We start from the raw sequence: 107,311 nt of genomic DNA on the forward strand, positions 1-107,311 counted from the left end.
TCTCACCCCCCTCTCTCTCTGTCACCCCCCGCTCTCTCTGTCACCCCCCCTCTCTCTCTCTTACACCCTCCTCTCTCTCTCACCTCCCTCTCGCTTTCTTTTTCTCTCACTCACCCCCCTCTCTCTCACCTCCCTCTCTCACCCCCCTCTTTCTCTCTCAACCCCTCTCTCTCTCACCCCTCTCTTTCTCTCTCTCTTTCTCCCTCTCTCTCTTTCTCCCTCTCTCTCTTTCTCTCTCTCTCACCCCCCCCTCTCTCTCTGTCACCCCCCTCTCTCTCTCTCTTACACCCTCCTCTCTCTCTCACCTCCCTCTCTCTTTATTTTTCTCTCTCGACCCCTCCCCTTTCACCCCCCCCCTCTCTCACCCCCTCTCATCCGCCTCTCTCTCATCCCCCCTCTCTCAACCTCTTTCTCTCTCTCTCTCATCCCCTCTCTCCCACCCCCCTCTCTCTCTCTCTCTTACACCCCCCTCTCTCTCGGTCACCCCCCTCTCTCTCTCTCTCTCTCTTACACCCTCCTCTCTCTCTCACCTCCCTCTCTCTTTATTTTTCTCTCTCGACCCCTCCCCTTTCACCCCCCCCTCTCTCTCACCCCCTCTCATCCCCCTCTCTCTCATCCCCCCTCTCTCAACCTCTTTCTCTCTCTCTCTCATCCCCTCTCTCCCACCCCCCTCTCTCTCCCCCTCTCATCCCCCCTCTCTCTCTCTCTGAGATCTCAGGGGTTCATACTGGGACTTGTAGTACTTCAATTTTGGAGGGAGTCACATCCGTTAAAAAATAAGGAGTGGGGCAAATTTACATAGGAGAGGGAAGGGGGCGCCCAATTTTAGTCTTGCCTAGGGCAGCAAAAAAAAAAAATACACCTCTGCTCTGCTGTGCAGGGACTGCAAGAGGCTGATACCAGATCAGTTTCAGGTACTTGCTTGTATTAAAAATGCATTTAAAGTAGAATTCCTGGCTAAACCTAACTAGTCTTAGAACGGTCCCCTCCCTCCTGCTAATGCCTATGCTGACGTACCTGTATAAGAAAGATCTGTGCACTTACCTGTTTTCAGCCCGCTCCGGTCCGGTCACGTGATCCCCTGTGTCAGCCAGCGGTGGCTGCAGGGGAGAAGAGAGATGTGTTTGTGCATTTTCCTTGCATAACACTTCTTAAAGTGAACCTTTATAATTCCTAGCATGTCAAAGATATGCAGCAACAGAATATTATTTATTCTCATGGTCTTTGGATTTTAGACCAGTGGCCTCCAAACTGTGGCCCTGGGGCTTTGCTTGCCTCTATCCAGCCCTAGAACAAATTTTCCCCTATACAGTCTCTCACAAAAGTGAGTACACCCCTCACATTTTTGTATATATTTTATTCTATCTTTTCATGTGACAACACTGAAGAATTAACACTTTGCTACAATGTAAAGTAGTGAGTGTACAGCTTGTATAACAGTGTAAATTTGCTGTCCCCTCAAAATAACTCAACACACAGCCATTAATGTCTAAACCGCTGGCAACAAAAGTGAGTACACCCCTAAGTGAAAATGTCCAAATTGGGCCCAAAGTGTCAATATTTTGTGTGGCCACCATTATTTTCCAGCACTGCCTTAACCCTCTTGGGCATGGAGTTCACCAGAGCTTCACAGGTTGTCACTGGAGTCCTCTTCCCCTCCTCCATGATGACATCACAGAGCTGGTGGATGTTAGAGACCTTGCGCTCCTCCACCTTCTGTTTGAGGATGCCCCACAGATGCTCAATAGGGTTTAGGTCTGGAGACATGCTTGGCCAGTCCATCACCTTTACCCTCAGCTTCTTTAGTAAGGCAGTGGTTTGCTTGGAGGTGTGTTTGGGGTCGTTATCATGTTGGAATACTGCCCTGCAGCCAGGCCTGTCGCAACAAGGCAGGTAAACCAAGCAATTGCTTGGGGCCCCCGAGCTGGCCTGGGGCCCCAAGACAATGACTGGTCAGTCACTTACTTTGTATCTATTTCTCTCAGAAATGTACAGGGGCGGACTGAGCGGTTGGGCATTTCGGACGTGGTCCGAGGGCCCGGCCGGGAAGCCAGGAAGGGGGGCTATAGTAGTGGATGAAGGGGAGGGGCCCGGCACTGATTCAGTGTGAGGAGGGGAACTGGGGAGGGGCCCGGCGCTGATTCAGTGTGAGGAGGGGAACTGGGGAGGGGCCCGGCGCTGATTCAGTGTGAGGAGGGGAACTGGGGAGGGGCCCGGCGGCGCTGCTTCTGTGTGAGGTGGGGAGGGGCCCGGCGGCCGTTGCTGCTTTAGTGAGAGGAGCGGACTGAGCGGTTGGGCATTTCGGACGTGGTCCGAGGGCCCGGCCGGGAAGCCAGGAAGGGGGGCTATAGTAGTGGATGAAGGGGAGGGGCCCGGCACTGATTCAGTGTGAGGAGGGGAACTGGGGAGGGGCCCGGCGCTGATTCAGTGTGAGGAGGGGAACTGGGGAGGGGCCCGGCGCTGATTCAGTGTGAGGAGGGGAACTGGGGAGGGGCCCGGCGCTGATTCAGTGTGAGGAGGGGAACTGGGGAGGGGCCCGGCGGCGCTGCTTCTGTGTGAGGTGGGGAGGGGCCCGGCGGCCGTTGCTACTTTAGTGAGAGGAGGAGGGGCCAAGGCTAGCGCTGGATTTCCATTGCTGATGGTGTCCTGTGTGGGGGGGGGGCGTGTCGGCGTCGCATACTGACGTGACGTCGACGTGCCCCGCCTCCATCGGGTACGACGATTCAGTACAGAACTTCAGTGGATTCCTGCGATTGTCTTCTTCAACAAGCCCTTCATCCATCCATGGCAGCGGTTTCATTGTGAGTAGTTCTTGTGGCCTGAAATCCAGCTCCACTCAATGGTCTCTCCTGTGAGGAATGATGTGTACATACATTTGCATTATACCACACAATTTTAATAAAAATATATGATTCATATATTTTTATTAAAATTGTGTGGGATAATGCAAATGTATGTACACATCATTCCTCACAGGAGAGACCATTGAGTTGAGCTGGATTTCACATAGAGGCCATATGTTACAAGAACTACTCACATCATACAGAAACCGACAGGGATCGTCAGTATGCGACGCCGACACGCCCCCGCACACAAGGACACCATGGAAATATATATATATTATACCTTTTAGCTGATAAAAAAAAGGCTTTGCGTGTGTGCGGGGGGTCCTCCATGTCCATTTTGCTTGGGCCCCCAAATTCCTGCGGCCCAGTCTCTGAAGGGAGAGAATCATGCTCCGCTTCAGTATGTCACAGTACATGTTGGCATTCATGGTTCCCTCAATGAACTGTAGCCCCCCAGTGCCAGCAGCACTCATGCAGCCCCAGACCATGACACTCCCATCACCATGCTTCACTGTAGGCAAGACACACTTGTCTTTGTACTCCGCACCTGGTTGCCGCCACACACGCTTCACACACAAATGTGGAGTTTAGCTTGAAGCCTTTTCTATCTCCCTAACAATTTATGACGTTGTTCATCAGCCATTTGCAATCCATCCCCCCCCCTCTTTTTATGTATTCCTACTGATACATCTGTGTATACCAACTTATTGAAGTCCTATTTTTGGTGCCTTTTATATTGGTATATGTATATACATATGTATTAGGAAACCATTGGGGACCTATTTGTTATAAAGATGATCCTTAGTATCTATGGAATCTCTAAATACTGTGTTCCTTCCATCTCATCGCCTTGTTTAAGGTGACTCCTGCTACTTGATACTTCCATCCCCTTATGGGGTAGACGGTGCATAAATCTTACGTCCCCCTGTAACCTACTATCGGGGTGGTTTTGCTGTGCTGCTATACAATACCCTCAAAAAAATCTTTTGGTTTGGTTTATGGTTCATCAAACCCACACACCCTCTCTTAGGGATCCCTGTCACCAACCAGCACTGTGTATCTTTAAAGTTTCTAATTTTCAAGTAGGAATGTATCTGCACATCTCTTATTATGTTTTAAAATTAGTACCCCCGTGTTGTTTGTTGGCAAACCCGGGGGGTTCTTTGAGACCCCTAACTTTTATTATTATTTTTAACAATTAGTGTTTACATCCACTGTGCAGCCACACTATATTTTACCAGCTAACTTTTGCTTAATTCCTTGTTTTCAATGGGTAGCATACTGACTGGTTGTGGTATATCATTGGCAGCAAGTGTGATGTATTTTTGTACAAATAACGCTAGATGGGGCTTCGTGGCTTCCTTTATAAACTCCAAAATGGTATACTGACATCTGGTGGCCAGTTCATGGCTATTCACCGGAACGTCTTCTGTCTGTTCTTACACACATGTGTTTGATCATTTAATTATTATCTTACTATATAAGGGAACCCACGATCCCCCATCAACTAGCTCCGATGAAACCGACGCAAGGTCGGTGAAACGCGTCAGCCAGTTGAACAATCGGATTGTGCCACCCGGACCTATCTCTCCTGAGTGCTTTGGTGATCCCCGCAGCCTCTGCCCTAACTACGGCTTCCTGGTTTCAGCTGCTCGCCACCACCGGACGTGACGTAGGGCCGATTGCCTCGGACCCTCTCGTCACAACGCGGAAGCGAGGCTTGAGCAAGCACTACACAGGATAACGCCGCTCAGCAGTCCGCATGAGCCGCCGGGAGATCACAGCTTCACACTCGGAGGTATGAACTATCCTTTACATTGACCAGCTTATTGCACGGTATCTATCCCTCCAGTCATCCGGCACAAAGGACTTAACTGCATCCCTCTCCCCACTACCATTGGGAAAAGCTGAGCAACTGTTGAATGGACAGTCCAATCTTATACAGAGTGCCTAGGATATTTCAAGGAGGAAACTTTGCCTGCTCTTTGGTCGGTTCTAATCATCAGTGATTGTATCATCTGTTGGTGCCTATCTCGTTTATTTTCTATTTTTTGCATATCTTTTTCTACAGCAAGATTTACAGCTCCACCTTCACCTCCTCATCAGATATTCGAATTGTCTTACCTGCAGGTTCTCATTATTGATTTTTTTCAACATATATATTTTTTCACTGACACAGGTTCACCTGTGATCCAATTCAGGAAACCTGTAGGTTATGCATTCTTATCTGCCAGGTTGGGTCTATGATCTCTGATTTATTTTGAACCCATTAGTAATATATTATCTTTCTGTAATTAGGTCTGTGGTGATGCAATCCATTGTGTGTACATGATTTTAATGGTCTTTTAACGTATCTATGTCCATTTTTTTGTCTCCAGTTCTCACACCAGGCATAAGTGCCTTAATAAATATATAATTTAATTTTTTTTCACCAAATTAATGTGTCCTTGGTGCCTATATTTGATCTCTCTGGGTCTGTGGAAGCTCTGAGGGCTATCCTGTTTTCAGTGAATTCACAGACGTCTTTTTCTATTTATGCCTACTAGGATCAATAGGTTCACCTTCAGACACTCCAGTTTGAGGAATTCTCCTGGTATTTGATAAGAGGCCTCTAGAGGAACCACACACCCCTCTCTCTTTTTGTACGCTTCACACCATCTGAACCAAGTAAGTTTATCTTGGTCTCATCAGACAACAGGAGATGGTTCCAGTAATCCATGTCCTTAGTCTGCTTGTCTTCAGCAAACTGTTTGTGGTCTTTCTTGTGCATCATCTTTAGAAGAGGCTTCCTTCTGGGATGACAGCCATGCAGACCAATTTGATGCAGTGTGCGGTGTATGGTCTGAGCACTGACAGGCTGACCCCCCCACCCCTTCAACCTCTGCAGCAATGCTGGCAGCACTCATACATCTATTTCCCAAAGACAACCTCTGGATATGACGCTGAGCACGTGCACTCAACTTCTTTGGTCGACCATGGAGAGGCCTGTTCTGAGTGGAACCTGTCCTGTTAAACCGCTGTATGGCTTTGGCCACCGTGCTGCAGCTCAGTTTCAGGGTCTTGGCAATCTTCTTATAGCCTAGGCCATCTTTATGTAGAGCAACAATTCTTTTTTCGGATCCTCAGAGAATTCTTTGCCATGAGGTGCCATGGTGAACTTCCAGTGACCAGTATGAGAGAGTGAGAGCGATAACACCAAATTTAACACACCTGCTCCCCATTTACACCTGAGACCTTGTAATACTAACGAGTCACATGACATCGGGGGAGGGAAAATGGCAAATTGGGCCCAGTTTGGACATTGCCACTTAGGGGTGTACTCACTTTTGTTGCCAGCGGTTTAGACATTAATGGCTGTGTGTTGAGTTATTTTGAGGGGACAGCAAATTTACACTGTTATACAAGCTGTACACTCACTACTTTACATTGTAGCAAAGTGTCATTTCTTCAGTGTTGTCACATGAAAAGATAGAATAAAATATTTACAAAAACTTGAGGGGTGTACTCACTTTTCTGAGATCATAGGGGGTGTGCCAGGTGTGCATGGGCACATGCTAATTCAGGGGCATCTTCAAGGGGTTCTGGGTTCACCCCCATCTCTGCAACCATCTCTGTCACCGGGTCAGCAAGGTCTGCCTTTAACGTGCTTAAGTGGTTAAGAAATGCTTTAAAATATTTGTTTACATACTTTGTATATTTATAAAGGGTACATATATATATATATATATATATATATATATATATATATACATATGTATATACACAAGCACGTGTGTTTGAACTTAGGGGTGCACACCCTAATGCAATAGGCTGCGCACACCTATGTCTGAGATACTGTAAAATCCTGATGGTCCAATCAGAGTCGGAGACATGAGCAATGTGACCTCTTCCCTTGTAAACTAGGCGCACACTGCAAATATCTCAGCAGGCTGCATACTTGCATGAGGACTCTTGAGAGGAGTACTGAGGTGGAGTGCTGGGATGTTTTCAGGAAGCTCTGTACAGCATCCTGTTGGCCCCTCCCACCAGCCGTGATCTGCCTGCATTGCACAGAGAAGCACAGAGAGCCAGTGATCTATAATTGAAGGTATGTAATGTTTATTTAGAAAAAATGACATTAGCGTATTGTTGAGGGGGAAAGGAGAACACAAGCACTCCGGCTTTAACAGTTTCCAGCAGAGTCTATGAGCAGAACATACAAATGATCCTCATTAAAGGACAGCCAGGGACATGAATATGTAACATGGAGGTTTCCAGGTGGTCCGACACCCATCACTGGGACAGGGAGTCATAGGAAAGGAGAAAAGTTTCTATCATCTGACCTCTGAGATCTCTTGGGTCAGAGGAGGAGGGGTTTGTGACTCGCCAGGAGCGCCCATTCCTCCATCAGGTACAGGATAGGAAGTAAGAGCAGCAGTGCCGTCCACGCTAAACCCCCCAGCCAATAGGAGAATCCCAATCTAGTCCAATTAGCCGTTATGGCCTCCCGGTGCTGCCACGTGAAGATGGTCCAGGCCACGGAGAAGAAGAACCCTGCAAATAAAAGAGCAAAATTCATCAAATCAGAGACCTGCAGGACTGCACAGCATCATGTGACATGTGGCCAGGGCCGCTGATAAAGGGGGGGGGGGCACACAGGGGGGCCCCAACAGCATGGGAAAATCGGTACGGTCGGGTGGAGGGGCAATTACAGTAGGAAGCCCTGTGCGGCTCTCTGCAGCAGTTTCTCCCCCCTCCTGACAGTTTTCAGCTGCTGCGGGGAGAGGCACAGACACAGAGCATCATTCCTGTAATTGCTTCCTTGACACTGATCCCCCTTCCTGTTCTGCCTGCTTCTGACCCCCCCCCCTCCCAGTGTGCCCCCTTTACACTTTAATGCCCCCCCCTGCAGGCTTCCCTGTCCTCTTGAAAAAAAAAAAAATGTAAAAAAAAATATTCATTAAACATTGTAATAAATAATTTAAAAAAATTGTAAAATAAAATAATTAATTATAAATATTGTTAACATTAAAAAAAGGCATTGCTATTTTATATAGGCGTTTTTTGCAGGTGTTTGGAGGCAGGCATTGACATCTAACAAAAACGCCTGTAATCTGCCCAAAAAGAAGCTCATATGCTTTTTGGAGCATCGGGGCGTTTTGCTCAAGGTGTCAGAACGCTCAGATGTGAACAGGGGCCATTAAAATGAATAGGATTTGTCTTGTTGGGCATTTTTTGAGCTGATCCTAGAGCTGAAAAACTCCCCAAAACGCCTACAAGGAAACGTAAGCCCCGTACACACGTACTGAATGTCAGCCGAACGATCGGCCGTCTTTTGTCCAGGGCTGTCGTGTCTGTTGAAAACTGCAAAAGACTGCACACAAATTTTCTCGGCCAACAACAGCCGACTGCAGAAGTGATGTCATGTGATGGTTATCTTTCCGTGTCTTTTTTCTTTTCTGAGCATGCCCAGTCTTGCTAATCTGCTGTCTGTCGGCCGAAATCTGTACTGACTGGCGAACAATCGGCCGTTCTGGTGACGGCCAACAAAAATTTTATAGCCTGCACACCCGATTCTGTTCGGCCAAAAAGTCGCTGTAGGTTGTCGGAAGCATCATACTAACAAGCCGACAATCGGCCGATCGTTCGGCAGCCGAATATTTACGGCCGACAATCGGTACGTGTGTACGGGGCTTTAGCCTAAATTCTGTGTTATGTTTGTGTCCGCTAATATTGATTTCAGTGTATTTTTAGCAAAAATATTGTCTTGATAAATTCAGGGGGGGGGCCTGCCAGGTAGGCTGTACGGGGCCCCGTGATTTCTAACAGCAGCCCTGTGGGTGGCAGGAGAGCTGATCAGTGGTCTTACTTGGTGTCACCTGGAGTGGTAAAACATGGTGTCACCCCCAACACAACCTCCCTTGGGGTTCTCTGGTGTCACCCCCCCCCCCCCCCCCCAGGCATTGGGCATTCTGGTGTCACCCCCAACACCACCCCGATTGGGCTCTTACGGTCAGATATCAGTTCCGAGTTGATGGTGTCAACCCCCCCCCCCCCCCATAGTGACGCCACCACTGGAGCTGATGGATATTTGCTGGATAACCGTACTCTGGAGCCGCCATGTCTGAGTATTCAGGAAGCAGATAATGCATTTCCTGGCTCATTGTGCCCCTCCACTTCTTAACTACTTGTTCCCGGGAAGATTTACCCCCCCTTTATGACCAGGCCATTTTTTGCGACATGGCACTGCGTTACTTTAACCACTTAAGCCCCGGAAGATTTTACCCCCATTCCGACCAGGGGGTATTTTGCGATTCGGCACTGCGTGACTTTAACGGACAATTGCGCGGTCGTGCGACACTGTACCTAAACGAATTTGGCGTCCTTTTTTTCCCACAAACAGAGCTTTCTTTTGGTGGTATTTGATCACCTCTGCGATTTTTTGATCATGCGCTATAAACAAAAAAAGAGCGTCAATTTTGCAAAAATAGCAATATTTTTCACATTTTTTTATATGAAATTCCCCCAAAAAAAAATGTAAAAATCAAAATTTTTTAACATTTTCGGCCAATTTGTTTTATGCTACCTATGTTTGGTAAAAAAAAACCGCAAAAAGCGTATTTTGATTGGTTTGCGCAAAAGTTATCGCGTTTACTAACAAAGGGAAAGATTTTTGTCATTTTTGTTGTTTTTTTTTTTAACGCGTAATGGCGGCGATCTGCGATTTTTTTTGCGGTACTGCGACATTGCGGCGGACAGATCGGACCCTTGACTGACATTTTTGACACTTTTGGGGTTACCAGTGACATTTCTACAGTAATCAGTGCTATATATATGCACTGTTACTGTAAAAATACACTGGTAGTGAAGGGGTTAACTTTATTTGGGAGGGAGGGGCTGTGTGTGTCCCCAGGGGCGTGCTTTCTACTGTGATTGGCTGTGGCTTGAGCTGTAAGGACACTGATCAATGGATCTACATAGTAGATCCATGTGATCAGTGTCTTTACAGCGAGGAGAATGACAGGTGGTTTGTTTACACAAGCTGCCTGACATTCTCCCTCTCCCCCGCCGATCGCCGAGTGGCCGGCGGACATCGGGTCCGCTGGTCACACGCGCGGGGGGGTCCGTGACCACGCGGGAGCGCACCTCCGGCGGCGCGCGCTCGCTCCCTAGACCCTCACAAGCAAGCAACGTAGCCCTACGTTAGTTTGCCTGTGAGGGGCTGACCGCCGACGTAGATAGTCGTGCGGCGGTCGGCAAGTGGTTAACTGACAATTGTGCAATCATGCAACACTGTACAGAAATTAAATGTATGTGTCCCCCCCCCCCCCCCCCACAAATAGAGCTTTCTTTTGGTGATAAATGATCACCACTGCGTGTCTTTTAAATTTTTTGCACTATAAATGAAAAAAGCCAAAAAATTTTGAAAAATTTGAAATATTTTTTTCTTTCTGCTATAAAACATATCTAATAAAAACATTCAAAAAATCTATTTTTTTTATAACTTTAGGCAAATACGTATTCTGCTACAGATTTTTGGTAAAAAAAAAAAAAAAATCTCACTAAGCATATTTTGATTGGTTTACGCGATCGTTATAGCGTCTACAAGCTATGTGATTTATACTGGAGTTTTTATTTTTTGAATTTATTTATTTTTTATACTAGTAATGGTGGTGATCAAAGACTTATAGCAGGACTGCGATACTGCAGCAGACTAATCGGACACTAACTGACACTTTGTGGGAACCAGTGACACTAATACAGTGATCAGTGCTAAAAATATGCACTGTCACTGTACTAATCTTTCTCCAGTGCTGTGCTCTGCTGGATCTCTCCCTCTTCAACCATTGGCACCCGCTGCTGTCAATCACAGCAAGTGAGCCAATGAGGAGAGAGAGGGGACGGGGCTGAGCTGCAGCTCTGTGTGTGAATGGACACACAGGGCAGCAGGGCCGTTGCAAGGATTTTTTGCTGCCTCAGGCAAAATAAAAATTGCTGCTCCCCCCATATGCTCTCCCACCCCCCATCCCAAGTTGCTGAAGGGGTTAAAACCCCTTCAGTGACTTATCTCGGCACTGGGTCAGGCTCCGCCTACTCTTCTCCTCTGCCAACGTCAGCTGGCAGGGGAGACCTAATGCACATGTGCGGCAATGGCCACGCACGCGCATTAGACCCTCCCCATAGGTAAGCATTAGTCAATGCTTTCCTATGGGGATTTCAGCGATACTGGAGGCCCTTACATAGCATGGCTTGCTGTAGCGCTCAGGCGACACAGCATGAGGCGTGCCGCACCTAAAGGTGTTCTATCAGGTTGAGGTCAGGACTCTGTGCAGGACAGTCAAGTTCCCCCACCCCAAACTCTCTCATCCATGTCTTTATGGACCTTGCTTTGTGCACTGGTCCAAATCATTTGGTGGAGTTGGGTTGTTTTTCAGGGGTTGGGCTTTGCTCCTTAGTTCCAGTGAAGGGAACTCTTAAGGCGCCAGCATACCAAGACATTTTGGACAATTTCATGCTCCCAACTTTATGGGAAGAGTTTGGGGATGGATCCTTCCTGTTCCAACATTACTGCACACCAGTGCACAAAGCAAGGTTCATAAAGACATGGATGAGCGAGTTTGGAGTGGAGGAACTTGACTGACCTGCACAGAGTCCTGACCTCAACCTCATAGAACACCTTTGGGATGAATTACAGCGGAGACTGCAAGCCAGTCCTTCTCTCCAACATTAGTGCCTGACCTCACAAATACACTTCTGGAAGAATGGTCAAACATTCCCATAGACACACTCCTAAACCTTGTGGACGGCCTTCCCAGAAGAGTTGAAGCTGTTATAGCTACAAAGGGTGGGCCAACTCAATATTGAAACCTACGGACTAAGGCTGGGATGCTATTAAAGTGGTTGAAAAATGTTACCTATACCTACCTTGCCTATACCTTTACCTTGCCCTTTCTTCAGTGCCGTGACCTGCGGCTCATACTAGCACATTATGCATTTACTTTGCAGAGGAAAAAAAAACAGGAAGAGTTTACTTCCTCTTTAAAGCTCATGTGTGTGTAAAGGCAAGCGTCCCAATACTTTTGACAATATAGTGTATGACACAATGGGGGTTCTATTGGACATATGACGCAATGCCGGTCACTTTCTATTTGTTAGGTAACAAGCTTGTAGTATGAATTGCAAAAGTGTTTGAGGTTGTATGCAGAAGGAAGAGGGCGCTGTGTGCACACCTCCCAACGAGGGAAACCTATTAGAAAAAGTATGTAAGCATAGGACACACCCCCTGTCACACCCTCTTAACCACTTCTGGACCGGAAGGATTTGCCCCCTTAATGACCAGGCCATTTTTTGTGATTCGGCACTGCCTTACTTTAACAGACAATTGCGCGGTCGTGCAACGCTGTACCTAAATAAAATTGATGTCCTTTTTTCCCCACAAATAGAGCTTTCTTTTGGTGGTATTTGATCACCTGTGCGATTTTTATTTGCTGTGCTATAAACAAAAAAAAAGCGACAATTTTGGAAAAAAAAAAAAAAACATTATTTTTTACTTTTTGCTTTATAACATTCCCAAAAAAAAAAAAAAAAATGAAAAATCTAAATTTTTTAACATTTTAGGCCAATTTGTTTTCTGCTACATATTTTTGGCAAAAAAAAAAAAAAAATCGCAATAATTGTATTTTGATTAGTTTGTGCAAAAGTTATCGCGTCTACTAACTATGGGAAAGATTTATGTCATTTTTATTTTTTTTTTTTTTTTTACTAGTAATGGCGGCGATCTGCGATTTTTTGCGGGACTGCGACATTGCGGCGGACAGATCGGACCCCTAACTGCCTTTTTTTTACACTTTTGGGGGTACCAGTGACATTACTGCAGTAATCAGTGCTATAAATATGCACTGTTACTGTAATAATGACACTGGCAGGGAAGGGGTTAACCCAGGGGTGATCAAAGGGTTAACTGTAAGCCTAGGGGAGTGATTCTAACTGTATGGCGGATGGGCTTGTGAAATAACCATAGAGACATGTGATCCTATATGGAAGGATCACAGGCGCTCTGTGATCATTCCAGAGAGATTTCTGGCACTCCGCTCCTACATGTAAAAATCATCATTATTTTGCTAGAAAATTACTCAGAACCCCCAAACATTATATATGTTTTTAGCAGAGACCCTAGGGAATAAAATGGCGGTCGTTGTAACTTTTTATGTCACACAGTATTTGTGCAGCAATTTTTCAAACGCCTTTTTTTTGGGGGGGGGGGGGGGACTTTCATGAATTAAAAAAAAACAGTAAAGTTAGCCAAATTTATTTGTATAATGTGAAAGATGATGTTATGACAAGTAAATTTATACGTAACATGTCACGCTTTAAAATTGCGCACACTCGTGGAATGGTGCCAAACTTCAGTACTTAAAAATCTCCATAGGTGGCACTTTAACCACTTCATGTGATCCTATATAGAAGGATCACAGGCGCTCTGATCATTCCAGAGAGAAGAGTGGTAAGCTGTGTTTACAACAGCCGAACGTTCTTCTCTCTCAGCGGGGAACGATCGCGGGTGTCAGGCAGCAATCAGAGCCGCCTGCCCCGTGCATCGGAGTCCCTGCTGCCGAGTGGGGGGCCGGCGGCGCGCACTCACCCCCTAACTGCAGGCGCGCGACTGACGTATACCTACGTTGGTTCGCCCAGGAGGGGCTGCCTGCCGCAGTATAACTGCGGCAAGCGGTCATTAACTGGATAAAGAAGTATTATACAAAAAAAGAAGATTAGTTGAACCCAGAAATGCTTTCTTTACCGCTATTATTCCTTTATTTTGGCTTTTAACATTTACAAATGCAGCGATTTAGAAATTGGATGAAAGGTTTAGCACTGGGAAATACTTTTTGATCGGTAAGAAGTGCATTTTATATACAACTATATACATACTTGCCAACTGTCCCGTTTTTGCCGGGACAGTCCCGACAAATGGGAGCCTGTCCCGGGTAATTTACATCGTCCCGGCAATGTTCTTATTTACACTTTGAACTTTATTTATATTTCCATATTACATTTTTTCTATGGTCACACCTGAGCACATTTCACACTTTAGAATTGCAGGGAATTGTGATGAGAATTTTAAACTTTAGGCAGAAGTAGTGCAGCTGAATGGGAGAATTATTCCAACTCTGCTACTTTGGACTCAAGTTTAAAATTCCCTTTTCAATTTCCTGTAATTCTCTCTTTATTGAGTAGACCCTATAATCTGATGATAAGTAGGCGGGGATTAATTATGTGGAGTGGGTGGAGCTTCAGGGAAGTGGGTGTGGTAAGTAATTGATCGCTGTGCAGCAAAGTGTTCCTGGAATTTTTTTTCAAATGTTGGCAACTATGTATATAGATCAGACCAAAATGAGGGACAAATGAGGAGGAAAGAGGGACTTTGTTCCAAATCAGGGACAGTCCCTCTAAATCCGGGACAGTTGGGAGCTATGGCTGTGCGTCTCCAACAATGGCGGTGTGTGATTGGGATGGGTTCTAGGTGAAGATCCTCACTGCTGGCCTGCAGACAATAATACAGGAGAAGTTCTGCTCACCGGTAGGAGGAAGCACGGCCAGGAGAAGGCTTCCCGGTTTCGGCATGCGGAGGGTGTGATGGGGGTGTCTCGGTGGCCTCAGACAAAACAAGTAAACCAAGCAGATGCAGGAACCAGCGGCAGCCATGATGAAGGATAGTCCAGCGAAGAACATCTGAGCTCCATGAACTGTAACAAGAAAAGCAAAGTCATATATACTGTATATGCATTTCATAAAGCCGTATTAAACCCAAAATTAAAAATGTCACATATTGCAGATTACCAATCATTAGATGCGGTGGCTGCATTCGTTTTCTTTTATAGGCTTTTTTCCCTCTGTTTTCACCTGGTGATCTGGCCACTAACACACCTCCTGTAATAGAGCGCCCCCCCTCTCTGGATGTAGGGGCACAGGAGGCACAGTAGACATCAGCCTTGTCTGTCTGCAGGGGAGGGGAGTGTAAAGGCCCGACACGTAGCGATTGTCGGCCGTAAATATTCGGCCACCGTGCGATCGGCCGATTGTCGGCTTGTTAATATGATGCTCCCGACAACCGACTGCGACTTTTCGGCCGAACAGAATCTGGTGTGCATGCTTTAAAATTTTTGTTGGCCAACACCAGAACGGCCGATTGTTCGCCAGTCAGTACAGAATTCGGCCGACAAACAGCAGATTTGCAAGACTGGGCATGCTCGGAGAAGAAAAAACACAGGAAAAGTTAACCATCACATGACATCACTTCTGCAGTCGGCTGTTGTTTAGCACTTTTCAACAGACACGACAGCCCTGGACAAAAGACGGCTGATCGTTCGGCCGAGAATCGGCGCGTGTGTACGGGCCTTTAGATGTACAGATTAACCACTTAAGCCCCGGAGGATTTGGCTGCTCAAAGACCAGGCCCTATTTTGCGATTCGGCACTGCGTGAATTTAACGGACAATTGCGCGGTCATGCGACGCTTTACCTAAACAAAATTGATGTTCCTTTTTCCCACAAACAGAGCTTTCTTTTGGTGGTATTTGATCACCTGTGCGATTTTTATTTTTTGCGCTATAAACAAAAAAAGAGCGACAATTTTGAAAAAAAAAAAAACAATATTTTTCAAATTTTTTACATGAAATTCCCCCCCAAAAAATGTAAAAATCTAAGTTTTTTAACATTTTAGGCCAATTTGTTTTCTACTACATATTTGTGGTAAAAAAAATCGCAATAAGTGTATTTTGATTGGTTTGCGCAACACTTATTGCGTTTACTAACTGCGGGAAAGATTTTTGTCATTTTTATTATTTTATTTTTTTTAACTAGTAATGGCGGCGATCTGCGATTTTTTTTTTTGCGGGACTGCGACATTGCGGCGGACAGATCGAACCCTTGACTGACATTTTTGACACTTTTGGGGTTACCAGTGACATTACTGCAGTAATCAGTGCTATACATATGCACTGTTACTGTAAAAATGACACTGGCAGGGAAGGGGTTAACTTTATTGGTGATCAGTGGGTTAAATGTATCCCTAGGGGCGTGTTTCTAACTGTGGGGGGGGGGTGTGGCTAGTGATGTAACTACAGAGACATACGATCCTACATAGCAGGATCGTATGATCTCTGTAGTTACACCAGGGAGAATGATAGACGGCTTTGTTTACATCAGCCGCCTGCCTTTCTCCCTCTCCAGAGGTGCGATGCATACTAGCTCATTATGTGTTTTTCTTTCAGGTGTTGGTTTTTTAAAAAAAAAAAATTCGGAGGTTTACAACCTCTTTAAAGTAACGCAGTGCTGAATCGCAAAATATGGCCTGGTCATTAAGGGGGGAAAATCCTTCCGGTCGCCTGTGGCTGTCCATAGCTACCCCTGGTTTATGGCTACCGGCATCCTGCCCTCAGTCCTGTACTGATTTTGTCATGTTACCGGCCTAATGTTTGCATAGAGTTATGAACTGCAATACTGTACCCTCTGAGGTGTGGCGCTATTTGGCCTCATCCTAATTTATACCCTTCAGTTTCGTTGTTTTCTTCTTTGTGTTTATCTGTTAAACTAAATAAAGATTCTTTAAAAGAAAAAAAATATATATCCTTCTGGTCCAGAAGTGGTTAAATAATTTTTTTTTCCAAAAAGAAGGCATTTGAAAAATTGCAGCGCAAATACCTTGTGACATAAAAAGTTACAACGACCGCCATTTTATTCCCTAGGGTCTCTGCTAAAAATATATATAATGTTTGGGGGTTCTGAGTAATTTTTTAGCATAATAATGATGATTTTTACATGTAGGAGCAGAGTGCCAGAAATGGCCCAGTATGAAAGTGGTCAAAGCGCCACCTATGGAGATTTTTAAGTACTGAAGTTTGGCGCCATGCCATGAGTGTGCGCAATTTTAAAGCGTGACATGCTAGGTATCTATTTACTCGGCGTAACATTATCTTTCACATTATACAAAAAAATTTGGCTAACTTTACTGTTTAATTCATGAAAGTTTTTTTTTTTCTCCAAAAAAAAAGGCGTTTTAAAAATTGCTGCGGAAATACCGTGTGACATAATAAGTTACAACGACCGCCATTTTATTCCCTAGGGCAGTGATGGTGAACCTTGGCACCCCAGATGTTTCAGAACTACATTTCCCATGATGCTTAACTACACTGCAGAGTGCATGGGCATCATGGGAAATGTAGTTCCAAAACATCTGGGGTGTCAAGGTTCGCCATCACTGCCCTAGGATAATGTTTGGGGGTTCTGAGTAATTTTTCGAGCAAAATGATAATTTTTTCATGTAGGAGAGGAATGCCAGAAATGGCCCGGTATGGAAGTGGTCAAAGCGCCACCTATAGAGATGTTTAAGTACTGAAGTTTGGCGCCATGCCATGAGTGTGCGCAATTTTAAAGCGAAAAATGTTAGGTATCTATTTACTATTTACTCGTCATAACATCATTTTTCAAATTAAACAGAACAATTTGGCTAACTTTACTGTTTAATTCATGAAAGTTTTTTTTTGTTCTCCAAAAAAAAAAAAAAAGGCGTTTGAAAAATTGCTGCGCAAATACCAAGTGACATAATAAGTTACAACGACCGCCATTTTATTCCCTAGGGTCTCTGCTAAAAAAGTGGTTAAAGCGCCGCCTATGGAGATTTTTAAGTACTGAAGTTTGGCGCCATGCCATGAGTGTGCCCAATTTTAAAGCGTAAAATGTTAGGTATCTATTTACTATTTACTCGTCATAACATCATTTTTCAAATTAAACAGAACAATTTGGCTAACTTTACTGTTTAATTCATGAAAGTTTTTTTTTGTTCTCCAAAAAAAAAAAAAGGCGTTTGAAAAATTGCTGCGGAAATACCGTGTGACATAATAAGTTACAACGACCGCCATTTTATTCCCTAGGGCAGTGATGGTGAACCTTGGCACCCCAGATGTTTCAGAACTACATTTCCCATGATGCTTAACTACACTGCAGAGTGCATGGGCATCATGGGAAATGTAGTTCTGAAACATCTGGGGTGTCAAGGTTCACCATCACTGCCCTAGGATAATGTTTGGGGGTTCTGAGTAATTTTCTAGCAAAATGATAATTTTTTCATGTAGGAGAGGAATGCCAGAATAGGCCCCCCGGTATGGAAGTGGTTAGAAATGACAAAATGTGTCTAATTAAAGATTTCGCCGGTTCTGCTTACCTCGGCTGTTTTGTAAAAGGGCCGTCTGATTGGTGGCTTTCGCTTTATCCGTCGCTTCATCCCACAATCCTCTATCGTTGTACCACTGAGAGGTGAGGACTGAAACCATTAGGGTGATCGTACCCAGTAACCCCACCACCCCCTGTAGCAAATGACCCGTGGACCTGCCAGGCATAGCGAAGACTCTTTAACTATCCATCCATCCGAGCTGAGTATCCCCAACTGGAAAATCTTCTCATCTTTTTATTTGCAGCCAGAAAATTCCATAAATTGGTTCCAGAGATTTTATAAAGGACTCCTGACGTGGACGATGTTCTGAGGATATGAATCTGAATATCCAGTAAATGATCTGAAGAGTGAAAAGCCCCCCTGGACCTGGTTGGCAGGGGAAGCCCAGAGGGGAAATCGGTGATGCGTGTTTGTTCGATTCCGGGGGATTCCGGGGGTTTTTTTATCGGAGAGTTCCAGGCCTTACTTCTTTCATTTTAGAGAACGGAAAACAAAACAGAAAGTTCTGCAGCCTCTGGCCGGCACAGAAAGCCGCCTGCAGTCGCTAAGTGAGATGATGTGTCTTCTGAGCCTCCGAATCGTTCCATTTTTGGCCCTTTCTTCCTCCTCCGGGCAGAGAGTGAGAGACCGCAGCAGGAAACGCACTCTGAATTTTACCGAGAGGCCTTTATATAAGAGAAATGTCTCATTAAAGGGAAAGTACCTTCATTTTAAAGTAGGGGAAGGCAACCCTGGAGAGGCGGAGATCGACCTGAACAACATGGAAGAAATGAAAGATCAACGGGGTGCAGCATTCGGGGTGCTTTAACCTAGCAAAGCCACATTAACCACTTCTGGACCGGAAGGATTTGCCCCCTCCCTGACCAGGCCATTTTTTTTTTGCGATTTGGCACTGCGTTATTTTAACAGACAATTGCGCGGTTGTGCGACGCTGTGCCCAAATATAAATGATGTCCTTCCCCCCCCCCCCCACAAATAGAGCTTTCTTTTGGTGGTATTTGATCACCTGTGCGATTTTTATTTTTTGCGCTATAAACAAAAAATGAGCGACAATTCTGAAAAGAAAGCATTATATTTCACTTTCATTCCCCATGAAAAAGGAAAAAAATTTTTCATCATTTTAAACCAAGTTGTATTCTTATTTTTTGCGCTATAAACAAAAAATGAGCGACGATTCTGAAAAAAAAAAAAAAAAAAAAAAACAATATCTTTCACTTTCTGCTATATTCTATTCCCAATTAAAAAAAAAAAACAAAATTGAAAATCTATTTTTTTCATCCTTTTAGGCCAATTTGTTTTCTGCTACATATTTTTGTTAAAAGAAAATCCCAATAAGTATATTTTGATTGGTTTGCGCAAAAGTTATCGTGTCTACAAACTAAGGGAAAGATTTATGTAATTTTTATTATCTTTGTTTTTTACAAGTAATGGCGGTGATCTGCTATTTTTAGCAGGACTGCGACATTGTGGCGGACAGATCGGACCCCTAACTGACATTTTTGACACTTTTGGGAGGACCAGTGGCATTACTACAGTAATTAGTGCTAAAAATATGCACTGTTACTGTACTAATGACACTGGCAGTGAAGGGGTTAACCCAGGGGTGATCAAAGGGTTAAGTGTGAGCTTAGGGGGTGTTTTCCATCTGTATAGGGGATGGGCTTGTGAAATGATCATAGAGACCTGTGTATAGAAGGATCACAGGCACTCTGTGATCATTTCAGAGAGAAGAACGGTCAGCTGTGTTTACAACAGCCGACCGTCCTTCACTCTCAGTGGGGAGCAATTGCGGGTGCCCGGCGGCAATTGGTGCTGCTGGCCCTGTGGATCGGCATCCCCGCTTGCTAGTGGGGGCGGGCGCGCACTTCCCTTCAGGAGCCTTCAGGTACAGCCTACAGGTACGGTGATTCGCGCAGCTGAGCCAGCCTACCGCAGTATATATGGCAAGTGGTTAAAAAGTAATGAAGGTTTGAAGAAAGGTTAGAAAAATACAATAATACAAATGCCACCGTAAAATATAAATGTATTCTACCAAATCAGCTTTAGTGAAAAGCATGGTCAGTAGTATGTGACACAAAGTTTAGAAGTCACTAGTATGTGACAGAGTGCAGAGGTCTGGTGTAAGTAATGTTAAGTTTGGAGGAATTAATGTATGCAAAACACAGTGCAGAGGTCAGAAGTATGTAATAATGAGTTTAGAGGTCAGTGGTATGTAATACAGAGTTCTGGGGTCTGGAATAGGTAACACAGAGTTCAGGAGTCAGTAGTATGTAATGCAGAGCACAGAGGTCAGAAGTAACACTGAGTTCAAAGGTCAGTAGTATATAATGCAGAGTGCTGAGGCCAGTAGTATGTGACACAGAGTGCAGAGGCCCTGGGTAAGTAATGTAAACTTCAGAGAAATTAATGTATGTAAAACAGAGTAAAGAGGTCAGTAGTATGTGACACAGAATGCAGAGGTCAGTAGTATGTGAAATAGAACACAGAGGTTAATAGTATGTGACACAGAGTGCAGAGGTCAGTAGTATGTGACACAGAGTGCAGATGCCCAGTGTAAGTAATGTAAAGTCCAGAGAAATTAATGTAGGTAAAGCAGAGTGCATAGGTCAGGAGTAAGTAATACTAAGTTCAGAGGTTTGTAGTATGTAATGCAGAGTGCAGGGGTCAGTACAGAAGTATGTAGTATGTAATGCAGAGTGCAGGGGTCAGTACAGAGGTATGTAGTATGTAATGCAGAGTGCAGAGGTCAGTACAGAGGTATGTAGTATGTAATGCAGGGTGCAGGGGTCAGTACAGAGGTATGTAGTATGTAATGCAGAGTGCAGAGGTCAGTACAGAGGTATGTAGTATGTAATGCAGGGTGCAGGGGTCAGTACAGAGGTATGTAGTATGTAATGCAGGGTTCAGGGGTCAGTACAGAGGTATGTAGTATGTAATGCAGAGTGCAGGGGTCAGTACAGAGGTATGTAGTATGTAATGCAGAGTGCAGAGGTCAGTACAGTGGTATGTAGTATGTAATGCAGGGTGCAGAGGTCAGTACAGAGGTATGTAGTATGTAATGCAGGGTTCAGGGGTCAGTACAGAGGTTTGTAGTATGTAATGCAGAGTGCAGGGGTCAGTACAGAGGTATGTAGTAAGTAATGCAGGGTGAAGGGGTCAGTACAGAGGTAAGTAGTATGTAATGCAGAATGCAGGGGTCAGTACAGAGGTATGTAGGATATAATGCAGAGTGCAGTGGTCAGTACAGAGGTATGTAGTATGTAATGCAGGGTGCAGGGGTCAGTACAGAGGTTTGTAGTATGTAATGCAGGGTGCAGGGGTCAGTACAGAGGTTTGTAGTATGTAATGCAGAGTGCAGGGGTCAGTACAGAGGTTTGTAGTATGTAATGCAGGGTGAAGGGGTCAGTACAGAGGTATGTAGTATGTAATGCAGAGTGCAGGGGTCAGTACAGAGGTATGTAGTATGTAATGCAGGGTGAAGGGGTCAGTACAGAGGTATGTAGTATGTAATGCAGGGTGCATGGGTCAGTACAGAGGTATGTAGTATGTAATGCAGAGTACAGAGGTCAGTACAGAGGTATGTAGTATATAATGCAGAGCGCAGGGGTCAGTACAGAGGTATGTAGTATGTAATGCAGAGTGCAGGGGTCAGTACAGAGGTATGTAGTATGTAATGCAGGGTGAAGGGGTCAGTACAGAGGTTTGTAGTATGTAATGCAGGGTGCAGGGGTCAGTACAGAGGTATGTAGTATATAATGCAGAGTGCAGAGGTCAGTAGAGAGGTATGTAGTATGTAATGCAGGGTGCAGGGGTCAGTACAGAGGTATGTAGTATGTAATGCAGGGCGTAGGGGTCAGTACAGAGGTATGTAGTATGTAATGCAGGGCGTAGGGGTCAGTACAGAGGTATGTAGTATATAATGCAGAGTGCAGAGGTCAGTACAGAGGTATGTAGTATGTAATGCAGGGTGCAGGGGTCAGTACAGAGGTATGTAGTATGTAATGCAGGGTGCAGGGGTCAGTACAGAGGTATGTAGTAAGTAATGCAGGGTGAAGGGGTCAGTACAGAGGTAAGTAGTATGCAATGCAGAGTGCAGGGGTCAGTACAGAGGTATGTAGTATGTAATGCAGAGTGCAGGGGTCAGTACAGAGGTAAGTAGTATGGAATGCAGAGTGCAGGGGTCAGTACAGAGGTATGTAGTATGTAATGCAGGGTGCATGGGTCAGTACAGAGGTATGTAGTATGTAATGCAGGGTGCAGGGGTCAGTACAGAGGTTTGTAGTATGTAATGCAGGGTGAAGGGGTCAGTACAGAGGTAAGTAGTATGCAATGCAGAGTGCAGGGGTCAGTACAGAGGTATGTAGTATGTAATGCAGAGTGCAGGGGTCAGTACAGAGGTAAGTAGTATGGAATGCAGAGTGCAGGGGTCAGTACAGAGGTTTGTAGTATGTAATGCAGAGTGCAGGGGTCAGTACAGAGGTATGTAGTATGTAATGCAGAGTGCAGGGGTCAGTACAGAGGTAAGTAGTATGGAATGCAGAGTGCAGGGGTCAGTACAGAGGTTTGTAGTATGTAATGCAGGGTGCAGGGGTCAGTACAGAGGTATGTAATGCAGGGTGCAGGGGTCAGTACAGAGGTATGTAGTATGTAATGCAGGGTGCATGGGTCAGTACAGAGGTATGTAGTATGTAATGCAGGGTGCAGGGGTCAGTACAGAGGTTTGTAGTATGTAATGCAGAGTGCAGGGGTCAGTACAGAGGTAAGTAGTATGCAATGCAGAGTGCAGGGGTCAGTACAGAGGTTTGTAGTATGTAATGCAGGGTGAAGGGGTCAGTACAGAGGTAAGTAGTATGCAATGCAGAGTGCAGGGGTCAGTACAGAGGTATGTAGTATGTAATGCAGAGTGCAGGGGTCAGTACAGAGGTAAGTAGTATGGAATGCAGAGTGCAGGGGTCAGTACAGAGGTTTGTAGTATGTAATGCAGAGTGCAGGGGTCAGTACAGAGGTATGTAGTATGTAATGCAGAGTGCAGGGGTCAGTACAGAGGTAAGTAGTATGGAATGCAGAGTGCAGGGGTCAGTACAGAGGTTTGTAGTATGTAATGCAGGGTGCAGGGGTCAGTACAGAGGTATGTAGTATGTAATGCAGAGTGCAGAGGTCAGTACAGAGGTAAGTAGTATGGAATGCAGAGTGCAGGGGTCAGTACAGAGGTTTGTAGTATGTAATGCAGGGTGCAGGGGTCAGTACAGAGGTATGTAGTATGTAATGCAGAGTGCAGAGGTCAGTACAGAGGTATGTAGTATGTAATGCAGGGCGCAGGGGTCAGTACAGAGGTTTGTAGTACGTAATGCAGAGTGCAGGGGTCAGTACAGAGGTAAGTAGTATGCAATGCAGAGTGCAGGGGTCAGTACAGAGGTTTGTAGTATGTAATGCAGGGCGCAGGGGTCAGTACAGAGGTTTGTAGTACGTAATGCAGAGTGCAGGGGTCAGTACAGTGGTATGTAGTATGTAATGCAGAGTGCAGGGGTCAGTACAGTGGTATGTAGTATGTAATGCAGAGTGCAGGGGTCAGTACAGAGGTAAGTAGTATGCAATGCAGAGTGCAGGGGTCAGTACAGAGGTATGTAGTATGTAATGCAGGGCGCAGGGGTCAGTACAGAGGTTTGTAGTATGTAATGCAGAGTGCAGGGGTCGGTACAGTGGTATGTAGTATGTAATGCAGAGTGCAGGGGTCAGTACAGAGGTAAGTAGTATGCAATGCAGAGTGCAGGGGTCAGTACAGAGGGTTGTAGTATGTAATGCAGAGTGCAGGGGTCAGTACAGAGGTAAGTAGTATGCAATGCAGAGTGCAGGGGTCAGTACAGAGGTATGTAGTATGTAATGCAGGGCGCAGGGGTCAGTACAGAGGTTTGTAGTATGTAATGCAGAGTGCAGGGGTCGGTACAGTGGTATGTAGTATGTAATGCAGAGTGCAGGGGTCAGTACAGAGGTAAGTAGTATGCAATGCAGAGTGCAGGGGTCAGTACAGAGGGTTGTAGTATGTAATGCAGAGTGCAGGGGTCAGTACAGAGGTAAGTAGTATGCAATGCAGAGTGCAGGGGTCAGTACAGAGGTATGTAGTATGTAATGCAGGGCGCAGGGGTCAGTACAGAGGTTTGTAGTATGTAATGCAGAGTGCAGGGGTCAGTACGGAGGTATGTAGTATATAATGCAGAGTGCAGGGGTCAGTACAGAGGTTTGTAGTATGTAATGCAGAGTGCAGGGGTCAGTACGGAGGTATGTAGTATATAATGCAGAGTGCAGGGGTCAGTACAGAGGTTTGTAGTATGTAATGCAGAGTGCAGGGGTCAGTACGGAGGTATGTAGTATATAATGCAGAGTGCAGGGGTCAGTACAGAGGTATGTAGTATGTAATGCAGAGTGCAGGGGTCAGTACGGAGGTATGTAGTATGTAATGCAGGGTGCAGGGGTCAGTACAGAGGTTTGTAGTATGTAATGCAGAGTGCAGGGGTCAGTACGGAGGTATGTAGTATGTAATGCAGGGTGCAGGGGTCAGTACAGAGGTTTGTAGTATGTAATGCAGAGTGCAGGGGTCAGTACAGAGGATTTTTATCATTTGCAATGCCATGCCGAAATTTGGAGACAATTTCCGTCTGGACTATTCGGTTGTCTGAAAAATTGGACACCTCTGGGCGACACAGAGATGTTTGTTTAAACCAAGGTCTCCCAGGTATTTCTCAAGCACAGGCTGGACATTTGGGAACTTAATGAATTAATCTTATCATAAACGGGACCTTGGTAGCTGGCAGCGATATCCAGTCCCTGCTATAAAAGAACAGGCCATGAAGAAAGTTCTGACGTTTAGTTCCTGTGAGCAGCAGACAATGGAGAACAGTCTTCATATCGGGCTCATCTGGTTGACCATCACATCATTGACATCTTCTCTTCCGGTAAGTTCCAGCAAGAATTGTCAGTGCACTTAAAATGAAAGAATATCTAAAGTCCTGGTCCCTCCAGAACTGTCAGGGCAATGGCTCCTGCTGCTATCAATCTATCCAATGAGGGCCCGAGACTGGGGCTGCTGGGCTCCTGCTTGTTAGACTGCATATTCGGATTTTTACATGACTGGTTCTCTTTACCCAGCAATCTCATACAGTATATACATTATGATCTCAGTATACATCTCTTTATGCCTTTTTGTTTTTGTTTTCTTTACAGCTACCAGGAGGAGTGGATGGTATGTCATTTTTATTATGTCCTGTACACAATGTTACTATGTCTAAATCCAAAAAAAAAAAATCCACTTTGGTAGCGTGATAGGAATCTTTTGCTGAGGACAATACTTCTTCCTGAAAATGCCAGTTGCCTGGCTATAATGTTGATTCGGCAGCTTTAGTACTTTCTGTGGCCCTGACCTGAAACAAGCATGCAGTTCAGGAGTTTTGATTTTGCTTTATCTGGGTTGGAGACTTAGAATGTAATGATCCAGAAGACAGGCAGCATTTTCTGGGGAAAACAAATAAACTGCTTTTATGGCAGATTTGACTTTCCTTGGAGTTTCAGTTCACAATCAGGGAGAAATGTGGGCCCTCTTTTACTATCATCCCATTGCTTCTCAAATCAGCTCCTGCATATCACTAATATTTCCCTTTTTTATCATAATGTACTTACAGCCCAACTCTGGGTAACTGCAACATTGCGGCGGACAGATCGGACACTTAACTGACATTTTTTACACTTTTGGGGGGACCAGTGACATTACTACAGTAATCAGTGCTAAAAATATGCACTGTTACTGTAATAATGACACTGGCAGGGAATGGGTTAACACCAGGGGTGATCAAAGGGTTTAATATGTGCCTAGGACCTTCCCATGCCCCCCCCCCCCATAAGGGGGTGAGCTCATAACGCCCTGCACTCACAGTATGTCCTCAGTCTTCTGGATTCTGTGATGCTGGGCATCATTCAACTAGGAAAACTGAGGACATCTTGTGGCAGAGTAGAGGTACTAAGATTGAAGAGTATTGCAGTCAAACACTGCCTGTGAGACCTTTTTAAAGAGAGAAGAATTAGCTCAAAGCTGGGATTTTAAGAAAAAGTACAGAGTGTTGTATACAGTAATCCCCCGCTCCATCGCGGTTCAGTTTTTGCGGTCCCGGTAATTCGCGTTTTTTTTTTGTAATGTTATTTTACTATATAAATCATTAAAAATGAAATATTTTTGTGTTTCCATAGCTCTTGCTCTGTCTCTTAGTATCTTTTATGTGTTTAAATTAGTTTCTAGTGCATTTTAATAGGGTTTTTCTATTTCGCGGTTTTTCTATTTCGCGGAATTTCACTTTTCGCGGCTGGGTCCGGAACGTAACCCCTGCAATGATGGGGGTTTACTGTATTGTGTCTTTATTTATTAAGTCTGGGATCATTTATTAATGTTTTTCTTTTGTTAAATATGTAATATTGCATATAGTTCTGTCATATATACCACCCAAAAGAGTTTCTACGCTACGTAATTTAATCTCTTTTTATTTTGGTGTTTTCAAAACACAGCTGCATGGGCCAGAGTGGGGACGCATGAACTTTCAATCACAGTGGAAAAGTGAGGGGGTCAATGCTGGGCTTTCTTATTATAAAGCCCAGTATGGCATCAAGGAAGCATTTATACTTTCACAAGATAGCCTTTGCCCTTTAGTGAAGGCAGAACACCAGCAAATGTGCCTGATGTTAGCTTATTTCCACTTTGTAAGAGGGGCTCTGTGATTGGCTAGAATTGGCACCAAGAGCACAAGTCCCAACTCCCCGCTCTTGTCCTCTTAGAAGACTGCCCCTTCTGCTGAGGCCAAACCTTCCACTTCCACCATTGTGCCCCACTTAATCTCAGAAGCCTCCAGGCGGCATTGACCTCTATATCCCAAGGAAGTAAAGTCCACACATATGCGTTGTATTTGTCGCACTTTACTGATGGCAATCAGGGAATGGCATAACAGTCACATCAAATCGACATACATTCCAGAGTCACTTGACAACACATAAACTATCACATTTAGTGGACGGCCTGCAGCAGTCACATGTGAAAGCATATGCAGCACTTTAAGCAGCCATCTCCCTCTTACAGTCTCTCCTTCCACCCGGGGTCATTAGTACTCACTGGAATGAGATCTCTGCAGTCACCTTCTCCATAGGTACACCTCTCCTGGGACTCTCTAGGGCAGTGATGGTGAACCTTGGCACCCCAGATGTTTTGGAACTACATTTCGCATGATGCTCAACTACACTGCAGAGTGCATGGGCATCATGGGAAATGTAGTTCCAAAACATCTGGGGTGCCAAGGTCCGCCATCACTGCTCTAGGGAATGGACTCACTCAGAGAACTCTTGGCCTAACCTCAAAGGCCTTATAAAATCTTACCTAGCCCCCACCTCCATATCAGTCAGAAAGTCTACAGCCGGGTCTCTTGGGTGCAGGTCTACTCTTCCCTGGCCTCCCACCAGGGGATGGGGGGGCAATGTCCTCGAAAGGTGTTGACTTCTCTTAATCAATAAAGATTTGAACTCAAATTTCTTAAGTGTTATGAACTATATAGAATGTATAGACAGGGCCTCTACATGGTGGTTACATCTGTGCTGGTGTAGGGTGTTTGGCTCCCATGCCCCAAGTGCACTAGGGTTTCTCCCAAACTGGCTTATAGCTTGGCACTAACTCACCCATGACATCACTGCAGGAGGGCTCTAACTAAAAGGGGCCTAGCACCTGATGACACTATCTGCTATCCCCAGACACTGTTCTGGCACAGAGCCACCTAGTGGCAGACTAGAAAGCTGCACCTGCCTACAATTTGGTAAGCCTTTGTTTTAAATATGAGCTTCAAAGTTTCCATACTGAATTTGAAATCTTTAATCACTATTACTGAAAATCAGTGGGGCTTATTGTGGCTGAGATCCCACAGTCTCCAATGGCATACAGTATATAGGCAGCTTTGCAGTTGTGCTAGACTAAGATCTGGGGTGGTTCTCTATGGAATAGCCCTGGGGCCATCATAAAAAAAAATTTCAATGATTTCTGAGCTTGAAAAAAAATAGTTTTTTTTTTTACAAAATTCTGAGTTTGAAAGTCAGAATTATGAGTTTAAAAAAGTCAAAATTCTGACTTTAAAAATCAGAATAAATTCTGAGATTAATAGTCAGAATTATGACTTTCGAAGTCAGAATTCTGAGTATAAAAGTCAAAATTCTGACTTTAAAGTCAGAATTCTGAGTTAAAAAAATCAGAATTAGAATTCTGACTTTCAAACTCAGAATTCTGACATTTAAACTCAAAATTCTGACTTTTAAACTCAGAATTCTGACTTTAATTCTCAGAATTGTGTTTAATAAATTTTAGCATGTTCCAAACCTGTAATCTTTGAAAGTCAGAAGTCAGAATTAGAATTCTGACTTTCAAACCCAGAATTCTGACTTTCAAACTGAGAATTCTGTAAAAAAAATAAATGTTTTTAAGCTCAGAAATCTTTGAAATTTTTTTTATGATGGCCCCAGGGCTCTTCCAAAGTTTTCCACACACAGTGCCAAAAACAAAATACGGGAACCAATAAGCAGTCATCTCATTGTGGGTTTTGAACTCGTGCTTCTTCTTCAGAGGCAGAGCAAAGGGAAGTAACAGTAAGAATTCTGCAAGAGCTGATACCAACCAAACAAATTTCATCATCATATCATTGGTGATGTCAGCGAATGGTGAAATAAATGTTATACTTTACTGTATTTGTTCAGATCACATTGTAGATAAAACATTCAATATTTATATATGTAACAGATAGGTCTCGTCCACTGACCGCTCACGAAGAAGATGACTTGGAGGATGTCTTCTCTCGAATCTTAAGGATCAACAAAGGTAAAATATTCAATAATCTGATTTCACAAATTCATAAATTTTTGGAAGTTCTAAGACAAGATCCTTTAGTACCGTAGTCGAAAATGCCAAAGTGTACCACCTCCACCCATCCCCACCCAGAGCTTTGAACTACTTTAGCAACTAGCTTGCAGGTCCTGCACTTTTTGCTAAGATTTGCTAAGCTGGAGTCCAAATTCTTACTGATCAAGAGAAGCCAACACATTTTGGGGGAACTTCCTCCCCCTTCCTCAGGCCTGGAGGGCTGCAAACAGTTTACACGGCATCGATTCTGACAGCTTAGATTTAGCGTCAATATAAATTTCTTAATTGGATCTCATGGCCGGTCCAAATAAATCCACGACTCCAGCTCTAAGGAAGGGGGAAAGATGGGGGACAATATCCTCAAAATGTGTTGGCTTCTCCTAATCAATAAAGATTTGAACTCAAATTTCTTAAGTGCCATGAACTTTAGTATTGGGTGATCCTCAATAGGGGTGATCGAATGGTTCGGGTCGAACCGATGGTCGACCCGAACATTGGCTGTTCGAGGTTCGGCCGAATTTAGAACTTTTTGCCCAAAAAGTTCGGAATTCGGCAACCAGAACCGACCAAGATGCAATGGTTCAGGAAATGGGCTTTAAAAGCTTGTGATTGGACCAGAACCATCAGTAAAAGCCAATTGAGGGGGCAGGAGAATGCTAGGAATGTGATTGGAGTGACTAGGGGGTCCATAGTCCAATCATTAGTAAATACGCCCCCCAGTATATAAGATAGCCCCCGCCAAATTCCTAGCATTCTTATACAGGGACATGGAAGAGAGTGGAATGCTGTTCTGTTACTTCTGCTACAAACTGTTACAAAGTGTCATTTAGCAATTTTTAGTGTGAGGAAAGGGATATCTAGTGTAATTAGGGTGCTATTTTCCACTATAGTTAGCTTTAATTTATTCTGTTTCTGTAGGGAAAGTGTTAAGTGTAAGGGGACCGTAGTGTAGTGTAGGGTTAACTGACTGTGACTGCTATGGAAGGGTGAAAAAACCCTTCCATATCAGGGTGACCGCTATAGAGAAAAGATCTTTTCTCTTGTGTCACTTTCAGAGCAGGGATATGGCTCCGCTCCTGTCAGCATTCTTTTTGCTGCAGCCTGCAGGCGTTGCTAGTGCTTTTTTGAGGACATGTTTGGAGTCAGGCATGACATCTGAACATATCTATAGGGGTATATATACATACACCCATGTCTGTATATATACACTTGCACATATATAGGTGTGAAAGGAGCAGAACAGTATACTTTTGCTAATGAAATAATTTGCACTAATATGGCTAAGCTCCCAACACACCTATATATGTGTAATATACATATAAGTGTGTGTGTATATATATATATACCCCTATACAGAAGATCAGATGTTTTGCCTGCCTCCACGGAACCCAAAAAAATGCCCAAAAAAATGCCTGCAAGAACAAACCTGGGCATTTTTTTTTTGGCGCTGGCATTTTTTTGGGCATTTTTTTGGGTTCTTTGGAGGCAGACAAAACATCTGAACTTCTGTATAGGGGTATATATATACACACACACTGATATGTATTTTACACTTACACATATATAGGTGTGTTAGGAGCATAGCCATATTAGTGCAAATTATTTCATTAGCAAAAGTATTGTGTTGTGCTACTTTCACACCTATATATGTGTAGGTGTGTATATATACCCCTATACAGAAGTTCAGATGTCATGCTTGCCTCCAAAGAACCCAAAAAAATGCCTAAAAAAACGCCTGCAAGAACAAACCTGGGTATTTTTTTTGGCGCTAGCATTTTTTTTGGGTTCTTTGGAGGCAGGCAAAACATCTGAACTTCTGTATAGGGGTATATAAAAACACACACTTATATGTATATATACCCATACACATATATAGGTGTGAAAGGAGCAGAACAGTATACTTTTGCTAATGAAATAATTTGCACTAATATGGCTACGCTCCCAACACACCTATATACAGTGGGTACGGAAAGTATTCAGACCCCCTTAAATTTTTCACTCTTTGTTATATTGCAGCCATTTGCTAAAATCATTTAGGTTCATTCTTCTTCCTCATGAATGTACACATAGCACCCCATACTGACAGAAAAACACAGAATTGTTGACATTGTTGCAGATTTATTAAAAAAGAAAAACTGAAATATCACATGGTCCTAAGTATTCAGACCCTTTGCTGTGACACTCATATATTTAACTCAGGTGCTTTCCATTTCTTCTGATCATCCTTGAGATGGTTCTACACCTTCATTTGAGTCCAGCTGTGTTTGATTATACTGATTGGACTTGATTAGGAAAGCCACACACCTGTCTATATAAGACCTTCCAGATCACAATGCATGTCAGAGCAAATGAGAATCATGAGGTCAAAGGAACTGCCTGAAGAGCTCAGAGACAGAATTGTGGCAAGGCACAGATCTGGCCAAGGTTACATAAAGATTTCTGCTGCACTTAAGGTTCCTAAGAGCACAGTGGCCTCCATAATCCTCAAATGGAAGACATTTGGGAGGACCAGAACCCTTCCTAGAGCTGGCCGTCCAGCCAAACTGAGCTATCGGGGGAGAAGAGCCTTGGTGAGAGAGGTAAAGAAGAACCCAAAGATCACTGTGGCTGAGCTCCAGAGATGCAGTCAGGAGATGGGAGAAAGTTGTAGAAAGTCAACCATCACTGCAGCCCTCCACCAGTCGGGGCTTTATGGCAGAGTGGCCCGACGGAAGCCTCTCCTCAGTGTAAGACACATGAAAGCCCGCATGGAGTTTGCTAAAAAAACACCTGAAGGACTCCAAGATGGTGAGAAATAAGATTCTCTGGTCTGATGAGACCAAAATAGAACTTTTTGGCCTTAATTCTAAGCGGTATGTGTGGAGAAAACTAGGCACTGCTTATCACCTGTCCAATACAGTCCCAACAGTGAAGCATGGTGGTGGCAGCATCATGCTGTGGGGGTGTTTTTCAGCTGCAGGGACAGGACGACTGGTTGCAATCGAGGGAAAGATGAATGCGGCCAAGTACAGGGATATCCTGGACAAAAACCTTCTCCAGAGTGCTCTGGACCTCAGACTGGGCCAAAGGTTTACCTTCCAACAAGACAATGACCCTAAGCACACAGCTAAAATAACGAAGGAGTGGCTTCACAACAACTCCGTGACTGTTCTTGAATGGCCCAGCCAGAGCCCTGACTTAAACCCAATTGAGCATCTCTGGAGAGACCTAAAAATGGCTGTCCACCAACGTTTACCATCCAACCTGACAGAACTGGAGAGGATCTGCAAGGAGGAATGGCAGAGCATCCCCAAATCCAGGTGTGAAAGACTTGTTGAATCTTTCCCAAAAAGACTCCTGGCTGTATTAGATCAAAAGGGGGCTTCTACTAAATACTGAGCAAAGGGTCTGAATACTTAGGACCATGTGATATTTCAGTTTTTCTTTTTTAATAAATCTGCAACAATGTCAACAATTCTGTGTTTTTCTGTCAGTATGAGGTGCTATGTGTACATTCATGAGGAAGAAGAATGAACTTAAATGATTTTAGCAAATGGCTGCAATATAACAAAGAGTGAAAAATGTAAGGGGGTCTGAATACTTTCCGTACCCACTGTATGTGTAAGTGTAATATACATATAAGTGTGTGTGTATATATATACCCCTATACAGAAGTTCAGATGTTTTGCCTGCCTCCAAAGAACCCAAAAAAATGCCCAAAAAATGCCTGCAAGAACAAACCTGGGCATTTTTATTTGGCGCTGGCATTTTTTTTTGGGTTCTTTGGAGCCATGTACGGCTCAGGGGTTACCGAAGTGGAGACAGCAGCCACCAGAGCACGAAGACGTAGGAGCGCCTGCAATCAGTCCAGTAATCCATGTAGCAACAATCAGCAGGAGGATGTGCAGCAGACAGGCTGATGGAGGGTATGCTGGCATGGAGTTTGGCAGACCGAAGAAGCAGCTGAAGCAGACTGGAAGTGCAGGTTCAGAGTCAGATGAGACGGGTAGGTAACTAACGTTCAGGCAGATAAGCAAAAACAGCAGGCAGAAGAAGAATCCAAAACAAGCCGAGGTCGGGGTATTAAGCAGAACAACATTAGTCAGGAGTAAGCCAGATCAGAATCAAAGGTCAGCACAGGAAACAGGAGTAACACCATAAGCTGCAGACCAAACAGCAACAAGTCCATACTGCAGTCAGTTTAAATAGTCCGCCTGGTGCCAACAGGCGTGCGCGCACGTGCGTACGCGGGTGCGCATGCGCATTCGCCTTTGCACATTCCCTGGTCCACAACCATGTAATTTAGCCTGGGCAGTTGCTGGTTGCATGCGCGTAAATATGCGCCGCAAACCTCCCTGACAGCTACCAAGCACACACAGACACACCAACAATGCAAAAGCCAGACAGCTAGCATTTTCAGAATGACAAGCAACAATGTCTGCCTCCATGCTTTCTCATGATAGGTTTCCTTTAATATGCAAAACTCTGATCATTAGGAGATAAAATATTCCCACCCCTGGTCTTCTAGAAGATCCTCCAGAGGGCTGCAGTTTTCAGGGGGGGGGGGGGGGGGTGTTGCAGAGAAAAACGGTCAGGAGGTTGTTAGCCTACCCAGTGGGCCATGGGAAAGTCTTGCTTAATAAATCTACAAGGGATCATGGAATCCAGTGGACTTTCTAATCAATTGCAAGACTTTCTGTACAGCATTGGTAACTCAGTTTATGATTACTGACTTTTATTGACATTGTGGAACCCCCCTAAACCCTCCATATTTTTGCCCTAGACCAGGGGTCTCCAAACTAGGGCCCTCCAGTTGTTCAGGAACTACAGTTCCCATCATGCCTAATCATGTTTGTGATTGTCAGAGTCTTACAATGCCTCATGGGACGTGTAGTTCCGTAACAACTGGAGGGTCGTAGTTTGGAGATCCCTGCCCTAGACAAAGGTCTTCTTGACCCATTATGGCTGCACTGCTTCCTATAACTAATTTCCTCTTATCTTTCAGGCTCTGCTGTAAAGCTGTACCATGGGGACATTGTCCAGGATTCCACCTACAGTGCCACCACGTGTTCCAGCTGCCTATGGACCAAATCAGCAGATGGAAAGGCCAGGGTGGCCTACACCCTCTCCTCCGAATACAGTGAGTGTGGGAGCCATGGCAGGTGTCTCTAATTCCAAGGCTGATCCTCTAAACTGCACAGAGGACCTTGGCCCAGACATTGGAGATTCTTGGCAGAAGGCATAATTACTGCAGAAAGTGGGACATTTAATAAATCCACGTTATCAATGTGAACCGCTAAAGCCACTCCTGAGGTTTTTCTATGGATTAACGTAGACCTAACACCTAAAATTTAGTTTGCTAAAAAACTGCATATCATAATCAATTGTTTTATTCTTTTTTTTTTACCTTTTTTTGCAACTTGATGCTGCTGACTTCGCACAGCCTCCAGCCATTATCCTGTATACAGTATTTCACAAAAGTTAGTACACCCCTCACATTTTTGTAAATATTTTATTCTATCTTTTCATGTGACAACACTGAAGAAATGACACTTTGCTACAATGTAAAGTAGTGAGTGTACAGCTTGTATAACAGTGTAAATTTGCTGTCCCCTCAGAATAACACACAGCCATTAATGTCTAAACCGCTGGCAACAAAATTGAGTACACCCCTAAGGGTAAATGTCCAAATTGGGTGCAAAGTGTCAATATTTTGTGTGGCCACCATTATTTTCCAGCACTGCCTTAACCCTCTTGGGCATGGAGTTCACCAGAGCTTCACAGGTTGCCACTGAAGTCCTCTTCCACTGCTCCATGATGACATCACAAAGCTGGTGGATGTTATGGCACTTTTCCACTGCAAGTACCGGATCGGCTCCATTCGGCCCTGCTTGGCTCGGTTTGGTTTTCCACTGCATGGTACCGCATGGTACGGTTTGCTTTTCCACTAAAGTAGTAAGTGGGTGGGATAACAACGATTCTCTGACCAATCAGTGGCTAGTAGTGACAAACAGTAAAGGCTGCATGCAAAGGATTGTGGCATATGGTATCGGTACGGCCCTCTTGGAACCACAACCGAGGTGGTACTGTTTAAGCAAGCCGTACCGTTCGGTTCCATGTAGTGGAAAAGCACCATTAGAGACCTTACGCTCTTTCACCTTCCATTTGAGATTGCCCCACAGATGCTCAATAGAGTTTAGGTCTGGAGACATGCTTGGCCAGTCCATCACCTTTACCCTCAGCTTCCTTAGTAAGGCAGTGGTCGTCTTGGAGGTGTGTTTGGGTCGTTATCATGTTGGAATGCTGCCCTGCTGCCCAGTCTCCGAAGGGAGGAGATCATGCTCTGCTTCAGTATGTCACAGTACATGTTGGCATTCATGGTTCCCTCAATGAACTGTAGCTCCCCAGTGCCGGCAGCACTCATGCAGCCCCAGACCATGACACTCCCACCACCATGCTTGACTGTACGCCAACTAGATAAGACACACTTGTCTTTGTTCTCCTCCCCTGGTTGCCGCCACACACGCTTGACACCATCTGAACCAAATAAGTTTATCTTGGTCTCATCAGACCACAGGACATGGTTTCAGTAATCAATGTCCTTAGTCTGCTTGTCTTCAGCAAATTGTTTGCGGGCTTTCTTGTGCATCATCTTTAGAAGAGGCTTCCTTCTGGGACGACAGCCATGCTGACCAATTTGATGCAGTGTGCGGCGTATGGTCTGAGCACTGAGAGGCTTACCCCCGCCCCCCACCACTTCAATGCTGGCAGAACTCATACGTCTATTTCCCAAAGACAACCTCTGGATATGACACTGAGCATGTGCACTCAACTTCTTTGGTCGACCATGGCGAGGCCTGTTCTGAGTGGAACCTGTCTTGTTAAACTACTGTATGGTCTTGGCCACCATGCTGCAGCTCAGTTTCAGGGTCCTGGCAATCTTCTTTTAGCCTAGGCCAACTTTATGTAGAGCAACAATTCTTTTTTTCAGATCCTCTGAGAGTTCTTTGCCATGAGGTGCCATGCTGAACTTCCAGTGACCAGTATGAGAGAGTGAGAGCCATAACACCAAATTTAACACACCTGCTCCCCATTCACACCTGAGACCTTGTAACACTAACGAGTCACATGACACCGGGGAGGGAAAATGGCTAACTGGGCCCAAATAGGACATTTTGACTTAGGGGTGTACTCACTTTTGTTGCCAGCGGTTTAGACATTAATGGCTGTGTGTTGAGTTATTTTGAGGGGACAGCAAATTTACACTGTTATACAAGCTGTACACTCACTACTTTACATTGTAGCAAAGTGTCATTTCTTCAGTGTTGTCACATGAAAAGATAGAATAAAATATTTACAAAAATGTTAGGGGTGTACTCACTTTTGTGAGATACTGTATATGCATTTGATCCAGCGGCAGCTGTGTGTCATTTTCCAGGAAGGGCTTTCCGATAGTGACAACCGCAGAGTTTGCCTGTGCAGTGACCCTTGGCATTGCCGCCTAAAGTTCTGGAAGTTTGACAATGAAGAAGGGCAATTGGTATTCAGACAGGAAGGTGAATTGCAGCAGACGGAAGGTGAAGGTGAGAAGTACAAGTAAAGTAAGGTGCTTACAGGTAAATGTATGCAATCTACATTAGTGGCCTTTTTTTTATATATACACATATATATATATATATATATATATATATATATATATAGTAAAACATCAAAAAGGGTAATTAACTACCACCAAAAAAAGCTTTATCCTTCTCAAAAAATGATATAAAATTATTTTGGGTCCAGTGTTGCATGATGGAGTAATTGTCAGGCAAACCATCATAGCCCCTGAAATTGGAAAAATGGCCTGGTAATGAAGGGGTAAAAACAGGCTGGTACTCAACTGGTTATGGCAATAGCTACTCAACTGGTTATGGCAATAGCAAACTTACAGAACTATTCACATTTTAAAAACCCAAGAAAAGCATAAGAATGATATATATCAGTCATTAATACACTAGATGTCTGCTTATGGGATTGTCATATGGAATTAACTTTTGTGTCTAGGCAATGAGGAGAAGAGTTTAATTACAGAAGCCTTGGGGACCTTCAGTACACTGACCTGCATCCAATTTGTAGAGCGCTCTACAGAACAGGACTATCTGAATATCTTCTCAGGAAGCGGGTACGTACAAGAAAAGGAGGTTATAGGCGCAGAGGCTTGGTCATAATCAGGGCTGCTGATGGGGGGGGGGGACCACCAGTCCTCCTGTAGGGGGCCCGGGCACACAGGGAGGGCCCAACAGCACAGAGAATTGGTGTGGAGGGGCAGAGGGGCAATTGAAGAAGGATGCCCTGTGCGGCTCCCTGTAGCAGCTGATAGCCAGTTTCTTCCCCTCCTGCCAGCTTTCAGCGGCTGCAGGGAGAAACACAGACACAGGGCATTGTTCTTGTAATTACTTCTCCAACACCGATCCCCCTCCCTGTTGAAAAAAAACTTTAAAAAACAATTAAGGGCTAATTCACACAGGTTCCCTGTTATGTTGGTGTCCGCTAATAATGACTTTAGTGTATTTTTAGTGAAAACATTGTCTTGATATTCAGGGGGGGGGGGGGGGGGGCTGCCAGGTAGGCTGAACAGGGCCCTGTAATTTCTAACAGCAGCCCTGGTCATAATACCTAATATGCAAGAAGTGTAGTTATAATGTTTAAGTCCATGTTAAGTCCAAAAATGTCCAAGGCACTAGGGCAAGGCTTCTTGGCAGTGGCGGCCGGTCGATAGGGGGCACAGGGGCGCTAAGCCCCCCCCCCCCCCCCCGTCAGCATCTGCAAAGAAAAAAAAAATTTAAATTTATTTCCATTTAAAGCCTACTATGGGGCGCCAGTAGGGATGATCGAACTTTTGAAAAGTTTGGTTCGAACAGAACACCCAAACTTCCCAATGGGACCCGAACTTCGGTAATCAAAAAACACAATTTTGAAGCCCTAAAACCCAATAAATGCCCCTAAAAAGTGCCTAGGGTTCTGGGTCATGCCTTAGGGACTATTAATCACACAAAAAAAAGTTCTTAAAAATTGTCATTTTTGGTAGAGCCAATTATTGAAAAAATTATTGAAAAAAAAAATGAGATTTCTTTGGGGGGTCTAAAAAGTGTCCCTGTGAAGTTTCAGCTCTGTAGCATGTCCAGAACCAGAAAAAAAAAAGATTGTTTGTCTTAGAATTGCAGTAGAGCAGGGATATGGCTTAGCTATTTTCACACCTGGCCGTTTTTTTTTGCAGGCGTTTATTGGGCTTTTTTGTGGACATCTTTGGAGGCAGGCATGACACCTGAACTTCTGTATAGGGGTATATATACACACACACACATATATAGGTGTGAAAGTAGCGGAACCCTATGCCTGCGCTAATGAAATTATTTGCAGACATAGGGCATAGACGTTGTATTTTAACAGCTTCCGGACCTCCTGCCGCAGTCATATTGCGCCAGGCAGCCCCTCCTGCACGAACCGACGCAGGTATACGTCGGTCGCGCGCCTGCAACTAGGGGGTGAGCGCGCGCCACCGGCGACGCGCTCCCGCCCCCACTCGTCGGCGGGGACTCCGATGCACGGGGCAGGTGGCTCCGATTGCCGCCTGACACCCACGATCGCTCCGCACAGAGAGAGAAAGACGGTCAGCTGTTAAACTGACCGTTCTTCTCCCTGGAATGATCACAGAGCTGTTGTGATCCTTCTATATAGGATCACATGTCTCTATGGTCATTTCACAAGTCCCACCCCCATACAGTTAGAAACACGCCCCTAGGTACACATTTAACCCCTTGATCACTTACTGTGTTAACCCCTTCCCTGCCAATGTCATTATTACAGTAACAGTGAATATTTTTAGCACTGATTACTGTAGTAATGTCACTGGTCCCCCCAAAAGTGTCAAAAATGTCAGTTAGGGGTCCGATCTGTCCGCCGCAATGTCGTAGTCCCGCAAAAAAATCACAGATCGCCACCATTACTAGTAAAAAAAACAAAAAAAAAAAACAATGAAAATGTTTTCCTGTACTACTTTCCTGTAGTTGGTAGACGCGATAACTTTTGCGCAAACCAATCAAAATACGCTTATTGCGATTTTTTTTTTTTACCAAAAATATGTAGCAGAAAACAAATTGGCCTAAAATGTTAAAAAATTTTGATTTTTAAAATTTTTTTTTTTGGGGAATGTTATATAGCAGAATGTGAAAAACATTGATTTTTTTTTCAGAATTGTCGCTCTTTTTTTGTTTATAGCACCAAAAAATAAAAATTGTACAGATGATCAAATACCACCAAAAGAAAGCTCTATTTGTAGGGAAAAAAAAAGGACATCAATTTTTTTGGGGTACAGCGTCGCACGACCGCGCAATTGTCCATTAAAGTAACGCAGTGCCGAATTGCAAAATATGGCCTGGTCATTAAGGGGGCAAATCCTTCCAGTCCAGAAGTGGTTAATAAATTTCACAACAGGGCTAATTACAATGGATAGGTAAAAAACCAGGCACATAAATAAGTGTAGGCCCGGAACGCCAGTTGGAGCGGGCCGCGAGAGCTGCTGGTACCACCAGGTGGAATGTGACAGGAGTCCCCGTGTGGAGGAGAAAGCCGGCCGAAGTCCTTCCTAAAGCGGGCGGAGCTCGTCGTGGAACGCAGCCACGTGGGCGGCCAGGAGTTTGAAAAGGAAGTGCGCATGCCCCTACGTAGTACAGCACATACTCCGAAATGCTTTGCATTCTGGTCCTGAGCCCTGCCCACGTCATCCTGCTCCTGGCCACCCATGACGCGCTCCACCTGCTTCAGTGAGGACTTCGGCCGTCTTTCTCCTCCACACGGGGACTCCTATCACATTCCACCTGGCGGTACCAGCAGCTCTCGCGGCCCGCTCCAACTGGCATTCCCAACCTATACTTATTGATGTGCCTGTTTTTTACCTATGTATTGTAAGCAGAGGCAGCTCTCTAATTAGGCAAATTAGGCGGTCGCCTAAGGCCTCGCACTCACAGGGGCCTCGCGGCTGCTTAATTTGCCGAGATAAAGAGCCACCTCTGAGGCTGGCAGCAGGGATCTCCCTGCAATCAGCACAGTCCTGAGTCCTAGCCAGTCTGTAAGCGGTAAAATCCGCTACGATTCGGGGCTGTGATCAGGAGCAGCTCACCGAGGATAGGAGCCTACCGACACCTCCAGATCACAGCCAGATACTAGAGCCGCGGCACTGACACTTCCGCCTCCCCAACAGACCACAGACAGGGAGGAGAGAGAGCTGTTTCTGCTCCTCCTCCTGCCCTCTCCACCTGTGCTTGCCCCACCCACACTCCCCGACAGGGCGGAAAGATTGCAGACCAGGAACAAGAAGAGGAAAGATGGCACCTGATCCCTCCATCCCATACATCCACTCCCTTCTCCCCCCCCCTTCTTTCTTTCTCCCCCCCTCTTCCTCCCCCCCCCTTCTTTCTTCCCCCCCCTTCTTTCTTTCTCCCCCCTCTTTCTTTCTTTCTTCCTTTCTTTCTTCCTTTTTCCTCCATCTTTCTTTCTTTCTTTCTCCCCCCTTCTTTCTCCCCCCTTTCTTCCTTGTCCCCCCCCCCCCTTCTTTCCCTCATGAGAGCACAAATCCTTCTCCTTTTTTATTATTGCTATACAGACCAGGATCCCCCAGTTTCACCCCAGTTCTCCTCTATCCATCCCTCATCATCTACCCACTCCCCCCTTTTTACCCCCTCCTCCTTCTCCCCTATCCCATGGTTCCCAGTCCCATCCCTCTCCTATTTATCCCATGTGATTGCCACAGTACACATCCCACCCACACAAGCAGCAGTAAGTCGATGCTCGTCCTCTGGGTTCTTCCTTAACCCCTACAAAGGGGGTGAGTGGGGCCTCGTGTCTAAATTCTGCCTAAGGCCTCACAAAACCTAGAGCCACCTCTGATTGTAAGTAGCCCTGTTGTTGGGTTTATTAAAATACACCGTCTTACTGCACTTACAGTGGGTACGTTGCAGTGGAAGGCTTGATGTAGAGGTCAATGTATTTCTTGGAGGCCCTCATATACATCTTTGGGATTGAACCATGGTTTCCAGCCATTCATTGTGCAGTAAAATGAGTCTTTACAAGATGATATTCATACATTAAGACCATTCACATCAGTCTTTTCCCCAGTGGAGCTTAGGCTGGCTATAGCTTTATATAGATTATCCAAATTTATCTTACCTGCCCATTCCTTCCAAAAGTGAAGAGGAAAAGAAGTGAACCCTGTGTGCTCTGACTTAGACAGGTCAAGTGAACGGCATGTGAAATAGCAGTAGGTCGTGGTACTGGAAGTAGCCAGCAGATGCCTCCATGCCTGTCCTTGGCTAGAATAAAGACTCGTGTCCATGGGCAAGTGCAGCATTCTTTGAGGTGAATTCAGCTTACAGTTGAGATGAATACTTCTGAGTTCCATTTGGCCTGATTTCTGTGCTGCTCCTTACATCTGATCTCATTATACTTCCCTGCTGTGCAACAGAATTACATAATGGCTCTGAACCCCTTCTGAGGTCCCCCAATGATGATTCTGGCTCCTCCTCTTTTTGTGTGTGACACCATAGAAAGCCGTTTCCTATGGTGGCCCACCTGCGCTGCCTGCATCCATAGACACAGATAGCGGTTTGGCCCACCTCCTATCACAGAATTTGACTGATAGCAGCTGGAGCCCATGGCTCCTACTGCCTCAGCAAAGCTTGCGAGAGCAAGAAGGGCCACTACAGACAGGGCACAGCATGGGAGGTGGATAGTAATACCTAAACCTTTTTTCCCCAAAATTCAAGCAATGCATTAAAGTGGTTCCAAAGGCTCAAGGATTTTTTTACCTTTATGCATTCAATGCATGAAGGTGAAAAACTTTCTGTGTGCAGCAGCAGCCCCCAGATACCCCCACCCCTCACTTTTTTGAACTGCGTTCTAATCCAGCAATGTGCATGAGAGCCTCGGCTGTCCTAGGTCCCTCCCTTCTCATGAGACAACAGCGGGAGCCATTGGCTCACACTATTGTTAATCACAGGCTAAGCCACGACTGTGTGTGACAAGATACACAGAGCAGTGGCTCGAGAGTGAGCCTGCTTGGGTGCCCCCACAGCAACCTGCTTGCTATGGGGGCACTCAGCAGGAGGGAGGGCCAGGAGAGCCGGGGAGGAACCTGAAAAGAGGAGGATCCGGGCTGCTCTGTGCAAAACCATTACAGAGCAGGTAAGTATAACACTTTTACAATTTTTTTTTAAAAAGCCTTTACAATCACTTTAAGGTAGAAACATTTTTAGGCTTTAGAACCACTTGAAAGGAAAGATGCAAATTCCATGTAAGTAGTGGAGTTTGTTTACTAAAGGCAAAGAGGCTGTTCACTTTGCAAGGGAATTTGCCCCAGAGCTTAGGGGTCGCTTTATAAAATATTTATTAAATAGATGTCAGAAGCATTCATGTAAGCCAGATGAAATGTCCCCATAATTTCTGTAATAGATTCATTCCTGTATTGGTTCAGTTCATGTTCCTTGCTATTACACTTAAGGGCAGTGGTGTATTTAGGTTTTGTGCTGCCCTAGGCCTGACTAAACTTGTGCACCCCCAAATTTAAATATCATACCGGCAGGTAGCAATGTGACCGCTTTATGGGGGGTGCCAGACTGATTTGCCTCCTAGATCCTGCCCTCCGACCCAATTCTCCCCATGAGACAGGCACTATACTAAAAGTGTAGCGCAAGCCGGTGGGGATCCTTTTCATGCAGGAGCCGGGAGGAGGGGGGGGGGGGTTTAGTGTGGGGTGCAGCTTTTTTGCTGCCCCCTTTTGTCAGCCTAGGCCGAGATACAGCACTGCTTAGGGGTTGATTTATATTGAAGGTGCATAAGTTTGCATCCAGTGAAAGTGCATGTAAATTTATTCTGTGCAAATGGGGCAACAAACAGATGTAAATATGCTGTCTTGTACTGTTCAAAAGCAAATCACTGATTTAAAAACAGAGATTACTGCTTTGGGTCACTAGATGGCACAAACTGTAATTTTAATTCTTATAATACTTAGCTCCACCTAGTGGTCAAATAGGGTGTTTTCCAGATGCCTGAATGAGAATCTTGCCATTTATTTCAAGATACTGTTGGTATAATTACATAGTTTGTGAGGTTGAAAAAAGACATCAGTCCATCCAGTTCAACCTATGATGTGTGTATGTGTGTTTGCTGTTAACCGTACATTGTATACCCCTGTATGTTGTGGTCTTTAAGGTGCCCATCTAATAGTTTTTTTAAACTATCGATGCTCCCTGCTGACACCACTACTTCTGGAAGAGAATTCCACATCCTTACTGCTCTGACGTTAAAGAACCTCTTGCGTATTTTAGGGTTAAACCGTTTTTCCTCTAGTTTTAGTGCGTGGCCCCGTGTCTTATTGTATTCCCTTTCTCTAAATAGTTTGTTCCTTATGCTAGGGTCACCAGTACAGTATTTGTACATTGATATCATATCCCCCCTCAAGCGTCTCTTCTCCAGAGAGAATAAGTTCAGTGCTTGTAGTCTTTCCTCATATCTGATGTCCTCCATTCCCCTAATTATCTTTGTTGCCCTTCTCTGGACTCTCTCCAGTTCCAGCACATCCTGGGCACAGCAGTTCTGGGCACAGCAGGACCGGTGCCCAGAACTGGACGGCATACTAATATTAATACTAATACTAATATGGGGCGCAGTGGCGCCGCCCCCCCCCCTATCCATGAGTCCGGCCCCCTAATTTACATGCAGGGCGTCAGACGCATGGAGTTCAGTGGGGCTTTTTTTTTTTTTAACCATGTGATTAGAGCCAGAGGCTCTCACAAGCTAAAAAAAAAGGGTGGGCTCGGGGCGCAGAGCACTGCGCCCAGAGCCCACCCAGTTGTGTGACAATAGCGAATGAAATTTTGCTATTGTCACACGGATCCTCCTCCTGGCCAATCAGGAAGCAAGTTTTGAGACCCGTTTCTCAATTGGCTGAAAGGAGAAGCCATGCCATTGGGCATGGAGGAGGAGGGAGGAGACGCAGAAGACAGGGGGAAGAAGCCGAAGCCGCCGCCGCCACCTGCTGCTGCATCCAGGCAGGGTGAGTGAGCGAGGGGGGGGGTCCTGTCTGTCCGTCCTGTCTAGCCGTGGTCGGGGGGTGGGGGGGATGGTGTGCAGCCTGGTCTGGTCCGGGGGAGGGGGGGGGTGTATGGTGCGGTTGGTCTGAAGCCCCCCCTGGCCCATGGAGCACCAGCCGCCACTGATGTGGTTGTGCCTTTGCATGTATTTAGAGATAGACACTTGTATACAGGTTCCTGCAGCTGAGGTGAGGTTATTTTAATTGGAAACAAATTGTGTTTTCCCATTGCAACCAATAACCAATATTTCCTTTGTCAGGTGTTGGTCATATGTTGGAAGGACCGAAGGAGCCCAGGATCTCTCTCTGATGAAGGGTGGGTGTATGGTGAGGGGAATAGTACAGCATGAGATCCAGCACTCTCTGGGCTTCTTCCACGAGCAGAGCCGCAGTGACCGTGAAAAGTTTGTAGACGTCCTGTGGCAGAACATCAATAAAGGTACAACTTCCAAATGACGTGCTGCATACAATGAAAGGAAACATAAAACACTCACGGCATTATAAATGCCACCTTATGCATTGACATCCCTCCATAGATCCAGTCTGTTCAGACATTATGGTCACCTACTGACCAACCACAGGCAGCTAAACTCTTCATTAAGACACAAAAGTTGGGTCCAACACAATTTTACTTCAAATAATTGCAGTACAGTGGATGCTTTTCAAGTCTTTAGAAGTGTAAGATAACAATGACTTTGCTAAGTCCTGTCTCTGCGAAGTACCAACCTGACTGGGGGGAAAAAACAGGCAGGGTCTAGCTAGGACTAAATGAACCACTCGCCGACCGCCTCCCGCAGTTTTACTGGCTCAGCTGCGCGAAACGACGTAGCCCTACGAATTTGGCTGCTCAATGACCAGGCCCTATTTTGCGATTCGGCACTGCGTGACTTTAACTGTCCTTTTTTTCCCATAAACAGAGCTTTCTTTTGGTGGTATTTGATCACCTGTGTGATTTTTATTTTTTGCGCTATAAACAAAAAAAGAGCGACAATTTTGAAAAAATAACAATATTTTTCAAATTTATTTATATGAAATTCTCTCAAAAAAAAATATAAAAATCAAAATTTTTTTAACATTTTAGGCCAATTTGTTTTCTGCTACATAATTTTGGTAAAAAAAAATCGCAATAAGCATATTTTGATTGGTTTGCGCAAAAGTTATTGCGTTTACTAACTACGGGAAAGATTTATGTCATTTTTATTGTTTTTTTTTTTTACTAGTAATGGTGGCGATCTGTGATTTTTTTTTTTTTTTTGCGGAACTGTGACATTTTGGCGGACAGATCGGACCCCTGACTGACATTTTTGACACTTATGGGGGTACCAGTGACATTACTACAGTAATCAGTGCTATAAATATGCACTGTTACTGTAAAAATTACACTGGCAGGGAAGGGGTTAACTGTACTGGTGATCAAGGGATTAAATGTGCCCCTAGGGGCGAGATTCTAACTGTCAGGGGGCGTGGCTTGTGAAGTAATCACAGAGACATACGATCCTATATAGCAGGATCACATAGCCTCTGAGATCACTTCAGGGAGAATGACAGACGGCTGTGTTTACATCAGCCGTCTGTCCTTCTCTCACAGCCGCGGGAGATTGCGAGTGGCCGGCGGCCATCGGAGCCGCCGGTCACACGCGCTGACTCCCCAGCTGATGAGCGGGGGCGGGACCGCGCCTCCAGCGGTGCGCGATCGCCCCCTAGCTCCACCCAGGCGAGCACCGTACATGTACGGCACTTTGCCTAGGAGCGCCAGCCTGCCGCCGTACAACTGCGGCAGCTGGTGCCGAAGTGGTTAAAGTATATCTAAAGGCTGAACATTTTTTGTTAGTTTTGGAGTGCAGAGGGATTAGAACCCCTGTCAGTTTTTATTGCTGTCTGTGCCCCCGTTAAAGAGGAGCTCCAGTCTCTTAAGTGAAAATTAAAAGTCAGCAGCTACAAAAACTGTAGCTGGGGATTTGTAATAAACAGCCACTCACCGGTTCCAGGATCCAGTGCTGTGCTCGGCCCAGCTGTTGTCACCCTGTGTCCCCCCTCCCTGGCATCTTTACTATGGGCAGCTGTGACAGCTTGCGGCTGTCTACCCTTTTGGGTGGAGCTCCGCTTTAGGGAGATTCTCCCTCTCTATTTGTCCTGTTAACCTTTATCATCGAAAGTAAAAGAAAATGCCAAATTTTGGGGTGTCCCCTGAAACGTAATAGAGGGGAAATCTTCCAACGGGGACACAAGCTCTGGTGAATCCCCATGAATTCCTTTAATTTGCAGGGATTTCCTCTCACTTCCTGTTTGGCTATGGGACAGGAAGTGAAGGAAAATCTCTGCAATGGGACAAAGATGGAAAAAATAAAATCTGACAGGGGTTATAACCCTCCCTTACTCTATCCAAAAAGAACTTGCCTATAGTTCTAATTTAAAGGAGAAGTACAGCCAAAGCTCTTTAGTTCGTTCTGCACTCCTGTGACCTGTTTTTAGCAGACAGCGGCTGATGTCAGACAGCCGGTCCAGGCTGGGGAAAGACCGCGACAATATGGTCGGGATCCGCCCACAACCCTGGACTGGCACCCAGCTAAGGTTTTCTGCGAGCCTCTGAGTGCCTGAGCGTGCCGCTCCCGCCCCCTCCACAGCCCGGCGCTCCAGTGGTGACGGTGACTGACAGCCATCAGCTCTCTCCTAAGGGAGCTCTGAGAACCGAGCGATCAGCGGTGTTTGATCGCTCAGTTCTCAGTCTTAGAGCCGGCAGCGGACAGATGCAGCACCCACCTAAGGTAAGGAATCCTACAGGTAAGTAGGATTCTTGAAAAACAAAAAAAAAATACTCAACTTCTCTTTTAATTTTTCTTCAGTACTCATCAGCAGGGCGGGGACAAGGGGTGGGCAAGAGAGCGGCTGCCCTGGGCGCAATGGTTTATTGCAAGCAGTGACAAGGTCATCTTGAGCCCAGAGCAAAAACTGCGCCCCCCACATGTTCTACCTCCTACTTCATTCTCTCCATCCCAGCACAAATCATCTTCCCCCCTCATCCCTACTCCCAACATAGATCCTCCTAGATCACCGCCCTTAGCATCCCCCCCCCCAGATTTCCTCTCCTAGAATAATACTTACTCCCTACCACCCCCAACATTCTCCCTTTCAACACATATCCCCACCCCCAATCTCCTTGTGGCGCCTCCCACCTCACAAGATACCACAGTGCCCAGGGCAGCCACCCCTCCTGCCCACTGCTTTACCCAGCCCTAAATGCAAGGATGGGGCTGTCCTGACCTTAACCCTAAGAGAAGGGGGGCAGCTTGGCACCTTTGTACTGGGTGCTGGATGGCCTTGTCCCAGCACTGCTCATCAGTCCTTTTCTTTTCCTTCCTTTCCCCTTTCTTCCCACCCTCTTACATCCTTCTCCTCTTTCCTCGCCCTCCTCTCATTTCCTCTCCCTTCGTTCTCCTCTTTCCTCGCCCCCCCCTCTCTTCTCCCCTTCCTTCCTTCTCCTCTTTCCTCGGCCCTCCTCTCTTCTCCCCTTCATTCCTTCTCCTCTTTCCTCAACCTCCTCTCTTCTCCTCTCCCTTCCTTCTCCTTTTTCCTCGCCCCCCTCTCTTCTCCTCTTCCTTCCTTCTCCTCTTTCCTCGGCCCTCCTCTCTTCTCCCCTTCATTCCTTCTCCTCTTTCCTCGCCCCGCCTCACTTCGCCTCTTCCTTCCTTCTCCTCTTTCCTCGCCCCTCCTCTCTTCTCCTCTTCCTTCCTTCTTCTCTTTCCTCGCCCCTCCTCTCTTCTCCTCTTTCTTCCTTCTCCTCTTTCCTCGCCCTCCTCTCTTCTCCTCTTCCTTCCTTCTCCTCTTTCCTCGCCCCTCCTCTCTTCTCCTCTTCCTTACTTCTCCTCTTTCCTTGCCCCTCCTCTCTTCTCCTCTTCCTTCCTTCTCCTCTTTCCTCGCCCCTCCTCTCTTCTCCTCTACCTTCCTTCTCCTCTTTCCTCACCTCTCCTCTCTTCTCCTCTTCCTTCCTTCTCCTCTTTCCTCCTCTCTTCTCCTCATCCTTCCTTCTCCTCTTTCCTCGCCTCTCCTCTCTTCTCCTCTTCCTTCCTTCTCCTCTTTCCTCGTCTCTCCTCTCTTCTCCTCTTCCTTCCTTGTCCTCTTTCCTCGCCCCTCCTCTCTTCTCCTCTTCCTTCCTTCTCCTCTTTCCTCGCCCCTCCTCTCTTCTCTTCTTCCTTCCTTCTTCTTTTTCCTCGCCTCTCCTCTCTTCTCCTCTTCCTTCCTTTTCTTCCCTTGCCCCTCCTCTCTTCTCCTCTTTCTTCCTTCTCCTCTTTCTTCCTTCTCCTCTTTCCTCGCCCTCCTCTCTTCTCCTCTTCCTTTCCTTCTCCTCTTTCCTCGCCCCTCCTCTCTTCTCCTCTACCTTCCTTCTCCTCTTTCCTCCCCTCTCCTCTCTTCTCCTCTTCCTTCCTTCTCCTCTTTCCTTGCCCCTCCTCTCTTCTCCTCTTCTTTCCTTCTCCTCTTTTCTCGCCCCTCCTCTCTTCTCATCCTTCCTTGTCCTCTTTCCTCGCCTCTCCTCTCTTCTCCTCTTCCTTCCTTCTCCTCTTTCCTCGCCCCTCCTCTCTTCTCCTCTTCCTTCCTTCTCCTCTTTTCTCGCCCCTCCTCTCTTCTCCTCATCCTTCCTTCTCCTCTTTCCTCACCTCCCCTCTCTTCTCCTCTTCCTTGCATCTCCTTTTTCCTCTCTCCATCTTTCCCCTTCTATCCTTCCCTGTCCTCTTCATCCTTCCCCTGTTATCCTCTCCTCATCTCTTCTTTCCTTCTCTCGTTTTTTTTCCTCTTCTCTCCTCTCCATCCATATTGTGAAACGATGGGAAATCTCTCCTGTGGGGACACAAACAAAATCACCTTTTTGAGTACAAAGAAGAAGAATTAGAACAGGAACATCTGACAATGTCTTTATTGCTATGTGTCTTCATGTCCCATTGACAATCACAGCCCCTCACTTTGTAAGTGTGGAAAACTTTCCTCTGTGGAGTCACAGACAATTTCTTATTTCTAACAGAAATCATAACTCCTCATAACTTTATAATGTAGCACCCTCCTAGGTAGGTGCTAGTGAGAGAGTATAGTTTTTGGCTCTGTCTGCTTATCGGAAGAGCTGCAGGTAAATCTACTTTGCATATTGTTTTCTGCCTACCAGAGAGCCGGAGCTGTTAGTGAGGTCTGCTCAGTGTGCTCAGTATGCAATTCATTCAGTCTAGAGAGTCTTTCACACTGGTCCAATAGGGAGGCATGTTGGACAGAGGAAACCTGACGAATGGGTGCATAGGCTTTTGATACAGTCCTGATGATTGGCAGAGGGCAGGACGCCTCTGTGCATGTTGGGATACTGTATAAAAGCCAGGGGCACATGTGCTTGAGGTCTTTGGTTGGAGAGCAGAGCGGCTGCCTCCTCCTCTGTAGAGGTGCCATGCGGCCTCAGGAGGTCGTTCTGAGGGCCGGAAGAGTGGTCGAGAGGGGCTGAACCCAGAGGTCCAGGGAAGTTGACAGAGAGGGGAGACACTGGAGTAGGTATAGACCGATATGTTTTTTTCAGGGCCGATACCAATACCGATATTTTGGTCACTTAGTATCGGTATCGGCCGATATGGGCCGATATTTTGTACATCTAAAGTTTTGAAAAATAAAGGCAATTTTTGACACAAATCTGGTACTGAACATGTGGGGTAGGTCTTTTAGCTGTTATGTGTGGTCTTCCCTTCCATCCCTGCCTCCCAGGAATCCCATGTGAACCTAGTTTAGTGTCATTAAAATCCTAGAATCCACTTTGTTAGTGTTTTATATAATGTCCAGTGTGTGTTTTTGTAATAGAATAGTGGGAAATACCTTCATTACATCGCTGCTCCGGGCTCAGCTAATCTCCCGCTCTGCTGTTTTCTCCTCTCATAGCTGTCAGAGATGAATCTCAGCCCCTCCCCTCTGCAGTGTACACAGACGCTCCGGGTATTACATTAGAATAGTGTGAAATACCTTCATTACATCACCGATCCAAGCTCAGCTAATCTCCCGCTCTGCCGTCCTTCTCTTCTACCCCACTGACAGCTGGGGGGGTCATGGAAGGGCGAGCGGCGATGTAACGAAGGTATTTCACACTATTAGATTACAAAAACACACACTGGACATTATATAAAACACTAACACTAAACACTAAAGTGGATGCTAGAATTTTACATACACTAATATTACATACAGTAATATCGGTAATATCGGCCAGTTTCGGGGCCGATACCGATATATTGGTAAAAGTGAATATCAGCCCTCCGATAATCGGCTTTGCCAATAATCGGTCAATCCCTACACTGGAGATCTTGTTTCTGCAGTATCGTGAGTGCAGGAACTCATTTCAACGGGCCTGACCTGAGGGGGGCCACCCCTGCTCATAGGATAGTCAGTGGATGGGTGTCAGCGGAAAGGGACGCTAGTGAGAGTGTCCTGAAGATAAGATATCAATCCCTAAGTCATCTTGTTAGAGTGAAGAGAGCAAGAGACTTAATCCCATCTACACTTGTGGCAGTGTGGATTAACAGGCTGGCCGTTCCTAAGTGATAAAGTGGTTCTGAAGATAGAAGTCCTCATCTATGTGAATAGTTCAATTGGAGTATCCCACTATTCCCTTCTCCTATTCCAATGATAAAATAAACAACGAAATAAAACAACACCACTAGACTGATTATTTCTAGGAAGAGCCAACAGTAGTAAGGAGGGATTCAAGAACTTTATTTATTTATAAGCATATGTTAGTAACCAGGGGAGCCCACAGAGTTAATATCCAGCAGTCCCTACGGGGGCAGTGCTACAATAAAATAAAAAAAAAAGTCCTAACTCCTTACAACTTTATATAAAAAAAAAAAATGTGGTTTTTGAATACCTCGAACATATGAAAAACAACCAGGAGAGCCACCTGCTGGCAAGAAATGGAACCATTAAATATTTATATTCAATATTTTATATTTACCTGACTAAAATGAACAACATTTTTTTTTCAATCTTAAACATACAATAAATAAAGTAAAAAGTATAGAGTAACAGTGTATTCCTTTTAATAGAAATTATTCTGCTGGATGACTCGGTTTGTTGAACCTGTCCCTGAATTTTGGTTTTGTTGTTTCTTTCCATGTAGGTGACTGGCCAGAGTTTAATTTGGTTGACACAAACAACATGGATCTCCCATATGACTACTCTTCAGTTATGCACTATGGGAGGTAAGACTGAAAGTGAACAATCCACTAAATATCAAGCTTCACATATATCAGTGCCACCCAGATGTTCACCAATACTGTTAACCCCTTCCCTGCCAGTGTCATTATTACAGTAACAGTGCATATTTTTAGCACTGATTACTGTAGTAATGTCACTGGTCCCCCCAAAAGTGTCAAAAATGTCAGTTAGGGGTTCGATCTGTCCGCCGCAGTGTCGCAGTCCCGCAAAAAATCGCAGATCGCCGCCATTACTAGTAAAAAAAAAACCAAAACAATAAAAATGACATAAATCTTTCCCGTAGTTAGTAGACGCAATAACTTTTGCCTAAAATGTTAAAAAATTTTGATTTTTATTTTTTTTTTTGAGAATGTTATATAGCAGGCTCTTTTTTTTGTTTATAGTGCAAAAATTTAAAATCGCACAGGTGATCAAATACCACCAAAAGAAAGATCTATTTGTGGGAAAAAAAAGGACGTCAATCTTATTTTGTACAGCGTCGCACGACCGCGCAATTGTCCGTTAAAGTCACGCAGTGCCCGAATCGCAAAATAGGGCCTGGTCATTAAGCAGGAAAATCTTCTGGTCCAGAAGTGGAATTTTTTTTACAAGAACAAATTTGAAAAACGGCTGCGCAGATATTGTCTGACACAAAAAATTGCAACACCCACCATTTTATTCTATAGGGCCTTTGCTAAAAAATATATATATATATATATATATATATATATATAATATTTGGGGGTTCTAAGTAACTTTCTAGCAAAAAAAAAAGTAGATTTTTTTTTACATGTGGGAGTGAAGTGTTACAATTGGCCCAGATGGGAAGTGGTTAAGGAGAAGATTGTCCTCTAAACATAAAGGGCCATACACACCAGGGGCGTAACTACAGGGGTTGCAGGGGTTGCAATCGCTACCGGGCCCCATGCTCCAGGGGGCCCGGTAGCAAACCAGTGGGTGAACTTCCAGGATCGCAAAGGTCACACTTGCGACCGGACCCTGGCATTGCACCACTGTGGGGAGGCCCCAAGATTGCAGGAAGTGGGCCCACAAGATTGCAGGAAGGGGGCCCACTGCAGAACTTGTGAAAGAATCCTGCTGCGGGACCGTAATAAAAGGCCATGCAACGAGTGTAAAGAGCCCCAGGATTAGTGGGAAGAGCCCTGGGCTTGAAGGTAAGGGCCCCGGCCAGGGGTCTGGGGGGCCCTTCATGGTTTCTTGCATCAGGGCCCTGAAGGTTCTAGTTACGCCTCTGATACACACTATAAGATTTTCTGAAGACTTTTTCCTTCAGATTTACCTTTTCTATGTAGTGCAAGGGCCGGCCAGATTGCATACAAATTGAAAGTGTTTAGGTTTGACCTCATATTATACGGTTTTGGTAAATCTAAAGGAAAACGTCTTCAGAAAATCTTATAGTGTGTATGGCCCATTAAAGAGGTTGTAAACCCAGAGGCGTAACTAGAACCTTCAGGGCCCCGGTGCAAGAAACCATGAAGGGCCCCCCGGACCCCTGGCCGGGGCCCTTCCCTTCAAGCCTGGGGGGAGCACAGTGGGGGGACCAGAGGAGCACACAGGGGCCCAGAGACAGCAGAACACAAGTGAACTGGATAGGAGGAGTGGCGGGGGCAGCGTACAGAGGAACCAATCTCCTCCATTTTCTCCTGCAGCTATAGGAGGAAAAAGGAGGACAGTGATTTCTCTACATGCTGCCCCCGCCGCCCCTCCTATCCAGGTGTGCAGGGGAGCCACACAGGCCCCCTTGACCATGGGGCCCGGTAGCAACCGCAACCCCTGCAACCCCTGTAGTTACGCCCCTGTGTAAACCCTACCTATAGACTTTTGCCTATAGGTGATCCTATAATAAGGGTTACCTATAGGTACTGTAAATATCTCCTTTGCACGGTTTAGGAGATATTCCATTGCATGCAGCCAATGACGTCATCGGCGCATGCGCTCTGAAGGAATGGCCACCCGTGCCGCTCCTTCAGACCCATGTGCCGTGAACAGCGGCTCTTGCGCGCATGCGCGCGAGTGATGTCATCGCGCCTCTGGCCAATCAGTAGGCCGGAGGATGCGAAACAGGAAGAAGGATGGCCGAAAATGCCTGTTGCATCACTGGTGAGCAAGCGGCACTGCGGGGGCTTCATTCTAAGGTAAGTATTTCATAATGAGCTAGTATGCAATGCATACTAGCTCATTATGCCTTTGTCTTTCAGATTTTTCTTTTTTTTTTTTTTTCTGAGGTTTACAACCTCTTTAAGGCCCCTTTCACACTTGTGCGACTTAACCGCGATTTTGTTGCCGCGATTTTGATGCGATTTTGACTTGGCTTGAAGCAATGCCTATGTCTTTGGACCTCAAAACGCATTAAAATCGGGCTAAAGTAGTGCAGGGACTACTTTAAAGTGGGTGCAACTTCAAGTCGCACAGATATGAACGGTACTCATTGGAAACGACTTGTCATGCAATTTCGCAGTCCCAAATCGCAGGACAAGTCGCACAAGTGTGAAAGGGGCCTAAGTGTTGAGCGTTTAGGAGTCTCCCATGCACTGATCCCCTCTCCTGGTAAAGTTCTTCAAGCAATAAATTACCAAAAGAAGACAACCCCTGATTCACCAGCCAGAGCTGGAGTGATGGATTGGTGTGCGGGTGACTGGCAGCCTCTGTACTGTTAGGGAAGATCCAGCTGTTACCAGTGGCTCCTATGGGGGTAGCACTGCATATGTTTTAGCAGCAGTTGGACTCTCGCTCTCTCCTTCAGTAAAAAGTACCGGTTATATTTCTGCAGGTACTCCTATTCCAATACATCGGGGGAGCCAAGCCTCATACCCAAACCAGACCAGTCTGTGGAAATCGGGCAGAGATATGGACTGAGTTCACTAGATATTTCAAAGGTGAAGAAGCTGTATGATTGCAGTAAGTATATAGAAAGGATCCAATTTTATCTGCAGTTCGGTTTTTAGACTGTCCACAATCCGGCAGATATGTGATGCTGAACAGTGAGAATTCTTACCCCCCTTTCTTGTCATTGGTGGGAGTCACTGACATCCAAATATAAAGGGTTGGTGAAATTCTCGCGCTGTCTCTCTAGTTGTTGTCTAAAATCTATCACCTTTAATGCCGCAGGTACTAAAATTGGTAACCTACAAAATTCAGATAAATAAAGTTGGGGGGAGTACCGCGCTTTAAAGTGCTTAATATAACATAAATTAAATCATATACATATGTGGAAAAGTGTCTTAGTGCTTCTTAATATAATATTCATAAATTGTGTATCTCAATGTGCAAAATAAATACAATCTGATATAAATCCTTCAGTTAATAAATAGGTGGTAAAATCTACTAAACTAAAATAAATCTTACTTAAATCAGCAATATAAATACAGTATAAAGTGACAAAAATTGTTTATAAAATTATTAGTCCGTGACCCTTTCAAAAAATAAATTATGTGCTCTTAATTAGGTGGTTTTAAATATAAAGTGCTGAAGTGTCCTTTAAATAAATATATAAATATATAGTAATCAACAGAATCTTCTTATCCAAATTTGACATGCAGGTGCTCTTTCGTGCGGTGCCCACTAGGTGTCCTAAGCGCTCACCTCAATGCTCTTTAAAAAAGCCTTAAGTTGTATGCCTCAGTGTGCTGCTCCTTCCTTTTATTGGCATATAGGTACCATTATGAATCCTTGGTTTTATCTCCCTTATGTAAACAGCTATATTCCAGGGGATATATGCGGTCCTTTATATCTCCAAAAAAATCAAATCGGGCCAAACATGGTGAAGTACGTCCCGTATAATTTATTAAAATAGATAAGAGTAACACTCACATTGCATTCCGTCTTGTTCATCCAAAGATGAACTTCTGTTCAACTACAGTGGCCACAGATGGATCAAAATTTGGCTGATCCCTGCTGAACCGAATGAATTTTGATCCATCTGTGGCCACCTTTAGTCAGGTTGAAAGCTTGTCCATTAACCACTTAAGCCCCGGAAGATTTTACCCCCTTCCTGACCTGGGGTTTTTTGCGATTTTTTACTGCGTGACTTTAACGGACAATTGCGCGGTCGTGCGACACTGTACCTAAACGAATTTGACGTCGTTTTTTTCTCACAAACAGAGCTTTCTTTTGGTGGTATTTGATCACCTGTGCGATTTTTTGATCATGCGCTATAAACAAAAAAAGAGCGTAAATTTTTCAAAAATAATATTTTTTTTGATATGAAATTCCCCAAAAAAAAATATAAAAATCAAATTTTTTTTACATTTTCAGCCAATTTGTTTTATGCTACATATGTTTGGTAAAAAAAATCGCAAAAAGCGTTTTTTGATTGGTTTGCACAAAAGTTATCGCGTTTACTAACAAAGGGAAAGATTTTTGTCATTTTTGGTGTTTTTTTTTTTAACGAGTAATGGCGGCGATCTGCAATTTTTTTTGTGGGACTGCGACATTGCGGCGGACAGATCGGACCCTTGACTGACATTTTTGACACTTTTGGGGTTACCAGTGACATTACTGCAGTAATCAGTGCTATACATATGCACTGTTACTGTAAAATTACACTGGCAGGGAAGGGGTTAACTGTATTGGAGAGGGAGGGGTTAAGTGTGTCCTAGGGGCGTGATTCTAACTGTGATGGGACATGGCTACTACTGTAAAAACAGAGATCAACGGTCCTACATAGTAGAACCGTCTGATCTCCATTTTTACACAGGGGAGAATGACAGGCAGCTTGTTTACATCAGCCGCCTGCCTTTCTCCCGCTCTACCCACGATCGCCGAGTGACCGGGGGACATCGGGACACGCACTGACTGCTTAGTGAACGACCCGGGGCGGGCGCGCGCCTCAGCGGGCGCGCATTTGCCCGCTATTGGCTCACAAGCCGGTCACAGGCTGATGACGTATATATACGTCACTTTGCCTGGCCGGGGCTGACCGCCGCAGTATATCTACTTGCGGCGGTCGGCAAGCGGTTAACAAAAGTCCAATCATATAAAATAGTCCATATTCCACAGTGGAAAATATCAGTGAACTGTAGGGTGTCTTGACATTCGACCAAAAATATGTGCTTAAAAAGAGTGCAAAGATATTGACGAGGAAAATGGGGATTTTAATTTTATGTTGTTATACATTTTTCAGAATTATACACCTTACAATAGACAAGGTGTATACATAAGGTGTATAATTCAGAAAAATTTCTAACACATCCGGATCCTGAGGAAGCCCAGTTTGTGGGTGAAACGCGTCAATCCTTTGCACTATCGGATGTGTTATGTTTTGTAATACACCATTTGTATGCTTTTATATGATTGGACTTTTGTTTTGCTTCACTAGCACATATATATATTATATTTCATGTTATGTTATTTGCATTATAGCACTGCACTTACTTTTTATATTATTTAGAAGGTTATATATTCACCTTTTTTGTGCTAGCGACTTCAACCTCATTGCGCCCACTCTGTACACGTTGTTGCATTGTCCATTAACAGCAACCAAAAGACAAAAATAAAGAAATGAACAGCCAGCATATTCAGAACTGAAAGCTCGCCGTTTATCCTGAGGAAGGCAAATTAAGCCAAGGAGAGGTCCTCTCTCAGAAACCAATAATATGGCATTATTCCTCCCATTGACACCAAAATGGCCAAGATGGTGCACTATTCCTTCCACTGACACCAAGATGGCCAAGAAAGGGCACTATTCCTTCCACTGACACCAACAATGGGGCACTAATCTTTCAACTGACACCAACAATGGGGCACTGTTCCCCCCTCAGAAACCAATAATACGCCACTATTCCTCCCACTGACACCAATGATGGGGCACTATTCCTCCCACTGACACCAATGATAGGGCACTATTCCTCCCACTGACACCAATGATGGGGCACTATTCCTCCCACTGACACCAATGATGGGGCACTATTGCTCCCACTGACACCAATGATGGGGCACCATTCCTCCCACTGATACCAATGATGGGGCACTATTCCTCCCACTGACACCAATGATGGGGCACTATTCCTCCCACTGACACCAATGATGGGGCACTATTCCTCCCACTGACACCAATGATGGGGCACTATTGATCTTTTATTGAAAAGAATCAAGCAACATATTTTATACAAAAGTAAAAAACAGAACAATAGTACAATATTCCAACAGAAAACAAAGGAATACACATCCATGTGCAGAATATATACAATATATACATAATCCACTTCCAACATTTTTAGAAAACTATTTACATAAAGCAGCAGAGAGGGCCTAAGAGGCACAACCCATCACCTATGTATGCAGCCATTTATCAAAAACTGAGCATTAAGAAAAAATCTAGGGTGATAAGAGACAGAAAGCCACACCCGGGAAAGAGACTCCTGGCAGTCAGGGAGGCTTGAAACCCCTCCACGCCTTCAGCCAAGCCCTCTGACCCCACTTGTCTCTCTCAAGCGCCCGAATCTTCCCCACCTCATGCAGAATGTCACACACCACCACCTGAACAGGAAGGATTTTACGCCGAAGGGTGACCTGACACCGTGCGTTCCAGGTTTAATAACGGACTACTAAACTAACTAAAAAAAGTGTATCCAAACAAAAGCCCCCACCAGTATTGAATGCTCCGTACACCCACTCAGCATAACCCAGCCTGGAGAGGAAAGGAACACAGAGGGCCCGCCCAACCTGTTTGTATACCTCTATGTTAAAAGGGCAACGAAGCAGAAAATGGTCCATAGTCTCCTCCTCACCTGTACATTCCTCCCGAGGACAACCACGATCCATCCCACTGCGGAATTTCAAATTGCCCCGAACATAGAGCCTCCCGTGGAAGCACAACCAGGCCAGATCCCTGAATTTAAGGGGGACTCTAGCCAAATTAATCAGTCTTAACCCTTCCCTCAAAATTGGGCCTGGGCAATCCCTTAAGGCCAGTGGGTCATGAAAGACTTCGCTCAAGACTCGGCTCATAAGGACTTTCCTCGGAGCGGATCTGAGATCTTCAGCCGACAGTCGCCACTGCCGCAGTAACTTCAGACACGGAGCGACATAGGCTGGGAGCTGACCACGATGACCCCTGAGATTCTTCACTTGGCCACCTTCTTCCCAAAGTCGCAGAAAAGGCCTAAACCAAGATCTAAACATGCCTGCCCATCCAGGAGGTTCCACTGTAAGCATACTACCAATGTTAAACTTGAGAAATAGCAGTGAAAAGAAAAGAACGGGGTTGACCATACCTAAGCCACCCTCCCTCCTGGATAGATAGGTGACATTCCTCTTGATGGGGTTCAGTCTGTTCCCCCACAGCATCTGGAAGAACACACTATAGATCCTAGCATAGAGAGACACTGGCAAGATGCAGGCAGGGCTGACATACAAGAAAATCGGTATCAGGTAAGTCTTAATCAGATCAACCCTTTCCCTCAGAGATAACTTCCATCTCTTCCAGTTGACCACCTTAGTATTGGCAACTTCCAGCCTGCCTTCCCAGTTTTTGAGGCCATAATCGCCAGGTCCAAATTCAATGCCTAATATCTTAATATTTTCCTGGGGCACTGGAAAGGTGTCCGGGAGATCAAACCCCTCACCTTCCTTTCCCATCCAAAAAACTTCACTCTTTTCCTGATTGATCTTGGAGCCTGATGCTTCAGAGTACCGTGATGTCAGAGAGACCACCTCCTCCGCTTCATCTGTCCCAGTGACAATCACTGACACATCATCCGCATAGGCAACAACCCTCAAAGGCGGCTCACCCGGGATTCCCACTGGTACCCCACACAACATGCTGCTCTCTAGCCTCCTGATGAAGGGGTCGATTGCAAACACATAGAGCAGGGGACTCAGGGGACAACCCTGGCGCACCCCAGAACCAACCTCAAAGGACTGTCCAACCCAACCATTAACAAGAGGGAAGCTTTCTGCCCCCTTATACAAGACTTTTAACCAATCGACAAAACCACCCGGCAGACCGTACTTACTAAAGAGCAACCACAGGTACTCATGGTTGACACGATCGAAAGCCTTTGCCTGATCCAATGCCAGTAAATACTTTCCCCAGCCTGCAGCCCTGCACTGCTCCAAGGCCTCCCGGACAGCTAAAACCGCTGTGAAGGTGCTCCTACCCTGGGTCAAACAGTGCTGATGGCGAGAAAGCAAAGACTCTGCTACTGCCGATAGGCGCCAGAAAAGTATCTTCGCCAGAACCTTTCTATCGACATTGAGAAGGCTGATGGGGCGCCAATTCTCAATCATTGAAGGATCTTTACCTTTTGAAAGAAGAATCACAGCAGAGAGTCTCATGGAAGGGGGAAGCACCCCCTCAGCAAGACAACTGTTAAAAATCTCTACCAAATGTGGGGCCAGAATAGACTTAAAGGCTTTGTAAGACTCAGCCGTCAGACCATCCGGTCCAGGTGACTTTTTGATGGCAAGCTGTTCAATTGCCCTCGTCACCTCTTCAACTGTGATCTCTTCTGTCAAATTCATCAAGAGGACATCTCCACCATTTAGACCTGGAGTAGAGTCCAAAAAGCTTTCCATCTTGTCTCGGTCAAGCTCTTTCCTCCCAAGAAGTTCAGCATAAAAAGACCTCACGACCTCCAGGATCCCTGACCTGGACTTTGTCAAGGAACCTGTACTATCCTTAAGGCCAACGACCATCTTAACAGCTACACCCTGTTTGCAGTTCTGGTAAGGGTCAGGCGAGTGGTATTTCCCATAGTCCCTCTCCAGAACCAAAGAGGTATGCCGGTCATATTGACACTTCCTGAGGAGGATTTTCACTTCAGAGATTGCCCCAGGATCTCCTCCTCTCGAGACAAGAATATCCAGCTTCCTCCGCAAACGTTGGTAGGTCATGTATCTATTAAACTGTTTTTTATTGGCTAGGCCCCTGAAGAATCCAGCAATCCTCTTTTTGGTCAGCTCCCACCACTCAGCCTTGCTGCTACAAAAGTCCAGGATGGTCACCTGTGCCTGAAAGAATTCCTCAAAGGATTGTCTAACATGTTCTTCCTCAAGGAGAGTCGAATTTACTCTCCAGATGCCTTTGCCCCTCTGAGGGAAGTCTGAAGCATTCAAGACCACAGATAGCATACAGTGATCAGAGAACTCCACTGCCTGCACCACTGGGCGTGAGAAAGCAGAGGCCTCCTTCAAAAAAACCTATCTATCCTACTTTGACTATTACCTCGATGAAAGGTGAACCCTGTGTCATCCGGAAGGTGCTTAATGTGCACATCCACAAGACCAGCATCCCTAACCATACTATTTAAAAAAACGCTATCATATCCCAGCCTGTCATTGAAGTCCTTCCTGTCCTTGGGCCTAGTCACAGTATTAAAGTCACCTCCAAAAACCACTTGCCGGGATGTAAAAAGAAATGGCTTGATCCTTGTAAAAAGGCATTTCTTGTCCCACTTTGTGTGTGGCCCATAAATATTAATTAGGCGCAGGTCCTGCCCTCCCACAAGAACGTCTAAGACCATACATCTCCCAATCTCCACCTCAATAACCCGCCGGACAGTTACCATGCCGGTTTTAAACAACACCGCCACCCCGCCGTAAGGCTCGGCCGCAAGAGACCAGTAAGATGGACCATACCTCCACTCTCTCTTGGCCATATGAATATCTGCCAAGGAGGTGAGCCTAGTCTCCTGCAAAAATAAAATTTCAGCATCTAATTGGCTGAACAAAAAGAAGGCCATAGAACGAGCTCTTACCGACTTAATGCTGGCAACATTTATTGTCACCACTTTTAACGGAGGGGGAACTGCCATTTGGGTTATTGGGTGGATTGCTTCTTAGCTCCCCTCTGCTGCTCATCACCAGAAGCCTCTCTCTTTCTTGAGGCCTCCTCCAATTCCATTTCTGAATCAGAATTTTGCTCAGTAGAAGCTCCAGATGTGGAGATATCCCAAGCAGAAGCCCTAGAACGGTTGGGAACAGACACTGGGGCTTCCTGTCCCTGTTCCGTCCTCACCGCCTGTCTCTTCCGCCTCACAACCCTCCTTCTCTCCTCCAGGTACTGCAGGTCAGATTCAGAGATGTTATCTCTTGTTTTCTTCTTTTTTGAAGTCTTCATAGAAGACTTCTTTACAGAGGAAACCGCAGCACCCTTTTTGGTACCTTCTACCACTCCTGGTGGGGGGGGACCTTCCCTTAAGTCAGACCTAGGAGGGGATGACTCATGGGGCAAGACTGACTCGGGGGGTACAGACTTAGAAGGTTCTGACACAAGAGGAGCGGGTACAGTAGGCTGGGGGGACACAGAGACAGCCACAGAAGGAATACCTACAGACACAGGAGGGTTGGCCACAGAAACTGGGGAGGGATCCTGAACAGGACCTGGGGGGTTAGTGACCGCTGAGGAGGATGGTACACCAGGGGCCTCATCCTCCATCCCGTCCAGCCTCAACAGTTCATCTACTACCTCCTTCTCCATGTTGTGCCAGGCCTCCGGACATCGGCTGTAGGGGTGGCCAAGGCGCAGGCACAGGTTGCACCTTATCGCCTGGGTACAGTCCCTGGCCACATGACCCTGTCCCCGACATACTGAACATATTAAGGCTGAACAGGAGGAGCTAAAATGCCCCTTTTCTCCACAGCGGTGACATAGCTTTGGCTGACCAGGATAAAAAATAGTCATCCTATCCCTCCCTATGAAAGCCGAGGAGGGCAGGTGACGGACAACATTTCCATCCCTGGCCAACCTGACCGTTACTGACCAACCCCCGGTCCAGATGTCATGTTCATCAAGGATTTTTTCTAGCCTTGTCAAAACCTCACCATAGTTCCTTAACCAGACCTCTAGGTCCCGAGCAGGAACACTCTCATTATTGAGGATGATGGTTATTTTTTTAACCGTTGATCTCTGCGAAACAGCAACTGGTGCCAGATCTTCCCATTCGGGTCTTGACCTGCACCGAGCTTCATATCGTTCCCAGAACAGGTCAAGACCCTCCGGCCTGGTGAAGCTGATTGTGTACTCCCGGCTCCCAGCTACGTGTATTAGGGCATAAAGGTCATTCGCCCCAAAGCCCATCTCCAAAATCATATCCACCACCACACGCCGTGCTGGAGAGACTGCACCACCTTCCCATTTAAGTATAACGACATTAAGTCTTGGACCCCCAGCAGAAGCCAGAGACCCAAGACCGGAACCAGGGGTGCTCAAAGTGGCAGTTTGTGGTGTAAATCTCTGCCTGGAAGCAGGGTTCCTCATTGGCTGCAACCCTGGCTTAATAATATTACCAGGAGCAGAGCGTACCACCTGAGCAAAAGAAGGCTTACCAGGGCCAAGAGCCCACACCGATGTAACTTTAGCTGGTACATTATTATTATTATCCTTATTATTAACTTCTTGTACTGAGCCAGCAGGATTGTCCATTAAACACACATTAGTAGGATTATTCAGAACAGCTGTGTTGGAAGAAATGTCACAACAATCAGTATTCACTATCACAGTTTCTGCTGTAGTACCACAGGTGGCCTGATGCTGCAGTATAGAGAAAGCAGCTGTGACTGGACAAACAGCCTTTGACTCAGCAAAAGGGGGGTTAATGGGTTGCTCTGGCTCTTGTAGTTCCTTTGCTGCAATGTCACTTTTTAAACTCAGTTTTTCCTGCAAGGAAACATCAGCAGCTGAAATATTGCTGGATATGGAATTACCAGCCTGGGTGTCATTGGGCAAAACATCCGCATTAGCCAAGGTGTTAAATGGCACAAAAATAGTTTTATCAGTCACTTGAGACTTGATAGGCTTTACCTTATCAGGCACATTATCAGGAAAGTTCTCCTCACCAAACACCAGCTGATCCGCCTGTAATGGAGTCTCCACTGCCTGGATCACTGTCAGCATGCCTCCTGAGCCCTGAGAAGGCAACGTGTTGCTTACCTCACCTTGGGGGGGCAGGGGGTCAGAACTTGGGGTCCCCTCCTCCACCTCCATCTTTGCCATCCTTGCAAATCTGCGGTCATTGCAAAACTTTTCCTTAAAGGGCCCCTCTTTACCTTCCATCATGGCCACAATGGTTTCCTGGTGTTGAACCCGGACCTTTGCCAACTGGATTTCCGAATCCATAGATCCACGGTTGCGGCTGTGCAAACCTTCACGTTGCTTTCGCAGACGCTTCAACTCCGCTCTCAATTTGTAGAGCTGGTCTCTCTCCCTATTCAGGACCTTGATCCCGGCCACCACTCGCTCCCGAATGGACTCGGTATTCTCATCCTCACCAGGGGCAGAGAGATCCCCAGCCATGGCTTGTCCAGGAGCAGGTATATCATCCATCAGCCCAGGGGATAGCTGAGAGCTTCCAGCAGGAGAGGCCCTGCTGGCCTTCATGGCCTCCCCAGATAGGGGCCAGCAGGGCTGGGAGAGATTGTACCAGACTCCCCTCTCACAGAAATCACCTGGAGCAGCTCCAGACACACAGCCAGAGAACCTTCCTGCAGCCACACCCGAAGCTGAATGATGGGAAACTACTCCTCCCACTGACAGCAATGATGGGGCACTATTCCTCCCACTGACACCAACAATGGGGCACTACTCCCTCCACTGACACCAACAATGGGGCACTATTCCTCCCACTGACACCAATGATGGGGCATTATTCCTCCCACTGACACCAATGATGGAGCACCATTCTCCACTGATACCAATGATGGGGCACTATTCCTCTCACTGACATCAATGATGGGGCACTATTCCTCCCACTAACACCAATGATGGGGCACTATTCCTCCCACTGACACCAATGATGGGGTACTATTCCTCCCACTGACACCAATGATGGGGCACTATTCCTCCCACTGATACCAATGATGGGGCACTATTCCTCCCACTGACACCAATGATGAGGCACTATTCCTCCCACTGACACCAATGATGGGCACTATTCCTCCCACTGATACCAATGATGGGGAACTATTCCTCCCACTGACACCAATGATGGGACACTATTCCTCCCACTGACACCAATGATGGCCAAGATGGTGCACTATTCTTTCCACTGATGCCAACAATGGGACACTAATCTTTCTACTGACACCAATGATAAGTCACCCCCGCCAATACCAAAGAAGGGGCATTGTTTTTTCCCACTGATGCCAGGACATTTTCTACTCCCACTAACCACAGTCTGGTCCCCCCTAAAGTCTGAAGGACAGTAAACTAGCCCTTCGCTTGGAAAGTTTGGAGACCTCTGCCCTATAGCAATCAGATCATCCCTGGATCAAAAATCGACAGTGTTTTAAAAATGAATAGCCAATTATAGTTTTGCATTTAGAAACATATCCAAACTTTTTTTTTTTTTTTTTTTAAGCGATTCACTGATGTAGCTATTAAGTCTATTCCACATTTTTACAGCTCTTACTGTAAAGAAGCCTTTCAGTATACAGAGATTTAACCTATTTTTCTCTTGGCACAAAGAGTTCCATTTTTTGTTTTGTTTCCTCTTTCTTCCCCATTTTTCATCTCTTCTCACCAGTATTACACCACTTTTTGCTGTGCTTAGCGAGTCCATTTTAAAGCTGTACTGTGGGGAATAGAACAGTGCTCCTGCGCAGTGGAGCTACGCACACTGCAAGGGTTAAATGTTTGTTTGGGTCTAGGGGGGTTGCAAAAAGCATTTTTACTTACTTGATGCTCCACTCCCTCCAAAAGCAATCGCACGCCCTCTGATGTCATAAAGTCCTATGTAGAGCCAATGAACATGAGGATGCTGAGAGACAGTCCACTGCCGGAGCATAGGGGGGTAGAGGATAGCGCATCTGCCTGCAGGAGTGTAGTATCACGTGATTTAAACTGCTTTTTGCATCCCTCTAGAGTAGACCTAAATGAGCATATTACCCTTGCAGTGCAGAGGAAGCCACATTGTCCCTTTCCCCAGAGATGGGCTTTAAAGATTTGTGTTCTTATTTGAGCCAATTGTTGTGTTAGATGAACCCGAAGGTCATATAAAGTGTTATTGTAATCCTTTGTAATGTCTTCTGCAAGTCGCTGTGATTCCATATCTCCAATATGTGTTCCTCTTTCAGATGAATGCAGTTTTTTACTCACGGGGACCAATGGCTCTCTGGACTTTGATGCCTCCATGTCAACGTACTCTGATGCGACAAACTGCCTATGGCTTGTGAGAGTGAACAGGAATAAGGTAAAGTGTGCTTTGTCTGAAAATGGGAGTATAAATCCTAACAAAAAGATAAATGAAGAGTAGAAATACATATTTGGGAGCTGCCTTACCTGACCAAAAATGGGTAATCCCATACAGCCAGTCTTGTATTGCAGAAACATGGGCCAGATACATAGGCGTAACTAGAACCTTCAGGGCCCCGGTGCAAGAAACCATGAAGGGCCCTCCGGACCCCTGGCCGTGACCCTTTCCTTCAAGCCTGGGGCTCTTCCCACTGATTCTGGGGCCCTTTACTCTGATTGCAGGGCCCTTAATTACGGTCTTGCAGCGGGACCCTTTCACAAATTCTGCAGTGGGCCCCCTTCCTGCCATCTTGGGGTCTCCCCATGGTGGTGGAATGCCAGGGCCCGGTTGCAAGTGTGACCTCTGCGATCCTGGAAGTTCAACCACTGGTGTCAGTAGTTTTTATTTTTTGGTATTTTAATTGTGTTATTTTTTATCATTTTTCTTTTTTTTTTTTTTTTTTACAATGTCACTGACTATGACTCTGTCCATTCAGAAAAGGAAGGAGCTGGTAAATTACATATTTACCGACCCCCTTCCTTGTTCTCTGTTGGGACACATCCCCTGCAGCAGGCGGTAGGAGAGGGAAGGGACCAGGGAGAACACAGGGGCCCAGAGACAGCAGAACACAAGTGAAGTGGATAGGAGGAGTGGCGGGGGCAGCATACAGAGGAACCAATCTCCTCCATTTTCCTCCTGCAGCTACAGGAGGAAAAAGGAGGAAAGTGATTTCTCTACATGCTGCCCCCACCACCTCTCCTATCCAGGTGTACAGGGGAGCCGCACAGGCCCCCTGGAGCATGGGGCCCGGTTGCAATTGCAACCCCTGCAACCCCTGTAGTTACACCCCTGGCCAGATAGAAGAGCAAGAGGTTGGTGACCCTACTTTTCTTGACTGCAGTTAAGCAATGCAGATTGGTCACTGAGACACTGCTAACCTGATGACTAGACAGTAAATCACCACCTGATGACTAGACGGTATGCATCAGCACACGGATAAAGTCATTGCTCCTATCAGCAATCTCTTTGCGTTGGAATTACAATGCTGTGCAAAGCAGTATTGGTGGGTAGCTCATAGTGCTGCCTTTACCTCTTCCAGTGCTGCATGTAAAAATGCTGCATTCTTTTCTTTGACCGCTAGGTGGCAAAACAGAGCCAAATAGACAGTTTTAGACACCGACAGTTACATAAGAGTATACTGTATATGATGTCTTTTGCGTTGTTACAAATCAGTGATGTCTGTATGAATACCATAAATATTTTGACGGGTGTAGCACTCCTCACCCCTGGGTAGCCTGGAATGCGCCTTGCATTTTAACACCTCAGGTTGGGTCTTGGCTTATTGTGGCGTAAAACAAACAGTTTGGTGCCAGTCACTTTACTGATTTCTGCAGTTTATTCAAACAATAGACTGATTTCTGCAGTTTATTCAAACAATAGACTTGTGGGAAGATAGTTAGGGGACACAGGGTATCCAAAATAGAGTAGAAATATCCCAGGCCTACTGGTAACAGCAAAATGAATAGTAGTCCCTTTACCAGTAGGATTTGGTGGCCCTCGATTCTTCAGAAGCAACTTCCCAATATTAATAAATTCTATAAAAGTAGCTATTGGCAGCCTTAGATTCTTCAGTAGCAACCTCTGAATAATAATAAATCCTAGAAGAGCAGCTGTTGGTGGCCCTAAAATCTTCAATAGCAGCCTCCTAATAATAATAATAATAATAATAATAATCCTTTAGAAACAGATATTGGTGGTCCTAGATGTAGCCTGCTAATAATAATAGATCATTTAAGGCAGTGGTCTCTAAATTGCGGCCATTTGATTGCCTTTATCTGGTCCTTGAGTTACTATTCCTCCCTCTGACATCAACAATGGGGTATTATTCCTACCACTGACACCAATCATGGAGCATAAATTCTTCCTCTGACACCAAGGATAGGGCACTATTTCTTCCACTAACACGAAAGACGGGGCACTATTCCTCCCACTGATATTAATGATGGGGCACTATAACACCCACTGATATCAATGATGGGGCACTATACCTCCCACTGACACCAATGATGAGGCACTATACCTCCCACTGACACCAATGATGGGGCACTATTCCTCCCACTGATACCAATGATAGGGAACTATTCCTTCACACTGATACCAATGACGGGCCATTATTCTTCTCACTGATACCAATGATGGGGCACTATTCCTCCTACTGATACCAATGATGGGGTATTATTATTTTCACTGATACCAATGATGGGGCACTATTCCTCATACTGATACTGTACCAATGATAGGGCACTATTCCTTCACATTGATACCAATGATAGGGCACTATTCCTCCTACTGATACCAATGATGGGGTATTATTATTTTCACTGATACCAATGATGGGGCACTATTCCTCATACTGATACTGTACCAATGATAGGGCACTATTCCTTCACATTGATACCAATGATAGGGCACTATTCCTCCTACTGATACCAATGATAGGGTACTACTCCTTCACACTGATACCAGTGATGAGGCATTATTCTTCTCACTGATACCAATGATGGAGCACTATTCCTCCCACTGACACCAATGTTAGGGCACTATTCCTCCTACTGATACCAATGATAGGGTACTACTCCTTCACACTAATACCAATGATGGGGCATTATTCTTCTCACTGATACCAATGATGGGGAACTATTCCTTCCACTGACACCAACAATGGGGCTCTATTCCTCCCACTGACACCAACAATGGGGCTCTATTCCTCCCCATGACACAAACAATGTAGCAGTATTCTTCCCATTACTACCAATAATTGGACACTATACCTTTTCCTTTAACCACATGGATGCTATGTCTTAGTACCACTGACCACCAAGTCTGAGGTATTACCTACTTCCACTGTCCACAACCCGGACCCCCTAAAGTCTGAAGAACAGTAAAGTAGCCCTTTGTTTAGAAAGTTTGGAGACCCCTGATTTAAGGGCAACAATTGCTGACCCCAGATTCTTCAGCAGCAACCTCCAAAAAAATGAATCCTTTAAGTGCAGCTATTTGTGGATGTAGCCTCCTAAAAATAATAGATTCTCTAAAAACAGCTGTTGGTGTCAATATATTCTTCAGTAGCAACCTCCCAATAGTAAGTGGCCCTCTGACCCTATGCAAGCAGTCAAAGTTACCTTAAAGTGTTCAACATTGCAGAATTATATGAAGATTTGTCCCTCTGGATAGCCACCTTCATGTTCTTTTAGAGATGCTCGCTCTGTGTAGCCATCTCCCTTCTCAGATTCCTTTGGCCTTAGCACAGGTCAGTTTAAATGTCTTAGCTTCTCAAGCACCTGCCCCTGACTGGGGCAAGGTCCAAGAAGAAGACCTCTTCATGGTGGCATTCTCTCCAGTCAAAAACCCAGGACATAAAATAAGACCTTTACTGAGTCATCTTACCCAAGCAGAAGCCCATGAGAAAAGGACCCTTCTCGAAGTTCGCTACAAATATTTCTCCACTTCCCTCAACACCCATTACAGCAGGGGTGGGGAACCTACGTCCCTCGAAGTCATTTGGTCCAGCCCCCCCTGCAGCTGAGTCTGTGTCTCTCAGCTGATCTGTCAGAACAGCGCCAATGCTTCCTGTATAGTTCTATCAAATGCACTCCGCCTGTGACCAATACAGGAAACATTGCCTCTTCCTCCAGCGTGGCGCCGCTGCTAGCCAGCATTTACCGCCAGCAGCACACACAGCAGTACCAGCCAGAGCCAGCAGTACAAGCCAGAGCCAGCAGTACCCACAGCAGTATAAGCCAGAGCCAGCAGTACCCACAGCAGTATAAGCCAGAGCCAGCAGTACCAGCCAAAGCCAGCAGTACCCACAGCAGTACCAGCCAGAGCCAGTAGTACCCACAGCAGTACCAGCCAGAGTCAGCAGTACCCACAACAGTACCAGCCAGCAGTACCCACAATCAGCCTGAATCAGCAATACCCACAGCAGTACCAGCCTGAGCCAGCAGTACCAGCCAGCAGTACCCACAGCATAGTACAAGCCAGTAGTACCAGCCTGAGCCAGCAGTACCCACAGCAGTACCAGCCAGCTGTACCCACCAGCAGTACCAGCCAGCTATACCCACCAGCAGTTCTTTTCAAAACTTACCACCACTGCACTCCAGACTGACCGACGCAAACCTGGAAAACCAGTTGCGAGTAGCAACATCATCAATTCCAGCTAAGATCACACACCTCACCAAAGAGAAGCAGTTGCAGCCATCACATTAGGGGTGAGTTAATTAAATTTTTGACCAAATATAACAGGCACATTTTTAAGTTGATACGTTTGTACGGCCCCCGAATGATTTTATAAATACCCAAATGGCCCTTGGCAGAAAAAAGGTTCCCCACCCCTGCATTACAGGAACAAACCACTCAGTGATTGGCCAAGACAGATGACCCAATAAATTGTTTCTTTTCACACCAACTCCTGGAGAACAACTCAACATCAGCAGGCAAAAGCAATCAAAGTCCTTAGCTTTGGAGAAACCTAGGGATACTCCAGCCTAAGGCAGGGTACCTACACAGGTTGTATACTTTTATATAAAATATATTCCATAACCTATATTTTACAGGCGTATCTGCAATTTGATACATTTAATGTGTCTCCGTCTGGTGAATGCACTTCTGGTTATATCACGGTATACGACGGTTCAACCAAAGACTCTCCATTGTTGGTGGAAAGGGCATGTAAGGACCAGGATCTCCCTCTGCTGGTGGCATCTGGAAGTGCCTTGCTGGTGGAACTTGTACGTGAAGTCTCTCTCTCTTCCACTGGTCTAAAGGCTTTCTATAGTTTAGGTATGAGCAGCACAATAAAATAATATAAAATGTAAATATATATACTGTATTTATAATCTTTGTTTTACAAATAAATATTTCATTAACATAGGATTCCCAGAGCACTACGGTTTGACATTGCAGTTGGAGGGGAAGTCAAGAGGAACTTGGTTCCTATATGGTTTCCTGAGTAAATGGGAAGCTATCTGATTGGACGATGCCACCCCTTGTGACTCTGGCAGCAATCTTGGGTAAAGCAGAGCCTTTTTAAGTCCCTGGCTCCAAGGTTTGGTGTGAATTTCACGTGCGGGTATTTTAGGGACAGGTCACCTGTCTGAAAGGAACAGTAATTAGTGGCACAGAGAGGTTCCAGACAAGTAGGGAAAGAATAGGGGCATGCCATCCTCCACTGTAGGTGGCGCTTGACCGCACTTGCAGTTGGAGGGGAAGTCAAGAGGAACTTGGTTCCTATATGGTTTCCTGGGTAAATAGGAAAGCTATCTGATTGGACGCTTCCGCCCGTTGTGACTCTGGCAGCCATCTTGGGTAAAACAGAGCCTATTTAAGGCCCTGGCTCTCAGGTTTTGTGTGCATTTCAAGTGTGGGTAGGGTAGGGACAGGTCACCTGTCTGAAAGGAACAGTAATTAGTGGCAGAGAGAGGTTCCAGACAAGTAGGGAAAGGATAGGGGCATGCCATCCTCCACTGTAGGTGGCGCTTGACCGCAGTTACAGTCAGAGGGGAAATCAAGAGGAACTTGGTTCTTCTATGGTTTCCTGGGTCACTGGGGAAGCTATCCGATTGGAGACTGCTGCCCCATGTGACTCTGGTAGCCATCTTGGGTCAGGCAGAGCCTATTTAAGTCCCTGGCTCCCAGGTTTGGCAGGCATTTCACATGTTGGTAATGTAGAGAAAGGTCACCTGTCTGACAAGGACAGGGATTCTAAATGGGAATGGATAGGGACATTCCATCCTTCCTGGAATCCTCCCCTTTAGGGTACAAACTGGCCAGGCTTCATTCCGCCCCTCAAGACAGACTCTGTTGGCACAACTGAGACCCGTTCCACTACACATCGCTGTTACAATGTGTAATTGTTCCCAGTCGGGCGCCTTCCCGCCAGGTTTGTTGTGAATTATTGGATCCTACATTATTACAAGTTCTGTTCTCTGCAACTGGACTCTGAGTGTTTTCTAAGTAACCATGAAAAGTATTAGGCTCTAATAAAAATGTAGACCATTATGGAGAAGGCAACTGCAGGATATTTCCATAAGAGCAAAGTAGAAGTTTTATTGTAAAAACTGACAAAATCACTATATATTACCATTAAACCTCTTTTTGTCCTTTCTTCTAATCCCACCTTGCAGTGGACTGTGGAGGGACCTTCACCAGGGACAATGGCACTGTCACCTCCCCAGGATTTCCTGAACTTTACCCAAACCTGGCTAACTGCATCACCACCATATGGGCTCCGGTAGGGTTTCAGGTAAAGAAGATCAATGGAGAGTACTAATACCCTACCCCCACAGGAGCCACTGATATTTGGCTCTGCATAGCATCCTTGTTTGACCCCTCACTGCCCCTCTCCATCAGCTTTGGGGTCACATTAGGTGAGTGATGGAGAAAAACAGGGAGAAGAGAACATTAAATGTTCATAGACGACAATTTATAAGATGGTTCACATTGTATAGTTTCTATCAGCAAGACCCAAGGCAGTCCTGCTGAGTATATAGGATCTTATGAATAAAAACTCATTGACAGCTTCCAATAATAAACAGTGAAATGTCAGGTGAAAATCCAGTGTGATAGTGGACTAAGGTAGTGGCCGCTTACCAGCTAGCTGCAGGTAAGCAGCGCTGTATCACTGGACCTCTCAGTGGATGAATTGGGATCCCTCTCCGTTAATGTTTTCTGGCCGATGACTTGTTTGTTACAGCTGATGCAAACACAGGCTGGTCGGCTTCTCTGTGCATGGTCTCAATCCTCCTTCACGTAATGCTCGCAGCTGGGATCATCGGTATATCAGCTGGTCAACTGAAGAGGTAAAAAGCGTGCAGGGGAAGGAGAGAGACTCATAGTGCATTATCATTTAAAGCAAACGTTTATTATAGCAAGTACATATACTGCGGCGGTCAGCCCCTCACAGGCAAAGTGACGTATGGGTACATCCCTAGCCTGTGAGGCTCTGTGGAGCGAGCGCGTGCCGCCAGAGGCGCGCTCCCGCTCGGTCACGGACCCCCCCCCGGGCACTCACGATCGTCCGTTAGAGCAGGAGAAAGGCAGGCGGCTAATGTAAACAAGCCGCCTGTCATTCTCCCCTATGTAGGAATGGTGATCATACGGTTCTACTATGTAGGACCGTTGATCTCTGTTCCTACACCTCAAGTCACAGCCAATCACAGTTAGAATCACACCCCTAGGGACACACACAGCCCCTCCCTCTCAAAAAAAGTTAATCCTTTCACTGCCAGTGTCATTTTACAGTAACAGTGCATATGTATAGCACTGATTACTGCAGTAATGTCACTGGTACCCCCAACAGTGTCATAAATGTCAGTCAAGGGTCCGATCTGTCCGCCGCAATGTCGCAGTCCCGCAAAAAAAAATTGCAGATCGCCGTCATTACGCGTAAAAAAAAAAACAACAAAAATCTTTCCCTTTGTTAGTAAACGTGATAACTTTTGCGCAAACCAATCAAAATACGCTTTTTGCAATTTTTTTTTTTTACCAAACATATGTAGCATAAAACAAATTGTCTGAAAATGTTAAAAAATTTTGATTTTTACATTTTTTTTGGGGGGGAATTTCATATAATAAATGTGAAAAATATTTTTATTTTTGCAAAATTGACGCTTTTTTTTTGTTTATAGCGCATGATCAAAAAATCGCACAGGTGGTCGAATACCACCAAAAGAAAGCTCTGTTTTTGGGAAAAAAAGGACATAAATGTAATTTGGGTACAGCATCGCAGGACCGTGCAATTGTCCGTTAAAGTAACGCAGTGCCGAATCGCAAAATATGGCCTGGTCAGGAATGGGGTGAAATCTTCCGGTCTTAAAGCGGTTAAAAATACGCTCATTGAGAATTTTTTTGTCAAAGACATGTAGCTAAATACAGTTTGGCCTAAATATATGACAAAAATTGAATATATTGGATATTTTTTAACTGTCAAAGTAGAAAAATATTGTTATTTTTTCAAAATCTTCGCATTTTTTTATTAATATCGCAAAAAATAAAAAGCGCAGAGGTGATCAAATACCACCAAAAGAAAGCTCTGTTTGTGGGAAAAAAAGGACGTAAATTTCGTTTGGGTACGACGTTGCATGACCGCGCAATTGTCAGTTAAATTCGCACAGTGCCGAATCGCAAAAAGTGGCCTGGACGTAAGACAGCAAAATCCTCCGGTGGTAAAGTGATTAGAATAGCTTTTACATTTTAGAATGGGGTGCCTCAAGACTCCATAATTTTTAAAGGATGCCTTGACTGAAAAAAGGTTGAGAAAAACTGATCTAAAGGATAACAAACTGGCTCTTCATTTAGAAAGTTTGGGGACCCCTGTCCTAAGATAAGTCATCACTGGAAGCTTTCTGTCCATGCTCCTACCTTTAATCCCCCCATGTTCAAATAAACATGAAAGAGGAAGTAAACCCGCTGAAACAAATGTGAAAAAAAAAAAAAAACTGTAAAGACGAAGGCATAATGAGCTAGTGCGCATCGCATACTAGCTTATTATCAGTGTTGGGGTAGTTACTCAAAAAATGTAACTGGTTACTAGTTACTAGTTACTTCTGTAAATTGTAATGAGATTACTTTACTAGTTACTGCATTTGAAAAGTAACTTCACTACTTATTACTTTACTTTCCTCTTTCTTAATTGACCGTGTAGAAGAAGATAAATGACACTCTTTCTGCATAGAGTTTATTGTATAAACACAGGCTTTTGGAAACATGAGAACAAAACCTGAAAAAAAACAGAATAAAACATAAAGTGCAACAAAAAGTCATAAACTTCATCCCTCTATATTCTTCCAAATAACGATTGTATCGCACGGCTTGGGTAACGCAGGAAAGCGCGTTCCTATAGCCTAGTAAAGTAGTGTAGTTCCCTCCTATAGCCTAGTAATGTAGTGTAGTTCCCTCCTATAGCCTAGTAAAGTAGTGTAGTTCCCTCCTATAGCCTAGTAAAGTAGTGTAGTTACCTCCTATAGCCTAGTAAAGTAGTGTAGTTCCCTCCTATAGCCTAGTAATGTAGTGTAGTTCCCTCCTATAGCCTAGTAAAGTAGTGTAGTTCCCTCCTATAGCCTAGTAAAGTAGTGTAGTTACCTCCTATAGTCTAGTAAAGTAGTGTAGTTACCTCCTATAGCCTAGTAAAGTAGTGTAGTTACCTCCTATAGCCTAGTAAAGTAGTGTAGTTACCTCCTATAGCCTAGTAAAGTAGTGTAGTTACCAATATTAGTATTGTAACTAGTTACATTACTTAGTTACCAAAAAAGTAATGTAGTTACTGTAATTAGTTACTTTGTAACTAGTTACCCCCAACACTGCTTATTATGAAGTTCTTACCTAAAAACAAAGCCCCCGCAGTGCTGACAGGACGGCCGACATGTTCGGCCATTCTGCTTCCTGGATCGCATCCTCCGGCTATCTGATTGGCCGGAGGCGCGATTACATCACTCCCGCGAATGCCATTCACGGCACTGGGCTCTGAAGTGACAGCACAGGTGCCCGTTCCTTCAGAGCGCATGCTCCGATGACGTCATCGGCTGCATGAAATGTAAATATCTCCTAAACGGTGCAAGTTTAGGAGATATTTATAGCACCTATAAGTAAATGTCAACAAAGTGGGTTTACAACCACTTGAATGCCTGGCAGTGGAAACATGTACTGTATGCCTTTTATTTCTCACTTTGCATTGCGTTCTGCTACTTAGCCAGTAATGCATACAAGCTGTTGAGCTCTTAAAGGGACATTGTCAACAACTCAAAAAATTGCAGGTAGAAGCACATATAAATTAAAGCGTAACTCCACTTTTGTTGACAAAAAAACATTCCCCTCTGGGTGATCTCTGTACATTACAAGGATTATAACAAACTTTGTTGCAGATTCCTAACTTTTATTATTCTGAAGAAATCATTGTTCGTTCCTCTGTGCTGAGTGGGTCTAATGGGAGTGGTTTAATAATTATCTATCAGCTGCGGCAGCTGCAGGGCTCTAATGAGGAAAGCTGCTGGGCCTGCATCCCTTTAGACGTGTTCCTATTGGGAGTATCTCACCAAAAATGACATTTATGTTGCAGGGGATGCCAGAAATCTGACTTGTATCTTAGTGCAGACTTCTGGGAAAATTGGGGAGCCAATCACACAAGCAGGAAATGATGTTTCTGGGGGTGTGGTCAGTATACATTCTGTGTACAGAACAGCTCCAGGCGGCCATATTGCATTGCATTTTCAGAAAATTACAACAGCTGCAAATTGAAAAGGAAAGGTCATTTTTAATAACTTTCAATTACAATATGATTTGTGTCACAATTATATACGCTATATTGTTTTTTCTTTATTTGCTGTTTTTTTTTCCCTCCCGGAAGTGGAGTTACTTTTTAAGTATTTGAAATGCTTACTTGCAGCAATTTTCCTTCCCATAAGTTATTTTTTTATTCACTTGCCATGTGCTTCGAAACTTTTAATTTCACTGCTCCAGTAAAAGTTGATTCCCTAGCACTGCCCCCTTTTGGGCTTGTCTAATTTCTGTCTGTGCTGGCGCAGCTCCTCCGCCCCCATCACCTCCCTATATAACCTTTAGCTGCTGGAGGAGGAGTAAAGGGGAATACAATGTAGTGTCACTTGAGTGACAGCTGTGTGTCTGCTGGGGCTGCTGACATCATACCCAACATGGCGGCTCCCAGGAGCAGCCTCAGGACTTTTGGATGTCTACACAAGTTTAACCACTTGCCAACTGCACGGCAGGCTGGCTCGGCTGCGCGAATCGGCGTAGGGGTATGTCAGTACGCGGGAGTGGTGCTGGGGGGGCGAGCACCCACTAGGCAGCGGGGATGCTGATCCATGAGGATCGGCGGCCACGCTTGCCGCTGGGCATCCGCAATCGCTCCCCGCTGAGAGAGAAGGATGGTCTGCTATTGTAAACACAGCCGACCGTTCTTCTCTCTGAAATGATCACAGAGCGCCTGTGATCACTCTATATAGGAACACAGGTCTCTATGATCATTTTACAAGTTCCTTCCCCTCACAGTTAGAAAACACTCCCCTAGGCTCACACTTAACCCTTTGATCACCACTGAGTTAACCCCTTCCCTGCCAGTGTCATTATTACAGTAACAGTGCATATTTTTAGCACTGATTACTGTAGTAATGTCACTGGTCCCCCCAAAAATGTCAGTTAGGGGTCCGATCTGTCAGCCGCAATGTCGCAGTCCCGCTAAAAATCGCAGATCGCCGCCATTACTAGTAAAAAATAAATAAAAAGAACATAAATCTTTCCCCTAGTTTGTAGACGCGATAACGTTTGCGCAAACCAATCAAAATATGTTTATTGCGATTTTTTTTTTTTACCAAAAACATGTAGCAGAATACAAATTGGCCTAAAAGGATGAAAATATATATATATTTTTTTGGGGGGAATGTTATATAGCAGAATGTGAAAATATTATTTATTTATTTTTTTTTTTTCAGAATTGTCGCTCTTTTTTTGTTTATAGCGCAAAAAATAAAAATCGCACAGGTGATCAAATACCACCTAAAGAAAGCTCTATTTGTGGGGAAGAAAAGGACATCGATTTTTTGGGTACAGGATCGCACAACTGCGCAAATTTCAGTTAAAATAACGCCGTGCCAAATCGCAAAAAAATGCCCTGGTCATTAAGGGGGCAAATCCTTCCCAGTCCAGAACTGGATAATTACATGAATAAAATATGTTGAATGCACATTAAAATCCTATGGAAAGATTGTTGTTGAAATAAGCGATCTCTTTAAAGTAATATTTCCTCCTCCGTCAGATTGTCCTAAATTTCACAACATTCGATCTGGAATTTTCGACCTCCTGTCTGTACGATTACCTCATTATCAATGATGGGGGAAGGCTGGATTCTCCTCCTTTGGGCCTGTTCTGCTCCAACGATCCCGTCCCCACCATCACCTCCACAGGAAACGTTCTACTTCTACAATTCTTCAGCGACAATTGGTTCAACATGGGCGGCTACTCCGCGGACTACCATTTCGGTGAGCAGCCTTTTCTGAAAGTACAAATGTAAAGCAAAAACATCAGACAACATAAAAGCTGAGCTTCAGGCAGATATAAAAGACACAAATGATTCAACTCTGCATTTATTAAAGAAATATAGTGTGCTCCTACCCATTCACGTGACCCTCCGGAGCCCTACTTTCCCTCTCCGAATACTGCAGAGGGAGGGGCTGAGGTCCCTGCTGATGTCAGCCAGGGCCATCTTAAGAGCATTAAAGGGCCCCGGGCAATGCAGTGCACTGGGGCCCCGCCTACACAATCACCCATGACATGAGAATAAAAATGCAAATTATCGATAAGGCAATATTTATTGGTACAGCAGTGCCAGGCTAATGACAGCTTTCAAGTTCGGCGGCTGGGTCCAGTGAACACACACATGGATGGGAGTCAGACTCGACTGTCCTGTGTGTGCCTGTTCCCGTAGAGGCGGATAGGCATTCCTGCAGTTGTGGGCTCCTCCTCCATGGCCCAAGTGGCCTGACAGCAGCGCAGGGCCGACAGGTGTTTGCCACCTGCTCAGTTCGGCGGTGGGATGCACACGGGAATCGGGACTAATGCTTGGCTGGGGCTGGGTTGCTGGGCAGGTGGGGCCCCTGAGCAAGTGGGGCCCCCGGGCAACTGCCCAGCGTGCCCATTCGGTAAGATGGCCCTGATGTCAGCCCCAACTCCAAGCACAGCAGAGGGAGGAATAAGGTATTTTCCACAATAAAGTTACAAAAGGAGACACGCTGCTCATTATATAACCTTTTTACAAAACGGATTACATGTTTTTACAAGGATTTTACTAGGGCTTATTTTCAGGGTAGGGCTTATATTGCAGCTATCCCTGAAAATCACGCTAGGTCTCATTTTCGGGGTAGGGCTTATTTTCAGGGAAACAGGGTATGTAAGACATGACATGTATAGGCCTTGTAAAAACAAGACAGGCCTAAGAGACCAGTATTGCCTTTTTGTCCTTTTGGTCTGCTTTGCTCTTCTGATCTGTTGCTGATGATATGTTTTGTCTTTCAGTGAAATCACCGTAGACTCAAAGAATGGCAAGGACCTTCTAGATCTACTGAGATTCTCTAAGGACTGCTCAGAAGAAATCCATTATGAAATCCATGCACTGTCTGCTGGTGTCACTCACCAGCCTGTGACTCAATTCAGCCAATTGAATTTGCACATATTGTAATGTACAACATTACATAGATCTGTATCACACATGTCATTTTAGGGATGAGCTTGTATCTGTTCCAAATTGGGTTTGAGTCTGAACCCTGGATGGGAATGCTAATTACATCATTGGAGCAGGGATGCTCGTGACATCATTGACCCAATATGACCACATAGCTATATTAGGTCAAAGACATTGTCCTAACTTGACTATTCAGCCATGTTAGTTTAATGATGTCCTGAGCATCTTCTCCCTGCAGCTAATGTACATAAAGGGATGGGAATGCTAATGACATCATTGGAGCATTGATGCTTGTGACATCATTGACCCAATATGACCACATAGCTATATTACGTCAATGACATTGTCCTAACTTGACTATTCAGCCATATTAGTTTAATGATATCCTGAGCATCTTCTCCCTGCAGCTGATGTACACAAAGGGATGGGAGTGCCGTCCCCCCCATCCATGTGTCCGTCCCCCTAATCTACATGCAGGGCGCCGGACGCATGGATTTGAATGGGGTTTTTTTTTTTTAAGCACGTGATTAGAGCCAGAGGCTCTAATAGGCTTCAAAAAAGGGTGGGCTCGGGGCGCAGAGCACTGCGCCCTGAGCCCACCCAGTTGTGTGACAATAGCGAATGAATATTCGCTATTGCCACACTGATTCTTCTCCTGGCCAATCAGGAAGCGGGTCCTGAGACCCGTTTCCCGATTGGCCGAAAGGAAAAGCCATGCTATCGGGCCAAGGAGGAGGGAGGAGACTGAGGGGGAAGCCGCCGCTGCCTGCCCAGGGTGGGTGAGCCAGCGACCGGGAGGGGGGGGGGTCAATGTGGGCTGGAGCTGGGGTTGTCCGGGGGTATGGTGGGTGTGGTTCGTCTGACGCCCCCCGGCCCATGGAGCACCAGCTGCCACTGATGGAAATGCTAATGTTATCATTGGAGCAGGGATGCTTATGACATCATATGGCCATATTAGGTCAACGACATTGACCTTATGTGGTCATATTTGGTCAATGATGCCACGAGCATCCCCATTTCACCACAGCAGATGTTCATAACTAGGCGGGGATGCTGGTGACATCATTGACCTAATATGGCCATATAGCCACCTTATGTCAAAGATATTGACCTAATATGGTCATGGGGTCATATTAGGTCAATGATGTCCCTAGCATCCTCACAATGCAGCTGACATAGGGGTGACTAGTTTATACAACTGGAGCAGGGATGCTTGTGACATCATTGATCTAATATAGTCATGTGGCCACATTTGGTCAATAATGTCAAGGCATCCCTGTGCCTTTTATATAAATCAGCTGCAGGGTAGGGAAACCCCCTGCCCCCTGCAACTAATTGGCCCATGAATGACAGACCCGAACCCAGTTCAGAACAAAGACAATCTCATCCTTATTGTAATGCTTGGCAGGATATTTTCATTTCAGCAAATAAATGGTGGAACCAACTGTTGTATTACTCTTTACTAATTTCCCCCATAGAAGTTAAAATATTAAAAAAATAAGATATTAGGGGCCCATTTGCATTATTACAGTGCATTAGGGTCAAAAATCTTATAGGATATCCACGCTTAAACATAAATTACAAATGAGCAGCCGCTTAAGCAATCTGTGACGCTAGATGCAAGAATTGTGAGGAATATATGAAGCAGCGCTAAAAAATTGAACTCAATCAATATGACATCAAACTTATAGGGTGAAAAACGTGTATAAAGAAATCACACTAAACATATAAATAGTGTCCATAAGAGCCCATTCACAAGGGCTAAAAAGTAAAAATGTATGGGAAGTCCAAAGGAAACAAATTGTCACTTACTCTACCAGTGTCCCCACAATCACAATTCGTAGGGACACCCAGTGCCGGGACAAGGCCATCCAGAGCCCAGGGCAAAGATGCCAAATTGCGCCCCCCTTCCCTTAGGGTTAGGTTAAGTGTGCCCCCATTCCTGCAATAAACTATTGCACCCAGGGCAGCCGTTCCTTCTGCCCACCCCTTGTCCTGGCCCTGGATGCCCCCAAACCTCACATAATGTCACAGTGCCCAGGGCAGAATCCCCTCCTGCTCACCCCTTGTCCTGGCCCTGAATGCCCCCAAACCTCACATAATATCACAGTGCCCAGGGCAGCCTCCCCCTCCTGCTCACCCCTCATCCTGGCCCTGAATGCCCCCAAACCTCATATAATATCACAGTGCCCAGGGCAGCCGCCCCCTCCTGCTCACCCCCCGCCCTGGCCCTGAATGCCCCCAAACCTCACATAATATCACAGTGCCCAGGGTAGCCATCCCTCCTGCTCACCCCTTGTCCTGGCCCTGAATGCCCCCAAACCTCACATAATATCACAGTGCCCAGGGCAGCCTCCCCCTCCTGCTCACCCCTCATCCTGGCCCTGAATGCCCCCAAACCTCACATAATATCACAGTGCCCAGGGCAGCCGCCCCCTCCTGCTCACCCCTCATCCTGGCCCTGAATGCCCCCAAACCTCATATAATATCACAGTGCCCAGGGCAGCCGCCCCCTCCTGCTCACCCCCCGCCCTGGCCCTGAATGCCCCCAAACCTCATATAATATCACAGTGCCCAGGGCAGCCTCCCCTCCTGCTCACCCCTTGTCCTGGCCCTGAATGCCCCCAAACCTCATATAATATCACAGTGCCCAGGGCAGCCGCCCCCTCCTGCTCACCCCTCATCCTGGCCCTGAATGCCCTCAAACCTCATATAATATCACAATGCCCAGGGCAGCCGCCCCCTCCTGCTCACCCCTCATCCTGGCCCTGAATGCCCTCAAACCTCATATAATATCACAATGCCCAGGGCAGCCGCCCCCTCCTGCTCACCCCTCATCCTGGCCCTGAATGCCCTCAAACCTCACATAATATCACAGTGCCCAGGGCAGCCTCCCCTCCTGCTCACCCCTTGTCCTGGCCCCAAATGCCCCCAAATCTCATATAATATCACAGTGCCCAGGGCAGCCGTCCCTCCTGCCCACCCTTTGTCCTGGCCCTGGGGACACCAAGTGTTAAAGCCTTTTACCGGATCCTGTGGATCATAATATAGTATGGTCATATCGTTCCCAACCGATTCACCCACAGAGATGTATGGGGAACTGACAGCTGTGTCTCCACACAGTGCGGAGAACAGCTGTCATCCTCCTGCTCAGCGGGGGATCAGCGGATCGATCCCCCGCTGAGATAAACGGAATCCGTCTGACGGACGGACTGTGTGAAAGGGGCCTAAATGGGCCCTGAAATTTTTTGAAGCTAGAGGGTTATCAAAACAAAAACCTTATTGTCAAACATTTGGATTATAACCTCTGTGGGTAACTTTTCACAACCATTGGACGATATGTTTTTTTTCCATGCTCTCCTGGGGAAGGGCAATCTGGTGGCCCCAATCTAGCCACACAGTTTGTTTATGCCTCAAGTCAGCCTTGTCCACCATATGTTCAAAATAATTACTGGCATCTTTTCTAAGCTCTGCCCACCAGAGAGCCTCCCGACTCAACAAAAGAGGCTCTAAAAGACATAAAAGAAGACATGTTGGCATTGGCAACCAATCAGAACCCTTGTTTTATATTCAAATCATGGATCTTTATATGTGTCAGTTGGAAGTTGATCTGTTGCTATGGGCATTAAGAAATGTTCTGCTAAGCTTACCTTTCATACAAAGGCCCTCATAGGATGACAAAATAGAGATTATTTGAGAATTGGATGCTATAGGAGGCTGAGCAAGGACTAAGGGCTCATTCAGAAGTACTGCTGCCTCTCTGAAAAGCGATCCGTGATCTAGGGTAGCTTATATTTGAAATATAACAAACTGCCCAGATCACGTACAGTGCATGCGCCATAAGTGGCTCTGAGGAAGAGGCACGGCCTCGAAACGCGTCAGCCCTTCGTCTTCACTAGACATTGGACCTTTAACAAGGATGTTGCTCTATGGAATTGATATGCTGGATTATTTCGCATGTTTGTGAGTAGTTGATTTTAAACTTATTTTAATAAAAGCCCGCTGAGGATAATGCGCTAGGCTGGTGCGCCCTGTTCTTTGTTTTTATTTGCAATGCGCCATAAGTGATCTGACTTTTTTTATGAATTTATCTCAATAACAGGCCACCCAAAAGCTTGTATGGCGTATGCGTAGATCAGGTAAGAGTTACCGGAGGCACTGGTGATGTAACCTTTCCAGGGGCATCTGTGAGGCTGAAGATACATAAGGCACCCCTCAGATACTCCAAAGGCAGGATAGCACCTCCAGACACGAGCTAGGAATTCACCCCAGGGCTGAGTCAATGGCTAAAATAAGGGGATTGAGAAAGCATATTGTGCGTCAGTCACTTTTGTTTTTTTTAAGGTTTTATTGCAGAACGGTTAAAGAGGTGAGGGTTATGGGTCCCAGATACCTTTGCACACAGGTGTCAAACACAAGGCCCGCGGGCCGAATACGACCCCTCAGGCCATTTCATGTGGCCCTCGCACCTCTCCTGCAGCTGCGGCACATCCCTTGTCTCTGCCCCCACCTTGTCTCTGTAGTCGGCAGCAGAGAGGACAGAACTCCTTTGCCTGATCCTGCAGTCCTCTATGCAGTTGCAGAAAGGCTCGTCTTTGCCCACCCCCCCCCCTTCTCAGCAATCCACAGCAGAGAGGAGGGCAGAACTCCTCCTACAGATCGTGCACCTCTCTGTGAAGCCACAACACCACCTTGTCTCTGCCTCCCCTGGTCTCAGCATTCAGCACACTCTGGAAGCTGACTCCAACCCTCCTCTGGTTCTCCTCTAGACCCTGCACTTCTTCCCAGATCCACCCGCATCTTCTTCCTGGCAGCAAAACAAGGAAAGGGGGTGCATTGTGATGTGAGGAAGGGTGGGTGACTCTTGACTTCTGATGGTGGGGGGGCTCTTGACATCTCATGTAAGGGGGTGGGGTGCTCTGGACATCTAATCAGTGCTGTATTTTGGCCTAGGCCAACAAGGCCCAGGCCTAGGGCGGCACTTTGCAGGGGGGCAGCAAAAAATCCACCCCCCTCCACCTGAGACTCTATTGGCCACTGGTTGCTAGAGCCGCCTCTCTCTCCCCCCTCTCTCTCACTCACCTCCCTCTCTCTCTCTCTCCCTCTCTCTCTCTCCCCCTCTCTCTCTCTCCCCCTCTCTCTCTCACTCCCTCTCTCTTTCTCTATCATCCCCCTCTCTTTCTCATCCCCCTCTCTCACCCCCCTCTCTCTCTCTCTCTCACCCCCCCTCTCTCATCCCGCTCTCTCTCATCCCTCCCTCTCTCTCTCTCTCTTTCATCCCCCCTCTCTCTCTCTCTCCCTCCCTCACCCACCCTCCCTCTCTCTCTCATCCCGCCCTCTCTTTCATCCCCCCTCTCTCTTTCCCTCCCTCACCCACCCCCTCTCTCTTATCCCCCCTCTCTCTCTCCCTTCCTCACCCACCCCCCCCTCTCTCTCTCTCCCTCCCTAACCCACCCCCCTCTCTCTCTCACCCACCCCCTCAGGGGTTCATTGTGGGACATGTAGTCGTTCAATTTTGGAGGGAGTCACATCTGTTAAAAAAGGAGTGGGGAAAATTTACATGGGGGGGGGGGGGGCGCCCAATTTTAGTCTTGCCTAGGGCAGCACAAAACCCAAATACACCACTGCATCTAATCCTGCAGATCTAACTGACCCTTTGAGGGCAACCATAATGCTAATGCGGCCCGCAATGAAATTGAGGTTTGACACCTCTGCCTTAGCAGATCACTTACAGACTCCCCAGATCCAAATCAATGTCCAGCTTCACAGTGTCAGAACCTTTAAGCCGACCCGTCAACCCTGTAAGCACGTTCGCAAATTGTAGTGCATCCTCCAAATGTGTCACCAGGCCCTTCTGAGGGACCAGCCTTCTTCCTGGCTCTCTCCTGCCTCCCCTGGGTCTCCTCCTTGGCACAGTTGGGGACCAGTGACATTACTACAGTAATCAGTGCTAAAGATATGCACTGTTACTGTAATAATGACACTGGCAGGGCAGGGGTTAACCCAGGGATGATCAAAGGGTTAACCCAGGGGTGATCAAAGGGTTAAGTGTGAGCCTAGGGGAGTGTTTTCTAACTGTATTGGGGAGGGACTTGTGGAATCAACACAGAGACCTGTGATCCTAGATAGGAGGATCTGAGACGCTCTGTGTTCATTCCAGAGAGAACAACGGTCTGCTGTGTTTACAAATCCCTGCGGATACTGCGGACTCGATGTCCACTGGCACCCGCCAATCCTTCGGTACAGAGGCAGAATGGCAATCCGCCTATGTAAACAAGGCAGACTGTCGTTCTGTCAGAAGGGAAGGCATGGATCTTGTATCTCTGCAAAGCAGGGACACAGATCAATGCCTTCCCCTAGTTAAAGCAACACCTACACTGTAAAATCACATAGGCTAGGCAAACATTTAACCCTTTGATTGCCCCTGATGGTAACCCCCCTTCCCTGCCAGGGTCATTAGTACAGTGACAGTGCATATTTTTAGTACTGATCACTGCATTAGTGTCACTGGTTCCCAAAAATTGTCAGTGTCCAATTGACCACCACAATATCGCAGTCCTGCTAAAAGTCGCTGATTACCGCCATTACTAGTAAAAAATAAATAAATAAAAATTCCATAAATATATCCTATAGTTTGTAGACACTATAACTTTTGCGCAAAAAACAATCAATATACGCTTATTGGGATTTTTTTTTTTTTTCAACAAAAATATATGGCAAAATACATATTAGCTTAAATTGATGAAGAAATTCGATTTCTAAAAGGTTTTTTATTGGATGTGTTTTATAGCGGAAAGTAAAAAAATATTGTTTTTTTTTTTTTTTTAAATTGTTGGTCCCCCTAGGGACACACTTAACCCCTTGATCACCAATAAAGTTAACCCCTTCCCTGCCAGTGTAATTTTCAAAAATGTCAGTCAGCGGTCTGATCTGTCCACTGCAATGTTGTAGTCCCGCAAAAAAATCGCAGATCGCCGCCATTACTAGTAAAAAAAAAAAAAAAAAAAACAATAAAAATGACATAAATCTTTACCATAGTTAGTAGACGCGATAACTTTTGCGCAAACCGATCAAAATACGCTTATTGCGATGTATTTTTTTTACCAAAAATATGTAGCAGAAAACAAATTGGCCTAAAATGTTAAAAAATTCTGATTTTCACATTTTTTTTTTGGAATATTATATAGTAGAAAGTGAAAATAAAATATATACTGTATATATATATATATATATTTATTTTTCAGAATTGTCGCTCTTATTTTGTTTATAGAGCAAAAAATAAAAATTGTAGAGGTGATCAAATACCACCAAAAGAAAGCTCTATTTGTGGGAAAAAAAGGACATCAATTTTATTTGGGTACAGTGTCGCACAACCGGGCAATTGTCTGTAACGCAGTGTCGAATCGCAAAACAGGGCCTGGTCATTAAGGGGGAAAATCCTTCCAGTCCAGAAGTGGTTAATGAACATGGTATCGCTGTGCTTGATTGGTCAGCAAACTGGCCTAACCTAAACCCCATAGAGAATCTGTGGGATATTGTCAATAGGAAGATGAGAGACACCAGACCCAACAACGCAGATGAGCTGAAGGCCGCTATCAAAGCAACCTGGGCTTCCATAACCCCTCAGCAGTGCCACAGGCTGATCGCCTCCATGCCACGCTGCATTGATGCCAGGGCTATCTTTAACACAGGGCAAAAGGGGCAGCTGCCCTGGGTCCAGCCATTGTTGTGTGGCCCAAAGCAGCTGCCCCTTGAGCCCGCACTGCCTGCAAATAGGTAATAAGCGGTTTTGGGAGGGCCCAAGAAAATATTTGCCCAGGGTCCAATCAATCTTAAAGACAGCCCTGATTGATGCAGTAATTCATGCAAAAGGAGCCCCGACCAAGTACTGAGTGCATCCTATACTGTACATGGACTGACTTTTCACTAAGACAACATTTCTGTATTAAAAATCCTTTTTTTTTTTTTTTTATTGGTCTTTAACCACTTTACCACTAAGTACTGTAATAGTACTGCGGCAAAGTGGCTCGTTCCCGTCTGACGACGTAGACCTACGTCGCCAGACTCCTCCCCTGTAGGCGGCGCTCGCGCGCCGCCGGAGGCGCGCTCCCGCTGTTTTCATTCACAGCGGGAGTCGGGCCAGGGGAGGAGCAGCGGCGGTCGCCGCTGCTCTGCCCCGATCGTCGGGGATCTAGTGTGGAGATCCGCCCGCCTGCGTAAACAAAGCGGGCAGACCTCCTCAGTGACACGGAGTGACAGATCGGAGTGTTCAGCATAGCTGGACATCCGATCTGTCCCTGTCTCACACAGTCACCTCCCCCCCCACACGTCAGTAAGCACCAGGCATACATTAACCCCAGGGCCGGCCTTAGGTGTTCAGGCGCCCTGTGCGAGCTAATCCTGTGGCGCCCCCCCACCGCGCGCGTGACACCCCCCGCACATTTTCTTGCACTTTTTTGCACTTTATATGACTTTTTTATGATCACTAATAACTTAGCCCCGCTTACATTAGAGACCCCTCACAGAGCCCCCCTTACATCAAAGACCCCCTTACATCAGAGACTCCAGCCACAGAGCCCCCCGTTACATCAGAGACTCCCCCCACAGAGCCCCCCTTACATCAGAGACCCCCCCACACAGAGCCCCCCTTACATCAGAGAGACCCCCACACAGAGCTCCCCTTACATCAGAGACCCCCCACACAGAGCCCCCCTTACATCAGAGACCCCCACACTGAACCTCCAGGCCGCAGTCGCTTCTTACCTCCCGCTGTGTGGCCTGATCATCTGCGAGCTGTGATGGCCGCACGGCGCCCCTTTTGCCCATGGCGCCCTGTGCGGCCGCACAGCTCGCACACCCCAAAGGCCGGCCCTGATTAACCCCTCCCTCTCAAAAAAAAGTTAACCCCTTCCCTGCCAGTGTCATTTTTACAGTAACAGTGCATATTTATAGCACTGATTACTGCAGTAATGTCACTGGTACCCCCAAAAGTGTCAAAAATGTCAGTCAAGGGTCCGATCTGTCCGCCGCAATGTCGCAGTCCCGCAAAAAAAATCGCAGATCGCCGCCATTACTCGTTAAAAAAAAACCACCAAAAATGACAAAAATCTTTCCCTTTGTTAGTAAACGCAATAACTTTTGCGCAAACCAATCAAAATACGCTTATTGCGTTTTTTTTTTTTTTACCAAACATGGGTAGCAGAAAACAAATTGGCCAAAAATTTAAAAAAAAAATAGTTTTTTACATCTTTTTTGGGGGGGAATTTCATATAATAAAATGTGAAAAATATTGTTATTTTCTCAAAATAAACGCTCTTTTTTTGTTTATAGCGCAAAAAGTAAAAATCGCACAGGTGATCAAATACCACCAAAAGAAAGCTCTGTTTGTGGGAAAAAAAGGACATCAATTTTGTTTGGGTACGGCGTCGCACGACCGCGCAATTGTCAGTTAAATTCGCACAGCGCCGAATCGCAAAAAGTGGCCCGGACGTAAGACAGCAAAATCCTCCGGTGGTAAAGTGGTTGAAGACAGCCCTGATTGATGCAGTAATTCATGCAAAAGGAGCCCCGACCAAGTATTGAGTGCATCCTATACTGTACATGGACTGACTTTTCACTAAGACAACATTTCTGTATTAAAAATCCTTTTTTTTTTTTTTTTTATATTGGTCTTATCTAATATTCTAATTTTCTGAGATACTGAATTTTGGGTTTTCATAACCATCAAAATGAAAAGAAAGAAATGCGTGAAATGTATCACTCTGTGTGTGACGCATCTATATAAAATATAGGAGTTTCACTTTTTGAATTAAATTACTGAAATAAATTAACTTTTTGATGATATTCAAATTTTATGAGATGTTCCTGTATACTGTATACATACAAAACAGGAAGTTCTACCATGAAATTTTTGTAATTATCCATTGACTATCCAACATTCAGTTCCATCTATGGAAGGGGGGGGGGGGGGGGTTGCTGTTCGTTATGGCCAATCCCCCCCCCCCCCCCTTTCTTTACATCTACCTTGTCAAGGGCCCTCCAGCCCTAATGAGCAGATGGTGCCATATTCATCGGACTATATACATTCCTGTAGTCTGACAGGTCAGATAAATGACTTGTACAGCACACGGCCATCTGCTGTCCTCCATAGAATTATTCGTTTACCTCAGCCGAGGCAAACTAGGGTCTCCACGGCGACGAGGAGCAGCGTGTTTTACTAGGCCTCATCCGGCTCACTTGTGTTTGCTGTGCGTCGGCCTATTGTTGGATTTTACTGCTTGGTTACTCAGAGACTGAGGATACATGTGTGTATGAGGTCCGCCGAGCGCAGCCCATTGTCCTCCCAGTTTATTTAATTAACTGGCTTTTTAGCAGGCGGCGGTGTTTAACCGCCACATGTGTCAGAGACGGATAAATAATCGAAGAGTTTAGGTTTGGTGGTGGCTGTAGGAGGGGATTGGGCAGATAGGCCCCGCTTACAGACCAGGCCAAATATTTACCCTTCGTGCTGTGAGGAGGCCTCCGGACCCGGCCTGTTCAAAAGCAAACAGCTTTGTATTTTCAGTCTTGAGTTATTGTAGTGTTTGACTTTAGGCCTCGTTTACACGGGTGGCAGTAAAAAATAGGCGACTGAGTCGTAGTTTTACAGTCTGCTGACCACCCACGGCCAGCGGCCATGTTGGTGTCCACTAACGCGGTGTGGAATGGTGAAAATTATACCGCACTGTCGCCAAACGCAACCCATTCAAATGAATTGGGCTTGGCATATACGTGGCATGCAGTTGCAGAACTACGTTCCCATTCGAAATCCACGAAAAGCGAAAAAAAGACAAAACAAAACAGGAGGCGGTAGTACTGAATGCCTAACAGCCGCTGCTTACCCACTTCACCCCCAGGCCAATTCTGACATTTCTTTCCTAGGTGTAAAAATTTGCATTTTTTTTTATACGCTAGAAATTTACTTAGAACCCCCAAAACATTATATATAGTTTTTTTTAAAGCAGAAGCCCTAGAGAATAAATAAGGTGGGTGTTGCATTTTTTTATGTCACAGCTGTTTAGCTGCCTTTAGGCCCTGTTCACACCTGAGCGTTTTTCAGCTCGTAAAAAACGCTTGTCTCTGAAGTCTCAAAACGCCCAACAAGCAAAATTCATTTCAATGGCCCCTGTTCAAATATGAGCATTTTTTCGCCTGAAACAAAAAGCTCAAAAAAGTACATCAAGAGAGAAAGGAGAGCAGTGCAGTATAAAAGATGCGTTTAATAACAACACACAAATGCAAACTCACAGGATGGGCATGATAAACCGGCATGTAAAGTGTTCATCCACTCCAGTGGGAGGACGAGCAGCGGGGATCCGGGGATTCTTCGCTGGTTCCGGCTGTACTGGTGGTTCCCAGCGCTTCTGGGTACGCGGTGTCCCGGGTAGAAGGTGGAGCGGGAGGTGCGTGCGTTCGAAGCATGTGTGCTTCTTCCTTAGGCACTGAGTGCGGCCATCAGGGAGGAGGTATAAATAGAAAGTCCAAGTCTTCTATAAATAGGAAGTCTTGGACTTCCTATTTATGCCTACTCCTTGATGGCCGCACTCATTGACTGGAGATGAACTTCTCGGTAGAAGGTGGAGCGGGAGATGCACTTCTCGGTAGAAGGTGGAGTGGGAGATGCACTTCTGGGTAGAAGGTGGAGCGGGAGGTGCACTTCTGGGTAGAAGGTGGAGCGGGAGATGCACTTCTTGGTAGACGGTGGAGTGGGAGATGCACTTCTCGGTAGAAGGTGGAGCGGGAGATGCACTTCTCGGTAGAAGGTGGAGTGGGAGATGCACTTCTGGGTAGAAGGTGGAGCGGGAGATGCACTTCTCGGTAGAAGGTGGAGCGGGAGATGCACTTCTCGGTAGAAGGTGGAGGGGGAGATACACTTCTCGGTAGAAGGTGGAGTGGGAGATGCACTTCTCGGTAGAAGGTGGAATGGGAGATGCACTTCGCGGTAGAAGGTGGAGCGGGAGATGCACTTCTGGGTAGAAGGTGGAGCGGGAGATGCACTTCTCGGTAGAAGACGGAGCGGGAGATGCTCTTCTCGGTAGAAGGTGGAGTGGGAGATGCACTTCTCGGTAGAAGGTGGAGCGGGAGATGAACTTCTCGGTAGAAGAAGGAGTGGGAGATGCACTTCTGGGTAGAAGGTGGAGCGGGAGATGCACTTCTCTGTAGACGGTGGAGTGGGAGATGCACTTCTCGGTGGAAGGTGGAGTGGGAGATGCACTTCTGGGTACAAGGTGGAGCGGGAGATGCACTTCTCGGTAGAAGGTGGAGTGGGAGATGCACTTCTCGGTAGAAGGTGGAGTGGGAGATGCACTTCTGGGTAGAAGGTGGAGCGGGAGATGCACTTCTCGGTAGACGGTGGAGTGGGAGATGCACTTCTCGGTGGAAGATGGAGTGGGAGATGCACTTCTGGGTAGAAGGTGGAGCAGGAGATGCACTTCTCGGTAGAAGGTGGAGCGGGAGATGCACTTCTCGGTAGAAGGTGGAGCGGGAGATGCACTTCTCGGTAGAAGGTGGAGTGGGAGATGCACTTCTCGGTAGAAGGTGGAGTGGGAGATGCACTTCTGGGTAGAAGGTGGAGCGGGAGATGCACTTCTCGGTAGACGGTGGAGTGGGAGATGCACTTCTGGGTAGAAGGTGGAGCGGGAGATGCACTTCTCGGTAGAAGGTGGAGTGGGAGATGCACTTCTGGGTAGAAGGTGGAGTGGGAGATGCACTTCTGGGTAGAAGGTGGAGCGGGAGATGCACTTCTCGGTAGACGGTGGAGCCGGAGATGCACTTCTCGGTGGAAGGTGGAGCGGGAGATGCACTTCTCGGTAGAAGGTGGAGCGGGAGATGCACTTCTCGGTAGACGGTGGAGTGGGAGATGCACTTCTCGGTAGAAGGTGGAGTGGGAGATGCACTTCTCGGTAGAAGGTGGAGCGGGAGGTGCACTTCTGGGTAGAAGGTGGAGCGGGAGATGCACTTCTCGGTAGAAGGTGGAGTGGGAGATGCACTTCTGGGTAGAAGGTGGAGTGGGAGATGCACTTCTTGGTAGAAGGTGGAGCGGGAGATGCACTTCTGGGTAGAAGGTGGAGCGGGAGATGCACTTCTCGGTAGAAGGTGGAGCCAGAGATGCACTTCTCGGTGGAAGGTGGAGTGGGAGATGCACTTCTCGGTAGAAGGTGGAGCGGGAGATGCACTTCTCGGTAGAAGGTGGATCGGGAGATGCACTTCTCGGTAGAAGGTGGAGTGGGAGATGCACTTCTCGGTGGAAGGTGGAGTGGGAGATGCACTTCTCGGTAGAAGGTGGAGCGGGAGGTGCACTTCTGGGTAGAAGGTGGAGCCGGAGATGCACTTCTCGGTAGAAGGTGGAGTGGGAGATGCACTTCTGGGTAGAAGGTGGAGTGGGAGATGCACTTCTTGGTAGAAGGTGGAGCGGGAGATGCACTTCTGGGTAGAAGGTGGAGCGGGAGATGCACTTCTCGGTAGAAGGTGGAGCCAGAGATGCACTTCTCGGTGGAAGGTGGAGTGGGAGATGCACTTCTCGGTAGAAGGTGGAGCGGGAGATGCACTTCTCGGTAGAAGGTGGATCGGGAGATGCACTTCTCGGTAGAAGGTGGAGTGGGAGATGCACTTCTCGGTGGAAGGTGGAGTGGGAGATGCACTTCTCGGTAGAAGGTGGAGCGGGAGATGCACTTCTCGGTAGAAGGTGGAGCGGGAGATGCACTTCTCGGTAGACGGTGGAGTGGGAGATGCACTTCTCGGTAGACGGTGGAGTGGGAGATGCACTTCTGGGTAGACGGTGGAGTGGGAGATGCACTTCTTGGTAGACGGTGGAGTGGGAGATGCACTTCTGGGTAGAAGGTGGAGTGGGAGATGCACTTCTCGGTAGAAGGTGGAGCGGGAGATGCACTTCTCGGTAGAAGGTGGAGCGGGAGATGCACTTCTCGGTAGAAGGTGGAGCCAGAGATGCACTTCTCGGTGGAAGGTGGAGTGGGAGATGCACTTCTCGGTAGAAGGTGGAGCGGGAGATGCACTTCTCGGTAGAAGGTGGAGTGGGAGATGCACTTCTTGGTGGAAGGTGGAGTGGGAGATGCACTTCTCGGTAGAAGGTGGAGTGGGAGATGCACTTCTTGGTGGAAGGTGGAGTGGGAGATGCACTTCTCGGTGGAAGGTGGAGTGGGAGATGCACTTCTCGGTAGAAGGTGGAGCGGGAGATGCACTTCTCGGTAGAAGGTGGAGCGGGAGATGCACTTCTCGGTAGAAGGTGGAGTGGGAGATGCACTTCTGGGTAGAAGGTGGAGCGGGAGATGCACTTCTTGGTAGACGGTGGAGTGGGAGATGCACTTCTGGGTAGAAGGTGGAGCGGGAGATGCACTTCTCGGTAGAAGGTGGAGTGGGAGATGCACTTCTCGGTAGAAGGTGGAGCGGGAGGTGCACTTCTGGGTAGAAGGTGGAGCGGGAGATGCACTTCTCGGTAGAAGGTGGAGTGGGAGATGCACTTCTGGGTAGAAGGTGGAGTGGGAGATGCACTTCTCGGTAGAAAGTGGAGCGGGAGATGCACTTCTGGGTAGAAGGTGGAGCGGGAGATGCACTTCTCGGTAGACGGTGGAGCGGGAGGTGCACTTCTCGGTAGAAGGTGGAGCGGGAGATGCACTTCTCGGTAGACGGTGGAGCGGGAGATGCACTTCTGGGTAGAAGGTGGAGTGGGAGATGCACTTCTCGGTAGAAGGTGGAGTGGGAGATGCACTTCTGGGAAGAAGGTGGAGCGGGAGATGCACTTCTCGGTAGAAGGTGAAGCGGAGATGCACTTCTCGGTAGAAGGTGAAGCGGGAGATGCACTTCTCGGTAGAAGGTGAAGCGGGAGATGCACTTCTCGGTAGAAGGTGAAGCGGGAGATGCACTTCTCGGTAGAAGGTGGAGTGGGAGATGCACTTCTCGGTAGACGGTGGAGCGGGAGATGCACTTCTCGGTAGAAGGTGGAGCGGGAGATGCACTTCTCGGTAGAAGGTGGAGTGGGAGATGCACTTCTCGGTAGACGGTGGAGCGGGAGATGCACTTCTCGGTAGAAGGTGGAGCGGGAGATGCACTTCTCGGTAGAAGGTGGAGTGGGAGATGCACTTCTCGGTAGACGGTGAAGCGGGAGATGCACTTCTCGGTAGAAGGTGAAGCGGGAGATGCACTTCTCGGTAGAAGGTGAAGCGGGAGATGCACTTCTCGGTAGAAGGTGAAGCGGGAGATGCACTTCTCGGTAGAAGGTGGAGTGGGAGATGCACTTCTCGGTAGACGGTGGAGCGGGAGATGCACTTCTCGGTAGAAGGTGGAGCGGGAGATGCACTTCTCGGTAGACGGTGGAGCGGGAGATGCACTTCTGGGTAGAAGGTGGAGTGGGAGATGCACTTCTCGGTAGAAGGTGGAGCGGGAGATGCACTTCTGGGTAGAAGGTGGAGCGGGAGATGCACTTCTCGGTAGAAGGTGGAGCGGGAGATGCACTTCTCGGTAGAAGGTGGAGTGGGAGATGCACTTCTCGGTAGAAGGTGGAGTGGGAGATGCACTTCTGGGTAGAAGGTGGAGTGGGAGATGCACTTCTGGGTAGAAGGTGGAGTGGGAGATGCACTTCTGGGAAGAAGGTGGAGCGGGAGATGCACTTCTCGGTAGAAGGTGAAGCGGAGATGCACTTCTCGGTAGAAGGTGAAGCGGGAGATGCACTTCTCGGTAGAAGGTGAAGCGGGAGATGCACTTCTCGGTAGAAGGTGAAGCGGGAGATGCACTTCTCGGTAGAAGGTGGAGTGGGAGATGCACTTCTCGGTAGACGGTGGAGCGGGAGATGCACTTCTCGGTAGAAGGTGGAGTGGGAAATGCACTTCTGGGTAGAAGGTGGAGTGGGAGATGCACTTCTCGGCGTGCGTTCGAAGCATGCGTGCTTCTTCTTCAGTCAATGAGTGCGGCCATCAAGGAGTAGGCATAAATAGGAAGTCCAAGACTTCCTATTTATAGAAGACTTGGACTTTCTATTTATACCTCCTCCCTGATGGCCGCACTCAGTGCCTAAGGAAGAAGCACACATGCTTCGAACGCACGCACCTCCCGCTCCACCTTCTACCCGGGACACCGCGTACCCGGAAGTGCTGGGAACCACCAGTACAGCCGGAACCAGCGAAGATTCCCCGGATCCCCTCTGCTCATCCTCCCACTGGAGTGGATGAACCCTTTATATACCGGATTATCATGCCCATCTTGTGAGTTTGCATTTGTCTGATGTTATTAAACGCATCTTTTTTACTGCACTTAGATGGCGCTGCTCTCCTTTCTCTCTTGTTATACATTTCCACAGAGTTCCTTCTAGCTCTCATCAGAGCTTGCAGCCTTCTACAGCCACTATTTCTCCATTGTCCAGCAATCAGCCCATGCTTGAACTTTATAGACATTTCAACCAGAACTTAAAGCGGAGTTCCACCCAAAAGTGGAACTTCCGCTTTAGGGAGTCCTGACCCCCTGACATGCCACATTTGGCATGTCATTTTTTTGGGGGGGGGGAGCGGGTACCTAGTTTTGACAGGTACCCGCTCCCACTTCCGCTCGGAGCGCCGCGGCGCCCTTAGCGGAAGTTCTCCTCTCCCCCTAACTCCCTGCAATCTTCTGGGACATGTCAAAGGTCCCAGAAGATTGCCGGCCAATCACGGCACGCAGCGCAACTCGCGCATGCGCAGTGGGTACCCGGCTGTGAAGCCGCAAACTGTCACAGTCGGGTGCCCACAGCAGTGATGCCGGCGCCGAGGGAGAGGATCGAGGCTTCGGGCGGCCGCATCGCTGGACCGTTGGACAGGTGAGTGAATGGCTGGAACTCCGCTTTAAGGCCCGTACACACGATAAGAAAATCTGTAGGGAAAATTCGTCCGACGACCGATCTGCCGATTTTCGGATTGTTAGTATGGTGCTTCCAACAGCCGACTCCGACTTTTTGGCTGACAAAATCCTGATGTGCAGGCTATAAAATCTTTGTCGTCCGTCAAATCAACGTCCGATTTCCGTCTCATTAGTACAGATTTCGACGGAAAAAAATCTTAAGAGCAAGACTAGGCATGCTCAGAGACGAAAGAACACATACAAAGCAATCCAACACATGACATCACTTCTGAAGTAGAATTCTGTCATACGGGAAAATTCGTATGAAAATAACCTCTTCACTTTCCACATCAGACTAGCATGCCACAAAAAAACGGACGACAGATCGTTCGATAATCTGATCGTGTGTACGGGGCTTTACATCTGCATATGTCCTCCACTTCTCAGCCTATAGAGGGCTTATGTTTTGGTTGTTTGTGCCAAAAAAGTACATGAGCTTCTTTTTTGGCAGATTACAAACATTTTTGTTAGATGTCAAAGCCTGCCTCCAAACACGTGCAAAAAACGCCTGAAAAACACCTTAAAAATACGCCAAAAAAAAAAAAAAAAAAATACACTCAGGTGTGAATGGAGCCTTAGAAAAGATAAAACCCTGTGCATCCGAGGCAGATTACATACTCTGAGTGCATTTATAGTAAACACATGGACAAGAACAGGGGATGCTGTTCTTTTTAGGTGCATATATAGATAAGCACAACAAACATTTTTAAAAACAACAATATTTATTTTATCACAAACAGTAAATTAAAAAACATTTGTACAACCACATATTATCATCAGTATAATATGGGAAGCATTTTCTCTTTAGGCACGCTTACATTTCAACATGTTTCGCTGTTGCGGCTTCTTCAGGAAAAAAAGCGTGGTAAAGGTATTACTAAACTGAAAAGAAAAACGCATCAACAAGTCATACAAAATATGTTATCACATATTCCCTACCTCAAGGGGTTGTACTGAGGAAGAGGACCAAAAAACGTAATCCGAGTCATTGATAGGAGTATGTCCAGGGAGGCCGTGCACACCACTGACTGGGGCGATCAACCCACAAACCGAATCTCCTGAAGAGAGAGGCATATGGTCACAATTATTCTGATATAAACATAAAGTGTAGAAAAAAACTAATATATATATACATACATACATATACAGTGCATCCAGGAAGTATTTACAGCGCTTCACTTTTTCCACATTTTTACGTAGGCGGATCCGTGTTGCTCAGCGGGGATCGATCCGCGATCCCCGCTGAGCTGGTGGATGACAGCTCCGTCTCCGCTTGCAGTGCGGAGAGGGAGGTGTCTCAGCCCCCGCTGCCCTCTATGGAGGATCGGATGGGAGCGGACCACCTGTCCGCTCTCATCCGATCCGATTACTGAACGGATGGAAAAATAGGGTTTCCATCCGTCCAGATTTCACGCACAGGATCGGATACGGATGGCAGTGGAGGTGTCTCCGCTGACATCCGCTGCCCCATAGAGCTGCATGGAGGATCCAATCAGATCCGCCTAAAAAACTGACAGGCGGATCTGATCGGATCGCCCATGTGAAAGAGCCCTTATTCCAAAATTGATTAAATTCATTATTCCCCCTACAGGCAAAGTGACGTAGGGGTACGTCGCTCACGCACGAGCCTGTGGGGGGCAAACGCGTGCCGCCGGCGCTCGTTCCCTGCCTAGCTAGCGCGTGTGACCGGTGGCTCCGATGTCCGCCGGCCACTCGCGATCTCCCTTCAGGAGAGGGAGAAAGACAGACGGCTGATGTAAACACAGCCGTCTGTCATTCTCACTGAAGTAATGACAGAGGCTATGCGATCCTGCTATGTAGGATCGTATGTCTCTGTGATTACTTCACCAGCCACGCCCCCTAACAGTTAGAATCACGCCCCTAGGGTCACATTTAACCCCTTGATCACCAATAAAGTTAACCCCTTCCCTGCCAGTGTCATTTTTACAGTAACAGTGCATATGTATAGCACTGATTACTGTAGTAATGTCACTGGTACCCCCAAAAGTGTCAAAAATGTCAGTCAGGGGTCCGATCTGTCCACCACAATTTCGCAGTCCCGCAATAAAAAAAAATTGCAGATCGCCGCCATTACTAGTTAAAAAAAAAAAAACAATGAAAATGACATAAATCTTTCCCGTAGTTAGTAAACGCAATAACTTTTGCGCAAACCAATCAAAATACGCTTATTGCAATTTTTTTTACCAAAACTATGTAGCAGAAAACAAATTGGCCTAAAATGTTAAAAAATTTTGAATTTTACTTTTTTTTTTTTTTGAGAATTTCATGTGAAAAATATTGTTATTTTTTCAAACTTGACACTCTTTTTTTTGTTTATAGCGCAAAAAATAAAAATCACACAGGTGATCAAATACCACCAAAAGAAAGCTCTGTTTATGGGAAAAAAAGGACGTCAATTTCGTTTGGGTACAGCGTCGCACGACCGTGGAATTGTCCGTTAAAGTCACGCAGTGCCGAATCGCAAAATAGGGCCTGGTCTAGGGCCGGGGCTTAAAGCGGAGTTCCACCCAAAAGTAGAACTTCCGCTTTAAATAGTCCTAACCCCCTGACATGCCACATTTGGCATGTCATTTTTGGGGGAGCGGGAGCGGGTACCTAGTTTTGACATGTACCCGCTCCCGCTTCCGCTCGGAGCGCCACGGCGCCCTGTGCGGAAGTTCTCCTCTCCCCCTTCCTCCCTGCAATCTTCTGGGACATGTCAGAGGTCCCAGAAAATTGCCGGCCAATCACGACGCGTAGCGCAACTCGCGCATGCGCAGTACGTACCTGGCTGTGAAGCCGCAAACTGTCACAGCCGGGTGCCCACATCAGTGATGCCGGCGCCGCGGAGCAGAGAGAGAGAAGACGGCGCATCGCTGGACCGTAGGACAGGTGAGTGTGCGGTTAGGCTGGAACTCCGCTTTAAGTGGTTAAATTCATTATTTTCCCCAAAATTCTACAACCAATTCCCCATAAAGAGAACGTGAAAGACTTTTGTTTACAATCTTTGCAAATTTATTAAAAAAACAAAAAAAAAAAAAGGAAATAAATCCCATGTATATAAGTATCACACCCTTTGCTCAATACTTTGTTGAAGCTCCTTTGGCACCAATTACAGCCTCAATACTGAATCCTACAGAATAATGTTGGCCATACACTAGACGAAAAATTGTTCGAAAATCTGTCATTTGGTCCGTTCGATCGTTTTTCGTCCAGTTAATGGGCACAAATAGAAAATCGGTTTTACTTTTCAGAGCCAAAAAATCGAAGGAACAGTTTGGAAAATTCTGCTGAGCGAACAATAAATTGAAAAGTTAATATGTTTCTCGCCTTTGCACTAGGCGTATGTGACAAACTGAACGAAAAACGGATTCATTTATGTCCATTGAACGATTTATCATTCGAAATTCAGTCATTACATGATGGCACGATCATCTGCTCTCATGGACGATTTTTTGTTTTTCGAAAATTAGTTTGTACGATTTTTCGGCTAGTGTATGGCCACCTTAATCACTTTACCCCCAGCCCTATTTCGGACACTTTCTGTTTACAAGTTAAAAGCAGTATTTTTTTCCTAGAAAACTACTTAGAACCCCCAAACATTATATATAGTTTTTTAGCAAAGACTCTGGAGAATAAAATGTCAGTCATTGCAAAATTTTTTGTCACACGGTATTTGCGCAGCGGTCTTTAAAACGCCATTTTTTTGGAAAAAAATTTGAAAAATCACATTTCACTGCATTTAAAAAATACTAAACAGTAAAGTTAGCCCATTTTTTTCTATATTGTGAAAGATGATGTCACGCCGAGTAAATAGATACCCAACATGTTACGGTTTAAAATTGCGCCCCCCCGTGGGATGGCGACAAACTACGGTCAATAGAGATCTCAATCTGCGACGCTTTAAATTTATTTAACGGTTACCAGTTTAGAGTTAGAGTGTAGCTCTTTTTTTAAAATTATTGCCCACGCTCTGGCGATCGCGGCGATACCTCACATGTGTGGTTTGAACAGCGATTTCATTCGCGGCTCGACTTGCGTATACGTTTTTTTTTTGTGCGCGAGCTAACCGTGACGGGCGCGGCTAAATTTTTTTTTTTTCCTATTTATTTTTTCTTTTTGTTTTACTTTATTACAGTTTAAAAAAAAAAAAAAAAAATCTGATCACTTTTATTGCTGTCACAAGCAATGTAAACATCCCTTGTGACACCAATATGTGTGACAGGTACTCTTTATGGAGGGATCGAGGGTCTAAAAGACCCCAAACCCCTCCACTACACTTCACTGTATGCAAAACGCCAAAAACTGCATTTTTACATACACATTTTTCAAATCTGCCGCCTTTTGCAGCACAGTAACCTGGAAGTGACGTCATGGACGCCGCCTCCGGGTTACGTCATCGGAGACCCGATCGATGCCGTTTCCGGCATTCATCGGGACTCCATCCAGCCGGCGGACGTGTCGGCTGGGTGCGGAGCCACGGAAAGCCACGGAAGGCGGCGGGAGGGGGGGGGACGTCCCCTCCCGCCCCCCGGGTAACGATCGAGCGGCTCCCGAGCCGCATCAGTCTTAACCGACGGAAAGCCAACCGGCGGCTCTAAACAACGGTACCGGGATGATGCCTCTAACTAGAGGCATCATCCCGGTATAACCCCTTAAAGTCAGCCGACGTAGATCTACGTGGCTGGTCGTTAAGTGGTTAAGACTGGCATACCATTAAAGTTCATGTGCATGTAAAGGCAGGCGTCCCAATACTTTTGGTAATACAGTGTATCAATCATCAGATATACTTTTCAACAGCAAGTTCATAAATGCTCAGTAATATGTCAGTGTCACACTTCCAGTGTATTCCCCCTGTCAGTGCCTTTTTCTGATTTTATCTCCAGAAGTCCAGAGCCATCTTTGTTCAGGTATCCTCCAGGGTCATCATCTACCTCTGGACTGAAATGACAAAATCATGCAAATCCTTGTGGCTGTGTTCACAAATGTCTGACACACATCAGCCCCTACTGCAAACTCTCACCTTGTTACTTCCTACAAAGTTACAATGTTACAGTCTGATTACTGGACAGTGGCAGCCCGTCCATTGGGGGCGCATAGCCCGTCCTTTGGGGGCGCATAGGGCCCGCCCCCCTATCCATTCGTTCGGCCCCCTAATCTACATGCAGGGCACCAGACACATGGATTCCAATAGGGGATTTTTTTTTTTTTTTGAAGCACGTGATTAGAGCCAGAGGCTCTAAAAAGCTTCAAAAAAGGGTGAGCACTGCGCCCTGAGCCCACCTAGTTGTATGGCAATAGTGAATAAATATTCACTATTGTCACACTGACTCTCCTCCCAGCCAATCAGGAAGAGGGTTGTGAAACCCTTTCCCGATTGGCCAAAATGAGAGGTGATCTTACTGGCTAGTGGGCAGGAAGAGGCAGAAGACACATGGCTATAGGAGAAGCACAGCGGCTCAGCCATCCAGCACTCCGCTGCTCGGACAGGAGGATGGAGGAGGTAAGGAGGCAGACAGTTTGAGGGGGGGGGGGCGTTGGCTGCCTGCCTGCCAACCGACCAACCATCCGTGAGGGAGGGGGGGTGGTGCATCGGTCCCCCCCCCCCCCTGAATTACTGAGCACCACCTGCCACTGTTACTGGAGGAGAGGAGACTGAGGAAATGCTTCCTCCTGCCTGCAGCAGACTGATGACATCATCTCAACCTAGGCAGAGAATTGACTGAAGCTCAAGGATATGATAAAAGGTGGAGCTTTTCTTCAAATTGTTTGGTTGCTGTATATTGTGAGATGTGAGGAATGAAGTTATGCAGAGTTGTAAAGTTACTAAAAGTTCTACTTTAAACATAGAAAATAAAAAGAGGCGTTTTCACTGATCATTTCTTTTAAATTGCCAATCATGCTTCCCTTTTTCCAAGCATGTCTATAGATAAGGCATTTCAATTTCATTTCATTTCAAACATTTGCACATCCCCAAAGAAAATTGTCATGTTTTACGTGCTATGGTTATTTCTTTTGATTGTGAGCGCCATCTAGTGGCCATAATTCAGTACTTTGGTGACACTTACAATCATAGGAAATAATCATATTGCACAGAATATGGTGGTTTTCAATGGGGCTGTGCAATTGTTTGTCACATTCATACAGCAAACCTTTTATACATAGATCCTTTAGATTGTTAGCTCCATGAGCAGGGCCCTCCTATTCCTTCTGTATTGAACTGTATTGTAATCATACTGTCCCCCTTTATATTGTAAAGCACTGTGTAAACTGTTGGCGCTATATAAATGCTGTATAATAATAATAGGCCCCTAAGTGTTCAAACCAGGTGACAGATATGAGGAGCAGAAATCAATTGAAGAAGAACTTCAGTTTGCTTTTTCTTTTTCAAAAGTCAGCAGCTACAAATACTTTAGACATGTCCCAGGACGGGGGGACAGAGTGCGAGGCGTCATCCTCGCCTAGATGAGTATTGCGGAAATAGGAGTGGGTACTGATACAAATCGCACCCCCCCCCCTTAAAAAAATAAATAAATAAAACCTGTAACTGAACACAGTTGCTGTCCCCATGACATGACAGGTTCACTTTAACATATTTGTAGCAAACGAAATATGAAGAGTTACCACTAGATGGCGACAGTCTCCAACAATGTAATCCTGTGTTCGGTCAGCTGCTGGTGGGCTGTTTGATTTCTCCCCATTGAAAACACAAGCCCTGCCATTGTTTCCTTTTAACTTCTAGAGTCCCCGGGCCTTTTTCTCCCAAAATGTCCCTTGAGTCCCCGAGCTTTTTTTTTTTATTTTTCATTTTGGCGATGTCACAGTTCTGCGCATTATAATTTAGTATTTGTAGGCTACACTAATTTATTATATTTTGTTTTTTTCTGGACATTGTGGTTAAAGAGGAACTTCAGTCTGCTCACATCATTTTTAATAAAAACATCTTTTCCATTCTGAAGCTTCCCTCCAACCACTTTGCATATTATTTTGTATACACTCTGATTCTGTACTTGCCTAATATGCTGCAAAAATCTCCCTCTACCAAGTCTGGCTGCAGCCATTTTAACTGTGGGCAGCTGAAGCTGCTGACTGTTCACTTCCTGGATTTACACAGACACACATATACATATATTCTGTATATACACTGCCTGGCAAAAAAATAAGTCGCCACCAAAAAAAAAAGATCCCACACTCTAATATTTTGTTAGCTTTGACTACGGCACGCATTCGCTGTGGCGTGGTTTCAATAAGCTTCTGCAATGTCACAAGATTTATATTCTAGGTGGCAACCTTTTTTTTGGCCAAGCAGTGTATATAAATATATATATATACATATTAGTGACCAATATCGTTTTTTTAATGTCGACACCAATATTTTAGTCATCGGATGTCATTATCGGCCAATATTTTCAGATATGTAAAAAAACATTTTTTTTTTTTCTACAGGTACTCTTGTGGAGGGATCTGGGTTTCTAAAAGACCCCAAACCCCTCCTCGGCACCGAAAAGCATTCAAAACCCCAAGTTTGGCTGTTTTGAATGCTGTTCGTTTTTTTAATCTGGCGCCGAGTACCCTGAAGTGATGACATGACATCACTTCTGGGTTTTTTACATGGAGACCCGGGTCTTCTCTTCGGCGGCGGCGGCAGTGGAGGTAGGATGCCCGGGTCTCCCGGTGGGATGGGAGACACAGGCAAGCAGCAGAAGGAGGCGGGAGGGGGGGGGCGTCCCCTCCCGCTCCTTGTAATGACAGCCAAGCGGCTTCTCAGCTGCATCAGTTGTCATTACAAGACAGCCGACCGTCGGCTATGGACGTCGGTACCGGGGTGATGCCTCTAGCTGCAGCCATCACTCCGGTACAGGCACTTTCCCGAAATATCAGCAATATCGGTAACCTCAGGGGCCGATTCAGGGAAAGTGCATATCAGCCCCCGACATATCGGCTTTGCCAATAATCGGTCGATCCCTAATATATATATATATACACACACACATATATATATATACTGTATATATATATATATATATATATATATATATATATATATATACAGACAGACACCACTGTTTGCCTGCACATTTCTCCTCTCTTAAAGATAACACATCGATCTCTGCAGTCTCCTGTTATCTCCGCCATCACCCTTCCAGCTCTGCAGCTCTCCTTGGCTCTCCTATGACTCACCCATCCTCCCTTGCTGGCAAACTCTCACAAGAGTGAGAGAGAGCTGTGCATGATGTCATTAGCCTAGGCTTATTACCAGACAAGAAAGAGGAAGTGGGCTGTATAAGGTATTTACTGGCAGAAAAAAAATGTTTTACTATCCAAAGTTAAAACAACCAGGGCAGAAGATTTAATAGATGGAAAGATGAAAAAATGACTGAAGAGCCGCTTTAATGTGATGCATGTTGCCGTTCGTGTGTTGATGCATTACAAAAGTGTGAACCTTGGCATGACAGGAGAGTGTGACCGGCTCTCAATGGAGCAAGCTCACACAGCTCCGGGGTGGTCGCAGTCCGCATTGAAAAGGGTTCTGTGCTTCTTTGGCCCAGTTTCAGGTCCAAATTCAGGCAAAAATTCAGACCTGATTTGCACCTGAAACGGAGAACAGGGATGCATCGGACCCCTGCTGCAAGCCGCGGCCACAGCTAGTGTGAACCCGGACCAAAGATCCACTTACAAAATCAGAGCTCCCATCATCTGCCTGTGCCAGTTTGCTGCGTATCTTTTTTCTCTTTTAACTGCTTATGGACCGCTCCACGCAAATATACGGCGGCAGGACGGCCCTCCTGCGGGAAATCACGTACCTCTACATTGTTTTGTGCACAGGGTCTGGGACGCGTGTGTGCCGCCGGTGACCCGCTCTCACTGTGATTGGACACAGGGGAAGCTAAACAGCGGGTCCAGCAAACAGGATGCAGAGGTATGATATACTGGTGGTATATCCCCCGCGCCAGTGGATCAACCTATGAGCTAGAAAAACAGAAAAAAAACAAAAACAAACTTAAAAAAGCTATTACTAAAGCCCCGTACACACGTACCGATTGTCGGCCGACGACCGATCGGCCGATTGTAGGCTTGTTAGTATGATGCTGCCGACAGCGCATTTTCGGACGAACAGAATCTGTTGTGCAGGCATTAAAATTTTTGTTGGCCGTCACCAGAACGGCCGATTGTTCGCCAGTCAGTACAAATTTCGGCCGACAGACAGCCGAATAGCAAGACTGGGCATGCTCAGAAAAGAAAAAACACACGGAAAGTTAACCATTACATGACATCACTTCTGCAGTCGGCTGTTGTTGGCCGACAAAATTCGTGTGCAGTCTTTTGCAGTTTTCAACAGACACGACAGCCCTGGACAAAAGACGGCCGATCGTTCGGCTGACGATCGGTACGTGTGTACGGGGCTTAACCTTGATACAGGATTACCTATAGCGCTTGCTCTATTTAAAGTGCAGATATTTGATATAAATTGTATACAATCTTATAATAATTCAGAGAAAACAGTACTTATATTAAAGTGCATAGGGTTGTGCAAAAAACCAAGTGAGCAAATAAATGTGATATTCAAAAAAAAACAAAATTGCTCCTTCAATAAAATTAGATATATAAAATAATATATATAAAAAAAATGTAAATATAAAACGGAAAAGTTCAAGTTCATAAGTAGTGCATGAGATGTGTGAATGATCTCATAAATACTCCATACAGTTCATGTGCAAATGTGACTTCTTGTGATAAAAGTTCAAAGATATTAAGGTGATTCAATGCAGCGCAAAGTGCAGGTGCTCAGTGCCAGGCTCTCCAATCAATCACTGGTGTCACGTTTTACTTTCCACCGTGGATAATAGTAAAATTGCTCACTCACCAGACCACGTGAGTCTTATATGCCTTATGGCATTAAGACCACATAAGCTTAAGTGACCCCCAGAGCCGGGATGGGTTCCCTCCGAATGGATGCCTCCTCTTTATTCCAATGGTGTCACTCCTCCGCTGTCCTCCTCCAGCCGGATATATTTAAAAGGAAAGCTCCAGATAGTGCAGTAACGTTTAAAAAGTATTTTATTGCACAAAATCCAAAAAAACAGTCACACGATCCAATTACAGGAACGAAACAATTAAAACGCCGTCACGTAAGAGAGCTGTAAAGTGGAGAGCGGTACTACGAGTTTGCGTTTCACCCAGCTCATGTGACGTCACGACGTGCGGTCCACCTAACGCGTTTCGTTATTGGCTGACGTCTTCCTCTGAAGACGTCTTCCTCTGGTTTTTAATAATTGTTTTGATTAGATAGTGGGTTTTTGTATGTTCTAGGTTATAAGTGTTTATTAAAGTTATTTTTCTTAATTATTACATATGTCAGGCAACTTTGCTGGGTCTCCTATATACACTGGCAAAAATAATTATTTGATCCCCGGAAGATTTTGTAGGTTTAGCCCACTTACAAAGAATTGAAGGGTCTATAATTTTTTTTATCATAGGTGTATTTTAAATGATAGAGACAGAATATCAACCAAATATCCATAAAAAAAAAAACATAATACAAATGGTATAAAATTGAGTTGCAGTTCAGTGAGTAAAATAGGTATTTGATCCCCTACCAACCAGTGTGGGCTGGTGCTCCATGGGCCGGGGGGGGGGGGGAAGACAGACCGCACCCCACCCCCCCCGGACCACACCAGGCCGCCGCACACCGTACCCCCCCCCCCCCCCGAACCACAGCAAGACAGGAGACAGGACAGGAATGACAGGAAACAGGAGACAGGACAGGACCCCCCCCCCCTCACTCACTCTGCCTGGATGCAGCAGCAGGCGGCGGCAGCTTCGGCTTCTTCCCCCTGTCTTCTGCATCTCCTCCTCCATGCCCAATGGTATGGCTTCTCCTTTCGGCCAATCAGGAAACGGGTCTCAAAACCCGCTTCCTGATTGGCCAAGAGGAGGATCCATGTGACAATAGCAAATTTTCATTCGCTATTGTCAAACAAATGGGTGGGCTTGGGGCGCACTGCTCTGCGTCCCGAGATCACCCTTTTTTTTAGCCTGTGAGAGCCTCTGGCTCTAATCACATGGTTAAAAAAAAAAAAAAGCCCCATTGAACTCCATGCTTTCGGCGCCCCTCATGTAGATTAGGGGGCCGGACGCATGGATAGGGGGGGCGGCGCCCCTGCGCTCCATATACACCAGCCGCCACTGCTACCAACCAACAATAATTCTGCCCCTCACAGGCTGGCTACAGTGTGTGCTCATGTGGTACACAGATTAGTCCTGTCAATTTCAGAAGATGCTCCTAAGGACAACTCGTTATGTGTATAAAAGACACCTGTCCACAGAAACTCTTTCCTCCATTCAAACCTCACCATCATGGGCAAAGCCAAAGAGCTGTCAAAGGATGTCAGGGACAAGATTGTAGACCTGCACAAGGCTGGAATGGGCTACAAGACCATCAACAAGAAGCTTGTTGAGAAGGAGACAACTTTTGGATTGATTATTCACAAATAGAAGAAGTACATAATAACTATCAATTCTCCCTGGTCTGGAGCTCAATGCAAGATTTTGCCTCATGGGGTAAGGATGATCATGAGAAAAATGAGGGATCAGCCAAGAACTACACATGAGGAACTTGTGAATGATCTCAAGGCAGTTGCGACCACAGTCACC

The 107,311-nt window shown here is 45.9% G+C and overlaps 2 protein-coding genes across 2 annotated transcripts; one reads left to right on the forward strand and one right to left on the reverse strand.

The window, feature by feature from the left end:
- Positions 1-7,176: 7,176 nt before the first annotated feature.
- On the reverse strand, positions 7,177-18,602 carry LOC309565139 (uncharacterized protein). The gene is made up of 3 exons (XM_082269925.1): positions 18,045-18,602; positions 14,402-14,569; positions 7,177-7,379 (listed from the first exon to the last, which is right to left on the reverse strand). Exons 1-3 carry the CDS (start codon positions 18,217-18,219, stop codon positions 7,186-7,188), a joined length of 537 nt encoding a protein of 178 aa, XP_082126051.1. The 5' UTR covers positions 18,220-18,602; the 3' UTR covers positions 7,177-7,185.
- Positions 18,603-24,842: 6,240 nt separating this feature from the next.
- Positions 24,843-78,954, forward strand: LOC309566063 (astacin-like metalloendopeptidase). Its single transcript, XM_082271088.1, has 13 exons — positions 24,843-25,003; positions 25,272-25,290; positions 28,861-28,938; positions 33,965-34,099; positions 37,006-37,123; positions 44,347-44,525; positions 51,219-51,300; positions 54,087-54,214; positions 65,330-65,445; positions 70,104-70,329; positions 71,673-71,791; positions 77,315-77,537; positions 78,571-78,954. Exons 1-13 carry the CDS (start codon positions 24,896-24,898, stop codon positions 78,582-78,584), a joined length of 1,545 nt encoding a protein of 514 aa, XP_082127214.1. The 5' UTR covers positions 24,843-24,895; the 3' UTR covers positions 78,585-78,954.
- The last annotated feature ends 28,357 nt before the right edge of the window (positions 78,955-107,311 follow it).

This window comes from Pelophylax lessonae (genome assembly GCF_965119305.1).
Source record: "Pelophylax lessonae genome assembly, chromosome: 10".
Taxonomy (NCBI): Eukaryota; Metazoa; Chordata; class Amphibia; order Anura; family Ranidae; genus Pelophylax; species Pelophylax lessonae.

What these genes read in the sequence shown, in the direction of transcription:
- LOC309565139 (XM_082269925.1), bottom strand. Translation starts at nt 18,219, where the DNA reads ATGCCTGGCAGGTCCACGGGTCATTTGCTACAGGGGGTGGTGGGGTTA. An exon ending in CCTTTTACAAAACAGCCGAG is followed by an intron (nt 14,570 to 18,044) that starts GTAAGCAGAACC and finishes TTCTTGTTACAG; the next exon opens with TTCATGGAGCTCAGATGTTC. An exon ending in GGCCGTGCTTCCTCCTACCG is followed by an intron (nt 7,380 to 14,401) that starts GTGAGCAGAACT and finishes TTTTATTTGCAG; the next exon opens with GGTTCTTCTTCTCCGTGGCC.
- LOC309566063 (XM_082271088.1), top strand. Translation starts at nt 24,896, where the DNA reads ATGAAGAAAGTTCTGACGTTTAGTTCCTGTGAGCAGCAGACAATGGAG. An exon ending in TGAGAGTGAACAGGAATAAG is followed by an intron (nt 65,446 to 70,103) that starts GTAAAGTGTGCT and finishes TATATTTTACAG; the next exon opens with GCGTATCTGCAATTTGATAC. An exon ending in AAAGGCTTTCTATAGTTTAG is followed by an intron (nt 70,330 to 71,672) that starts GTATGAGCAGCA and finishes CCCACCTTGCAG; the next exon opens with TGGACTGTGGAGGGACCTTC.